The sequence below is a fragment of the Pan troglodytes genome, chromosome 12, assembly GCF_028858775.2.
Source record: "Pan troglodytes isolate AG18354 chromosome 12, NHGRI_mPanTro3-v2.0_pri, whole genome shotgun sequence".
Classification (NCBI taxonomy): domain Eukaryota; kingdom Metazoa; phylum Chordata; class Mammalia; order Primates; family Hominidae; genus Pan; species Pan troglodytes.
This window is the reverse complement of record NC_072410.2, coordinates 51,954,520-52,098,698: the sequence shown is the minus strand read 5'-3', so window position 1 is coordinate 52,098,698 and position 144,179 is coordinate 51,954,520. Positions and strand designations below refer to the sequence as shown.

Sequence of the window (144,179 nt, the reverse complement as noted above, 5' to 3'; positions counted from 1 at the left end):
TGACTCTCTTTTCGGACTCAGCCCGCCTGCACCCAGGTGATTAAAAGCTTTATTGCTCACACAAAGCCTGTTTGGTGGTCTCTTCACACTGACGCGCATGAAAGACACAGTAAGATTGCCCACCAGCAGTAAAGGGCATGCGGTCAGGAATCGAAAGTGCAATCAGCGGAGGCGACTCCGTTTCTGCTTAAGATGTAGAAAACTGCAAAAGAAAATATGCTACCCCATTCTAAGCTGCTACACAATCACAATTTCTCTGGAAACCATCAGAGAGCTGAGGTTACACAGTAACAAACTACTTGAATTTCAAAAAGAGGTAAGGTTTCCTGAGGAGAGATGGAACTCACTAACTGTAACACTCGTGGCAAAGCTGGGGAGGAAGGAGCTCCAGGAGGGACAAGTGGGTAAGAAGAAATAAGCTAAAGCACTGGCCAGCCACCAAAGGCCAAGTGTGAGCTAGTGTGTCCGTCCAGACTCCCTGGGAGCTGTGACCCAGGGGCCTTTGGGCTCGCTCACAAGCTCCTCCCCACCAGTTTCCATGGGCAGGGCGGGAGATCCGAAAGCCCTTCCCTCAGAGGCACAGGCAGGTTAAACAGTTCCCCAGGCCCTGCTCTTGGACAAGAGAAGAAGAAGAGTGACAGGACAGGGCAAAAACATATTTTAAGAGATAGTGGTCAGTAATTTTATAAAGATAATGAAATACATCCAATGACAGATCCAAAAAACTTGGAGAACCAAGAAGGATAAACACCAAAAGATACAGATAAAACAAACCAAAACAGAAAAACACCTGGACACAGCACAGTGTCCCTGGAAAACCACTGTTAAAGAGAGAATCCTGAAGGCAGCCAGTGGGGAGGAAGGGAGGAAAGGGCACATGACATATAAAGGAAAAAAGAATCGCAGTAGAATCTCCTTAGAAACCACACAAGCAGAAGATAGTGGGGCAACACCATTCAAATACAAAGAGCAAAAAAGTTCTCCATCCAGAACTCTCCTTCCAGTGAAAATAGCTTTCAAAAATGAAGGCAAAATAACAACTTTTTCAGAAAAACAACCAAGAGAATTCGTTGCCAATAGACTTATGCTACAAGAAATGTTAGAGGAAATTCTCCAGGCCGGGGGAATATGGCACCAGACAGAAACTTGGAACTGTAAAAAGAAATCAAGAGCGCTAGAAATGCTAAAAATGAAGGTAAATTAATTCTTTTTAATTGCACTAAAAGATAATTTTCTAAAGTGAAGTCATCAAACATTTTGTGAAAGGGCCAGATATTAATAATAAATATTTTAGGCTTGCAGGACATACAGTCTCAGTTGCAGCTACTCAGATCTGCTGCTGTAGTCGGAAAGCAGCCAGGACATGTGTAAACAAATGGGTGTGGCTGTGTGCCAGTAAACTTTATTTATAAAAATGTTTGGCTGACCTGATGGTCATGGTTTGCTGGCCTCTGGCCTAAAGCAAAAACTATACAAATGCATTGTGGGGTTTAAAAACATTTAAAAGTAAAATGTAAGACAAAAATAGCACCAAGGATCAGAGGAACAAATTGGAAGTATACTGTTGTAAGGTTTCTACACCACTGTGAGTGGTATAATATTATTTAGAGGTATACTGTAATAAGTTAAAAATATACATGGTAAACTCTAGGGCAGCTATTAAATATTTTTTTAAAAGAGGCAAAAGAATAAGCCAGTAGTAGAGACACAATTATATCATAAAAAGTACTCAATCCTGAAGCAGACAGAAAAAGAGGGAAAAGAAGGAATGAAGAACAGATGGGACCAATTGAAAACAACTAGCAAGATGGTAGAGTTAAACCCTACTATGCCACTAATTAGATGTAAATAGTCTAAATACTCCTATTAAAAGACAGAAATTGTCAAAATTGTATTTTAAAAGGCTCAACCATATGCTGTCTAGAAGAAACTCGCTTTTTTAAAACTTATTTTAGGTTCAGGGGCACATGTGCAGGTTCGTTATATAGATACACTTGTGTCATGGGGATTTGTTGTACAGATAATAGTTCATCACTCAGGTACTAAGCCTAGTACCCAATACTTATTTTCTCTGATCCTGTCACTGTTCCTACCCTCCACCCTCAAGGAGGCCCCAGTGTCTGTTGTTCCCTTTTTTGTGTCCATGTGTTCTCATTATTTAGCTCCCACTTACAAGTGAGAACATGTGGTATTTGGTTTTCTGTTGCTGCGTTAGCTTGCTAAGGATAATGGCTTCCAGCTCCATCCATGTCCCTGCAAAGGACATGATCTGGTTCCTTTTTATGGCTGCGTAGTATTCCATGGTGTATATGTATGTGCCACATTTTCTTTATATAGTCTGTCACTGATGGACATTTAGGATGATTCTATGTCTTTGCTATTGTGAATAGTGCTGCAATGAACAGTTGTGTGTACATCTTCATGGTAGCACGATTTATATTCCTTTGGGTATATACCCAGTAATAGGATTGTTGGGTCAAATGGTAGTTCTGTTTTTAGCCCTTTGAGGAATCACCACACAGCTTTCCACAATGGTTGAACTCATTTACACTCCTACCAACAGTGTGTAAGCGAGAAATCCTTAATATGTTTTAATATGAACATACAGATGGGATAAAAGTAAAAGGATAGAAAAAGATATACGATGCAAATGCTAATCAAAAGAAAGCTGAAGTGGCTATATTCATATCAAAGACTTCAAAGGAAAGAATATTACTAGGGATAATAAAGAGCAACATTACATAATGATCATTTCACAATAAAGCCTTAACAATCCTAAATGTGTATGTGTCTAAGAACAGAATTTTAAAGTAAATGAAATGAAGGCCGGGCATGGCAGCTCATGCCTGTAATCCCAGCACTTTAGGAGGTGGAGGTGGGTGGATCACTTAAGGCCAGGAGTTCGAGACCAGCCTGGCCAACATTGTGAAACCCCGTCTCTACTAAAGATACAAAAATTAGCTGGGCATGGTGGCACATGCCTGTAATCCCAGCTACTTGGGAGGCTGAGACAGCAGAATCACTTGAACCTGGGAGGCAGAGGTTGCAGTGACCCCAGATTATACCACTGCACTCCAGCCTGGGTGACAGAGCGAGACTCCATCTCAAAAATAAATAAATAAATGATTACATGAAATTAAAGTAAATGAAATGAAAACTGAAGTACTGAAAGGAGAAAGACAAAGCCATAATTATAGTTGAAGACTTCAAAACTCTGTTCTCATTAATTGATAGAAAAAGTAAATAGAAAATCAATGGCAGTATAGAAGACCTGAAGAACATGAACAACCAACTTGACCTAATTGACGTTGCTAGAACAGTTCACCTGGCAACAGCAGAATACACATTCATTTTGACTGCACAGGGAATGTTCATCAAAATAGGTCCATCATGTTTTGAACCACAGAACAAACTGCAACAAATGTAAGAGAATTAAAATTATAAGGTACAAACGGTCAGAATGTTTTTATGCTCAAATCCACTCTGAATCATTTGTGCAGGTTTAGGTACAAGGTAAGCAAGAGTCGGATTTAACTAGGTTCGGGATTTTTCCATGTGAGCTTGTGTAAAGAGGGAGCAGGTAAAGGAGTTTTAAGGAAGTGATTATAGGATTGGACAATGGAATTTAAGCTAGGTAAGACATAAAATAAGAATATGAGGAGCATTGAAAAATATACTAGGATCAAAGGGCTGGAAGATCTGATAGTAATTATTGATGTTTGAGTATCAGAAAAAGCAAGCTGGCTATTTACATGATGATTGTCAGAGTGGATGCTTGAAATAGATATTATTGGTAAAGCCAAGGTCAGAGGTATAACCACAGGAATGAGTAACTGAGGTACAATGGAGAACATGCTCACTGAAAGAGACAGGGTCGAGGAACTGAGATGCTGGGTACTGGAAACGTCATCCGTGTCACTAATAAAACATCATCAATTGTGAAAGTAGCAGTGTTGAAGAGCATGATTGTGAACTAAGAGCTAAAATCTTTGAGGAATAAAGGGAAATGACTGGGTGGTGTAGGTGACTGCCACAAGATGCGTGGGTAGTATGTAGTCTGATGACATGAGATGTTATTAGTAGGAAAAGAAGACCTGTCTAATACCAGCAATGAGCATCAAGCATAATGCCCTGCCAGACTCAATGGTGCTAGGAAGCAAGAGAAAAACACCTCCCAGAGGAAGGCTACAGAAGAAGCAATGTCCTTAAAAGAATATGAGCTTCTCAAAGAGAATCAGGCAGCATTCTAATTATTTCCTTACTGTGAAACAGGTAAAGTAGCATGAGGATTTAAATGTATAAATTGGAAGGCTATGCACACAATTTTTTTTCCTTTCCACCTGAGACTCCAGTAAAATGATGGTGAAGGAATAAACTCGTATCCTAAATGAATTGGGAAAGAGATCATTGGTAGGTAAGGGGTTTCAATGAATTTCTTACAGATGAAAAGAGAATGTAAGACATTTCATGAAGAAACAGGGTGAAACAAAGCATCTGAGAATATGCAGGAGGAAACTGCAGCAAAGGAGAAAGCCAATGGCCCCAGGAAGCTCCAGAAGGCTTCAGGACCAGGCCCCAGTTGGCAGTTATAAAGGAGGGCAGGGGTGAGAAGGAGGGTCCTAAAAGAAAGGAGTTAACTCAAAGTGGACCCCTCTCACTTCCTCTTTTTAACCCTATTGCCAAGAAATACATTGTAGGAAGCCCGGCATTTCCTTCAGGTCAAAAATTACAGGACACTTCTCTAAAGATACTGAACTTACTCCCAGGGGCCAAATAGGACTCCTAGAGTTGGTAAAATCCTTGAGAGTAAAGCCCTCCCTTTATGCAATTGGGAAATCCCAGTTTAGAGGCTGACTTTCTACAGTTTATCTAAAAGAGCATTGGGCCTACAGCTGATCCCTGCCCACATTGCAGAGCTTCTAGTCAGCATACGCATTCCTAGGAGAGAGCTAGGAAGAAAAATAGACACACCTTGGATAAGCAAGTAAACTGATGGCAGTTCTGGAGAAAAATCAACACCATTCCCCATTATTAAGTAGAACCAATCACCAGAAAGAAGACAAACACCTGAGCATAAAATGACAAGGCTAATTCAAACAGAACAAATTACTCCAAAAGAAATATGTAACTCAGTGGAGAAAGGAAAACATTAAAAAAAAAAAACAACAAACAACTCTAATGAATAGCCCCAGAATTTTTGAGTTGTTGTATGAATATGGACAAAAACATAAGCAGAATGCTATTTAAAAGGAACAATAAGAAAATTAATTAGGAAAAATTAATAGAATAATTGAAGGATAAAGTCAAAGAAATTTCCCAGAACATAAGGCAAAGAGATGGAGCCAGAGAGAAAGGATCTATTTAGAAAGTCAATTATCCGACTAATAGAATTTCCAGAGTGAGAAAACAGAGAAAGTGGATCAAACAAATCATATAAGAAATTTTCCCAGAGCTGAAAAGAAGCAGTTTTTAGCCTTAAAAAGTTCACATAGTGCTGACAATCACACACTCTTTAACACATTTCTGCACACTGAAGATAGGGTACATCTAAAAGCAGAGAGAGAGAGACGGAGGAAGTGGCCAGTGGGGGAGAGAAACAGAAATTCCTTAAAAATCAGAAGTCAGGTTGACATTAAACTTCTCATCAGCAACTAGATTCTAGAAGACAATGGATCCAATTCATTCTAGGTTCTGAGAGAAAATTATTTTGAATATAGAATTCTATATATTGCTAAATTATCAATCAAATGTCAGGCTGAAATAAAATATTTTCAGAAATGCAAAGCAAAGGAAGTGTGGCTGCCATGAGAATGTGCCTTGCAGATCTCTGATTACAGGAGTGTAACTGACCATGGGCCCCACTTTTGTGCCTGAAATCTGTTGGCACATTTGTGTCATGGCTGCTCCCAGCCAAAGATTGAATGTAGCAGAGATACTAACCCAGACCCATTCCTGGGAGACAGGGGACTCTCCAACATCTGTGTCAAACTTTTCGTCTGACTGAATGGAATCTAAAACCCTTCTACCCAACCTTCTCTCCCTCTCTCCATCATTCAGGGTCAAACCTGCATCATGCTCTGATATCTCTCCAAGCCTTATCCAGATCTTTCTCTATTTTTACTCATGACTTGAAATTTACTTTTCAGGGGACCCAGACTAATAGAAAGTTTATCTCCTATGGAACTTCTTGAGGAAAAAACCTGCAAAACCAAGGGTGAAAAGGGGGAAAAAAACAAACAGAATGAGCAAGACATGAGATATAAATGGCAAACCTAACCAGAGTTCAGTAAATAGGAAGTTGTGCAACAGGTCTGAAAAAGAAATTAGAGTGGATGTCTGGTTTGAATACGGCTGTTCAAAGTTACCTTTCTCCCTCTCTTTTCCTGGAATTTATCCAAAAGCAACAAGGAAAATGAGACACAAAACTGCAAACTTCACTTTAAAAGAAGCTTAGAGATAACTAAAACACCAGTCTATATGATAAGTAGAAGAACTGCCATAAACAGGGAGCTTGACGGGGGCATTTGCGTACAGAAAGGATGCTGCAGAGAGAAGGTGCTGTGGCCACAGATCTCAGAAAAAGCCAGCAAAATTACCGATCTTAAAGATGAAGGGCATCCTTGGCAGGCAAAATCAAACCCTTGTTTTTCTAATTGTGTTGAGGAGTACTCTATCAGTAAAAGTGACCCTGAATCTAATTTGGTTCCAAAATACAAATGTGATAGAACAAGAAATCATACTGATAAGCCATAATAATGGAAAGTGGTCTATCTCTTTGGCAGTGAGGGAAAAAAGAGCTCTTGCATTAAAACAAACAAACAAATGGCACACTGGCCTTTCTTCATTAGCTGGGAAACAATAAAAGTGAAACCAGCACACACACAAATTCCAGTTAGCCTGGAACATGGCCCTGGCCCCACTGACACATGAATTTCATTCTAAGAGGTGTTCCAGAAATAACTCATTTTCTGCAATGTTGAGTAATGTAAAACAAAGCAGCATATAATTTATATGAAAATGTTAAAAGAAAAGGAAAAGAAGAAAACAGGGAAAACAAAAGACAGAGAGCCTGAAAATGTTGTCATGGAGCAGATGAAATTTTGACCACAAATATTTCACCATGGATTAAACATATATGCAACAGACAATTATCTTTCTAAAGTAAGAGGACAAAGAAGAGATGCAAGAGCTGGGGAAGAGATGATAAAACAGCAGGAGAAGATGAAAAGTAAACTGGCAGAACTTAAAAAAGCAGTAAAAGAAATAAATGAAGCCATGATTGAAATAAAGGAAAAGAAACATTGTGAAAAACAAATAAGAGAGACATAAAATATTAAATTTAAAAATCAAAATGTTAAAAAGGATTACAGAGGAAAATTAGAGATATGAGATACAGACAAAAGAGATCCAACATACATTAATTGGAACCCCTGACAAAGAAAATCAAAATAATGAACCACATATATTTACTTTGCTAAATATTTGGACATGGTGAAAGGTAGTGAAAGTATATGCTCTGGTCTCCCCTTTTTGACAGAGGCCTTTCAAAATTCTAAGCATGCCTCAGAGTCTTCCTTGGCTTTGAAGCTACGTGGACTTGGATTTGAATCTTGGCTCTTCAAGTTGCTACAAGAGGCTCCAGCAAGTTATTTAACAGCTCTGGGCCCCAGTATTCTCATCTGTATAATGCACCTGTTAATACCTACTACATAAGAATGCTGTGAGAATTAAACGAGAATTGTGCATAGTGCCTGAAACGTAGCAGGCAGGGTAAACAAAGAGATCATTTAACTAGAAGAGAGCCATTGAAGGGAATCCTAACCAGATCCCTTTTTGTCTTTTGGTAACCAAGTCTTAGAAGATAAGAGAGAATAGTAACGTTCCTTAGGCTAGACAGTGTACCGATGTGGTGCCAAATTCCTGGGCTTGAATCCCAGCTCCACCATATACAAGTTGGGAGATCTTAGATAAGTTACATAACCTCTCTGTGCCTCAGTTTCTTCATTTGATAACAATAGTACTCATCTACTAGGACTGGTATGAGAATTCAATGAATTAATATATATAAAGTAGTCAGATGACCTCTTGGATGATAATAAATACAGGCATGTGTCACACAACAGCTTTTCAGTCAACCAACAGGTTATAATACAGTACTTTTACTGTAACTTTTCCACATTTAGATATATTTAAATACACAAATACCACTGTGTTACAATTGCCTACAGTATTCAGTACAGTAACATGCTGTACTGATTTGAAGCCATACAACATAGCTGTGTAGTAGGTTATACCATTCAGGTTTGTTTAAGTACACTCTATGATCTTCAAACAATAATGAAATCAGCTAACACTGCATTTCTCAGAAAGTAGCCTCAGCATTAAGTGACAGATGAATAAATGTTGGCTATCACTGGGTTTGGAAAATTAGCCTTGAGGGCCTCCAGGTTAAGATGTCGAGTTGAAGCAACAAAAGCAAAAACAGACAAATGGGATTGCATCAAACTAAAAAGCTTCTACATGACAAAGGAATCAATTAATAGAAAGAAAAGGCAACTCACAGATTGGGTGAAAATATTTTCAAATCATACATCAAATCAGAGGCTAATATACAAAGTAAACAAGGAACTCAAACTACTCAATAACAAGAAAACAACCTATTAAAAATGGGCGAATGACTTGAATAGACATTTCTCAAAAGAAGACATGTAACTGGACAACAGATATATCCAAAAATGTTCAACATCTTTACTCATAAGAGTAATGAAAATTAAACCACAATGAGATATCATCTCACACCTGTTAGATTGGTGGTTATCAAAAAGAGGAAAGATAACAAGTGTTGGTGAGGATGTGGGGAAAAGAGAACCCTTATGCACTGTTGGTGGGAATGTAAATCAGTACAGCCATTTTGGAAAACTGTGGAGGTTCCTCAAAAAAACTAAAAATAGAATTATCATATGATCCACCAATCCCACTCCTGGGTATATACCCAAAGGAATTGAAATCAGTATATTGAAGACATATCTGCACTTCCATGTTCATCGCAGCACTATACACAATAGCCAAGATATGGAAACAACCTAAGTGCTCATTCATGGATGAATGGATTTTTTTTAATGTGGTGTATATGTAAATGGAATACTCTTCAGCCTTAAAATAACCCAGGAAATTCTGTCATTTGTGACAACGAGGATAAACCTAAAGGACATTTCAGTGAAATAAGCCAGGCACAGAGAGACAAATACTGTGTGATTTCATTTATATGAGGAATCTCAAAAAGTCAGTCTCATAGAAGAGAGTAGAATGGTGGTTACCAGAGGCTGGGTGGCAGGTGGGAGGGTTGAAAGGGAAAGAGGAGACACTGGTCAATGGGTTTGAAGTTTCAGTTAGATAAGAGGAACAAGCTCTGGTGTTCTACTGCACAGCACAGTGACTATAGTTAATAATAATATATATTTCAAAATAGCTAAAAGAGGATTTTAGATGTTCTTGCCAACAAGGAATGATAAATATTCGAGGTGATGAATATGCTAATTCACCTGATGTGATCATTCTACAGTGTATACATGTATTGAAACAACACATTTTACACCATAAATATGTGTAATTCTTGTCAATTAAAAATAAAACAAAACTTAAAAATATAAACAAAAATCAATTTTTAAAAACATGCCTATTTGAATATATGTCTGATGTCCCTCGCCAGTAAAGAAATTTTAAAACAAACCGAAAACATAAACTCACAGCTATAAACTATTTTATAATAGTTTTATAGAGAACAGCTATAAAATATTTGAAGCTAGAAAGCAGAAGTGTGAGTGGTAACTGGATTAGCAGATTGATAAAGCTGAATCTTAAGTCATCTATAGAGAAAGTGAAGAACCAACTTGATTTATTCCACAGAGTCCTCAAAGGGCTCAGAACTGGGCAGCATTGGGCACCTCCAGAACTGTGGATGAAAGGGTACTCAAGAAAGAACAGGAAGTGAAATCCATTGAGAAGTGATTAGATTCCCGAGTTCCCTTCTTTACTCCATACTCCTGGTGACTGCCCTTTTCCCACCCTCTCAGAAGACTGGGAGTTTTTCTGTAAAGAAGGGAAACAAAGGCTTGAGCACCGCACAGAAAACAAGGATACTTAGTTAGCACATACAACTGAATTCCAAGACCCCCAGTCCACTTTCCACATTCGTCTCCCAAAATGTCAGGATCCAGAAGCTGGAGAGAAGAGTCTTTCTTGAGGAATCTAAACAGCCTAAGAAAAAGATCCTGAATTGGAGGTTCCCAGCACACAACCCTGAGACTACTCCACCACGAAGCTCTAATCTATCAAGGCCTTCATACACTCAGAACTTCTTAGAACAGCTTTTTAGACCCCAATCTTAGTCAAGAACAGACAGCCAAACACTGACAAAGTTCTCTAATGTGGAATAAAGAGACCCAAACAAATAAATAGTGGAAAGCAACCCCTAGAGAAAACAGTCAATGCAGAAAGAAGAAAACTTTTTTTAAAAGTTGTTAATATTCCTGGAGAACAGGAGAGATTGCATCAATGAAGGAAGAACAGGATGTTATTTTAAAAAGAAATAAAACATTTGATAAACAATAACAACAACAGAAGCTCTTTAAAATGAAAATATGATGATGGAAAGAAACTCAGTAGAACTGGAAACTAAACTGGAAGAAATTTCCTGAAAAATGGAGGAGAAAGACAAAGAAATGGGAAGTAGGAGAGACAATATAAGAACATTAGAGGGTAAGTACGACAGATCCAAAATCCAACCAATTGGAATTGCAAAGGAAAACAGAGAAGGCTGTAGGGAATAAATCATCAACAATAGCTGAAGAAAACTTCATATTCTTATATGACTTTCTAGATTTAAAGGGCTCAGTGAGAATCCTGCAAATTGATTAAAACTAAACCTATGTGAAGGCATCTCATCGTGATCTTTCAGAACCATGAGGACAAAGAGAAGATTTTAAAGCTTCCAGAGAGAAAAACTATACTGTATAAAAAGGAGGAAGAATCTGAATGGCTTTGGGCTTCTCAATAGCAACACCAAAAGCAAGAAGACAGTAGAGCAATGCCCCCCAAATTACAAAAAGTTACTGAAAATTTTTCCAACCTAGGAAATTTAATTTTTTTCAAGCTATAATTCTGTAGGTAGCCAATAATCGAGGAAGTATATGGGCATAATAAAGACATCTTTGAACATGCAAAGTCTCAAAAGCTCTGCCTCCCATGTCTGCTTTCTCAGGAAACTATTAGAAGCTGTTGGAAGTAAAGCAAGAAAGAGAAGGACATGGGACACGGGATAAAGAAAATGAATTTCAGCTGGGTGCAGTGGCTGACGCCTGTAATCCCAGCCCTCTGGGAGGCCGAGGCTCCTTTGGGAGCCCTTTGGATCATGAGGTCAGGAGATCGAGACCATCCTGGCTAACATGGTGAAACCCCGTCTCTACTAAAAATGCAAAAAATTAGATGGGCATGGTGGTGGGCGCCTGTAGTCCCAGCTACTTGGGAGGCTGAGGCAGATGAATGGCATGAACCTGGCAGGCAGAGCTTGCAGTGAGCCAAGATCACGCCATTGCACTCTGCACTCCAGCCTGGGTGACAGAGCGAGACTCCATCTCAAAAAAATAAAAATAAAATAAAATAAAATAAAATAAAATAAAGAAAATGAATTTCAACCCAGGAGAGAAGTGAAGGAAATCACCAAGAGTACGGTGAACAAAGATCCCAGAGTGACATCTGATGACGTACAGGGCACCTGGTTCAGACTGAAGCAGTATCCTCAAGGGACAGCCACAATGAGGAACATCATCACTGTGTCCATCACTGTTGAACCATCATTTTAACCTGATCAGACTGTTGGAGCATGTACTCCATTAAAACAAGGTATTAAACTAAAAAGAGGAAGATATCAAAGAAACAGAGAATCCAACTCAAAGAAAAAGGCAAATAAATAAATAAATAAAATAAATAAAATAAAAAAAATCCCAAGGATGGCAGCAAAAAGGAATCAGTCCCAGAAAGACAGGTATACAGCAGCCTGGCAAGCCTAGAGAAAAACCAGCCTAGGTAGGAGAAGGCAAATCTTCATGAGAGATGTTTCTAACAGAAATTAAAAACAAAAAAAGAACAGTTAGATTGCTTGATGTTGTTGGCTTTATAGAAAAGTGTTTGGGAGACTTTCAGAAGTTGCAAGATAAATTAGCAATAAGTACAGAAAATTAAGTAAATAAAAAGAAGGCAATTATTAACTACAGATGAAACAAAAGGTAAGAAAGGAAACATAATCATAGTGCACTACAATGCTCAGCCGTGAATAATATTTGTCCAGGCATAATGATATAAACAGATAATATTAATCTGACCAAAAACCATAATCAAATTCCATGGGGAGGAGGGGGGACAGGAAGCAGACGGATGGAGATGATGCTGTAAGAGAACTAGATCCTCATCTAGCATAACAGGAAGTCAGTAGATAATATCTCAAATTGATAAAGTAAAAGATAACAGAATATACATGTTGTTTAGAAATATGAAGATATGTAAACCCAGGAAAAAAGCAGTTGAAAGTGGAAGACTCTAGAGAGGGGAACAGGTAGGGGTGGGGAAGGATGGGACAGGGAATCATGTTTTGTTATAAGTATATTAGCTCAATTTGATGATTGGAACTGTGTGCACTGAAAAAAAAAATTAATTTGAAAAATCAATTAATTTCTCTTAGCAAGAGGTGTCTCATGGCTGCCCTGACTCAAACGTAAGGCTTAGAAAATAATGACAATCCTGCCCCTCCCCAAAAAACCCAGCCTCTTATTTTTGTGTAGCTGCGTATTTCTTAAAGTATGTTATTATTTCAAAGAATTATACCCATATCAAATATCTTGGAGACGAAGAGAGTTATTCACAGGGAAGAAAATTATAACGAAGCAGGAAATTCTTAAATGCAAGTTAAACACCTTCCTAAACTCCAACCATTGTAATTTATCATGTAGCTAATTTCCTTTTTGACTTATTGGGAAATCTTTAGGTTCCCCCCCATTCCTGTGTTGTCTGGTTCAGCCCTTAGCCTGTTGATGGCCTTTTAGCTCCTTGGGACCTACTCTGGGGGAGCTCCAGGGACTCAGGCTCCTCCTGGCTTCAGCCTGTGTCCAGTTCTTTTTTTTTTTTTTTTCCTATAATAGTGAGCTTTAAGATTTTTATTTTATTTTATTTTAAAAATCTTAAGAGACAGGGTCTTGCTGTGTTGCCCAGGCTAGAGTGTCGTGGCTATTCACAGGCATGATCATCATAACTACTGTAGCCTTGAACTCCTGGCCTCCAAGGATCCTCCTACCTCAGCCTCCCAAATAGCAGGGATATCAGGTGCACACCACAGTGCATGGGTCCCGTGCCCAGTTCTTTCTTAACTGGCTTATCTTCCATTTGACAGGCAAGAACACACCCTCCCTGGGGACAGAGACCTGCTCATCACTCTGAACCTGGTACAGAAAATGCCCAAAAATTATTAGTTGAAAGAACAAACTGCTTTCCTAACCTCAGAACAACCCTGAAGTGGCTGACCTGCTCACCACTCTGAACCTGGTATAGAAAATGCCCAAAAATTATCGGTTGAAAGAATGAACTGCTTTCCTAACCTCAGAACAACCCTGAAGTAGCTGTTAGAGCTGAAGGGATCCTAGTGTACCTAGCCCAATCACCTTATTTTGCAGAAGCTCAGATAGGAGCCAGCATTTGTTCAGGCCACTTTGTGAGTCAGATGCTGAGCTAGAGATATTCGTTTCCTGTGGCTGCTGTAACAGAGCACCACAAACTGGGTGCCTTTACAACATCAGAAATCCAAAATCAAGGTGTGGGCACGGCCAGGCTCCCTCCAAAAGCTTTAGAGGGGGATCCTCCTTTGCCTCCTCCAGCTTCTGGTAGCTTCAGGAGTTACTTGGATCATGGCAGCCTGACTCCAATTTCTGCCTCTGCTTTCATGCGGCTGTCTTCCCTCTTTGTCTGGGTGTCTGTGTGACTTCCCATGGCATCCTCCTTTTGTGTCTTCGCATCGTCTTTCTATAAGGACACCAGTCATGCTGGATTAAAGGCTCATGCTACTCCAGTATGACTTCATCTTAACTAACTGTATCTGCAATGACCTTATTTGCAAATAATAATTCAACCTATAACAGTATGGAAAACAGATTTTCTGTTCCTGGCTTGGCAGGTTTACCACTAGGTCACCTGGCTGCCCTTCTCTCTGAGTTAAGTGGCCTAGCTCCATCCCTCCCTGTAAAGATGGTTCTTCCAGCTTACTGATAGGAGTACTTTAATGTTACTGCTTAAAGGTGAGTTTGCACTTTAAAAGGAGCTCTTAAAAATCAAAGGTTCCAGGTCAGGAGATTGAGAACAACCTGGCTAACACAGTGAAACCTGGTCTGTACTAAAAAGTACAAAAAATTAGCCAGGTGTGGTGGCACACGCCTGTAGTCCCAGCTACTTGGGAGGCTGAGGCAGGAGAATCGCTTGCACTCGGGAGGCAGAGGTTGCAGTGAGCCAAGATCATGCCACTGCACTCCAGCCTGGGTGACAGAGCGAGACTCCATCTAAAAAAAAAAAAAAAAAGTCAGAGGTTTCATGCAGAACTAAATAAATAAAATACATGATAAGTGAGAGACAGAATTTCAAACTTGGTGAAAGGCAGTGGGGGAGATATTTGAGAACGTGTCCATCCTGGCATCCGTCCAGCCCATTTCCTGAGTTTTGCCCTCTACTCATGAGCCCAGACATGACAGAGGGCATTCTGGCAGAGAAAGGCTCACCCTGCCTCTGAGAAGATGCAATGTCAGGACCACTGTCCTCTTCTGCTTCCCATACCTCAGCATCCTCCTTACCCTGGGGCTCCCAGCGATGGCTGGAAGGTTGGAGAAGGGAGGTGGAACAGAATGCTCCCTTAACACTCACCTTGCCCCTGTCACTTTGAGTCCGTGCCTCTCCTGCCATGTTCAATGGCCTGCTCCCCTCCAGGTGCCACAATGACCCAACCAAGCCCACAGTGACAGGGAAACAGGAGCCCAGGATCATGGGCCTCTTTCTCATACGGAAGAACAAGGATGATGGTCTCACCCTTTAGGATGACACAATCTTTTGAGTTGGGACGTGCTGTCTTTGCTTCTTTTCGATGGAGACCACAAGCCTCTGTGGATAAGAACAGGCTGTCAGGTCACGCTGGTCCTGTGGTGTTTGTTTTTAAAGCCACGAGAATCAATCTGATTCATGTCCTTAATGATTCAGCCTTCCCTGTAATTGTGAGAGAGGAGAGGTTTGTCTTGAGGCCTCCATGTCTCCCTCCTGGTTACCTACCTTTCTCCCCTCCATTACCATAAATTGCACCAATCCTAAAGGCAGTGGCCCACACCTTTCTGGTAATGTGTCACCCTCCCAGGAGTCTTCACACTGTTAAAGAGCAAAGCAGTGAGGGGACACTGAAGGACAGAGCCTTTTGTATGAAGAGGGCCATTTGGGGATAGGGGTGAGGTTGGATGGCTTCCAGTCCGCCCTCCACTATCTCTGCTTGGAACTGATGTGGGTGGTGGGCTTTCCTGCCAGGAGCCCCATCTTCCAGCCGGAGGAGGGCCTGAAGGGCGACGCTCAGGGGCTGGCAACGGCGAAGGCGGGTCAAGGGCCCAGCGAAGTGGCCACAGGGACCAGATGCAGGGAAACCGTCATGCGCTGCCACCAAAATAAACTTCAAAGGCAGTGACAAGATAGACACGCTGGGTAATGACATCCTGGAGCTTCCTTTCATCTCAGCATCTGGAATCCTGAAAACATTCATTACGCCTTCCTCCCTTTGAATGGAGGAGGAATCGTGCAGTTGTCACTGAGGCAGGACATCTCAGGCCCCTGGGAAAGAGCCCTGGGCTGGAGCCAGGAGTTCCATGGGGTTCCAGCCTCAGCCCTGTCAATGCAGTGGTTCTTAGGCAAATTCCTTAACCTGAGTTTTGGTTTTGTTGTGTTAAAAAATGGAAACAATAATAATAATAATAAACAGGAACTTTGGGAAGCACTTGGCTCCAGGTATTGTATGAGGGCTGCACCTGCCTTATCCCAGGAGGCCCACACAGTACCTCAGGAGACCAGGGTGGCCACGGAGCCCGTTCTGCAGATCAAAAAGCCAAGTCCTTGAGAGAATGATTGACCTTGCCAGTAAGTAGAGGTGCTGGTGTATGAATGCAAGTCTGCTGGCTGCAAAGGCAGGGCTGATAGGCTGAAAAGAAAGTCTAATAAGTGGAGGTTCTTCAGAAAGTTCTGCCTTCCACAGAAGTCAGGGGCAGGCAAGGGACCAGAGTCTGGGCCCATCCTGCCTTCCACACCAGGTCAGGCTGTGGCATCTCAGGGCCAACTTCCCTGCTGCTGGTGCTTGTGCAAGATTTAGTCAGATTTCTAGGGACTTGATGATATGGAAGGAACAGCATAGAATGTCCTAGACTAAAATGTTGTCTTGTTCCTTTCCAACCCCTCACATGGCTTCTTAAACCTTCAGCCTAGGAAAGCCAAACCGTTCTAGCCTTAATCAGTTCTGGGAACGCAGTCACCATAGTAGGAAGAAAAATTTAACAACATTCTTCTGTGGTGTTGCTTTCTACCCCTCTCTGGGGCCGAGGAACATTATTTGATGGTGGAAAAAAAAATTGGGGGTGGGGAGGGGAAGTGTCTTTTCTCCTTTTGCTATTGGAAAGGAGATTGATTTTTGTAATGAACAATGATGCACTTCAAATTAATGCCATCAAGATTCCACAGCACCATAGCCTGATCCTTGCTCTAGTACCTGTGAATGACCAGCCAGGAGAGAAAGCCCTCCAGGGCCTTGTGCCCTCTGCACCAGGAAAGGCAGCCCCTCAGAGTGCCTGTGGTTTCAGAGCTTTCTCCCCCTAAGCAGGTTTGCTGGGCACCGGGCTGAGCACCACGGTTACACTGGGTGGAGGATGGTGAGACCCCCCCACTTCTGGTAGTGAGCCATGGGAGACCACACTTGCACTGAAGGGCCAGGTGAGGAGTAGGTGAGGCGGGCACAGGAACACAGGATGGTCAGGACACGGGATGGTGTCCTCAAGTCCAGCAGGTGAGCCTGGAGGCATAGTTAGGGCCAGATCCAAAAGGTATCCTTGCAAGTCGTGTTGAATGAGTGGCGTGCCCAGTGAGGAATGGGCAATCTTGAAGGATTTTTTTTCTCTCTTTTTTTTTTGAGATAAGGTTTCACTCTGTTCCCCAGGCTGGAGTGCAGTGGCACGATCTTGGCTCACTGCAACCTTGACCTCCCTGGCTCAAGCGGTCCTCCCACCACCTCAGCCTCCCAAGTAGCTGGGACTACAGGCATGCACCACCAAGCCCAGCTAATTTTTGTATTTTTTGTAGAAATGGGGTTTTGCCATGTTGGCCAGGCTGGTCTTGACCTCCTGGGTTCAAGTGATCTTCCTGCCTCCGAGTAGCTACTGCCTCCGAGTAGCTACAGGTGCAGGCCACTGCGCCTGGCTAACTAAAAAAAAAAAAAAAAAAAAAATTTTTTTTAAGAGACAGGGTCTCGCTATGTGGTCCAGGCTAAATCTAGAAGGATTTGAGGCAAGAATGTAGAAGAATTTAGAAAACCTAGATGATTCCTGTGTGAGAAGAGCGCCCCCGGGAGGCCTCGTGGCAGGACAGCAAGGCTGGGAGGGTGCTGCCAATTCACCAAACATAAATGACTGGGCCTGAGCCAATTCCCTGAAGACAGAGACACGCGTTATTTTTAAGCTTTTTGTTCAACTTTTTGCGAAAGAAACCACTGTCTATTGAATATTCTATGTCGCTAGTGAGAATTTAAGACATAAAGCAAGATTTCCTCAAAAGATAGTCATTGTTTTGTGATTGGCTTCCAGGGCTGGAGTATAAACTTGAGGAAATGAAATCAAACATTCATCACAGGATTTCAAAATCCTTTTCTTATTTTAAATTGTGGCTGCTTGTTGTTCTTCATTTAGGGACTCACTTGGTGGTTATAATAATATTGACAGCTGACACAGAGCTTCTTCCATGTCCTGCTGGGTTCTAGGAGCTTTATTTATTTATTTTAGACAGGGTCTTGCTCTGTCCCCAAGGCTGGAGTGCAGTAGTGTGATCTTGGCTCACTGCATACTTGACCTCCCAGGCTCAGGTCATCCTCCCACATCAGCCTCCTGAGTAGTTGGAACCACAGGTGCACGCCATCATGCCCAGCTAATTTTTTTTTTGTAGAGACGGGGTTTCACCATGTTGCCCAGGCTTTCTCAAATTCCTGGGCTCAAGCAAGCCTCCCACTTTGGCCTCCCAAAATGCTGAGATTACAGGTCACCACGCCCAGCCTAGGAGCTTTAAACAGATCAAATTGTTTCATGTTTACAATAACCCAAAGAGCTGGGCATCACGATTGGTTGTTTGTTTGTTTCGTTTCGTTTTGATTTTTTGAGGCAGAATCTCGCTGTGTCGCCCAGGCTGGAGTGCAGTGGTGTGATTTTGGCTCACTATAGCCTTCACCTCCCATGTTCAAGTGATTCTCTTGCCTCAGCCTCCCGAGTAGCTGGGACTACAGGTGCCTGCCACCACTCCCAGCTAATTTTTGTATTTTTAGTAGAGACGGGGTTTTGTCATGTTGGCCAGGCTGGTCTCAAACTCCTGACCTCAGGTGATCTGCCTGCCTTGGTCTCTCAAAGTGCCGGGATTACAGGCTTGAGCCTCCCACAGGTGAGGGCATTAAATAACCACACAGCTAGCAGTGGCAGAGCTGGGACTTGAACCCAAGCAGCCTGGCTCCAGAGCCCCACTTACCTGCCCTCTCATGATATAACATGCCCAGGACAGGCCAGCACGTAGTGGTACCAAAATGCAGGCAGGTTCTTTACCCGGAAGCATATATGCAAGGTTTTGTGTCTGTGTTCATTTTCCTGGAGGGAGAGTCTAGCTCTTGGCACCTTCTTGATCCCAGTGGGTTAAGAGCCTCCAACAGTAACAGTCAGGAGCCCCGGGGTCTAGCACTGCCTCTATCACTAAGCAGCAGTGTGATGTTGGGCAAGCTGCTTCACCTCTGTGCTTCAGTCTCCTCATCTGTAGAATGGAGAAGGAGCAGTAAACTATGTGATCTCAACAACTTCTTCCAGCTCTAATGTTCTATAGCTCTGAATTAGTTCTATAAATGTCTGAGCCTCTACCCTGCATAAGCCAAGGTGCCTTGCTAGGTCCTGGAGTGACAAGGAGGAAGAAGAGCACCCTGCACCTCAGAGGAGCTTGCCTTCTCATCCAGGAAAACAGCCACTAGGTCTTGTCTCCCTCAAGGACAGCTGGGGGCTGAGAGAGGAAACAGCACCATGATGTTGGGATAGCGCCCTGGGGTGTCAGGAGCCACGAAGCCTGTGAGCTGGGTTTTGGACCCAGTCACCCCCTGGGTATTAGGACAACTCTAGGTGCGTCTGGGGGAGGCCTCAAGAGGGAAGTGCTGGCTGTTCTGTCACTATGGCTGTGTGGAGCCCGAACAGTGAGTGGAAAGAAAGTAAGAGACATGATCCCATATGCCCCGCAAGCTGGCTCATGGGTTATGGGTGATATTTATAGACAATACAGCTAGGATAAAGCCCAGAGCAAAAGGCCAGGTCAGCAAATGCTGCTGCCTCTAGTGACAGTGATGAGAATTGTCGCACAGAGGCTGGGATTCGAGACCTATGGTATACTCTCAGGAGTGGCAGTGTTTGGGAGATGGCTAACAGATACGATGAAGGTGCCTCCCTAAATGCATTGAGGAAGTAGGCACCCAAAAGTGCAATCTGTGGCAAAAAAGTTGTCATCCTGAGCCGGATCACCTCTGGGTGATCTGATAAAGTTAGTTTTCTAGCCCTACAAGGGAGAAAGCCAGAATGACAGTGACCCAACAACAGGCCAGCACACTTCCTGCCTGTGTGTATCATGCTCCAGTGCCCAAGAATGGGAGGGAGAGCATGGCTACGGCTCACCATTAAGATTTTAACACCATGAGAGGGTTCCTGGTGTCACTGCATGTCAGTATCACCGTGAGGAAATTCTTGCAGCCTTTAGACCCCAGTGAAGGCAAAAGGAGGCTTTACTTTTTCCAGCCCTCGTTAACCTGACAAATCAAGCAGCTGTCTTAGACAAATCTTGGCAAGCGTTTGTCTTGCCTTGTTTATAACAAAACATTTCCCACCCAAGCCTGTGGTCAGGTTTTGTTTTTTAATGAATGGGAATGAGGATATTGCACCGCCTTCTCAGGAACTTCACAGAGAGTCACTACTGCTTCCTGACCTCTCCTTGGGACTTCAGGCAGCGATACTGACCTTAGACCCCAGTAAAAGGGGCTTGGGTTCTGTGCCTCAGAGGGCCCTGCCTGACCCTTTCTTTGGCCTTTCATGAGGGTGGAGTGAGCGGGGCCAAGGAGACACGCTCACCTGGTGGTACACTGTGCCCTGGTGATCTAGGACCCCAAATTCCCTGCCCAGACAGCTGCAGCCTACTTCTAGGGTCCACACAGGTTCTTCCCAGAGTTCATTTTCCCAGGGACTCACAGGTTGTCCAGAAAGCAGCCATTTGCCTGGGGGGTATGGGTGAAGCCTGGGCATGCGCTCTGGGTGTCCACATGTGTGCTCACAAGGCCACCTGTGTCATGGGATGGACACAGCATTGGGAACAGAAGGATAATGGTCCTCTCCCCACACTGCCATTTTCCTCTGGGGAGCTCCAGCAAGTCTGAACTCTACATTTGAACCTAGCTTTCTAGCTCATGATGAATTTGTAAAACTAGGAAGATAGAATATATTTAACTTAAAATGTTTAGCTTGATGTAAAACTCTTCGATGTCTAGAGTATTGAGCCTCCAATGATATGCAAACCCTGCACCGCCAAAGGTTCAGAGCAGTTGTGTTGGTCAGAAATGATCTTTGTTGTATGCTGAGATTGTACAATGCAAAGACCCATCTCTAGAGAAGCACTCCTGTTCCTAACTCTGAAGTCAGGATATTTTGAACAGGTAAAACAATGTAAACTGAGATAATCAATTTTAAGTTTATTTTAGAATGATGCCAATGATGTGAGTGTGGCTGTGTGTGTGTGCATGCATATTTGGATGTGTGCGGTTGTGTGTCTATGTGTGTGTGTGCGTGCGCACATGTGTTTGTGTGTATGCATGCATTAGTTTTTAAAATGGTAGAAACCAATGTCTAGAGGTCTGAATCAGTGGAAAATGTTATGGTGTCCCCACTGAAAAATTCAAAATTAAAATAATCTTAAATCATCAAAAATTATTCCCCTAGATTCTGATTTTTTTCCATATTGATTATTTCCCTGTTTTGCAGATGAGAAAACTGTGGCTTGGAGACGTTAAGTGACTTACCCAAGGGCACAGAGCTCATGAACCTGAATCAGGGTTCACGCCAGTGTGGCTCTAGGGCCCCGGGCTCCTGTACACTATTCTGCATGATCTCTTGGCCTGGAGAACAGACCCAGGTGGACTGGGGCCATCACTCTGGATGCCCAAAAGATGAGGACTTCTTAGGAAGTTGGGCAGCGAGCACTAGATATTATTAATAGATGTCAATAGCTGCTCAGACATAGTAATCAAATGAATTCTAAGGTCTTGAATGTAAGGAGACTCACCACTTATCCTTCATCCCTTTGCTGGTGACAAGAAGAGACCAAGGTTTTTGATGGTACTGCTGGGGGCTGCCTGTCAGAAAAAGGAAGGCATCCTGCTTGGACCGGTTTCTGCAGAGGAAGGAGAGAAAGGAAACGTCGTCCCCTGGTGGGCATCGTTGGTAGCGGCAGTAGGAAGCCGACCAGCATTAGGTATGAGGAGGATGTCAAGGCAAGGAGGTTTCTCGAGTCCTGGTGAATGATCATGTTGTAACTATCCCATGGCCATTTAAAAGGAATGTGCATTCTGCTTAAAGGATATATATGCGTCTATTAAATCAAGATGCTTTTATTGTTACATTCTTCAAATCCTCTATATTCATATATAAATCCATGCATATGAAAATATATGAATATATAGTCTATATTCATATATGTATATATTTCTTGTGCCAATTACGAGGGGCAGAGAGACATGTTAAAATCTCCTGGCTATAATTTTTATTTGTCTATTTTCCTTCATACACTGCTATGGTTTGAATATCCCTTCCAAAACTCATGTTGAAATTTAATTGCCATTGTAACAGTACTAAGAGGTGGAATCTTTAAGAGATAATTAGGCCATGAGGACTCCACTGTCTCGAATGGATTAGTGTTGCTATCATGGGAATAGTTTCGCTATAAAAGAGTGAAGAAAGACCCCCTTTTCTCTCTCACCCTCTCTTGCCCTTCTGTCTTCTGCCATGGGATGACACAGAAAGAAGGCTTCACCAAATGCTGGTGCCTTGATCTTGGACTTCCCAGCTTCCAGATGTGAGAGAAATAAATCTGTGTTCATTATAAATGACCCAGTCTCAGGTAATCTGTTTAGCAGAAAAAACAGACTAAGATTCCCCCAGCTGTTTTTGCTTCAGATATTTAAATACATTCAAATAAGGTGTTACTATTTGCAGTGTACAGTATGTTACTCAACACAAAAAAAAGTTTTCTACTGTGATGTCTTCACTGTGGATTGGGCTTTTTGTGTAAACTAGGCCCCTAAACCTTTGACCCTGTCCTGTTCTTCCTTCCGTTACATTTGCTTAATTGTTTCTTTGCACATTCATTCCTTTATCATTTACATTTCTGCTATTTGATATGTATCTTTTGTACAGCAGACAATGGATTTCATTTTTTGACTCAATCTGAAACCCTCCCTTAAAAATTATAATAGTTTAGTCCATTCATATTTATGCTGAAAACATATATTTAGTCATACTTCTTTTTTTTTTTTTTTGAGATGGGGTTTCGCTCTTGTGCAATGGCACTATCTTGGCTCACTGCAACCTCCGCCTCCCAGGTTCAAGTGATTCTCCTGCCTCAGCCTCCAAAATAGCTGGGATTACAGAAGCATACCACCACACCTGACTAATTTTGTATTTTTAGTACAGATGGGGTTTCATCATGTTGGTGAGGCTGGTCTCAAACTCCTGACCTCAAGTGATCCTCCTGCCTTGGCCTCCCAAAGTGCTGGGATTACAGGCGTGAGTCACCACGCTCGGCCTAGTCATGCTTCTACTTGGTGTTCTGCTTTTCATTTTTAAAATGTTCCCTTGCCTTTTCCCCCTTTTTTCTGACTTTTGGTGTATAAATTAATTTTTAAGAGCTTTATGGAGGTACAGTTGACATGCAATAAATAGCACATATTTATGTATATCAATGTATATAACAATTTCTGATATATGTGTACACCCATGAAACTATCACCACAGGTAACGCACATCTCCATCACCCCCAAAGACTTCCCGTGTCCCTTAGTAATCCCTCCACCCCACATGACACCCACCCCTATCATCACTGATCTGTTTCCTATCACTCTAGATTAGTCTACATTTTCTAGGATTTTATGTAAATGGAATCATACAGTATATACTTTTCTTTGGCTTCTCTCTCTGAGCATTATTATTTTGAGATTCATCTATATTGCAGCGTGCATCAAGAATGTATTCCTTTTATTGTGGAGTGTTATTCCAATATATAGGTATATCACAGTTTATTCACTAGTTGATGGGAATTTGGGTCACTTCAAGTTTTTAGCTATTACAAATAAAACTGCTATGAACATTTGTGCACAAATCTTTGTATGAACATATGCTTTTATTTCCCTTGAGCAAACATCTACAAGTGGAATGGCTAGATCATTTATAGATATAGGCTTAATTTTTTTTAAGAAACTGGTAAACTGTTTTTCAAAGTTGTACTGTCTACATTACCATCAGCAGTGTATGAGACTTCCAGTTTCCCCACATCCTTGCCAACACTTAGTATAGTCTTTGCTCTTAAGTTTAGCCATTTTAATGCATGGGTAGTGGGATCCCATGTGGCTTTCATTTTCATTTGATAATCCTTTCATGTGCTTATTTGCTATTCAACTGTCTTCTTTAGTAAAGTGTATATTAAAATCTTTTGCCATTTTAATTGGGTTTTATTGTGATATCATTGAGTAGCCCATGTTAAGAGTTTATTATACATTCTGGATACAAGTTCTTTATCAGATATATGCTTTGCAAATATTTTCTCCCAGTCTGAAATATTCAGCCCAAAATATTAATAGTGCTGAGTATGAAAAACTTTGCTGTAACTGTTTTATAATTTTACTGACAATTTTAGGTTTTATAGGATTTATATCTTTAACTTATCACAACATACCTTCACCTTCAACTGATATTACTTCATGTATAGCAGAAGAACATTGCAGTAGTATACTTCAATTTCCCTCCCCCAATATTTGTGCTATTGTTGTCAGACATTTTGTTTTTACAAGTTATAAACCCCATGCCACAATGTAATTTTTGTTTATACAGTCAGTTGTCCTTTAAAGAAATTTAGAGTGGGCACAGTGGCTCACACCTGTAACCCCAGCACTTTGGGAGGCCAAGGTGGGAGGATCACTTGAGCCCAGGAGTTCAAAACCAGCTTGGACAACATCGTGGGATGCTGTCTTTACAAAAAAATATAAAAAGTAGCCAGGTGTGGAGGTGTGCACCTGTGTCCCATCTACTTGGGAGGCTGAGGTGGAAGGATCGCTTGAGCCCAGGAGGTTGAGGCTGCAGTGAGCCATGATGGTGCTACTGCATTCCAGCCTGGGTGACAGAGTGATACTCTGTCAAAAAAAGAAAAAAAAAGAAAGAAGAAAGAAAAAGAAAGAAAGAAAGGAAAGAAAGAAAGAAAAGAAAGAAAGAAAGAAAGAAAAGAAAGAAAGAAAAAAGAAAAGAAAGAAAGAAAGGAAGGAAAGAAAGAAAAGAAAAAAGAAAAAAAGGAGAGAGAAATTTAAATAACCCCCAAATCTTACATCTTTCCTCCTGTAGTTACCATTTCTGATGTTCTTCCTCCTTTGTGCAGATTCACATTTCCATTGGATATTTTCCTTCTACATGAAGAACATTAAGATTTATTGAAGGTGCTGCTTCTGATGATGGATTTTTTTTTCAGCTTTTGTAAATCTGAAAAAGTATTTCATCTTCACTTTTTTGTTGTTGTTAAAAGCCCAGCTGTGTAATCATCTTCACTTTTGAAAGAGATTTGTACTGGGCATGGAATTCTACATTGACAGTTTCTTGTTCAGTACTTTAAAGGTGTTATTTTATTGTCTTCTCACTTGTACTGTTTTTGAGAAGAAATCTGCTTGTATCTCTGTATTTGTTTCTCTGTGCATAGTTTTTTTATTTTGGTTGCTTTTCACATTTTCTCATTATCACCGGTTTTGAGCGATTTGTCAATGATGTGCCTTGGTGTGATTATCTTCGTTTCTTGTGCTTGGGTTCATTGAGCTTCCTGGATCTGTAGATTTATAGTTTTAATGAAATTTGGGGAAATGTTGGCCATTATTTCTTCAATTTGTTTTTCTGCCTTCTTCTCTCTTTCAGAAACTGAAAGCACACATATATTATGCTGCTTGAAATAGTCCAAGAACTCACTGATGCTCTGTTAATTTTTAAAAATTCTCTTTCTCTCTGTGTTTCATTTTGGATAGTTTCTATTGCTATGTCTTCAAGTTCACCAACCTTTTCTTCTGCGATGTCTAATCTGCTGTTAATTCCATTGAGTGTATTTTTCATCTCACACATTGTAGTTTTCATCTCCAGAAGTTTGATTTGTGTTTTTTTAATATCTTCCATGTCTCTACTTAACTTTTTGAACACATGGAATACACCTATAATAATACGTCTGCCAAATCCAACATCTGAATTAGTTCTAGGTCAGCTTTGATTGATATATATTTTATCTTCATTGTTAGTCACATTTTCCTGTCTCTTTGCAAGTCTGATAATCTCTTGTTAGATACCGAATGTTGTACATTTTTCTTGTTGGGTGCTACATGTTTCTGTATTCTTGTCAATAATCTTGACCTTAGTTCTGACATGCAGTTATTTAGAAACAATTTGATCCTTTTGGGTCTTGTGTTTAAGATTTGCTAGACAGGACCAGAGTAGTCTTTATTCTAGTGCTAATTATTTCCCACTACTGAGGCAAGACAGAGTTCTCTCAAGTGTACTCCGTCCAATGACCCATGAATCATGAAGTTTTTCAGTCAGCCTGGAAGGGACAGACACTATTCCTGACCCCACGTTGGTACTGGGCAGTGTTACCTCTAATGCTTTGGGTAGGCTGTTTTGTTTTGTTTTGGTTTTAAGTCTTGGGTAGTTTCCTCACATACATATACTGATTGGTATTCATCTGAATACTCAGAGGGGCACATCTGCATCTATGTACAGTCTCTCCCTTCTGCTACCCTATCCTGCAAACTCTAGCTAGCTTCTTCTCCCAGGACTCTCAGCTCCATCTGCTTAACTGAGTTTGCCAGACTCTGCCCGGATTCACCTTTCCTGTGCCATGGCCTAGAAATTCTACTAAGGCAGTAAGCTGGGACAATCATAGATAGGGGTCACTTCATGGATTTCTCAACTCTCCGGCATCATTGTTCTTTACTGCTGGATGTGAAGTGGTTTGAAGACCATTGTTTCATATATTTTATTCATTTTTTGGTTATTGTAGGCAGGATGGTAAATTTAGTCTGTTACTCCATCTTAGCTGAATTCCTATTCTTATTTTTCTCTTTAGTGATTTGGAAGATCTAGAGCCTTTTAATAAGGATTATCTTTTAAATTCTTATAAACCATCTCTAAGTTCACAATTGGCTGTGGACTGAATGTTTATGCCTTCCCAAATTCATATGTTGAAATCCTAATCCCCAATGTGATTGTATTAGGAGGTGGGACCTCCTAATTTTGGAGGAAGTTAAATTATGAGCGTGGAGCCCTCATGAATCGGATTAGTGCCTTACAAAAGATGGTGAGAACTCTCTCACTATCTTTCCACTATGTGGAGATACAAGGAGAAACCGGTAATCTACAGCCTGGAAAATGGCCCTCGCCAGAACCCAACCACGCTGACATCCTGATCTTGGACTTTGAGTCTCCAGAACTGTAAAAAATAAATGTTTGGTGTCTGACCCACCCCATCCCTGGCCATTTGTTATAGCAGCCTGAACTAATACAAAAATTTTATATGTAATTGAGCCAATATTCTTCCAACAATTTAAAAAATAATCTATTAAATCTCTTTTGCCAATAATGAGAAACTTAGCATGTTTAACTCCCTGCTGCTCCAAATTATTATTTATTATATATATATATATCCTAATAACTACTTTTAAACATTTGCATTGAGTTGGTTAAATTAATGAAAAATTAGACTTAGCAATACATTTATGTGGTTTCATTGCTTCCTACCTTAGTCTAGTCACATGCCTTTCTCCTTCTTAAGTTATTCACTTATATACATTTTCCAATCCACTGGACACGATTGTCTAATTTTTTTCAAGGGATGGGCTCGGGATCCTTCCATGTTTAGACACGTCTTTATGTTTTCATCTATGATAAATAACATTCAACCTGCTATTGATGGCTTATGCCTTGTGTTTACATATGGCAGTGTTTTTCATCACTAAAAAAAAAATGTTTCTTGACTTAAAGTGCTCCCTTTTCATAACTGGCTGATCTTTTCGGTAAATGGTATATTAATAGAGATTTCCTGAACCATTCTCCTGCTTCTTGCAGTAACTCAGTGGCATTGAGGACAATGTGTTCTAGTTTCCCAGCTTGGTCTTCTTTTAAGCTACTAAATTGTGACGTGATTTTTCTCCATGCTTACTCTTAACACAGTGAGATCTCTATCCAGATTAGAGTTCACTCCTGTCAGAGATGTGCATTCCCCTGTGCAAAGGCACAAATGAAGAGAAAAGGAACATTTTCTATTTCTTATGGTTACATTTTGCCAGATTTGAGATCTAGTTATCTGGGTGGCAGTGGTGGAATCCACAATAACTTGGCTGAAAGTTTGTTTTTTTCATATTTATCCAGGTAGCCAGGATTGGGGGGCCACGGCGCCCTTCCTTGATCCTATCTGGATTCTGGTGCTTCACATCCCTGACTCTTCCTCACTTCCTCGTTACTTAGATCTTGCAAATAGGGTCCTGGCAGTGTGAACCCCAGCACTTTCCTCATTGTTCTTGAAACCAGGAGGGGCCTCCACCACATTTTCCTGATGATCTCTCTGCCACCCTCACTGCTCCCTCTGAGTAGGAGCTATCTCAGTAGGTCCTTCCCACTTCTTCTCCAGCCCGACTTTCCTTTCACATGTAGTGAATTGTGGGTTTCACTTCCTGCAGTTTCAGTTACCTATGGCCAACCAGGGTCCAAGAAAATTAAATGGAAAATTCCAGAAATAAACAATTCATAAGCTTTTGTTGTTGTTGTTGTTTTTGAAATGGGGTCTTATTCTGTCACCCAGGCTGGAGTGCAGTGGTGCAATCTCAGCTCACTGCAACCTCTGCCTTCCAGGTTCAAGCAATTCTTCTGCCTCAGCCTCCCAAGTAACCTCCTGAGACTACAGGCGCCCGTCACCACACCTGGCTAATTTTTGTACTTTTAGTAGCGATGGGGTTTCACCATATTGGTCAGGCTGGTCTCGAACTCCTGACCTCAGGTGATCCACTCGCCTCGGCCTCCCAAAGTGCTGGGATTACAGGGGTGAGCCACCGTGCCTTAAATTGCGTGTTTGTTCTGAGTAGTGTGCTGCAATATCTCATCATCCCATTTGTTCAGTGCTATCTACCTGGGAGCACAAATAACCCTTTGTCAGTGTATTCACGCTGTCTACACTACCTGCCCATTAGTCACTCAGTAGCCATCTTGATTATCAGATTGGCTGTAACAGTATCACCATGCGTGTGTTCAAGTAATGCTTATTGTACTTTTATTACAGCACATTGTTATAATAGTTCTAATTTATTATTGTGAATCTCTTACTGTTCCTAATTTATAAACTTTCTCAGAGGTATATATGTATAGGAAAAATCATAGTGTGTCTAGGGGTCAGTGCTATTTAAGGTTTCAGGCACCCATGGGGGGGTCTTGGAAAGTATCCCCAGCAGATAAGGGGGTACTGCTGTATATGTGCTGGAGAAATTTCTTAATATCTCTGGCAGATAGAGGGCACTCTGCTCCTACATTAGTTTCCCTTTAGTCATAGTGCAAACTTAGGAAGAGTTCAACTTGTGGGTTTGCGTGACAATCTTTTTTTTTTTTTTTTTTTGAGACAGAGTTTCGCTCTTGTTGCCCAGGCTGGAGTGCAATGGCACGATCTTGGCTCACCGCAACCTCCGCCTCTTGGGTTCAAGCAATTCTCCTGCCTCAGCCTCCCAAGTAGCTGGGATTACAGGCACCCGCCACCACGCCTGGCAAATTTTGTATTAGAAGTAGAGACGGGGTTTCTCCATGTTGGTCAGGCTGGTCTCAGCATGATAATCTTAAACTGTAGCAAGCTTTATAAAGTGGTGTCAGCAGATTGACTATTGTCCTTGACCTGATCGATGTACACAGCTGTGAGAGCACACAGAAGTCATATTCCTTACAGGTGGATTCCTGGGTGACTGCAGCAAGGGAGAAACTGATGGCTTTGGGGCACCCGAGGGGCTGGGTTCCTTGTTTCCAAGTTTACAGGAGCTGTGGAAACTTCAGGATACCTGGATGCAAGAGGAGGAAGAGGGGCTCTACCCTTGGATACAGGCAGTCTGTGGAAAGCAGACGTGCCCAGAACAGTGGGCCTGAGAGTAATGACGGGGACTGCTCTTGTGCTCAGGGCACCCGGCAGTGAGCAGCAGTGGAAAGAGCCAGGGCTTGGTTACCTACAAGACCTTAGCTGAACTTGGGCTTCACCACATATTAACCTGTGGCCCAAGAAAAGTCCCCTTACTTCATCTGTAAAGTAAGTAGTAATAACAGAATCACCCTCTGGGTTTTATGGGGGCTCAGTGGGTGCGATGCATGAGATACTTAAACAACACCTGCCACATATGTGTGGATGCTCAAGGAATACTGAGCTTCCACAGTAGTTTTTGAATAAAGAGGAGCCAAAGGCTCTCTTTCCTCTTTTCTCTCTTCCTTTTTCCCCACCTAGTCTCTCCATTCCCCTTTCACCCCTTGGGGTGACTTCTTAGCCCTCTCCAAGATTCTCACTCTGGCCTGACACCCTCTTCCATTCCAGCCTATAGATCTGCCGCTGCTGCTGCCCTGCAGGGCCGTCCACATGTGTGTTTGTGCAACGCTCCTCCCCTATCCCAACCCACCAAAACTGAGCTTCCTCCACAGAGCTGTTTCAAATCCACATGGCCATTTCCTTTTCAGGGGAGTCTAGTATTTTATAACCGCCCTTCCCAAATCAGAACACAAGTAGACACATGTTCAGCTTTCCATGTGTGAGAAATGGCCTCAAGGGTACAATTTTCTTGCGTGGTCCATGTTTCCACAGGGCCCCCTTTCTGACTTCTCCCCTGGGAGCCAGGAGAGCTGAGGAGCCGACAGAGATGGGGCACACACGCTGGGAAGCCAAGCATGTTAGATTTACTAGGGTCATGTCTGCAGGTGAGGTAACAGCACACACATACAGAAATTCATGGGCAGAGATGCCACCCCAGCATCACCGTCAGACACCAAAGCAGCAGGAGGGCTCAGGAAGTGGCTTTGGAAAGTTCTCGTGAAAATCAAAGGGCAGCTTTGGTGCTCAGAGATTCAAACAGAAAACTATACAAAACCAACCCATAAATATATATATATATATTATATGTGTATATATATAAAATTGCAAAATAAAAGCCCAAGAAACTAACCACCAATCTGCACGTCAGTGGCTCAAAAAGTGTTAGCATAGAGAAAGGCAAAACCATTTGTGGGGGTGATGCATACTCCAGGGGGCCGGCATTTCAGTAGCAGAAAGAGTATTTACATGGAACCCCTATTTGAAACCTCACAATACTAGGAAAAGCTAAACACAGACAATGTATGTACAAGGGAAGACAGTAAGTACTCTTGCGTGACGATTGTCAGACACAGACATTTCACTGAAACCATCCATAGCTTTAGAGAACACTGCACTCTATCTAGACTGGGTTCCTGCTTGCCTGCACCCCAGCCAGGCGATCTCAGGCTCTGGACCGTATGTTCTCCCCCACCTGGCCTCTTCCCGGAGAGAGCAAACACTAGGATGTTGGTTGCAGCATAAATTGCAGGAATTTAAAGGTGGGGCAGTCCTTGGGTATCAATCAATCACCCACAAAGCAGGACCAACAGGTGTGAGGTGGAGTGGAAGTGTGGGGGTGGGGTTCCCTGAAATATATTCCCATTTTATAATGTGTTTCAAGTGTGGCCACTCTGCCCTTGGTCCAATTGCCATCCTCCTTCTGATTCATGTTAAAAGGGGAGATCTGGCCTTTGGGTTTTTAAACATTATACAAGATAATTTGCTGGGGGAGAGAAGAGTTTAGGGTCTTTCTACAGTTATGCTCCCACCACCCCCCAAACTCTTACGTTTTCTTTAAACTACCTAGAGATAAGCAATTTGCCGATCACAGCTGGCCTCAGTTCGGGACACAGTGGGTGAGGAGAGGAGCTCAGGACCTGACTCTACTAGAAAACCGCCAGTGCTTTCTCACACTGAGCCTCAGACTCCAGCTCTGCCTGAACCCCTTCCCTGCATCAATAATGATCATTTCTCCCGCATCTGCAGGCCCCAATTTCCCATAGCAATGACCCAACTTTTGGGAAAATCTAGAAGGTAAGTGGCACCAAACATCAATATAGCCAAACCTAATATCACCTAAGTATGAACCAATGCGACCCATTGTTTCTGTATACATAAGAACACTCCCAGTTGGAGATTCTTCCTAATTGTTTCTAAGATGAAAAGCCTACATTCTCAAGGGAATTGTCTCTATCAAAATGATGAAAGGTGTTCTCCACTAAGGGACACCCCACTGAAGTCCCCACTCTGCTTCCCGGTGAGCGTGGCTGCTCATTGTGAGAGGTAAAGGGATGTTGGGCATTCCTTGGTGACCGAGCTCTATGTGTGGTCTCTCATTTATGACAGAAAGTGTGCCACATCTGAATAGGTTGGTTAGACGGGGCTTCTGGAAGTAATTACACTCCATGTATGCTTTCTTATGGTGCAAGTGGAAATGTGCACATTTCATGAGTTTACAGTCACTACAGGCCTCTTACTTCTTGCATTAAACTATCCCTTTCAGAACAGATGTGAAACAGTTGATAGGCTGCCTCACTGGCTTTTAGATTGTAGGGTGCCCTGTCCTTTCTGTGGGAGTGGAGAGCTTAAATTTAGCCTCTCCCTCATTTCTTTTCAGACTCTTTGAGTGCTAAGGTCTTAGAGAGTTCAATTGAGCTCAAGTGATGAGAGAGAATGTAAAAAGACCTGTTTCCTCTATGCTCAGAGTCAACGGCGACTGTGCCAACCAACTCTAGGGCTTCTGCTGACCTGCATGTGTAAAATGAGTAAGGGGTAAATGTTCTCTCATTTGTTCAGTAGTCAAGAACTCATTACCCTTGTCCCAAAACTAGAACATAAAATTCACACAAAAGAAAAAACGTGTCAGCTGGCACAGTGGCTCATGCCTGTAATCCCAGCACTTTGGGAAGCCAAGGCAGGTGGATCATGAGGTCAGGAGTTCAAGACCCGCCTGGCCAACATGGTGAAACCCCGTCTCTACTAAAAATACAAAAATTAGCTGGGCAAGGTGGCGGGCTCCTGTAATTCCAGCTACTTGGGAGGCTGAGACAGAAGAATCGCTTGAAAAACCGGGAGGCAGAGATTGCAGTGAGCTAAGATTGCACCACTGCACTCCAGCCTGGGCAACAAAGAGCAAAGCTCCGTCTCAAAAAAAAAAATAAAAAGAAAGAAAAGAAAAAGAAAAAACATGTCATGCAGACCTATGGGTAGGCTGTGTGTCTATCCTCCACATACCTTCATGGAAAAATTGAAAATTATTTTTAGACTTTCAGAGGTGAATCATGCTGTTGGGCAAATGGTTCTTTCAAATCCATGGCAATCAAAGAAGTGGATTTATAGCATTTTCCCCCACACTGGCAGTAGCCCTGCTACAACAATGCCAAACATCTGAATGACTGTCTTGCCATGTCACCATGAGCAAGTGACGGTATCATCCACAGGGAATGGGATTCAAATTCAGTCTACATGGATCAGTGGCAGAGGGCAGTGCTTTACAGTGGGGTTCTTACTGTAAGAACTTACTGCTCTTCATCCAATTTCCCCCAAGTCCTTTAAAAAGAACTTATCTGTTCACAGAGGAAGAACCCTGTTTTAGTTATAGGAGAGTGGAGGGGGTCAACTGGCCAAAGTAGGACAGTTACTTGGGTTGCATGCAGGCCAGGAGGCTCTTAGGGAGTCCAGATCTGGGCTAGAAGGTGTCTCTTTCTGCAGTTTGGGAGGAAGGTCACATGGTATGGACGGTTCTCTCACACCACTGTTGGGTGCAGCCAACACTACGCAGGGAGCCGTTGGAGCCAAGCCTGTCTCTGTGAAACCACTAATCCTTCTTGTCCTCTCTCCTCCTGCCTGCCTTCCGATGGAAATAAGCTCAGAAACCTCTCCACTTCCCAGCTCAGCCAGCCACAGAGCAGCACATTGGTTCAAATGTTACCCTTTTCTCTGGCACATCCAAGCACAGTGGCTCAACCAGACATGAACCTACTGCCCACCAAATCTGAGCTCTTGAATACACATTTTCTCCAGTCAGATATTGGTCAAAGTTTTCAGCCAACTTTTATCCACAGCCAAAGAAAATGGCCTTTCCTTTCTAATAGCCTGTAGATTTGTTTGGACCACATGTCTGTTTCTGTAGCATTTGGTGCATGTCCTCAAGCCTGGAGCTAAATGTGCCACATTCTGTGCAAGGGAAGAAGAAATGGCAGGATGGCTGGACACCTCTCCCAGCAATTCTACACCAAGACAAAATAAAACTGGAAACATTAGCTCTTTGAATGCTCCCCTCTCCTTGTTGAAAATCCCTCTTAAGGTGCTTTATCCAAAGACTTTTATGGAAATAAATTTTGTGTTGGAAACTCACTATCTGCTGTAGAGGAAACATCGTGTAAAGCAGGCCATCAACTATGTTTTAGTATTGACATTTCAAAAAGGCCTCATAGCTCCCATGCCACCATCCCACGCCCATCCAGTCCACAGTCTCCATTCAGCCACCAAAGGGATTTTCCTAAAATGCAATTCTGATCATGACTCTATCCTGATTTAAAGGCTCCAGTGGCTCCAAACCCCCTCCATGACAAGTCTAGCTCCTCCACACTTCCTACCAGTTTCCTTAGGATTCAGCCCTGCCTACCTATGAAGGGACCCCTCAACCCCTGAGCTTCCACATCATGCTCTGGCAATGCCACGTTGCTCAGCAGAACCCATCATGGCATTTCATGCGTCCACACCTTTGCACATTCTTCCCTCATCGTGGCATGCCCTACCAATCCTTTCATTCTACTGGAAATTTACTGTTTTAAAACCTTAACAGCCATTGCTTCTCTCAGGGTTTCTCTGGTCCCCAAGATAGTTAATTGTTGCTTTCTTATGCCACCTTGGTACCCTTGCCTGTTTTGCAATTTGTCTATACACCTCCTATGCTCATGAACTTCTTGAGGGCAGGAACTATGCCTATCCTCACGCCTGGCCCTTGACCCAAGCTCAATGCATGTTTTTGGAATGCATGAGGAATGAACCAATTGACAGGTTCATCTATCAACAGAAAGTGGGCCCATGGCATAAATTCCAAGAATAATGCTGCAGCAAGACTCCACCCAATGAGGCCTAAGTGAGGCCTCATTGTCAAGGGAATAGAGTGTGTTGAATGCAGAGGCAATCAACATCACCCCCGAAGTAGAACAACTCGCACACAAAAGGCTGCATCAGAGGTCGTGTTCACCATTCTCACAACATCGTTTGCCACTTATTATTCTAGTCATAATGATGGCTCTCTTTCAACGTCAGCATAATGCCTGGTGCTCAGTGGATCCTTAACAAATACCATGTAAGGATAAATGAATAAATGTGAAATCTACTTTTTAAAAGAAGGCATCAAAGGATTGGCTTTTAAAGGCATTTCCCATATGACAGATTTTTCTGAGGCATGAGTGGGTTGTCCCTTCTAAAATTTGACCCAATCAGGAAGTAGAACAGAGATGGAGCCTGGGGTAGCAGTTAGGAATCTGCACTAGAGAGACACAGTGTCAGGTTTACCTTGGTCCTAGGTCAGTTTCCTTCCTTCTCAAGAAATAGCCAACTATGGATGGTATTTCCCGCCCCAACCAGAAGGCTCTTGCCTCTCCTTTGTCAGAGGCACACAGTAGCATCACCACAGTCCACATTGACCAGGAACTTCACGTGCAGTGATGAGGATGAGCACAGGGCGCTCCCTACCTTTGCTTCAAGTGCTAACATTATGCAATGGAGAACAGTCATAGAGACAAATCCTGGATGAAAACCACCACCCCTGGAGATTAAAGTTGTCTGTTCACCATAGCTGTTAAGAGCAAGGGCTCTGGACTCAGACTGACCTGGATTCAAATCCAGGATCCAGATCTTTCTAGCCAAGTCAGCTGGGACAAGTCAATTATCATTTTAGGGGGTCAATTTCCTCACCCACAAAATGGGAATGATCTTACCCCCCTCAAAGGATTACTGTGAGGGTTAAAGAATGTAATGTATGTGAAGCCTGCACAGTGTCTATAGATAGCAAGTGCTCAAAAGTGGAAAACTATGATTAAGAACTTTCAAAAATATTTTCACGATAGTCAGATCAAAAGGAAAAATATTCTTTCAAGACACTGTGCTTTCAAGAGAATGGATTGTCTAATTTTTAGGAGCCAACAAATGCTCATTAATCAATGCCCCACGGAAGAACATGAGAAGACAGTGTTGGCATTTAAAACAATAACTGTGGCCATTACCAGGCCCCAGGATGGACAGATAGGGACAGGGACAGGGACACCCAGCATTTCTCTGAGAGCTGGTGCAAGAGGATTAATCCTGAAGGGCTCATTTCTGATTCTCCTCTGCTGGACAAAGAGTGACTCAGAGTTGGAACCTCAGAGGGTGCAAGTCAAGGTGCCAAGAGTAAGATGCCAGTTTCGGTCTGTAAGCAACTGTTTCTGGGGGTGAGGGAAGGTCAGGGGAAACCTGACTACTGGACAGGAGTGAGGCAGGTACAGTGCATTGCTCCAGGTGTCATGCAAAGCTAGAAAGTCATGGCATTTCCTCTGTTGTTTTGATCCTCCTTATACAACCCAAAGCCAACAGAGGATTTCAACTTCCCCAAATTTCTGCCCTGAGCATTAAACAACTTTTTCCTATGCTAAATTTGGTTTTAGTTTTGAAGTGCCTGAGATGCACAATTCAAAGGGGTCAAGTTCCTGGCCTCTTATGTTGATGAAACCATCCCCAATCCTCAGCTTACATGGCTTGCCCTTATGCCTGCCACCTCTTATAGCTCTTCCATCCATCATTCAAGAGGTTCCATGAAGAAAGCTCAGGGTTAATGTTTGGGGAAGTACAAGCTAAGCCATCAGCCCTTGGGAACAAAGATCACTTTCTGTTGGAGGGGTCCATTTGGCTAGTTACTTTGAGCAGCAGGGCAGGGACCCAAAGTGGAAAAGAGAAGAGATTTTTAAATGTAGAGATAGCTCCATCCGCAGGAGATTGGATTCCTGGGAAGAAATGGACCTTACTCAGGGGAAGCCTTGACCTCTGATTTAGTCTGAGCCTGTGAGAGCTCACGGCCCATTTCTGGCCTTCTTGCCCTAGGCTCAGATTGGTGGACAGCATCCAAACAAAGGCAGCCCACAACTAGGCAGTGTTGTGTAGTAGAAGGAGCCCTGGACTGGAAGTCAGGAGACCTGAATTCGAGTGCAGGCTCTGCCGCTAACTAGCTGTGTGACCTTGGGCAAGTCACCTGATTTCTCTTGGGCAACTGTAAAACGAAGGGTTGGTTGGGTGATCTCTAAGTTCCCCTTCCGAATGTGGTCCAGGGTCCTACTCTATCCCTCCTTAGCCCTGTGCTTGCAGGGACAGAGATGGGAGAAGGGAAGGGAAGGAGAGAGAGGAGGCAGGAGGGAGCCCAAGGGTGTCATGAATCAGGACTCCACTTTCTCCTTCTTTTTGCTCTTTTTCAGGAAGGAGGGGGTTCGGAATTTCTTTTTCTTCTTTGAGGGAGACTTGGAAGGTGAGCCCTCTGGGGACATGGGGCCGCTGGTGACCGACTCGGTTTTGTCCTTAGAGGTATCAACATCCGTGTCAGCACTGGTGGTCATCTGGCTCAGGCCTTTGCTGAGGATTTCCTCTGCCGTCTGCTCCTCCTCCCTCCCGTTGACCACCACCCCTTCCGGCTGGGTTGTTTCGGGCTCTGGGGTGGCGGCTTTGCTTGTTTCTGTCTTCTTAGTACCTTCTAGAAAAAGATCAAAAGATATGACCTGTAAGATTTCATTCAGGTGACAGCTTCCACCTGGGGCTAACAGAACCATTTCTAGGGAATTCTATAAAATCAATCCAGAGCGAGGGGAGGGCCAGCCTGATGTTGAGGGATGGCTACCAGAGACAGATGGAAGGACTGGGTTCTGATCTGCACCTTCCATGTGGCCTGTCCTGGGAACACCCCCTTGCAGGCTGGCAGCTCTGGGCTCTTGTCTATGAATTTAGATGGATATTAATGTCTGAAGTGGCAGGAGGCCCGGCTGGGGTCCAGCTCAGAGTTTTTCTAGGCAAGAAAGAAGAAACAGACACAGAGAAAGGAGAAGGCATGAGGTGTACAGCTTGGTGGAGACATCCAAGCATTGCTGTAACCAGTTTAGTTTCACCAATAAAAATATGGAAATTACATGTCCTCAAACCCATTTCATTTTCTACACCAGTGAGGAACTCCAAGAAATATGGAGAATATCTTCCCAGTAGGCAGAGGGAGAGTGGAATTCCTTATATAACACGGACCCCATATTTCCAAGACATGTTAGTCAAAAGGGGAAGACCCCTGGTCAGCCCTTTCTAGCAGCCACTGGGGCCCCCAGGTCTTTATTCCACCTGGGAATGTGTTGGGATCACGGGCATGTTCAAGGCCAGAGTTACTCAGGCCCCAGAAACCAAACCCTCCTGCCACACTTTCTCCCCCTCCCCACTCTCACTCAACCTTGCTTCCACGCAACCTTTCAGATGCCTGGATGGGGTGAGAGTCAGGGAGATTGTAAAACCACAGACTGAAAAGTAGAAAGCAAGGTAAATATCATCTGATGCCTCTCCTCCCCACTGCACAGTTAAGAAGGCTGAAGAACACAGTACCATGGTGGGCAGACCTCGGCTTACCAACTTCCGGTTCAGCTTCTTCTCACCACGGGAACTGAAACGAGTGTGTGTGGGTGAGCACGTGTGTGTACAAGTGTGTGTGAGTGTGTGCAAGTGTGTGTGTGTGAGGGTGTGTGAGGGTGTGCAAGTGTGTGTGTGAGTGGGCAGGCTGTGGGTGGTGTGTGTAAGTTTGAGTATGCAAGTGAGATTGTTTGCCATGAGTGTGTCTGTGAGCGTGTGTGGTGTGAGCATGTGCGAACCAGTGTGTGTGACAGTGAGTGGTATATGAGTGTGGGAGTGAGCGTTTACAAATATGTTTTTGTGTGTGTGTGTGTGTGTGTGAGTGCACATGAGCATATGCGAGGGTGTGAATGTGTGCGAGTGAGTGTGTGACACACCTGTGTGGTGTGTGTGTGATGGGCACATATGAAGGCAGTGTGTATGTGTTGCCACATCACAAGAAGGAACCCGGCATGCTGAGGTGCATGGAATCGTGGGTGATGTGGAAGGTATAGTCAGTGTTACAGAGGGAGTGAGTGAAGGACTCAGTTTTAGGAGAAGCCTGGGGTCTTAACAGGGGTGAAGTCTGGGGAAGTGCACGGTTACATGGAGGATGGGACAGAGTGGGGTAACTTGTGGACAGTTAGAGTGGACTAGTGAACCACCTGGGCCAGATCGCCCTGTAACAAAGTCTTTGTAACTCCTGACACTGCTGGGCAAGTCAAAGTGCCCCCTCCAAACCACTGTGGAGCACCAGCTCCCTCTTGGTATCAAAGACTTTGGCCACTGCTCCCAGTCTTCCCACTGCCCAGCCCATGTCCTGTCATCCTCATCCAGTGTCCCCTCCCGTCCCGCCACGTAATCCTGTGGCCATCACTTGGCAGTACTCTTGAGTGCCATAAACCAGGCTGGACACAACCATCTCTCTGTCCACTCTCCTATTCCCACTTTGCCTGCTTTTTGCCATACCAAGCTGCTGGTCCTGGACCTCTCACTGTCATCCCAGCCCATTCCCCTCTGGAAGGCCCTTCTCTCTCCTCTGTGTCCCCAGCCTTCACTCCATATAATGAATCACCTTGAGTGTTACTTCTTCCTTCAAGTCTCTCCTGATCCTCATTCCCACTTCCAGGTAGAGTTTATCACTCCTTCCTTTCTGCCTCTGCTATCTAAACTTCCATCACAGCATCTGCAAAACGATCACACTTGTTTTTTTGTTTTTTGTTTTTTTTCCGAGACAGTCCTGCTCTGTCGCTTAGAGCTGGAGTGCAATGGCGGAATCTCGGCTCACTGCAATCTCCACCTCCCAGGTTCAAGCAATTCTCCTGCCTCAGCCTCCCAAGTAGCTGGGATTACAGGTGCCCGCCACCAAGCCCAGCTAATTTTTGTATTTTTAGTAGAAATGGGGTTTCACCATGTTGGCCAGGATGGTCTCGAACTCCTGACCTTGTGATCCACCCACCTTGGCCTCCCAAAGTGCTGGGATTACAGGTGTGAGCCACTGCATCCAGCCCACACTTGTTTTTTATGCCTATCTCCTCCCCCTTCTACACTGAAATGAATTAGGGCAAAATTGTGTCTAATGACCTATGTCACTAGCTCACAGAAGGCACTCAGAAAAGGTCTGTGGAATCCATGAATGGTTGAAGGCATGAGCAAATAAATGAATATGTGAATGGATTTATTCTAACCAAGCCAATATCATCACCTAATCTTTTCTTATCTATCCCAGCCTGAGCCTTCTAAGCTGAACTGGATCCACTCATGTAAATGAACACCAGCCCTGAGTGCTGGCCTTTGTCTCCTGTACCTATGCCCTGGTCTTCCCTCTCATCTTCCTGGGCTCTCCATGGCTTTGCAACTTCAAACTAGATCCTCACTGCAGGGCCTTCACTTGGATGACACATTAGGATGCATTTCTCAAGACTGACCTTTGGCTCTCTCCTCTAAGATGATTGGGGCACTTGCCTTCTAGCTCCGTGAAGACAACTATGGATAAGAGGGGCTCCCACTTTCTGTCCAAGTGTCATTTCCTGCCTGGTGGCAATGAGTATCCTCACTCCAATGGCCTCCTTCAACCATGCCCCTCATCCATGTCCCTTTGCCCATACCTGCCCTGCTGTCAACCTAAGCAACAGCCTCAGCCCCTGGTGTGTGTCTGGTTTAGGAGAGCAACACCCAAGGTTCTTCTCACCATGTAGAAAGTGGGGGCCACAGATGGTGCATCTGCCATGATTCAGAGAGGTTCCACATCATGAATTGTTTGAGGAGTCATAGCAAATGGAAAATGGGGCTTGGAGGAGCCAGGTTCCCAACTAAGGTCACCACTCCCTCAACTATAGAGTCAGAGACCACTGGAGGGTTCCACTGGCCAAGAGAAGGGACAGGGCTCCAGAAATCAACATGTGTTAGGCCCCTGGAAAGTACTGAGGACAGGCTCTGATAGCCTAGACCCCTCCTCTGTCAACAGGCTGAAAACCAGGCTGGGAGAGGCCCCAGGAACTAGGGTCAGATGGGAACTCACCTTCTAGCCTCTTCTAAGAAGAACCTTTGACTTTATCTCCTGGATGGTGGGAACCTGGAGCTCTGGGAATAGGGGATATTGTGGGGGTGAGTAGAGTGGGGCAGAAGCTGGAAAATGGGGGCTCTGTCCAAGGATGGTGACTGGAAAGCTGGGGGAGAGACAGGAGGCATTGGGAGAACAGGTGACGGGAACGAGACTGGACTCTGAAGTCAGGGCCCACACCCAGACCCTGTGGGTTGGGAGACAAAGGACTAAAAGGCTGCTAGAGGCTGGAGGAGGAGGGGGGCTTCTGTGGGAGGCGCAGAGCTGGTTTGGACACTCTGCCTCTCCAACATGATTTCTCACTAGCCCACAGCCTCCAACCACTGGCTGTCTCTTGGCCACCAATGAACATGTGGTGGTTAATTTTAATGTGTCAACTTGACTGGGTAAGGGATGCCCAGATAGTTGATAAAACAATATTTCTGGGTGTGTCTGTGAGGGTGTTTCCAGAAGAGATTCGCTTTTTGGTGGGGGGATGGAATTTCGCTCGTCACCCAGGCTGGAGTGCAACGGTGCAATAACTCACTGCAACCTCTGCCTCCCGGGTTCAAGTGATTGTCCTGCCTCAGCCTCCCGAGTAGCTGGGATTACAGGCGCATGTCACCACGCCCAGCAAATTTTTGTATTTTTAGTAGAGAGAGGGTTTCACCATGTTGGCCAGGCTGATCTCAAACTCCGGACCTCAGGTGATCCACCAGCCTCAGCCTCCCAAAGTGCTGGGATTACAGGTGTGAGCCACCATGCCCGTCCAGGATTAGCATTTGAATCAGTAGTCTGAATATAGAAGATCTGCCCTCACCAACATGGTTGGACACCATCCAATCTGTTTAGGGCCTTCTCACATAGAACAAAAAGGTGGAGGAAGGGCAAATTCTCTCTGTTCTTGAGCTGCGACACCCATCTTCTCCTGCCCTGAAGCTTAGAGCTCCTGGTTCTCAGGCCTCAGACTCAGACTGAGTTACACCAGTGGCTTTCCTGTTCTAGAGCCTGGAGACAACATACTCTTCAGCCTCCATAATCACATGAGGCAATTCCCCTAGGAAGTCTCCTCTTATCTCTCTATATATCCCCTTGGTTCTGTTTCTCTGGAGAACTCTAATACAGTCCCCTTCCAGGAATGCCAGCTCCCCCAGCTTCCTAGGCACCACCCCTGCACAGCCCATTCCACTCCTGTCTGCTGCTCCAAGCATGTACTTATCCAACATCTGGCTCAAGCCACACTGCATCTGGACAGCCTCCCCTGACATTGGACAATGAGCTCGCCGTCCTGTAAACCCACTGCTCACATATTCATTTTACACTTGCATGTGTCATTTATCTTTTTTTCTTTTGAGAGTCTATTCATCACCCAAGTACACTGTTCATGACAGAAACTCTTTTACGTCTCTAACAATCATCATGCAGCTCAGTGACAACATGTTCAAGCCATGTTTACTGCTGCTGACGTCTGCCAAATGAGGTCAGATGAAGGCTCAACAGAGGATGCCTTGTATCAGCTCAGCAGCTGGGCTCTTCTGTGGCCGTGCACTGGGGTAAAGACATGGAGAAGGAATATGGACCTTGCATAATTGAAGGAGCAAGGCTGCCTTTCCTTCTCTGGCCTGCTGACATCTCAGGCTCAAACACATGACCTCTTGCCTCAAGCCCCCCAGCTTTGAGAAGCCCTCTCTTTGCAGCAGGGAAGACACCAGTGGAGGGCCTAGAAACAGGATTTGCTGACGCACTTCTGAACACAAGGTCAATCAGATGGATCCTGACCTATATTCCAAATGCAAGGAGAACTGGTCACTGCCATGTACTGCTTTTACTTTTCTCTTGAAAAGGCAGTGCCACATCATTGCATAGAGAGGTCATAGAGAGATTCATTAAAGACCTTGAAAAAAAACATGTCCTATGTTGACACAAGGGCTGGGCGCTCATGCAGCAACAGTCAAGAAGGCCCACGGGTGCTCAAAGAACAGAGCAGAGGGGAAGAAGAGCAACAAGCTGAGCTGCCCATGGCCGACCATTGAGCTGGATGCTGGCCACGCAGAGAGGTTTGCAACAGAGTTTCTGTCTGGGTTTAAATTCTCAAACATCCATGTCTGAAAGAATCACCCAGAGAGCTTGTGAAAATGCATCTTCTTAGTGTTGTCCTCACAATAAACTGAAACAGAAGGTGGACCAAGAAATAGATATTTTTAACAAGTCCCCAGGTAATTCTGATACAAAAGGCCCATTAGCCACACATTGAGAAACATAAGTTTAGAATGCTATGCTTTATCCGACGTTTACTTACCCCCAAAAACTGAGAGTACCACTGATAAAAAAGAAAGTAGAGCTTCTCATAAATGGATGCAGTGGACTCTGTGACTCCCATCCACTCACCACAGCTAGGATACAAATGTTCCTCTAAGTACCCAAATATACTTTCAGTATCTGGTAAAGCTTGTGTGCAAATATGACCCCAATGAGCTATCCCTCCGGGTATCCACACTGAATCTGGGCTGGCCCTGTGGCTGGCAAAACCAATAGAATGCAGTGGAAGATCCACAAAGCAGGCCTCAGGCCAAAGACTTAAGAAGGCCTAGCAACTTCTATTTTCACAGTTTTGGGAGCCTTATACCACCATATATAAAGTCCAACAACCCTGATGGAAAAACATGTAGAGAGGCCGCATGGGTGGGCCCTGAGACCACATAGAGGGAGAGAGAGACAGACAGACAGAGAGAGAGACAGACAGACAGACAGACAGACACCCAGCCATCTCAGTGTCCCAGCTGAGCCCAGCCTTCTAGCTGCCCCTGCTAAGGTACCAGGCATGTAAGTGCACCATCTTGGAAGTTCCAGCTTAGTCAAGCTCCCTACTGACCGGAGCCCTCCGCAGATATCACATCAATTAGAAATCATCCAGCTAAGCCCCAACAACCCCAGTCAACCCACAAAAGAACTAATTTCCGTAATACTAGTTCTTATTCTATACCATGACTTAAATCAAATATTATTGCTGCATCACAAACCACCCTGAAACTTAGTGGCTTAAAACATCAAGTGCTGTATTAGCTCTCACAATTTGGAGAACATGGTAGATAAAAGGACTAACTTATGTAAAGCATATTACAAAGTGCTTTTATATTCAGTAGCTCATTTTATCCTGACAACATGCTGTGGGTTAGGAAAGGCAGATTCATGTTATTCCCATCCAGCAGTGTTTTTAAATGACTTGTTTGAGATGGCTAGATTAGTTAGTGGCAGAGCTGATCATGTGATGTCAAATACAGGGCTATTTCTTTGCAGGCGTAGCCAGTTGCCCTGAGGGTTCAGCAGAGGATAAGGTGAGCTGGGACAAGGGTCTGACAGGAGCTAAAGAGAAGGTGATAGCACAGATGACCAGATGCAAAGGCTCTCTCTGATGGCCAGCCTTCAGAGAGGCTGATGGGGTAGGAGTCAGGTAGACAGATGAGGAGTGACACTGAGGCGACTCAGCATAAGAAGATTTGAGGACATGGTGGCAAATGGTTGGAAAAAGCCATCCCTGATCTGATGGGTGGGCTAGATGTGAAAGAGCAGAGACTTGCATGGTGGGTCAGTTCTGTCTGCCCAGGAGCTCGGCAAGCCTGTGAGCAGCCTGGCCAAGGCTTCACACCGGGCTCCCCACCCAACTACAGCTTGTGTCCTCGTCATGCAGGGTCTGCTCCGTGGTGCCATGCTCCCTAGCTCTGTCTGTTATAGGAAGTGGGTTATGGGAAGTATCTTCAAGACAACTCTTCTAACAACTCAACCGTGGGCCCCTCCAGGGGAAGAATGAAGAATCCTGCTATAGGGTGTAAAATGTCAGGCAGTGGGTAAACAGCTACCCCACCCATTGCATGCCCTTCCTGGCCCTTGTCCCACTCCTCCATGAGCCTCCTCTCCAGCCCTGGATTTCCTTCCTGCAGCTGGAACACATGTCCTGAAGACCCTAGCAGACCAGGCCCTCTATGCATCCTTATAAGGCAGTTCAGGCTCTAGCCCAAAACCTAGATGAGGCCACAGGTTCCTTCAAGGTGCCTGTGCATTAGGAAGAGGGGTAGGAGTGAGTGCCTGAGAGCCGTAAGCACTCTACCGCCGGGAGTGCCCGAGAGTTGGCCCTACTGCCTGCAAACTCTTGGGAGCTTGTTGCTTCTGGGCGTGTGTGCCTGTGTGTGTGTGTATGTGTGTGGCCTATGTGTGTATATCCACATCTCATGTAGAGAAGCCTAATCCATGCATAGTGCATGTGGAATTGGCCATGAATTTTACAGCCAGGAAACTTCCCAAAGGCAGAGTTGTGAGTCGCAAAAGAAAAATGTGGGGAGAAATCTATTTCTTTTGAAAAAAAAAATCCTCCCTCCCCCATTGCAAGGGTTGCAGTGAGTTAGTAAACAGCCTCTCTATACTTACTACAGAGACAAGTATTCAGAATCGGAGGAAACTCCTTTGATGAAGGCACAAATGGGAAGAGAAAGGAAGACATTGTGGAGACAGGTTGACAACACCACAGTGAGACACAACGAATACAACAGTCGGGGTACATCTGCTTGGGGCTCTGGCCTCAAGTAGACGGGTTTCTTCTGGCAACACTGGGCCTGCATATGAGGCAATAGTTTGCTTGTGGAGGGAGCTCAGGGTTGGGGGATTCTATCAGAATCCACATGTGTGGCCGTTCTACCCCAGAGGGAGAAGATTCCAATAGGCCACCAGATTGCTGCTCTCTGGGTAGCAGGACGGCTCTGTCTGGTGGGGGTCTCTGGGGACCTGGGATGGAGTGTGCATGCCCTGGAGTGATTCCAGGAGCTCAGTAAAGATACTTTTATGATTTAGGTGGCCAGGAACTATAATTCTTATCCACTTTATGTATACTATTAACCATAACCATAATTGCATCTTAAATTATTTAAGTCCTGCTTTTACTCTTTCAAAGTATGTTTTCACCTACACTTCCCTTATACATGTATAAAAAGGGACTATATTAGTAGCCCCATCTGACAGTCAACAAAACTGAGGCTCAGAGATGCTGATTTGCTAAAATTGGCAGTTATTACTAGTTAGCAGTTCAGTTGGGCCTCGAACTCCGTTCTTTAAGCTAGTAGCTCTCTATTGAAGCTGTTTTCAACCTGGAACACACTTTAGATTTCCCCTGGAGAGATGTGAAAACTCCAGGCTGTACTCCTAAACCCACCTGACTCCAGACTTTTCTGAGTTTTCCTTAACTCAGAAAAGCTGGGGATGGGATCCAAGAATCAAGATGGTTAAAGCTCCGCAGGTGATTCCAATGTGCGGTTAAGGTTGAGTATGACATCATTACCCTCACCTGGGAAATTCAGCATCTCAGGCCACATCCCAGACTTACTAAGTAGAATCTTCATTTTCACAAGATCCCCAGGTGGTACCTATACACGTTAAGGTCTGAGAAAGGGGCTAGTGCATCTGGAAAGGACTAACAGCCCCGGCCATGTCTGAGTTGGGGCAAGGAGCCGGGGGCCAGCCAGTAACTTATTCTTCATTGCTTATACTGGGTTTAAGCTGCAAGGTGTAGTGTTATAGCTTGTGAGTGAAACAACATGAAACTTGATAATCCCTATTTCTGATTTCCTAGAAATAGCAGAGGGGAAAGATTTTCAGATTAGGGGCAACACGAGTGGAAGGCAGGGCACCTTCCCAGCCTGCAGATGCACCCCTCTCCCTCCCTCCCAGCCTGCTCAGCTGGACTCACCCTCTAAAGACTTGGAAGGAGAGACTAAAGGGCTCTTTGTCTCTGCCTCCTTCGCTGGGCTCTGCACTGGAGAAGCAGGTGCAGACTTTGCAGGTGAGCCAGGCTCTTCTGGGGCAGTTTCTTTCTCTCCTGAAAAAACAGAAAAACACCTCAGGATAGAGGTCAAATAGAGAAGAGATGGGCAGGGAAATAAAGCCTTCTAAAAATTACTTTTTTCTATTTGGTCATCAATCCTCCTGGCTGATAATGAGCCTTCTAGCTGAAGTTAGCTCCTCCCCCTGACCTTTTTAGATTTCTGCTACTTCCTTGGGAAGGCCAATGGGAGAGGGTGGAGTCATGTTTCCTTCATCAAAACACACCTACCAATATGTTACTCCAGATGTGGAGGGCAACACTGAAGAACTCGCACACGGCCGGACCAGAGCCTGGCTCTCGTTCCTGTCCTGTCTCTGAAGAGAACCAGCCAGGAGCTTTGTGTCGTAAGCACAGAGCACATCAACGGGTAAGAGGTGGACCCACAACCACCAACTCCCCTTATTTTATTTTTTGCTGACTCCCCTTAAAAACACCCATGATTTCTTTGCATGTAACTATTGTTTAATTCATCAAATTTACATTTTCTGTCCAAACAATCCCTAGGGATAAAAAGTGCCATGTTCCTCTATTTGCTTTTCAATTGGCACATTAGAGCTCCAAGCAAGCCAGCAAGGGTTTTTTGGTTTTTGCTGTTGTTGTTTGAGATGAAGTCTCCCTCTGTCACCCAGGCTGGAGTGCAGTGGTGTGATCTCAGCTCACTGTAACCTCCGCCTTCTGGGTTCAAGCAATTCTCCTGCCACAGCCTCCTGAGTATCTGAGATTACAGGCGTGTACCACCATGCCTGGCTAATTTTTGTATTTTTAGTAGAGATGGGGTTTCACCATGTTGGCCAGACTGCTCTCGAACTCCTGACCTCAGGTGATCCACCAGCCTTGGCCTCCCAACGTGCTGGGATTACAGGCCATTCCCGGCCAGCAAGGGATTTTTAAGTGCCTGCTTTGTGTCCAGGAAGGTGGCTGACTTGGGGTGAGGAATGGAGATGGTGGCAGAAGACCCTGCCCTGAGGGAGTGTCAGTCTAGCCCAGTGGACACAACCAAAAGCTGAATTATGCGTCTCAGACCCCAAGTGGTCAGGAAGCAAAGAGAAGGGACAGCTCAATTTGGGTGGAGTAGAGAGGGTGACAGGGAGGCCCTTCCTAGCTGGAGAGGGGTTTGAGAGGAAGCCGGAAGTGTCGATAACTGATCAGGCTAGCCAAGAAGGGGAACCATGCCAGGAAGAGACAAAGGTAGGAACAAGGGCATACAAGCTACTGTGAGTGAATATTTGGGAGTCAACACAGAGAGATGGGCTTCACTCAAGAATCTGAAATAAAGGAGCGAGAAAAAGACACAAAGGTGTCAGCTGGTGGAGGGTTTTGATTGCCAGGCTAAAAGGCTTATACTAGACCTGGTGGGAAATAATAATGATGACTACGATCATTATTATAGCTAAAATTGATCTGGTGTTTACTGGCCTAAGCCATATTTGTAGGCACTTCTCTAAGCACATTACAAGTATTAACTCCTTTATGCCCGGTAAGAGGGTCAAGTGAGGTCATGAAGGCACCAAGTAACTGTCAGGAACAGAGCAATGAAGGGCATTTTTGTGATTAATGGAACTACGGTAGAAATATTCTTTGATGATGGGGCAGGAAGGTCCTCTCTTGGTAGTCCTGAGCTCTCCCCTCCACCCTGGGGGACTTGGAAGCAAGGGTGCCTCAGGGTCATTTACCATCAAGTTCTAGTTTCTTCCTCTCCACCTCTTTCTTGTACTCCTCCAACTCCTGGTCAGTGAGTTGGCTGAAGGGGTTGGGCACCGTCTCCTCTGAATCGTCTTTGGTATCCTCGTCTCCCTTGGACATCAGCTGGCTCTCTGTAGACTGAAAGTTAACCACAGAGGGTGTGTCGCTCTCTGAACGCCGCAGTTGGGGTGCAGGCCCCAGCTTCCTTTTAGATTCATGTGGCTGCAAGCGGTCTTGCTAGGGACAGCGTGGCATGCAGCTCCTTGGAAACAGCTCAGGGCCTTGGGGTAGGGATTGTTCATTCCTCCCCATTGCTACCTTACCCCTAGATTTTGCAACTGGCTGGATGAATATAGGGGGTCCACAGTCTGCCCCTGAAATAAAATCAAAGGATGCTCCCGAGCAGAAGGAAGACACACCTTTATTGCAATCCCTTCTATGGACACTTCCAAGCCATCACTATGCAAATACAGTTGGTGGCCCAAAGCCAGTCAGCCAAAGCCCAGCAAGCATAGCATTGGCTCAAGCAAGCTTCATGCCAGCCATTCCCCACCACTGCCCTCCCCGCCCCCACAGCAGTGCAAGCCACAACACACAGCATTAAGTTATATGCACAACACACAGCAGCTTCAGTGCTCTCAGTCCAAACTGTTAGTCCTGTTTCACACACAGTTGTAAGTGACAAAGGGGCCAAGGTTCCTGAGTCTCAGATCTTCAACCTGCCTGTACCGCAGGTCCCTGCAGGGATACTGGCAAAATCACTGGGTTTTGCCACCTCTGTGGAGCCCGTGGTTCTGGGGAGCTGACCAGCCGGCCCTTACATAAGCTTCAGGAATTCTTTGACCCCTCTAGCCCAAGATAGGAACTAAAATTCAGACTCCACAGCCTTTTTTCCTAATTCAGCATCCTCATCTTGGCCTTTGAGGATGCAGTGCTCTGAAGCTGAGGAGCAAAGAGAGTGAACCAAAGGGAGGTGAGCCTGGAGGCTGCCAGTCCTCCCTGCCCTGGCCCGCCAGGTCTTCTGCCCCCGGGCCCCTTCCAAAAGGGAGGCCACAGTAGGCCTAATGTAGGGAATCATGGAGTCAACCGAGAATCCAAGACCAAAAACCCAAGAAGAGGGACTCCGAGAAGAGCACTTGGTATAAATGGCAGGGGAGATTTTTGTTTGTTTTTTTAACAGTGTTGCTCATTGTAATGAACTCTCACCTCCCGCCAGAACATGGCTATTTCTATACTTGACCCTGCGGGATATTCAGTGTTCCCCATCTTGGCTGAGTTGGGGTTGGGGGGAGGTAAGTGTGATGATACAACTTTCACACTTCTCCTGCCAATGGACACCCACCCTGTGGGCTGCAGTCTTGACCTGAAATCATTGTATCATCACAATTTGCCCTGCAGAGAGGAACATTTCCTGTATTTCCCCAATTTTTACTGCTAAGGAAAATGTCATGCCCATTGCTACCTTGCAAGGAGCAGCAGTGATTTCAAACACATGCCAGAATTCTGAACTTCACCCCTTTTGCTAAGCACTAGACAAAACACTGTTCTATCTCAAGCACAAAAACAATTACAATACTTTCTAACTCAATGTGGGTTTGTGTGGGTAATATTGTCCCTTCCCATCCTGTAGGAGCATGGGTCCTGTCTATATACCCCTTCTCTATGGGTACATGATCATCTTTCCAGAGCTCTGGTTGGATGATGTCATACCAGGCTCAGAGGTCAGAGACTCTCAGGGCTGGGCACACCTGGGGCACCTGGGAGTCTCCAGCCCCAAGCCTATGAGTCCCCACTTCATGGGGTAGTAAGGGAGGACAGAGTGGAGTTCCATGGCAGGAGGTACGGAAGCCGGCCGCATCACTCCTGCAGGCAGGCTGGGCTGCTGTTCTCCCGCCCAGTGCCCACAGGGGCCATCAGACATTGTCCTCCCTGGTCCTCACAGCACCCCTGTGAGGTTGGCCTCCATTTTGCAGCAAGAGCACCGGCACCCAAGATCACAGGGAAAGGTGGGTATGAGGACTCAGGGGTCCTGCAACCCAGCCCCAGGCACAGAAGACCCCGAAGGCAAACACGTTTCCCCGCCAGTCAGGGGCAGCCTCTGCTCTACCGGGCTTCGGCTCTTCTCGGCAATGACGCTCGCCAGGAGCTGGGACTGAGGCCCCGCTGACTTCACATCTTGTCGGTTTTGTTCTCGAATCTGTGTGGAAAGGGGAGAGGGAGAGTGAGCTGGCTGTTCAGGGTCAGCATGGAGTTTGGGAGGGGGCATACGGGTGTGCCTGGGGTCGAGAAAGGTCCTCTAGCGGTGTGGGAGCCTGTCTCCTATCCTAATGCAATCCTTGTACTCTAATGGGGGGCCTCCAAGTCTGTTCCAGGGTGAATTAGCAATTTATGTAAAGCACCAGATTTTCATGAAACCAGAAGGAGCTGTAAACTATGAAAAGTAAAATGAGGCATAGTTGATTCTAAGAAGGCCCTGAGGAATTTGTTTTAAATACAGATTCTAGGCACCCCCCACAATTGAATCTGAATATCTGGGGAGAGGGGAGAGGGAGGGAAGGTGGTAGAGGAGGGTGACCCAGGAATCTCAACTTTCAACAAGTGCTGTAGGGTATCTGGGTCCACATACTGCAACACTATCCTGTGAGCGATCTGATCTGTTAGAGGTGCCTGCTACAACTGCACTTTTAAAGTAACATTAAAAATACACGCAAGTGAACTGTCAGGCAAAAGTCCGGAAACAAACACAGCAATCTTGAAATATTGCCAATAAGCCAAAAGGAAAATGGTATAAAATTTATTAAAACTCATTTTGTGGGCAGGACTTTCAGAGACAGCTGATGTGTAAACCAAGCTGTGCTCTAGGTAAAGGGTTACGGGACCACATGAGTACAGCGCTTAGCACAGCACCTGGGCCATGGTCAGTCAATGGTAGTTTCTCTCTCCTGTGAGGCATGTGAGATGTCAGCGAGTCAGGCACATCCTGGGAACTCAGCTCCTGTTTGTGGGACCTGAGACCCCCCAATGTGGGAGAAGAGAGAGTGGGATAAACAGACCCCACTTACCTTGTTCCTCATCTCCAGTACTTCCTGGGGGTCAGTATAGAGAGGCACAAATTGGTTTGGGTTTTCGATGCGAATTGGCATGCCACTGCTGGATTTCTCCACCTCGTCAGCCTTCATCCACTGCACAAACACAAGGCCATGGGGCTGAGGTGAGGGAACAGGCCCATGAGTCCTCCCCAGTGGTCCACCCATGAGATCTGGGCCCAACTGCCTGCATGGAAGGTCAGCAAGCCTACTCATAGACACTCTCTCTTCTTAGGCCTCTTTGATGTCTGTCTCCAGGAGCAGAGAATGGCAACAGATGACCCAGTTACCAATGAAGGCCCTCAGGCCAAAGGTCGGCTATAAAGAACATCCAAGAGTTGGGGTCAGAACCTTGGGAACCAGCTTTGACACACAGGCAACCACTTGGGCTTCAGTATTAGGTAACTTGATTTGAGTTTGGAGAGCTTCATATTGTTTTATGAAGAGCTATTCTATTTGGCTGTTGGCTACTTTTATGTTAATGAAAAACTGAGAGCCTGTGGGTGGGGACAGGGAGAGAAAATATAACTTCATAGAAGTGGCTGTACAGCCCACCTCCTGGGCTTGCATCAGATCTGAAGTCCCAATGTTAAATGCTCCTCCCTTGAATTTCCCAGGAGCCCCCTGTGGATGTGGGAGAAAGAAGCACAAACCAACTTGTTCTGGGTCATGTGCCTGGTCCAACTGCCCTCTGGAGAAATCTGCTCCTTAGACCCAAAAACTCAGGCAGAGGTGCAAGGAAGAAGTGGTCAGGGGCTCAGTAGGCCTGAGCAGCTGCTCCCAGAGGCCTAATAGGAAGCCCAAAGAGGATGCTACTAACCTGGGGCAGGAGAGGTTTGTTCTGTTCCCGTTTTAAAAATGCTTCACCCTGCAAATGCAGCCTGCCCCTCTCTGCCCGGGTCTGTCCTGGGCTCCCCCTTACCGTGGTCTTGGGTCGGGGGCTGCCCATGCTCCTCTGGACCTCATCGGCCACATTGACCCGCAGGTAGGTGTTGGGCGTATTGAGCCAGCGGGTCTTCTCCTTCTGCTGCTTCTGGGCATGCTGTCGCAGGGCGGGCACCGGGGCACCGTCCTCCTCAAACACGAAGGCTGTGACCGTGGCTGGAATCTCCACCTCACTTTTGTGTTTGGTTTTCTCTTGAACAAAGGGGTGGCGATACGTGTAACCTGTTCTGTAGCCCTATAAAGGACAAAAATAGAACCACTTATGGGGTGAGAAAAAAGGCCTGTACCTGCACATACATGCACACACACCTTTCCTTCCGTCTACTTAAAGGACTCTTCATGTAAACCCAAATCTCCATTAAACAATCTAGGCTTTCCACTCTTCTGGTATATTTCAGAACTGTTCCCTCCTCCTGGTCCCCCATCCCCTCTCTTTCTCTACCCCAACAAGTCCTCTGATCAGGGCTGAGAAAATCCCTAGACCTTTGTGGACCAGACAGACAGAGCTCCTCATCCAAATGGAGCCACAGATTTCCTCTGGTCCAGTGGCTCCCAGCCCTGGCTGTACACTAGAATCACCGGGGGAGCTTCACACAAACACTGATGCCTGGGCCCTGATGCAGAGTTGCCCATTTAATCAGATCACAGTGTGGCCTGGGCTACAGGATCTTTAAAAGCTTCCCAGCTGATTTAACAGTCACCCCTCCCTTCCTTGACTGTGAAACTTCTTAACAATTTCCTTCTAGGAACCCTGAAATCAGACTCAAGAACATTCCTGTCTCCTAAGCAAGGCCACATCCCCTCAAAGCTGGAGCTGACTGCTTCTTGGAGAGAACAAACATTCTGGAATCTTGGCAGCTGTTGGAGCAATATTCAGCTCTGTTTGTCTTCTTTTATTTTTAAATTAAAATGACATTAAGGTATTTTTCTGATTATAAAAGAAATACAGATCCATGTAGAAAAATTAAGCAAAATTAAAAAAAATAAGGAAAAAACGGAATTTTATGCAAACTCTCACCCCAGAGACAATCACTAAAAACCTTTCCAGTCATATCTCTATGCATATACATGTTTGTCCATATATGTTTGATACTAGTAAAATGGATATTTCCAATTACATATCATGGCTACTTAACTATTTTCCTTTGTAAATTGTTTATGTTCTCAGCCCATTTTTCTACTGATGTTTCTCTTTTTCACATTGATTTGTAAGCTCTTTGTAAATTAAGAATATTAATTTTTTCACTATCATAGATGGTGAAAATATTTCCCTCTATACTTTGTCTTTTACCTTGTTTATGGTGGGGGAGTGGCTTATAGAAATGCAAGTTTTGAATTGTTTAATATCATTTCTATTAATATTTGTCAAGATTGCAGCCTTTTGTGCCGTGCTTGATAAGTCTTCCCTAACACAAGGGCATCAAAAACATAAATCTATGTTTTTTAATACCCCTATGAGTTCACTTTTTATGTTTACCATTTTGACAAACCAGGAATTTATCTTGTTGAAATAAATGAAGTAGCATCTGCCTTAGTTTTCCTTCCCAGATGGCAAGTAGTCTATCTTTCCCGCACTGATTTATAAAGTGCCTGCTTTTCCTGTGTTAAATTCTCATATATTTTGGATCTATTTCTGGATTCTCTAAGCTGTTGCATTGTTTTGCACATCCATTCTGCTAGTGCCACGCCATTTAGTTGCCAAAGTTTTATCACACTTTGTCATGAGGTGGAATTAGTATTCCTAATTACTTTTCTTTTTATAACATTGCCCTAGCCATTCTGAATTTCACATGGAAGGATATTTTGTCAAGTCCTCATACCTTCCCCCATTTTTGAAAGAAATCCATTGAGTTTATTGATTAATTTTGGGGAAGTAACCTCTTTACCCTATTGAAGCTTTCTAACCAAGAATAAATTATAGCTCTTCACTGACTTCAGGTTTTCTCTGATGTCTATTAATAAAGTTTTATGGTTTTAAAAACATGGATTATGCTTTTTAGTGTTTTATGATTGTGATCTATTTGCAAATAGGATTATTTTCTCCCATTATTATATTTTCAAAGTAGTTAAGATACAAAAACTACTGATTTTTGTATATATTTGCATAATTGTCTACCTTAAACTGAAATCACCTTTGCAAAATTATGACAGTACTCTATCTTGCTTCTAGCCTCACAAGCTGGCTGGCTTTGCTCATTCCTGGATGTGAGCCAAACTAACTTCAGGAGAAATTTAGTTTATAGTGTAAATGACGATAGCCCTTCCCAAAAACTAAACTATCCTTGTAAAACTGATGAAAGACCACCAAGTTAGGAAGAGGAAAGGGGCCTGAATTTTACTAAAATGTAGGCATAGTTAAATAATTACCAGCTATTATTCCAGAGGTCACACGATTTGCAACTTCCCCAATTACTCCTGTAAATAATATCACTATTATAGAACCTAAAATTGGCCTTTGGAGGTATCTTTTCAGGCTTTCACATTTCTGACAACTGGATGGCTCTGGGACTCAGTCAGTTCTGTGGCCCTACCCACAGGCAGACTCAGTGCACGAGGACCATATTCCACACTCCTATGATTGTATCCCCAACCAATCAGTATCACCCATACCTTAGCCCCCTACCCACCAAACTATCTTTGAATCTTCCTGGCACAGTGGCTCACACCTGTAATTTCAGCACCTTAGGAGGCTGAGACAGGTGAGTCACTTGAGCCCAAGTGTTTAAGACCAGGAATCTTTGAAAAACCCCCTTTGAAAAATCCCTAACCTCTGAGGCTTCAGTGAGATTGATTTGAGTCTGTCTCCTGCATGGCATGGCCAGCCTCGCATCAGTTAAACTCTCTCTTTACTGTAATGCCATGGTCTCTGTGAACTGAATTTGCTTGTGCAATGGGCAGGAAGAACCCGTCAGGTAGTTACAAAAGTATTCTCATTATTTTAAATATTTTTTCAGTAGTTTTTTTTTGGACTTTATAGGCATGTAACCATATTATCTGTAAATAATAGTTTCCTTTCCTTTATAATATTTATACCTCTTATGCTTCATTGCCTTGGATTGAATTCCAATATTATTCTAGAATAATATTAAATAATAGTGTTATGACCAAGAATAATTGTTTTGTTTAAAAGTTTAATAGGTACATGCCACCATGCCTGGCCATGTTTTGTATTTTTTGTAGAGATAGGGTCTTGCTATGTTGCCCAGGCTGGTCTTGAACTCCTGGGCTCAAGCGATCCACCTCTGTCTCAGCCTCCCAAGGTGCTGAGATTACAGGTGTGAGCCACCATACTGGACAGATCAAAAGTTTTTATCCTTTGATGCTTCAATATCATGAAATACATTTAAAAGATTTATAGATTGATATTATTAAGCCATCCCTGAATTCTAGGAATGAGCCACCAGTTATTGTATATTATTATTTTACTATTAGGCTTGATACTATTTGCTAGTTTTCATGTAGCATTTTTCATCAACGTTCAAAGAAAAATTGGTCTAAATATGTTACAATTATTATGGCTTAGTATTCTTTTTTCACTCCTCTCAGAAAGAGTTTAAATAACAGAATTATCTGTGTCTTAAAGGTTGGAAAGAATTCTTGTATGAAACCATCTAGTCGCGGTGCTTTCTTTAGGCATAGATTACTCAGCATACAAATGTTAATGGGAGTTGTATTTTCATTGTGGATTGTACCTTTCATTATTATAAAGTGGCCCTCATGGTCAGCCTGGTAACAAAGTAGAGATGATTTGGAGGAACTGAAGACAGGGAGAAATGTATTAATTATTACCATAACCTTGACATGATAAAGAAGGCCCAAGATTGTAGCAGTGAGGATGGGAAAAATGGATCAGATGGAATGTTATAAAGATAGATTTCATCTTTCACTCCTCTGAGCAATCTAAGAAGTTACAGCCTCTTATGCAATTAGCTCCTCATTGCATATGCTTTCCTCTTGTTCTTGAATTGTCACCTGTTTATGTCTCATATTATCAGCTAAATTGTTAGCCCTTAGAAGAAGAAAGAATGTCTTAAAAATTTTTTTGTATCCTTTGAAGAGCCAGCCCACTCCTAGACACATACTAGTTTAATTCCTTACATGACTGATTGGTTCATTTATTCATTACAATAGGATATTGTTACAAAGGTGCTGCCTAGGATTAAGGAAATTAGTAGTATTGTGTGTTTTCTGCATTAAAGTCATGAAATGGGCAGAAAGACAGAACTAACTATATAAGAGGTATGAGCAAAGCCCCAGTATAAGATAGGCTCTGTGTCCCAGTTTTTACTGGAGTATGACCTTTTTTTTTTTTTTTTTTTTTTTTTTTGAGACAGAGTCTCACTCTGTCACCCAGACTAGAGTGCAGTGGCACAATGTCGGCTCACTGCAACCTCCGCCTCCCAGTTCAATTCTCCTGCCTCAGCCTCCTGAGTAGCTGGGACTACAGGTATGTGCCACCATGCCCAGCTAATTTTTTGTATTTTTTTTTTTAGTAGAGACAGTGTTTCACTGCATTAGCCCGGACGGTCTCAATCTCCTGACCTCATGATCTGCCTGCCTCTGCCTCCCAAAGTGCTGGGATTAAAGGTGTGAGCCACTGCGCCCGGCCTGGACTAAGACTTTTCATAGAGGACACTGCAGATATGACAACATCCACAGCACTTAGTTGTGGGTGGCAAAGTCCACATTTTACAAAAATTCAACTACTGTTAGAATAACCACACATTCTAAATCAAATTTCCCATCAAAGAGGCTTCAACAACCTAGTTGTGATGCTGGCGATTCTTCTGCCCACCTGATGCCTTGTACTTCCTGGTTCCAGGGGGCTAAGCCTCAATGGACTGGCCTGGAAGGGCAATGGCAGGAGACTCACCAGGTTGTCCAGCATCCTCATGAGGGCCTCAAACTCATGCTCCCCCAGCCGACTCTTCTGCATAGGCCCAAAGGTGCTCCCGGCCCACTGCACGGAGCCCACCTCGTGGGGCCGGTGCTTCTCCTGCTCCAGGAGGATGAGGTTCTCCACTCCCCCGGCACTGGACAGAGCCGACACCTGTAGCAAAGAGCAGAGAGCCCTCAGCCCATGTGCACATGGGTACCCTGCACTTATCTATGCTCCTGTATGTGATGAGGGAATGGGGAGTCACAGAGGAGAACTTAGAGGCCAAACTGAGAAAGAGCCACCCATACTTGATGGGCATGCCCCCATTTCCAAGAAAAGAGCTATTAGTTTATTTTCTGATGCCAGTTCTTAGAGATTATAAAGAAGGAAATAGCAAGCATTAAACCTTAAGAATCAAAACAGAGGACTGAAAGTTACCTGGGATACAGACTAACCTAGAATTGTGATTATATCTGGGGAGGGAGGGAAGATGAGACAGGAAAGGACTTCAAAGCGGATTTCAGTTCTTGTTTGTAATATTTTGTTTCTTCAAGATTTGAAGCCAGAGGTTATGAATATGTTTGATCTGATTGGTAGGTATCGGTGTCTATTATGTTAGTCTCTGCACTTTTCTGTATGTTTGAAATATCTCCTATTTTTTTTATTTTTATTTTGAGACAGTGTTTCTGTTGCTCAGGCTGGAGGGCAGTGGCACAATCTCGGATCACTGCAGCCTTAACCTCCCAGGCTTCAGCTATCCTCCCACCTCAGCCTCCTGAGTAGCTGGGACTACAGATGTGCACTACCACATTCAGCAAATTTTTGTATTTTTTTGTAGAGATGGGGGTCCTGCCATGTTGGCCAGGCTGGTCTCGAACCCCTGGGCTCAAGCAATCTACCTGCCTTGGCCTCCCAATGTGCTGGGATTACAGGCATGAACCACCATTGCTGACCTCTCCTATATTTTTTTAAAAGTCACTTGAAAGAAATAGGCTGGCTCCCAAGCCAATGAAATTTATTTGTAACCTCATGGGATGAATTCACAGGTCCAAAGGAAGAATACATTCTCCACAATGGGGTTAGTCAGTCAAGGAAGCCCAGAGAAAGGAGACAGATAAAATGCTTGTAGTGTACAGCCAAGCACTGTGCAGGGGTGAGAGTTCCCACACATGGACTTAGAGTGTCTGTCTCATTGTTAAGGCTCCATGGGGAGGGCAATGCAGGTGGTTGTAGGCAATGGACTCTGAGTATTAGGACAAGAGGTGTGTGTATACAGCAGGCAATTTTAGAATGATCCTAAAAAACACTCATTAATCTAACAAATCCCCTTATTTTTTAAATTCTGTGCTTATCTAATGGTACATTCTATTTACCCTCATGTATCTACCACTCAGATATAATTGGTTAGGGTTTGGCTTCCTGGATGACAAATCTAGCTACATAAAGAGACAATGGCTTATGAATATTCCAGGTGGTAAGCCAGGTGTTTTGCACTGCACATTATTATATTAGCATTCCGAATAAGATATGATATCCCATGTTAGCCTGCTTGTTATGGGAAACTGCTTTAATTATGCAAACTTTCAGTATTTTTGTGACAGTTATTTTTTACTGGAAATGAAAAAATCCAATTTAACCTGCTGACAAATGCAGGTCTATGAACCCAAGAGGATCAGGGACAGACCTTAGAGTGTGTTAAATTCATCATTTAACAAATGCCCATGTGATACTTCTCTGAGGTCAGCCAGGCAGCCCTCCCAGGTGACCCCCGTCACCCTGTGAAGAGAAGGAAGCAAGAATATTATCTACGCCCTTCTCATCCAAGCCATGTGTCTAGCAGAAGATAAACAGACTTCTCCCACTGCCCCTCACAGCCCTGGTGAGGCAGCGCTTCTCCAGGTAGTGTTTAAGGGCACAGACCTGGGCACCAGGCTGCCCAGGTTTGAATCCTGGCTCTGCCACTTACCAACTGTGTGACTTTTAGTAGCTATTTACCATCTGTGTACCTCAGTTTCCTCTAAAATGAAAATAGCAGAACCTACCTTGTGAGAAGTCTTTAAGGTAATAGATCTAAAGCACTTAGTGTATCACCTGGTACATATGGGGTGCCGTATAATGTTCTAATGAATGAATTTTGAGAAGCGCTATTCCCTGGGGACCCATACTTAATGGAGAAGAAGAGAGGGAGAGACTGCCCACAACCTTGCAAGAGCTGCCTCCTCCCACCTCCCTCTTCCTCCCCCAGTTTCCATGGTGATGGGTAGCAGATGGAGAAGAACTGCCTGAGCTTCTTCCCATCTGCCTGTCGGCAGAGCAGGGAGCTGCCTCTCTCAGCAGGGGATGACCCAGTTTCCTGGAACCCCAAATTGATGGGGAGCAGAGAGAACACCATCCCCAGAAGAAATAAATAGGCTCTCAGCCTTGAACTACTAACACGACCACAGCCACGTTCGCTTGTTTGCTAAGGTCACCAAGGAAGAAAACTTGGCCCACAATGGAAACAGAGCTTCAGTGCTGGCCACTTCACCCAAAAATGACCTGGCTAGGGCTGCACTCCCAGCGGCACCTGCAGTCACTGTTACCTAGGCTCTTTCATGCCCTGATCCACCCACACCTCCTCTAGGCTTTCCTGCTTTTTTCTTCCACATCTTCCAGCTCTATTCCCGCCTCTAGAAGCCTCTCTGCTCTACCAGCTGGGGGAAAAAAAGGTCACTGGAGCTTGCCCGGGGTCTGTCTGCATCGCCTGAGGTCCTGTAACAAGGTCTCAGCAAACCAATCCTGAAACGAAAGTGATAGCAGCTGAGGGAAGGGGGCTGTCAGGTACAGAAGCCCACAGCTCTGCCCTTGAAACTGCCCAGAAACTGTTTCTGGGGTTCTGGATCCTAGGAGAGGCATACTTCACCATGTGGGGTGGTGCGACACATGGGTGTCCCTCTCCCTTCATTTTTTGGGCTGTGCTGTCTTTGCAGAGATGATGTTTTTACAGGAGATATTTTCTTATTGAAGAATCTTCTCCAGAAGGAAGATAGGGAGCTCTTAAGAGTTCAGATGTGGGAAAGGGAGAGTAGCTTCCCGGTATCCCAGAGGCTCCACCAGATTCTTCCACCAGTCACTGGTCAGAGCTTAGGGCCAGAATCTTTGGTTGGGCAGCAGCGGGGGGCGCTACATCACATCAGAAAGGCACCAGCTGGGTCTGTGTCCACCTGCCCCTGTTCTGACCACTGCCTCTAATACTTGATCATTATCTTCACAGCTATCCTCACCACATATCCTTTTAAAACGATTGAAAAGGTCCCACTGCAGAGCCTCCACCAGCGACACTTCCAGGCAGATCCCAATCTCCCCAGAGTGCCTCCAAGAGAAAGACCTCTTCCTCTCGGTGCTGCTCTGCCTAGGCCAGCCAGGAGAGGGCGGACGGGACACCAAGGGGCTGGGCAAAGAGCTGACTCATCCAGGAGCAACGGGCCTCCATATGTCAGCTGAGTCCTAAAAATAGCATCAGCAACACCCCTCTTTGTGTCCTCACAGTGACCCGCTGGGCCCCACGTCTACAATCGAGGAGACAGAGGCTCAAGCAGGGCAAGTCCTCTACCCAAGGGCACACAGCCCAGAGCGGGGAGGATGGAGCCTGGTCAGCCTGGTCTGGTTAATAAGGTCTTTTCAGGGTTGTGCAAGGCCCCCTACCTGCCCCTGACCAACTTGCCACATTGAAAAGTGTGTGCTTGGCTTATCCAACACCACCTTGCCACATTGAAAAGTGTGTGCTTGGCTTATCCAACACCACCTTGTTGTCTATACAACTACAGGTTTGTCTGTTTTCCTACTGCTTCTCCAACTCCTCTAGGGGGTTCCCTGATCACTGACACTCCTGTCTTCTCCATCCCTTCCCGGTTAGGGATTTCATGACGGCTTCCTGGACATCACTTGGGGTTGCCCTGGCTGTTAAGGCTGCCACGTCAACACTCCGATTGGTCTGCTTTCCGCTTCTTTTTCTGGACTTGACCATGTCCCTGGCCTTTGCAAACCAACCCCCTCCCCTCAAAACAAACAAACACCTACCTGTGTGTCTGTTGGGCATAGGTGCAACAGGTATACCCCACATAACATATGAGCATGGTAAAAAATTTCTATGCCTTATTACAGTTGCTCCCACTGTCCAGTTGATGAGCCCAGGCAGCTCCCCAGACTGGGCACTGACCCCTAAGAAGTGGGTATTTATTGCTTGTTAGACAATGTTGATGCATTTTTCAAAGCCACAGAACTAATCCTAAGTGTGAAACTTTAGAGGGATAAGATGGTGCCAAGGTAGAGAAATAGGGCAAGGCTTTTAGACGGCTGGGATCAAAAGACTCCCTGAATCACAGCCAACAGGGTCACCAGGTTTGCCCACAGGCCCCTGTCAGAGCCCACTCCTGGGCCCACTTTCCAGGAGAATTTGCTCACCTGTATCTCACATGCAGCCTGCAGGTGGAAGATCTTGTAAAATGCCTCCTCTACCGTGTCACCCAGAGCAACCACTCCATGGTTTCTTAGCACCAGGATCTGTAGAGAAATAAATAGTCAATTAAAACCTTAAGTCCTCTAAACTTTAGTTAAGAGGGAGAGGTTTTTCATTTTATTTAGATCAACTTCCACAACCAATCCCAGGGCCCCTTCTCCCAACTCCTTATGTTCTCTAATCAAATACCCCAAAGCTACCCTACATGGGATTTTAACTCAAAGCATCTACCCTAAGAAATTGAAAAGATATTTTAAAACTGGGACTAAATAGCTTGATCAATTTCTTTAGGCAATGCCTGGGTTTTTAGGCATTTTAAAAATTGAAATTGAAAAGGCATTTTAAAACTGAGACTAAATAGCTTGGTCAATTTCTTTAGGCAATGCCTGGGTTTTTAGGCCTTGGAAAGCTTAGAAGCTTGAAAAACTGATGTGTATATTAAAGTGAATGAAGTTGTTTGCTATCCAATACAGAGTTCCCACCTCAATAGCAATCTCTTGCTCCTGTGACTTAGTTGACGTGGGAGTCAAAACCCAGGGGGCGGCTCTCTGAGAGGTGGCCCTGCAGAAACAGGTGAGTCACGTCACCTCTTTGGGTCTTAGGTTTCTGCACCATGAACTCAACAAGGCCCTGTCAGCTCTGAGATCTCACAGCTCTAGAAAGAGGCCACAGTGACCTTCTCATCTAACTCATCGGTTTTATAGAAAAGAAAATAAAAGCCTGAAAAGACTAAAAGTCTCAGCAGTGGTGGGTCACGCCTGTAATCCCAGCACTTTGGGAGGCTAAGGTGGGCAGATCACTTGAGGTCAGGAGTTCGAGACCAGCCTGGCCAACGTGGTGAAACCCCGTCTCTACTAAAAATACAAAAATTTAAAAATTAGCTGGGTGTGATGGGGCCTGCCTGTAGTCCCAGCTACTCGGGAGGGTGCGGTGGGAGGATCACTTGAACCTTGGGGGTGGAGGCTGCAGTGAGCCGAGATCGCACCATTGTACCCCAGTCGGTGACAGAGAAAGACTCCGTCTCAAAAAAAAAACCAAAAACGGAAAGTCTCTCAGCTAATTAGGGGAAGCATCTGAACTAGAAGCCAGGCGTTCTCACTATTAGTGCAATGTTTTAGACTCAGTCAGGGAAAGGTGAGTAAAAGTGGGGGAACCCAAACTGAATTTGTACCAAGAGCACAACTCCCCAAAGTTCAACTGCATCTTCCCTCCGAAACTTTTCTTCGTTGGTTTTACTCTCAAGAACTCTCTGGAACCAGATGACACCAGCCTGGGAGCTGGGACACAGATCCATGTGTCAGATCTGTCTCCAGGCAGAGCCTGGGCTGAAGCCTGGTGGCTCTAAACATCGCATCCTCTCCTGTTGAAAACAGCTGGTATTTTTTCCTCTCAAGTGCCAGAGAAACAGAAAGAGACGATGGCTGTGGCCCACAAAAAGTACTACAAACAACGAATACCCCATCTCTCAAATTCTTGTAGCACTTCATAGATGTGAACATTTCATCCCTCTCCCCACACTCTAAATAATGTTCTGGAGGATGTCAGGAGAGAGAGGTGGGATACCTCACTGTGTTAGAGATGAGAAGACAGGGACTCATGGGAAATGATTCAGGCAGTGCATTCCTTGCCAGGACAGCAGCAAAGCATCCATCAACCAAGACTAGCCTCCGTGGCTGTGCCATACTGAGCTAACCATCCCCAAATATGTGCTGTTATAAAACAGGGCTCAAGAGTTCAGTCAAGCAACAACAAGATTCCATTTTTCTCTTGCAAGCTGGTGGAAAACTAAAGGCGACAACACTCAAGTTTGGGGAGACTGCAGGGAAGTGGCACTCTCATATCCTAGACATGGGGTGGAAGAGTGAACAAACCGTGTGGGGCAATTTGGCGACATGAAGTGAGAGTTCTAGCCCGTGCAGCCCTAGGAACTTATCCTAAGAAACTCATCTCAAGTTCACACAAAGATTTAGCTGACAGGATTTTCATCAATGTGTTGTTTTTATTAAGAAAAAACTCAGGAAGAAAAAAAAATTTTTTTTTTTTTTTGAGACAGGGTCTAACTCTGTTGCCCAGGCTGGAGTATAGCAATGTGATCACAGCTCACTGCAGCCTTCACCTTCTGGGGTCAATCAATCCTCCCACCTCAGCCTCCTGAGTAGCTGGGACCACAGGTGCATACCACCAAGCTTCACTAATTTTTGTATTTTTTGTAGAGACAGGGTTTGGCCATGTTGCCCAGGCTGGTCTTGAACTCCTGGGCTCAAGTGATCCACCCACCTTGGCCTCCCAAAGTGTTGGGATTACAGGCATGAGCCCTGCACCCAGCTGAAAAATACCTTTTAATGTTCAACCACAGAAGAGTATTCAGGTAAATTATAGCACAACTATTCCCATAATGAAGTCTGTGAATAGTTGTGCTATAATTTAATTAAATTTAATAATTTAAAATGGTGATAGAGAAAATATTTAATAACATACAAAGGTAATTACTATATATTGCTGAGGGAAAACAACTTATTTTATGATCCTAGTTTTGCAAACATAAATTTCAATATATTTGGGGTACACAGCAAAATCTCAGGGTAGTGGGATAGAGAGATCTTTCTTTTTTTTCCCCCTCTCTCCCTCCCTTATTGTCCAATGAACATATGTCACGTTTGTGATGTTGGCTTTTGACAATGCCACTCTAGATTATTGTCCCAGAAGAGCTAAGCTAACCTTGCAGGTGGGTCCAAGGCACTTCTGCAGGTTGATCCGATCGGCTTCCTGCTCCATTTCCCCATTGAAGTCATAATAGGCCATGTCCCCCACCAGCAGGGCATTGTGGGAGACAGGCAGGAGGCCCCACTTCATGGCCGACACCTTAGAGAGACAATGGCATGGTTAGCACCTGCAGCCCTCCCTGCCCTTTCCTCAGAGCAGCACAGTCCAGCTCTACTCTGGGGGCTGGTGAGGGGTGAGGAGTGAGGGGTGAGGTTGGGGAGCAGGCACAAGAAAGGCCTGGGCTCCTCTACCACCTGGCTTGGGCGTTGTGTCACGCTGCTTGCTCTAGTGTCTTTCCATCACTGTTTTCACAGCAGCCATGTCAACATATCACCTTTTAGAATTGCTAGAAAGAATGCACTCCAGAGACCTATTGCTGCCCCTCCCACTCCCCCCACCTCACACACAGCTTTGCTCTTGTCATACAACTCTGGGAAGGGGCAGGCTGTGGTGGAGTTTGTACCAGGCTAGGGTAAGCAGAGTCCAGATCTCTTGGGGTAGGCTGGAGACCCTCAGTTTTGGTTTCAGTGCACACTAGGTCACAATTTTTAACAAACAGAGAGGCCCACTGAAAAGTCCCATTTTAAAATGAATGAAATTATTTGCTGCCCAATATAAAGGTCCCACTTCAAAAGCAATCTCTTGCCCCTGGGACTAGGACAATACAAGTGCTGGGGACCAGGGTTGAAACACATTCCCCCACCACTTATTAAAAGTAAGCTGCTCATGGTGGACAGAGTGTGCAATAATTTATTTATTTTTTTTTTAGCAAGGAGCATGGAGAGGTTTAGAAGAACCCTTGCCCTCCTTCATTCATTCTGCCTTGACTCAGCCCTGAGCTCTGCAAAGATGCATGCTCAGCACAAATACATCTTCACATCTTAGTCCAAATTCTGGAAAGTCTGAATGCTCATAACCAGTGTGTTTTGCTGAGAAAACGGGCTGATGACAAGTCAGCCTACTCTGTCCCTGTACACGTGTGGCCTGGGGGTCAGCAGGATAGGGTAGGGTTCGGGGGGAGTACCCAGAACTGGTTGTCTGCCTGCCGTCTTTCCAAGTGACATCGCAGTGTCTTAGGTACACATGGAGAAATGATCAGAGGGGGACAACCTGCTCATTGAGTCTCTTCTTTGTATTCTTTCCCAGTTTTGCTTGCTCCGTCCCCTACTCTCAGCCTACCCTGAGCTATGGGAAAACGGGCACAGTCCAGGTTCCCACTAACTGGTTGTCCTCTGTCAAGATATCTCCTTGCCAGAGCCTGGCTTCGTGGGGGCAGGCCCCACGCCTTGGTCCAACAGGACTGACCTGAGTAGAAACTTAGCAGGTACTGCTTGTGTATGCAGTATGTGGGGGATGCGATGGAACAGACATTCCATGTCTTCATGTTATGCTATGACTTCAGTAGTCAGAAAGACGGAGAGGCTGGGCGTTTCCACGTTGGGAGTTCTCTCGCTTCACCTTGGCCTGAGTTCTAGATCTTTCCAGACTGTTTTAAGTGACGAGATTGCTACAACCTCGGCTGCCTTACGTCTTTCCTTGGGTGGCTGAGAAGGAGTCCACTCACCGCTGCTGTGGCCGGTGTGTGCAGGTGGATGATGCAGCGCACGTCGGGCCTCGCTGCATAGATGGCCGAGTGCAGACAGAAGCCTGTGGTGTCCACTGGGAAGCAGCTGCTGCCCTTCTCCACCACCTCTCCCAGAATGTTCACCTTGATCTGCGCCAGGGAAGAAGAGAGACTTATGGCAACAGGGTGGCCGAGGCCCCTCACTCCTCTCCCAGCTGGTGGGCCCAGCATGTGCCGCCCACCTGTCTTCACACATTCCAGACACCATGAGCAATGACGGACTTGGTGTTGGAAGAAAACAAACCAGTTCCTGCCCTCAGTGAGTGCACAGTCTAACGGGAGCACAGACGATTATAATTCAGCAGGAGAAATGCGAGAGCAGAGTTTCTCAGACTTTGTTCACGTGAATCACCTGAAGCCCAGTCAAATGCAGGTTCTGATTCAGAGGCTGAGGGGGCCCTGAGAGCCTGCATTTCTAACAAGTTCTCAAGTGATCCACAGACCACACATGGGGTAGCAAAGTGCTAGAAAAGAGTCATGCACAGAATTCTCTAGACAGAGACAGGGGGAGTCTTTCATCCCATCAGAAAAGAAGCATCTGAGAGGCCTTCCAGGGGGAGTAATGTCTACACTGAGCCCTTTCTCAATGAGGCTCAAAGAGGCTGCGGCTGCTTTACCAGTGACAGCTCTAGCCTCACTCCGTGCCCCCACTCCCCTGCCTCCTGGATAAAAAGTAGTAAAATATTCAATCACAGAATGTCCTGTGTCCTGAGAGCCCACAATCCAAGGTAAACAGAACTCTCTCTCAAATCACTCGGCACAAATCCAAATCCTGAAGCCAGCCCCTCCCAGTACGCTCTCACTGAACACCTCCCCGACTTCCCGGAGTGCAATCTCCCGGCAGCTGGAAGTTAACCTAACTTCACTGACTGCAGTTGTTCCCTGGACGTTAACAAGCCAGATGATAGTCTCTAAAACTCATGACAACTTTAGCCCTTAAAACTGAGACACCCGTGACATCCTGAATGTGGCACACAGGGCAGTTCCTCAACTTGCCCATCACCCCCACCCCAGAAAGTCCAGGCAGACAAGATGGGTATCAAAGCAGGGAGACAGACTCTAATGTGGGCGGAAGGATGTGCTGCTGGCGTTTGCTTACACAGAAGCATCAGGAAGATGTTCAACAAATCTCCACTTACAATATCCTATTTTAAGTGAATTTCACAGACTTCAAAGCAGCGTGACCCCTAAAAGCTGCAGCAACTCTCCCACCTCAGGTACTTTAAACCCAAGTGTGGAGTGCTGCCCTCTGGTTTCCCTCAGCCCAGCTCCCCCACTTCCTCAGACATGTGGCCTGTTTAGAATTCCCTCTCTCGGATGATCTCTCTCTGATCTTACATATTTTATATCTCATTGTTGGATGTGTGATCTGTTGTCATTCAAGAACCTCCACAGCCTAATACAGCAGCCACCCTCCCATACGGTGCCTTTGTACAAATGAGAAAGCAGGTACCCCCTCTTGAGGACAGCCCAGGGACATAGGGCTTGGTGTGTGGGTATTGCCTTTGTGCAAATTCAAAACAGAAGCCCAATGCTAGGACACACTTAGTGAGTGGAGCACAGCTTGGATTTCACCCTCTCTTCTCTTCCTCATTAGCCAGGCTCCCTTGTGCAGTGCACAAACTGCACAACCACACACAGCAGCCCTATGTCTACACACAATTCATAAACATCTCATGCCCATGACTCAAACCTGTATCTCTAGCCTGCATCTCTTCTGAACCTAGAATAACCAAATGCCAACTGACATCTCTTGAAAGTCCCACCAGCTTCTCAAACTCAATCCCATATTCCCAATCCAACTGATCAGCAGGCTTACTAAGCATAGAGGCCCGGAATTTCCTTCCCAGCTTGCTGTAATATCCCCACCTAGGTGTCGGTTGGCCTCTACACAGCTTTCAGAGTGATCTTTCTACAACAGAAATCTGCTTGCATTACTCCCCTGCTTGCATTTCAGTGGCTCTGAGTGTCCAGCAGAATAAAGCCAAAGCACCATAACAGGATCTTCCATGCCATTTATCACCTGGACCCGATCCCCTTCCCAAGGTCACCTCCAGATACTGAATACTTGAGCCAGACTTGGCCTGTCTTCCCAAATGCATGCACAGGGCTCTTATATGCATCTGGGTTTGATGCATGCTGCACTCCTGCTGAGGACACAGTCACCTCTGCCAAACCTCTCCTTGCCACCATGATCTAAGTCTGCTTACCCCGCTGGTTCATATCCCACTGACTCCACTCCTGCACCATGGTTTCAGCTAGACGCCTCCTCCCTCATTCCCTCTTTCTCCTACAGCTCCTGGCGGGGCAGGGTGCCCCTTTCCAGGCTCCCCAAGCTTCCTTCACCTCTACTGGAACACTCGGTAACCCTGAGCTTTTATAGCTGATTACCTCGCCTCTCTCCTCCAACCAGACCATGAACACCTTACAGACAGAGCCTGTGTCATCCTTTTCTCTGTGGTCCCAACTCTGACTTGGCCATCACCTCCTTGGGTAGCCTTGTGCAAGTTGCTTACCCTCCCTGGGCACCAGTTTCCTTTCTTGCCTCTCAAGTGGCCTTGGCCATGGTAGAAGTCCTGCCCTGCCTAGATATTCTATGACTTGCTGAGCCTGGACTTTTGAGTGAGTAGCTGCACTCTACACCTGAGCATGTCTCAAGCCTGGCAGAAGCCCCCAAGGTAGTATCCTCCTCTCCGAGGTACATGGCATAGCAGCCACAGCCCATGTATCTGAGAAGGATTGGGCCTTTTCTGCTTCTAAGACAGTCCTTTCTACTGCTTTCCTCTCCCCATCCGGAAATATTTCCTGAACTAAAGCAACTTTTGCAAGCCTCTACCTCATCTAAAAGGAGCAACACTGAAAAGGGACCCAGAAGCATCTCTAATGGTGCCAGTGCTGGACAAATCTCGTGCTGCTTTGGTTCTTATTCTAATGTATCCCCCTAACCAGAAAGGCCCCCCATTCCCAACCATTGTGGTCTAATCCCAGGCGTAGCCATCCCATGAGTCTGCTGAGAGGATGCCAGGCCCATCTCCACTCCCTCCTCCCTCCCACTGCACTTGCTACCTCCTCCTGGCAATTGGTCTCTTGGTCGCATCATGCTCTGGACACTTAGTTTGTTCCATGTGTCTTCTCTGCCCTATCAGATTGTGAGCTCCACAGCGCAACAGTGACCAATTTGGAGATGACCTAGCACTGTGGGAACAGAGAGAGTGCTGTCATTTCAATAAGGAGTGGGCAGTGATGCTGGACTGTACTCACCAGGCTGGACGCTGTGACTTCACTGCAAGAAACTCCCTTAGGGCTGATCAGGAAGTGGTCCTGCTCCTTGCTGACTCTCAACTGGAGGAAAGACACAAGTTCTCAGGGGCAAGGAGGGAGAGAGGACATTTCCAAGGACACTGTGCTTGAATCCCCTCTTCCCCTGAATCTACTGCACCCAAGTCCACCTCTAATGAACCCTTATCTCTCCCCCCAGCCATAAGAGATAAAAAGAACTCAGCTTTTATTTGGAGCAGGGGAAAGGGAGCTACAAAAGGGAACTCACTATGATCAAGGGTAGCTCTAGTATAAGATCCAGGAGTTCCTTCCCATCCAAAGAAGTGCCCGCTGGGCAGGATGCCTTATCAATGACCACAGTGGTTAAAAAACTTGGAAGGGTTCAGTGCATTTTAGCCAAAGGTCACCAGCAGTGCCATGGCCATGCCAAGGGTCAGGAGTTCTCCCTTTGGGTTTTGTGGGACCACATGCAGTGCCCCACCCAATTCCAGGGTGTTCTGCTCACCGTGACATAGGTGTCGCTCAGCTGGGCCCAGCCATAGAGGTCCAGGAGTCGGTAGACACTGCTGATCTTGCACCGCATGAGCCGCTCCCCTTTGGCCAGGTTCAGGGAGTCAGCTGTGTGGAGGTCATTGATAGGCGTCATCATGGAGACATCTGCAGGGACAGTGCAGTTCTCTCAGGGCCAGTGCCCATCTGCCCTCCCCTTCCTTGCTCCAGTGTTCTCCAAATTCTCACTGGACTAAAACTGCACAGGAGACTTCCCCAGGCAGGGAATTAAACATTCTTTGACCTGTACCTGGGGGAGGAGTCCACAGAATCGACGTCTGTGCCCAATAAAGTCTGCTCATTCAGATAAGCTTTTGCTCAAAAATCATGGCAAGTCTCAAGGCCACAGAATGAAGGGTTCTGGGAATGCCACACAGGTTCCGGGAATGCCAAGCTTACCATAAACTCTGAAGATGGGCACTGAATCAAAGCAAGAATAAATCTCTGAGTGGAAACATGGGTATATTTCATCAGTTATTATTAATGAAGAAGTTACTCGTCATTAAACCAGCTATTACATTGTTTTAACGACACCTTGTAATCACATTTTCTGTGATTTAGAAACAGGGAAAACAGAAAGCCAGATCAGAGCTGGGTGCAATGGCTCACACCTGTAATCCCAGCATTTTGGGAGGTTGAGGTGGGCGGATCACAAGGTCGAGAGATCAAGACCATCCTGGCCAACACAGTGAAACCTCGTCTCTACTAAAAATACAAAAATTAGCTGGGTGTGGTGGCACGTGCCTGTAATCCCAGCTACTCAGGAGGCTGAGGCAGGAGAATCATTTGAACCTGGGAGGTGGAGGTTGCAGTGCACCACTGCACACCAGCCTGGGGACAGAGCGAGACTCCGTCCCCCACACCCTCCCAAAAAAAGAAAGCCAGATCAGCCTGAAAGTAACTTCCTCAAGTTTTTCTAACAAGTCATAAACTTCTGGAAGTGAGTGCAGCTGTGGCTGGCTGAAAGACCAGAGGCCTCAGGCAGGGTACCTAGGCTCCTCTCTGGGCATGCAGTCCCTTAGCTATACGGTGGTTCTTTCTGGGAATTTGAGGGGATGTGGAAGGGATTTGGAAATGGGCCTAGAGGGTTTGATAGTCTTGTCCTCAGGGCATGCAAGGGTCTAGGATATGACATCCAGTCTATCCCGTTAACCATGATGACCACTGCCTACATGCCTCAGGAAGGGACCAGAGGGCATCTGAGCTCCAGCACCTGAATCAGCATCTAGGAACTAATAAGAGAATCAATAGGAAAGGTTCTGGCTTAAAATGGTGTCTGGCTGGGAGCCTCCTGATGCTGCCTCTCCCAGCTCCCACCAAAGATTTTAATGGATCAGGATGCTCTTTGGAAGCTTTTACCACCTCTGTGAAACTTGCTGCAGTACGATGTATGTCCTGCATCGAGTGTGCCATTAGTGGAGGTGATGACGTGGTCTACAAAAGCGAGGGCGGACGATGTATGTCCTGCATCGAGTGTGCCATTAGTGGAAGTGATGACGTGGTCTACAAAAGCGAGGGCAGACTGGGTGCTGGGCCAACATCCAGCGAGCAGAGCAGGCCTTGAATCACCCATGTCAGGAAACGCACACAAGGGCCTTGCGAACCAGAGGTGATACACCTCCAGGGCAGGTGCCCTGCAAACACAGATAGCAGGGACAGCAGTGGTCCAAAAGCCTAGTTAGACTGCCAAGGAGAACAACAAACTTCCAAAGTTAAGGATTTCTAATTCAAATTGACCAGTTTGGGATTGCCTCCTCCCCTCTGTGGGTTCCCCAGACAAGAAATTACTTCTCTGCTTCATGCCTAGCAGCAAGGAGGGCATGTCAAAAGCACAGGGCCCCAGGCAAAGGCGGGCAGGTGGGGCTGATGTTGGGAGGTCTATATAGTCTATACCACAGTTCTTTGAATACTTCTCCTACAAATAACCATGGGGCCCCAGTGATGGCCAGGGGGCCAGAACAGGTCTGAAAACACTCACCCCATCACATCATCTGTGTCTGTATCAAAGACAGTCCCTCTCCCCAACCCCGTGGAGGTTCAACTAAGAGGATGACCTCACCCACAGGTACAAGGGGCAGAAGAAGAAGAGAACAGGAGGGCTCAAAAGGAGCTCCCGATCCCCTGCTCTGAGTCTCAAGAGAGGTGGGATGAAGAGAGGTTGATTAATGAGTACAAAAACACAGACAGACCGAATAAGTTCTAGAATTTGAAAGTACAATAGGGCAACTGTAGTTAACAAGAATTCATAGTGTATTTCAAAACAGCTAGAAGAAAAGATGTGGAATGCTCCCAATAAATAAATGATAAGTGTTTGAGGTGATGGTTATTCCAATTATCCTGATTTGATCATTATATTATTATTTATATATAAAAATGTCGCTTGTACCCCATAAATATGTACAACTATTAGGTATCCATTTTAAAAAGAAAATAATATTACAACAAGTTTTTAAAAGCTTATTCTAATTGGCCTCACGAAAGTTAGGATGGCTAAATGTCACGTTTATAAATCAGATCTAACTGAGCCATTTAGTCAAAGTACCTAAGAAAACACAGAAAAAGATGAAAACTCACCATGGTCCCTGAAAGCTAAGACTTAAGGGCACACTGATGCTCAAAACCCCAATTTCTAAGGCAAATGGAGCTAGACAGATAACAACCTATCTGGGCTTGAACTCATGGTACTTGAAACTTCCCCTCTCCACATCCCTGACTCAGATATCCTGGATGTGTACCAAGCAGATTTCCAGGCATCCATCTGTCTTCCTGACAGATGTTGATTGGTGAGGCAATGGGAATGCTGGTCAGCCCTATTCCTTTCTCAGGAGGAAGAGTATAATGACAGACATGGAAAGGATGGTAGAGAATATGACAGATTTGGGAGATAAAAACCAGAGAGCCCGGCTATAGATAAGCCATGTGAATATGGTAGAAGAAACATTTTCTGAACTGAAAAAAAAAAAAGACCTGCGCATGTGAGTACTCACTGATTATGGGGAAAGTTCATATAAAAAAAAAAAAAACCTACAATTATATGCTTCCTGGTAACATTTCTGAAATACAGGGATAAGGGGAAAATATCCATAAGCATCTAGAAAAAAAATGTTTGGCGACCTAAAAAGGAACCAAAAAAATTGGCTATCCCATTTCTCTGTTATAGCCACAGAATGTCAGATGGCAATGCTATAGGAAGTTTACAAAAAATAAAAACAGGCCAGGCACAGTGGCTCACACCTGCAGTCCCAGCACTCTGGGAAGCTGATGCAGAAAACTCGCTTGAGCCTAGGAGTTTCAGACCAGCCTGGGCAACATAGTGAGAACTCGTCTCTATAAAAAATTTTAAAATTGCCCAGGCATGGTGGCACATGCCTGTAGTCCCAGCTACTTGGGAGGCTGAGGCAGAAAGATCACTTGAGCCCAGGAGGTTGAGGCTGCAGTGAGCTGTGTTTGCACCATTGCTTTCCAGCCTAGGAGACAGAGCAAGATCCTGTCTCAAAAACAAAACAAAACAAAAAAACCCCCACTAAAATAAAGTGGCTCCAAAGAGGTAAAAATAAAAGGAAGATCAAAAATACACCAGGCAAATATAAACAAAAACTACGCAGAGGTCATCACACTATTATCAAAATAGAAGTTGGGCAAAACAATATTCTCTTATACAAAGAAGCTATTTTATAGGTCATTTTATATGAATTAAAGATGCAATCAATAACGAAGCTATAACTATCAGTCATGCTTATGCCGTGAATATTTCAAGACATAGAAAGCAAAAACTATCATAAATACCAAGAGAAATGAACAGAAATCAAATGTAATGGGAGAAAATTTTTTACAAAATCAAATTAAGACAAAAATATAGATTAAATACCATGCTATAGAGATGGTATATACCCATTATCATTTTTAAATGATATTATTAGGCCACAAAGAATACCTGAATACATCTCCAACACAGAAATTAAATAGGCCACATTTTCTAAACATAATGCAATAAAATCCAATGCTATTAGCAAACCTTTAAAAGACTAAGCATTCAACGACTTGGAAATAAGAAAACACTCCTAGATAGCTCTTAGAAGAAAAATAAAGTCCAAACAGCAACTGCAAGCTATTTAGAAATTAACAATAAAATAATTACTATGTGTCAAATTCCTGAGATAAGGCCAAACATATACTCATAGAAAAAAATTTATAGCCTTAAATGTCTTTATTATTGAATTAAGTATAAAAATAAATACATTTTATGCTACTCTAGAAAATACATAAATAACAAAATAGAAAAGTTATGGAAAAGGATTAATGAATATAGAAATAAAACTGATGAATCAGGAAGCAGAAAGAATAACAGGACCAATAAGTAAATCCAAGAATTGGCTTATGTGAGATGATCTATGAATAAACAAATATCTAGATTGGTCAGTAAAGAGAAAGCAAAAATTTACATAGCACCAGGAATGAGAATGGGATGTTATCTCATCTACTTTAGCAGGAAATTTGAATGATAAAAATAATACTGTAAATGACTCTCGTAATTTTGAAAAACTCCATAAAATGGTTTATTTTACACAAAATATATGACGAAAACTTAACCAAGAAGCAGCAAAATAAATTTTAAAACCCCAGATGAAACTGAGGACAAAAACATCAAAAATCCCTAAAAATATTCCAGATCTAGATGACATTCTAAGTGAATAATAAATCTCAAGGAACAGAGATTTCCTATCTTATTTAAACTATATCAGGGTAAAAAAGAGAGAGAAATCACCTTGATTCATGTTATGAAATTACAGTCATGGTATCAATACTAGGTAAAGACTGCCCAAAAAGTGAACTGCTAACCAATCTCATGTGTGAATATGAATGCAAAAATCTTTAATAAAATTCTGGAAAATCAAATACAGAAGGGTATTTTCAAAAGAATGCATCAAGACCAAGATTGATTTATTTCAGTAATGAAAAAGGAGTTCAATACTCAGAAATCTGTTACTAAAACTCATCACGTCAATAGTTCAAGGGAAAAAAAAACCAATAAATGGCCAAAATGTATTTTATGACATTCAACATCCATTCCTGAGAAAAACTCATAGTGAACTAGAATAAAAAGATATTTCCTCAACACGATAAAAAATAATTGTCTCAAACTCTTGTGGTAAAACAACTTCCATTAAAGTCAGAAATAAGACAAGGATAACTAATCTATTATTAAACATTGTTCTGAAAATTCTAACAGATGCAATGAGAAAACTGGAAAAATAAACCAATGGGTAAATGTTGAAATGAAGGAAGCAAAATGATCATGATTTGCAGGTTATGTGATTTTTGTATATACAACACCCAAAAGAATTAACTGAGATGATATTAAAATTTAAATAAGAGTTCAATAAGGGGCTAGTGTATACACACATGCACACACACACTTATATGTGTATATATATCTCTAACAATTTATCTTAAATGAGAACTATAACCAGAAAGAAAATAGAATGGATAAAGATTCACTTAAAATAACAAAGTTATTTAAAAATTTCAGAATAAACTTCATAAGAAATTAGTAAGAACTACATGAAAATAATTACTAAACTTCTCTGATGGATATGAAAGAAGACTTAAATAAATAAAAGACATATCTCATTTCTGAAAAGATTTACAATTCACTCATGTAAATATTTTTAAGTACCTACTATGTGCCAGATACATTCTAAATCAAAGGATATAGCAGTGGACCAAACTTACAAATTTCCCCTACAGAGCTTACATTCTAATATAAAATTATAAATTTATAAATTCTTCACCAAATCAATTTATTCATTTAATGTAATCCCAATCAAAATCCCAAAAGGAATTTTTAAGGTCAATGGGGGGACTTGATAAAATAATTCTAAAGTTTGATTTTTGTTTTTGCTATTTTGAGATAGAATCTTGCTCTGTCGCTCAGGCTGGAGTGCAGTGGTGTAATCTCAGCTCACTGCAACCTCCACCTCTAGGGTTCAAACAATTCTCCCGCCTCAACCTCCCAAGTAGCTGGGATTACAGGCATGCAACACCATGCCTGGTTAATTTTTATATTTTTAGTAGAGACAGGGTTTCACCATGTTGGCCGGGCTGGTCTCAAACTCCTGACCTCAGGTGATCCACCTGCTTTGGCCTCCCAAAGTGCTGGGATTACAGGCATGAACCATTGTGTCTGGCCTAAAGTTATTGTAAAGAATAAACTTGTACAAACAGTTGAGGAAAATTGACAAATGCATAATTAAGGGTATTTGTTCCATCAGATGATGAAACATGGGAAAGGTATTTCTAAGCATGCAATCAAAAGCAGAACACACAAAGGAAAATTACAATGGTTTCTGCTACAAAGAAACTAAAGAATTCTACAAGACAAAAAAAAAATGCCATGGACAAAACTAAAAGACAAAGGAGAAACTGGAAAAAAAAAAGCAATATATTTGACAGATAATAAAGAAACAGCTTTACTTTATAAAAATGTAAAAATCTATAAGAAAATAATACACTAATAGGAAAATAGGCAAAGGATGTAAAAAGGCAATTTACTATAAAAAGAAAGTCAGGGGCGGGCACGGTGGCTCACGTCTGTAATGCTAACACTTTGGGAGACCCGGGTGGGTGGATCACTTGAACCCAGAAGTTCCAAACCAGCCTGGGCAACATGGTGAAACCCTGTCTCCACAAAAAATACAAAAATTATCCAGGCATGTGGTGCATGCCACGGTCCCAGCTACTTGGCAGGCTGAAGTGGGAGGAGTGCTTGAGCCTGGAAGGTTGCAGTGGGCTGAGATTGCACCACTACACTCTAGCCTGGGCAACAGAGTGAGATTCTGCGTGAAAGAAAGGAAAGAAAAGAAAAAGGAAAGGAAGAAGAAAAGAAAAGAAAGAAAAGAAAAGAAAAAGGAAAGAAAAGGAAAAGGAAAGGAAGAAGAAAAGAAAACGAAAGAGAGAACGAGAGAAAGAGAAAGAGAGAAAGGAAGAAAATCATGTCCAATATGTATGTGAAAATACATTAATATATCCAACCTCATCAGTAGTCAAACAAATGCACATTAAAACACAAATAAAGTATTATTTGTCACCTACTGAATCAGGAGGATGAAACAAATGGTAGTATACACTATGGACCAGGGTAGAGGAAATGGGCACTCTACCGCATTACTGTTGGGAACGTAAATTGGATCCATTTGGAGAAAGGATGTAATCTGCCATTCTGCATTAAAGTCTTTAAAACATGCATGCATGTACTTCAATTCAGCAATTCTACTAGTAATTTATCTTAAGAAAATAATCATGGATATAATCTCAGGTTTATTTACAAGGATGTTTATTGCATTGTTCCTAACAGAAAAAGTTGGAAATAACCTAAAAGTCCAACAATGGGAAATTTATTAAATAGCATGTATCCACCAAAAATTATATTATAGAACCATATTTTATGTGATTACATTTGTGTTTGCATAATCTATATATGTTAAGAAAAAAAGGACTGGAAGGATATATGTTCACCAAAATATTAAGAATAGTAATATGAGGGCTTTAAGAACACAGTAGAATGATTTCTGCTTCCCTTTCTTGGTTATTTTCACAGTTTTCAGCCATAACCCTGTAATAATCTTATTGAGGGGGAGTTATTTTTTGATGCTTGTTTTTTAAACGTTATGGGCAGAGCATAACAGCCCAGGAGGGTGGCTTCCTGCATAGCCCTGGCTGGCTCCTCTCAGCCCTCATCTGTGGAGTCAGGTTGGCCTGTCTAGTGGGGCATGGAAACACAGGCTTCAGTGGTCTCTTCCCATCCACTGAAGTCACCTCCACCCTCTTATTCCTGGCATTGGGGTAATTTTTCTGTGGACGTTTAATTTGCAGCAACATCAGAAGCAGAGCCAGGTACCTCTCTGGCTGCTGCTGAGCTCCCCAAGGCCTGATAACACAATAGGCTGCTTACTCCATAGCCTGGCAACCAGATGCTTCTTGCTGCTCCTCCCTCTCTTCCCCACCCCACCCTCCCCTCCACCTCTGCTCCTGGCAGCTCCCCAGACACCACATACTCATGGAAGATGTTGGGAAGACTGCGTGGGAGGTGCTGGCCATGAAGTCCGCGATCTGTCGCAGGGCCCAGATGTTGGAGGAGTTGTTCCCCTTCTTCATCTGCTCCTGGATGAGGCCTTCCAGCTCCTCCCTGAAAGACTGAAGCAGGCCCCAAGGTGCTTGTCCCCCCACAGCCTATCACACAGCTGCCCAACAATGAGCTCTTCCAAGTGCCCACCCCTTGCCCCTAGGTCAGCTAGGTCAGGGCCATGCTCAGGGTCCCCAGCTACAGGGGACACTGAGCAGTTCCACTAGGACCTCAGGAATTGCTGTATGGGAAGCAACAAAGAAATGCTGGGAATGGATCTTGTGTTCCCTTGCCCTGTGGGCAGTAATCCAGATTCCAGGTCCTTTCTGTGTCTAAATGAGGGCCAAGACCCCTCCCCACCATCAGACATGGTAGGACTTCACTTTAGTAATGAAGGACTTTTTTTTAGGCAGAACTGAATGGAGAGAGCCACCATCCCTCTCCATTAGCGATGCCTGTGATTCTTTCGGGCTTCAGTTTCCTCATGTGCTTAATGAAAGGGTAGGAGGAAGAACAGGAAGATTTGATGACCTCTGAGGTCGCTTCCACTCCTGATGTCCAACTCTAAGCCTGGCTTTTCAGACCATGAAGCCATAAGCAAGGAATCCTGCCCACCAGGTGGCAGGAGAAAACACTCAGGAGGAAATGGGGGGCCACTTAGGTGTGTTGGCCAACCTGTAAAAGGACAGAAGGAAGCAGGCCCTCCTCCAACCCCTATGTACTGCCTGAGCCCTGAAATCTGGGCTGGTGCTAACTCTGCCGCCTCTCCTAACCCCCTTGCCACCCCTCCTAGTCACACTCTGGGGGTTTTCCCAGAGGCTCTTCACCCCAATGCTTTCAGCATCTGCCATATTCCTCCAAGCTCCCCAACACAATATCTGGGCACAGATATTGGACCTCGGCCCATTCCCTGGAGCTGCTCTGTGTGGCCTGAGTATGCACCATGGCTCCCAGCCAGGGCCTCACACAGCCCCTGCACAGGCCCTGGCTCTCTGGAGCCCAGAAGGCCAAGGCAGAGTGGCTCCCATCTCTTGAGCCCATCCTGGCAAGCAATTGGAGATGCCAACTCTGTCCCTGGGCTTCCCGATCCTTAGGATCATGGGCTGATTCCTGAGGCCCCCCAAGCTCTTCCTCAGTCAGACCCCTCTTGCCTCCACCACAGTGATCTCCCTCTGCCTTCAGTGGTCCACAGGGCCCATGCTTTGGCCTTCTCAAGGCACTACCTGCCTCAAGGAGGAGCTGTGTCCATGCCAGGCAGGAACCCACTGGCCCCAAGTAAGGAGGGACGTGAGTGATCCCGACTTGCCTTCCCTTCCCGCACCCCATCCCACAGCCCGGCTGAGCCCTCCACTCTACCCACCTCCTGGGGCTTCCAGGCTCTCCTCAGCCCCATCCCATTCATGTCAAAGCTTCATTTGTCCCGACAGAAAGTTCTTACTTTGTGGTGTTCAGTAAAGGGAGCCCCAAGCCCTCCTCCTGGCACCCTGCTGGTCTCCAGGTTACATGGATTTGTCCGTTCACTGTCATAGCTTTCGGTGAGGAGGGAAGACTGGGAACTGAGGCTCCGAAGGGGCACAGGAAACTGAGGGGGACTCCTGTCTCCATCCCACCTCCCCCCGCACCAAGCCAAACTGCCGCACACAAGCCAGGTTCTGCCATCCACCAGTTACAAGGGAGAGTGTCAAGGCCCCAGGTGACCAGATCCGTCTTGCTCAGTGGGCTTACATTTCTACTGACCCTGAGCAAGGGAAAGAGGAGTTACTCATCTTTCGGGTGGGTACACGTCCTGAAGAGCCAGCGCCCCCTGCGCCCTCTCCCGCCCGGGTCAGCCCCACTCACGGGACTCTGCAGGATCATGGTGACGCGCTTCTTCTGCTCCATCAGGTTGAAGTCCTGCCGCAGGTCCGCCGCCCGGTTGCGAAGGCGCATGTACTCGGGGTCGTCCTCTGAGAAGCGGTCAAAGTAAGGCTGCCCCTGCGGGGGCGGCGGCGAGGCAGCCTCGGGGACCGTCTCTTCGCTCATTTTCCCGGTGGGTTTGCAATTCGCTCCTGGAACTCTACAGAGAAGGGGAGAGGGTATGCGGTCAGGTTGGTGCTCCCCATCGGGGTACACGTTTCCCAGAGCACAGGGCTAAGTTCAGTTGGATTCTCAGTGGGGTATGGCTGTTCCTAGGATGGTAGAGGCAGAGCCTGGGGAGGAGGGCAGGACGCCAGCAGCGGCCCCATATACCCATCTATAGGGGCGCTGCTGTGCCATGAGACTAAGTAAAAACATGGGTTCAGGTGTCCACTCCCTTCCCCAACTAGCCAGCCCTTAAATGGTCACACTTGGCTGGTAGTAGAGAGTTCCCCGAATGGAAACATGACCTGCAGACCTTGTTGAGCATTTCTGTGATGCGCACCTATGCAGTGGTAAGCTACTTACTGGAAATCAGTACTTCATCTAAAATGGAAACCCTCTAATAAGGCCCCTCAAAAATTATGGTGGAAATAGCTAATGCATGCTGGGCTTAACACCTAGGTAATGGGTTGATAGGCGCAGCAAACCACCATGGCACACATTACCTATGTAACAAACCTGCACATCCTGCACACGTACCACAGAACTAAAAAGAAAAAAAAATTATGGTGGGAAATTCACAAAAGAACACTACTATTAAACAGGGCCTACTAAGACTACTACTAAAAGAGCACAGGAACTACTGAAACGTGGGAAGCGCTTTGCCCAATGCTTTTCTTTACAACTTAAACTTCGCTCTGGCCCCTGGAAAGGAATTTATTGGTGAATCTGTTTTTCTGAAACTTGCTTTAATGCAGGATCAGATTCTTATTCCAAGTTTAAAAAGAGGTGTGCAACTTTATTAATGGAAAATTATTTTCTCTCCAATCCCATTCAACTCATGTTGAGAAACAACAACTAAATATGGTTTGCAGGGTGCCATGCTGCCCGGCTGCCAGAGCCCCACGTGCTGCGTGTAAACCTGCTCCCTGGAGCAAGGACCACGACAGCCTCTGGAGAGTCAAGCTGGGGGAAACCTGTGGATTTTTTCTAATCAAGAATACTTTTTAAAATGCGTGAATGATGAATGAAGAAATGTTTTCTGTTGCTATCTTGGAGCCCTTATGAAGAGTAAGCCTGCAGTTCCGGGCTTCACTTCCCGGCTGTGGGAATTTGGCGAAGCCAGTCTCCTTTCCTGTGTCGGCACTGCAAGGCCTTCAAATCGGTGCTCTGCCCCTTCAACACCCAGGGTGGCCTTACAGAGCGTTGGCCTTCTCCCTGCTGGCTGATTCTCTTCTCAGCAGAAGGCAGCATGTACTTTGGCTGAACAATAATTAGCTTTTTAACATATATGGGAAGATACAAATAAAAGAGCATTACAAGGGACCAGGACACCTGGGTTCTCATCCATAACCTGCCACTCCCTTGCTTTACCTCCAGGGGCTCCCATTCCATGAGGAGATGGAATGCTCTCTTGTTCTTTGGGAGAAGACTCCTGGCCTCCCAGGTCCTGATCTGCCCTTTGCCCGTGGCTGGCCAGTCCTGGCTTCCTCCGGCCTTGCTCCAGCAGTCCTGTTGGCCCCAGCCTACCCTTGATTCTGGTCAGAAGCTCATTACAAAGGAGGCTTTGCTGATGTCCAGTAGAGCATATTCTTGTTGTCCCTGAGCTGCCTGTAACCTCTTCTTCCACATTCTACCAGAACTCCACACTCTACCTTTGCAGTCTCTCTGGGTGGGGTGAGGGGAGAATGATGCCATAGATAAGCTTGGAGGACAGTGGAAGGCCATCCCATCAGCCCAGAATACACAGATGGTTTCCTGTTGTTCTTGTTTGCATTCTTCCTCTAGGGGAAAGGCAAACAGTTCGTTCAAGGGAAGGCGCATGGACAGAGTTCCTCAAGGGTCAGCTGATGGCCTGAGCCCTCAGCCTAGAGCAGTGGTTCTCAACCTTGGGTGCACAATAGCGTCACCTGGGAACTTTAAAATCTATTGATGCCAGATATTCTAATATAATTAGTCTGAGGTATGACCTGGACATCAGGATTTTTCAAAAGCTCCCTAATCCCTAGTGAGCAGCCTCGGTTGAAATATCTATAGTTTAGATGTTAATGGTTGCAACATGTAATGGAAGGCATCCATTCCAGGTGTTGGCCATTTCTAGCAAGTCTGACATAAGATGGCACAAAACCTCACATAATCTGACTCTCATATCACAGGCCAAGTCCCATAGCTATCTAGGCCCCTCCCCTCGTTCAAACCACCATCTGCTATCATACACTTGGCCTGGGACATGTTACATTAAGTTTGGCCTAAAGCTGCCTCCCTACATATTTTAAGTGTGGCCTAAGGGCTTTTCCACGTATAATAAACTGTAACCCAACTTGATGTGTAATAGACTGTAACCTACTCTTGTGACAAGTAGCTGAGTCTCAGCCAACCACAGCAGCTGAGCTTCCATCAATCACAGGTGGCCAACTATTCAAACACTATTCCAATAAAGCAAATACAAAGCTGTAACCAATCCAGCCATTTCTGTATCTCACTTCCATTTTCTGTAGGTCACTTTCCTTTTTCTGTCCATAAATGTATCCAATCATGTGGCAGCCTCAGAGTCACTCAGAAACCATTCTGGTTCTGAGGGCTCCCCAGTTCCTGAATCATGCTTTGCTCAAACTCTGTTAAGTTTAATTCGTCTAAAATTTTTCTTTTAACAGGCAGTGGGAGTGCTCCAAATGCCACCATGGCCCACTTCTGCAAAGCTGCCAAACCAGGACCTATAATCTTAATCATTCCACTAGTTAGTCATCTTCTTATGAAAGCCCTTACCTGATCTCCCCCAACCAGCACCACACTTACCAGCAGTGTTGACAAAATATTTGATAATAGGGGACGGAGATGAAGGGTCGGAGGTAGGGGAAGGGGTCTGCTGGGAGTGGGAGCCAAAAAAAAAAAAAAAGATTCTGTAAAGAAAGATTTTGGAACAGATTTGGCAGGCTGCTAGAATGGTTGTGGTCATACTTGGCAACATTTAAATCCAGACCCTTTCCTTTCATCTGAATGGAAAAAGAGTGATTGAGTCAGGGATGTTGCTGGTGGACTGAGCTCTAGACTAGAAGTCAGGGACCTGCAATCTTGCCCCTATCTGTCACTCAGTAGCTGCATGGGCTTGGGCAAGTCATTGCCTCTCTCTGGGTCTCACTTTGCCCAGCTCTAAATCAGAAAATGAACCAAATGACCTCTGGGGTCCCTTCTAGCTCTGACACTCTATGATTTATCTGAGTTGGAGACAGATACATTCATGTAATAAAGGCAGAAGCATGGAGGATCTGGGTTTCCTGGAGCAAGAGACCTTCCCACTTTCCCCCAGAGTCTCTCCCACAAGTCAGATGCCAAAAGAGAAACATCTGCAAAGAACACACATTGGCCTTGTGGATTCCAGTCAGTCCCATGTGCATGGCGTTAGTTAAGAATATTTCACCTCTATCATGCTCACACCCAACCTCATCCCTGGACCTTGAGGATAAGAAGGGATGACAAAGTCAAACATAATAGAACTGCATCAGAGCCACACAGACATGTGGCCCCCACTCAGATTCTTCTGGGCAGGCAGCACGGCAGAACAAAATTCTTCCAGAGACATCACCTCATCGAACCCCACTCCTTCTCTGTTTAGTGACTCATCATAGTAAATTAATTCTCTTTGGCACTTTCAAAGCCCTGAACCTTTGATATTATTTTTAAAACAGCAACAAGCAACTCCCCTTCCCCAGTGAGTACACTGGATGTGAGCATAGGCATGTGAGCCCCCTGTGCTCCCTAGGACTCCAGGCTCTAAGCCAACTGAACTCTCAGCTTCTCTGGGACTGGGATCATTTTGGCCAGCACAGCCTTGTACTGAGCCTTCCAGGCAGGAAAAGATTGACCCTCTCCCCTTCCCCATGGAGTGGTTGCATTCCCCAGTAACTGGTCTGTGAAGGCTGTGAAGTAGCTCTGCCCTCCCTGAAGTACAAAGAACCAAGAAGCTCTGGGCCTGATGGACAGGAGCTCACACCGCTATGCCCCAGGGCCTGCCTTCCCTTCTTAGAGCCCTGCCCCAGAGGGTTGCTCCAGAGGTACTCCGATGGGGGTGGTGTAGGACATGGAAGCCCTGACTCCATCACCATCACAGCAGGGGCCTGAGCCAACCCTTTGGCTTTGTGAATCACAGGCATCCTCTTGTGCTCCTTCCTTCTGTCTCCAAAAAGTTATGTGCAGAATGGCTTAGCGATTAAAAGCACAGACTCTGGAACAAGACTACCTGGGTTCAAATCTCAGCTGTGCCACTTATTATCTGTGTAATCTTGAGCTAGTTACTTAACTGCTCTGTGCCTCCGTTTCCCCACATATAAAATGGGGACTGTAGTAAATTAACTACCTTGAAACGTACTTGTGAGGATTAGTGAAGTTAATGTATGTGGAGTATTTAAAACAGGGCTTGGTATATAGCAAGTGCTATTAACTATTTACTCTTATTATGTGTGATTGAGGGGCTTAAGTCATCTTAGCATTAGGAATTCAAGTAATGAGAGGCTTGTGATTCAATTATAAACAGGTGCACACTAAATAACTGTAATTATGTGTTTTAGTCTAAAAAACTAATTCAATCTTGAGCTACATCGACAAAAAGAAGAACATCCAGAAAAAGACTGAGAATGCCCAGTTTCCCAACCAGATAATGGGAACAGGTCAACCTCGATATCACAAAAAAGAAGCTCACCAGGATGCTGAAGATCAGAGGAGACCAGCGTGTGATGAGCCAGGTGTGACATAAGAAAGACTATATGTCATCTTTGTCCCTGGTTCCTGGCACAGAGTTTCAAAAACCTTTGGAATTCCTAAAATGCCCAAAAGACAGTAGGAATGTCTTTTGTTATTCATCATGAGCCTCTTTCAACTGAACCTGAGTTTATACTAATAAGGTGACTTATGATAGGCCCTTGGTTTCAAGGAAGGGTCTAGCCACCCCAGAAAACCCAAGCACATGATTAGAAGCCTGTAGCAGCAGCTCCACCCCCTACCAATCCCAACACTTCCAAAGTGGGGAGAGGGGCTAGAAATTGAGTCCAGACAAGTGGCAAATGATTTAACCACTCATGCCTCTGTAACAAATGCCCCTTGATTTTTAAAAAAACTCTGGACACCAAGGTGTAACAAATGCCCCTTGATTTTTAAAAAAAACTCTGGACACCAAGGTGTGGGGGAACTTTCTAGTTGGTGAACACATTGATGTGCTGGGAGAGTTATGGGCCTGGATTCCACAGGAGAGAGCACGGAAGCTCTGTGTGCCCCACCTTACACCCTGACCTATGCATGCATCTCTTCCATGTGGGTGTTCCAGAGTTGGACCCTTTGAAATATGATTGCAAGTACCATACTTTCGGTGAGTTCTGTGACTCATTCTAATGAATTATTGAACCTGAAGAGGGGTCATGGGAACTCCTAAATTTATAGCCAAGTCAGTTGGAAGCGTGGGTGACCTGGGGACCCCAACTGTGGCTGGTGCCTGAGGTGGGGATGGTCATATTGGTGACCTTGTCCTTTATCTTGTAGTAGTTAGCTTGTGTGCCCTTCAACTTGGGGTAGTTCATGTCAGAATTGAATTGAATTGGAGGACAGCCAGCTGATGACAGGGAATTGGTGACATAATATTACCAGGCAACTTTTATTCATGATGTATTTTCGCCCCCAGGACCAATTTATGAGGTCGATATTATTGTTCCAGTTTTACTTGAACAAAATAAAGATAGGCTGGGTGCAGTGGCTCATGTCTGTAATCCCAGCACTTTGGGAGGCCAAGGCGGATAGATCACCTGAAGTCAGGAGTTCGAGACCAGCCTGGCCAACATGGTGAAACCCTGTCTCTATTAAAAATACAAAAATTAGGCGGGCATGGTGGTGTGCACCTGTAGTCCCAGCTACTTGGGAGGCTGAGGCAGGAGAATTGCTTGAACCTGGGAGGCAGAGGTTGCAGTGAGCTGAGATCACACCACTGCACTCCAGCCTGGGTGAAAGAGGGAGACCCTGTCTCAAAAAAACAACAACAACAAAAAAAAAACCATAAAGAAACTGAATCACAAAGAGATTAACAAACTTGCTCAAGGTCACACAGATAACAGTGGAGTCATGATTTCAACCAGGTTTGTCTCTAGCCCCACATCCTGCAGTTCTCCACTCCATCATTCTGTCCCAAAACATCTGCTGGGCTGCCATGTGGAAGAAGAATTAGGCTGGTTCTCTAGAACCTCAGAGGCCAGAACTAGGAAACCAGGTGGTTGTTACAGACAGGCAGATTGCAGCTGAGGGCATGGGGGAGAACTTCCTAAGGGCAAGAGCTGCTCAGTAATGGGAAGGTGGAACAGGCTGCCTTGTCAGGTGGGGAGTTCTCTCTGCTGGGAATCAGAGTGAGCACACGATGCTGTAAAGGGGCTTCTGTCCTTGCTGAACCACGGGCAGGGGGTGGACTAGTGACTTCTAAGGTCCTTCAGATTCTATGGTAGGTCTTGAGTCAGCAGGATAAGGGGACTTCATAGCAATGACCTGAGTGTCTGGAAGCTCATCCTCATGCAAAGGGCCTTGTCTGTACCTCACGTGATGGGCCCAGCCAAAAAGTGTGCATCACCCCCGTCACCACCAGAAACTACTGCTTACTTACCGGGAGGCTGGCCCAGCCCTGTCCAAGGCTCCTTCTGTTCACTGCTCAGTCTGCACCCCCTAGCTCCACTCTCAAGGGTGCTGGCCACATCTACACAACCTCAAACATCCAGGTGGAAACTGCAAAACACAAACATGACAAGTGTCAGGGCCTGCACCACCATGACTCTTCACCTGATTTATAAGAGCTTCTGGGAAATTCCTTAAAATGAACTTGAAATGAATTTTTATTTTAAAAGCAAATTATGCCTTTAAAAAGGTAAAGAGGCCAGGCACAGTGGCTCATGTCTGTAATCCCAGCACTTTGGGAGGCCAAGGTGGGGGGATCACGAGGTCAAGAGATCAGGACCATCCAGGCCAATATGGTGAAACCCCATCTCTACTAAAAATACAAAAATCAGCTGGGTGTAGTGGTGGGTGCCTGTAGTCCCAGCTACTCTGGAGGCTGAGGCAGGAGAATTGCTTGAGTCCGGGAGGTGGAGGTTGCAGTGAGCCAAGATCGCGCCACTGCACTCCAGCCTGGGGGAGGGAGTGAGACTCTGTCTCAAAAGAAAAAAGGTAAAGAAAGCTGCATTATCTTTACAATTGGGATCAAAATTCCTTTTAAAGAGAAGAATTGGAGAATTTCTTTGCTGAGTGCTGGCTGGCAAGGCCTCCAGGGAAAGCGGTTGCCCTGGCCTGGTGGAGGGCGCAGAATGTGGAACTCCTGCACGAGCCCAGACGTGGTGGTGAGTTGCTGGGCTGGGAGGATCTCCCTTCCTGAGACCCCCAAAACACTTCACTAACAGCTGCTAAACTCACAGATGCTAATGTGAGTGATGTTTGGATGCAGCCCAAGACGCAGAAGCAGCCTGAAGAATATCGCATCCCAGGAAAATGGGAGAGTTTTAGATTTGCACAGGCTGTCCATGGGTGAATTCAAGGCCATTTCACCCAGAGTTCAAGGGGAAGAAAGGCCCCAGCTAATATCTGGATAAAAGGTCCTAAAGTACTACTGAAGGAGGAATATAAAGTTGTTAATACCTTACAAACTAGGGTGAGTTACTACTCCAAAACTCCTAGGAATCAAGGTCTTCAAAGCATTAATTGTCAAAATGTTTAAAAATAAAGACAAGTAATGACAAGTGATCATTTTCCATTTTCACTTGGACATCCTGTTGTTCTGACCCAGAGCTGCTGGGGGCTGTCTCACCCAGGGCTGGCAGCATCCCTGAGTACCCCCACCCTACCGCCGCCTGCCCATGGCTCTGGCTTACTGGCAGCTCACTTCCATCCCTGACCCAATGCTGTCCAGAGTGGAGGCATTCGAAGAGACTCGTCCCACCAATGAGGGACAAGGAGAACTCGTCTTGGTAGGTACAATGTGCCTGTGGGAATCCAGGATACCTGCACACACACTAAGGCTCAGCCTCCTCCTCAGTCCAGCCAGGGGGCCTGGGGCTCAGTGTTTCAGTGCCAGATGGTCCCTGAGCCCAGTCCTGATGCTCGCCCATCTACTTAGGAACAGGTTGCTTCTAAGAGTGAGACTCTGTGCTCTGCACATCCAGTGCCGGCTGAGGCCCTTCTCCCAGAGGTTCTATTTTTAGCTAGAACAGGGTCCTAGCCACCACTTGATGCTGCCTTTCTCCAATGGCCTCCCTTCCAGGGCTGGCCTCAGGGTGGGGTTTGCTGATGTATCTCCACTGCCCTCCCTAAGGACCAATCTTGCAGCCTCAAACACCAGCTTCCTCTCCTTCCCCAGAAGGTCTGAGGCTGCCCTGTGGCCACAACCTGCTAAGATTTGAATTTTCAGAATCTCAGCTATTTTTTATGTGTACTAATAGAATTAATCCTTTACCCCTAGAAGTAGCCTGTACCATTCTTGTAAGAAAGCAAACATTTACCCCCAATGTAAATATACAGTGAACAAAATAATTCCCACCCCAACCCCCATTGCTGCTGAAATTCCCCCACCAGAGCACCATTCCTTGGGTTATGGTGTTACGCCCTAATTAAAATGAAAATAGTCCTGAGAGGTATTTGAGGCAATTGTATTAGCTAGAAACCATTGTCCTGTGGCAATGAAACTGTCAAATCTCTGAATGGGGAGTTGGGCTGAGCAGGCAGGACAGGCACCAGATCAGCAAGTTTTAATGAGAGAAGGGAAGAGAAAGAGGCCTAATGCCAGGGCTGCTCTAGAGAGGCCCCAGCACCTAGAGCAGGGCTGCTGTCCTGGGGGAGTTTAGATAATCCTGGCCAGACAGAACCCTCCGAGCCTGCTGAAGCTGCTGTACCAAGCACAGCATCACCTCTTGTGCAGACTTCAGCTTCCTAGCACATGCGTTGAGAACCTAGCTCTCTCCAGCTTCCAGCCCCCACATCCCTCAGGCAGAGCAGAGATGCAAGGGACAGTGTGAGCCATGGTGCCCCATGTAGTGAAAACAGATGCCTGACACCCCCTGGGTGGTTCAGAAAGCACCAGAGGCACAGCCCCTCAGAGCCACCTGCCCCCTGCTCTTGGTGTGCAGTCAAGCTGGGCTGTGAGGCGGCAGGAGTTAGGGCAGTGCATTCTAGTCCTTGTTGGCTGCCCTCTGGACTGTGAATCCGGACATTAAAACACTCAGGGGCCTTTGCCTATTCCTGTGTCCTGCAGCCTCGTTAAAAATCAACCTGCAAACGGACCATCACTCCTGCTCACCCCACACCACAGCCTCCCCAGCCCCCTCCTCTCTGCCCCCTACCAACCAGGCATCCCACCATGGGATCCCACCTTGACTCCCTCTTTTTGCCCTGCACATTTAATTGGTCACTGAGGTCTCTGGTTTTATGTCCTAAATATCTCTCCACCCGCAGCACCAGGCCCTGAATCATGCCTCCATCTCTCCATCCTATAATGATCTCTGGTCCACAGTCCTTCCTGGCCCATGCCTGTCACTGCCCTGCTAAAAATCCATCTCTGTCTCTAGGGGCCGTGTTCCTTAACCTTTTTTTTTCTTTTTAAAGCCCTGCTTTTCCAACCAAAACCTAGTCAAATTTAGCCTTTATTACCAAAATGGCAGGTATACTTTTCACATTTTCCAAATATAAGGTGTTAAATCCAAATGGGCTTTGTCAAACCAAATGCACACCCCATGTTAACAATCCAAGCCCATCGATGCCCAGCTGGGAGCTGTGCGTTTTTCTCTCTGCCAGCCCCTTCTCCTTGAGGACAGCTACCCTGTAGGATGAGGCTGAGACTCAGATGACACCTCTATTCCCAGCCCCCTGACCTCTCTGCATTTGCCCTGCTTTCCAGGGGCTATTCCCAGGACCCAAGAGGCACAAAGCAGATTCTTGGTTGGGGCTGGAGTCTGCCAGGAACACCCTCCTCTCTTCACCTCCTCCCTGCATTTCATGTGTCTTCTCCTCTGGCAGCCTGCCCCCTACACCCCCGCCCTGGGCTTTCACATCACTTTTACTTGCCTCTTCCATTCCACTTGCAGCCTGGCAGCAAAAATCTATTACCGTGAGCTCCTGGCAGGCGGCCTGTGTCTCCGCGTTTCTCTATCCTCCCTGTTGCCATAGGGCCTGGTGCCAGTTAGGTGCTGAACAAATGTTAGTTGAAGGTAAATTGGGAAGAGCTGGGCCAGCTTAACAAAGCAGCCCTGTCCAGCCCTGAGGTCCCAGCAGCAAGTGAGGCCTGAGGGGAGCTCACGGTACAGTGTGAGGAGACAGACCCTGAAGGGTAAGGTGCTGAGTGTTCATGGAGGAGTGCATGGCAGGTGCCTCAGTGCCCAAATTACCTCTTGTCTTGGTATATAACTGAGTGGCTGGCCCCTCAGCCACCCTTCTTGCCTAATTTGAGGCAGAACCCAGCAACAGATTGCAACTCTTACATTAACAAATCCGACATTAATTATGGGGAGACAGAGAGGAAGGTAATATTACATACCACGCATCACACACAACAACCTCCTTGGCTCTCCCATGTTCAGCCCTGCTCTCTTCTCTGTCTCTCTCACCTCCTCCCTTGAGCACCCCCTCACCTCCCTCAGCTGAGACCCTCCTCTCTGCACAGAGGAACCCAGGAGCTCCCTCTAGGCCTGGCAAGCTCACTTCCTCACACCTCTGCAGCCCCTCAGCAGAGTCCCTGCTTGGGATTCGCCCTGGTAGGAGGGCAGCTGGAGACTACACATCACGAGACATGCTTCTTGTCACCAAGCATCTTCTTCCCTGTCCCACTGAAGACCAAGTACATGTAACCACTGGAGTATGAAATCACATTTCTATGGATCGTTCCTTGTGGCTATAAGAGAAACAAAAGGTCTACAAGGGGAGTAACAGATGCCCGAGTTGTCTGACTTTTTGTTAAAATCGGCTTAAGCTTCATGTGCCCTAAGCAGAGGCAGGTGCCGTCTCCTGCCACTTCAGTGGGGGAGTCTCCAGACAGGAACAGACAGTCTGTGTGGCTCAGCACCCAGAGCTCAAAGTGGAAAGATGCAAGCTGCCACTTCCCAGGTGCTCCCCAACAGCCATGGCCATGGGTCCCTCAGCAGTCCTGGCCTCTGAAAGCCCCAGGCCCCGGCCCCACGGATCAGCTCCCCACAAGGACGGCATAGCATTTGCTCCAGGACTTAGGCTAGAAGTCAGAAGCCAGACTTACCAATCCCTAAATGAGACTCCCACAAGTGAGAGAGGAGATGGTCAGGGCTGAGCTGCTGCTACTTTTGCAGAATAAATGAAGACAGTTGAATAAGGGACTGGACCGCACCCTGCCTGATGTGTTCAGATAAAGAGAAGGCTCATGCCTCTGGCGGGTGGGATTATGGGGAAAGCTTATCATCATTTTTTCAAATGCTTCTGAATTTTACAAAGTTCTAGATTAGGTATTAACTGCTGTGATCATTTAAGCCAAAAATAGTTGAAAAGAAGAAAGAGAGAAAGAGGCAGGACAGCGATGGTAAAGTCTATGTCCATCTCCAGACACCCCCTTAGTTGGAAGAATCCTTTAACTCCTTCACTGCTGCAGACCCCATAAGTACTTATTTCTGGGCATCCCTGGTGCAAACATTCCTAGTGAAGTCCAGTGAATTTTAAAAGCCCTCCAGCAAACGACCTCAAACCTAATAGTTGGTAGGCAACGTTTTTCTGTTCTTCTATCCAGGAATTGGATTGTTGTGGCATGAATGGACTGAGTATTCTTTCTTACAGACTTGGAATCATTCCCATACCCTCTAACTAAATAAACAGTTATTTGTCAAGTATCTGTTGGTGCCCGGGAGTGAGCAAGAACTAGAATTGGATGTGAGAGGGAAGTTGGCTGGGAGAAATGAGACATGGCCCTGCCTGCTAGAGGCCCACAGTCATGTTCGTATTCCTGAAAAACTTGCATGCAAGTGAAACATACATAGATACATGCACATATATGCAGGTATGTATTTAACTGTTAAGGGCAACACACAACAGGGCCCCAACAATGAATGCTGAGGTGATCAGAAATGAATGTGTTTAACGCTTGTTGGGAAGGGAGACTGGAAACCTTGGGTGCACATAATGAGGACCAAGGTCCTGAGTTAGATCCTGAAGAAAGACATTATTCAATCAACAAAAGCTGTGAAACTCCAATAAGTGCCCAGTGCTATGCCCAGCCCTGCAGTGAAGGACCCAGCATCCTGGTTTTTCGGGAGAGGAAATTGAGGCTGCAGGAACCTGGGTGACTTGATTCAGGCCACAGAGCTGGTGAAAGGCAGAACCTGGGTTTGAACCCCTCTAGTTCCAGAGCCTGTTCTCCTGTTACTTCACCACACTTTCTGCCCCTCATTCGAACAAAGGGGAGCAGATGCCAGGGGCCTGGTAGGAGGTGGGGGAATGGACATCAGCAAGTGGCCACAGCCCAATTTCTATATTCCTGGCAGAAGCCTTGAGGACTTTGCCAGCACCAGAAAGGATGATTCTACTTCCTATTTCTGGCATGCGGGGCTCAGAACCAAGCTCTTCCCCAGCACAGAAATGGGGATTAGGAGGCAAGGAAGAAAGTAGGCACCTCTGGTACTCACTCTGACAAAGTGAACTTAGCTTTTAGGTAAAGAAGATCCTGCTGGCCCCTCAAGAGGACAGGTGGGCTGCAGTGGTGACAGCTGGTGGTGGGTCACCCACCTGCACTCCCAGGGCTGCCAGTCACTGCAGTGTGGGTACAGCCACCTATGAGACTTGCTTCATCTGGACTCAATACAATCCTTCCACTAAAATATCTGCCATGGGTCAGGACCTGGCTCACCACTGGGGATGTGAAGGGATGTAATCGTAATCCCATTTCTCAAAAGGCCCAGGACAGGGGCATGGGAGGCGGCTCTAGAGAGATGATTACAATACTGGGGTACAGTGCTCTGGTATAGGTTCATGAAGGTGACCAGGGGGTCCTAACCTCAAGGCTCCAGCACTGGGCTTTAACCCACTCATCAGCAGCCTCTGCCACTGATCACAAAACCATGTGGACCTCATGCCTTCGTGAAAGGGAAGAAAGGATTGTTGGGGAAGCCCTGGTGATGGAGAGACAGTGCTGAGCTAGCAGGATGGCTGGGCTCAGTCTTCCCACACTCAGTGCCTTCAGTAAAAAGGTCAAACTTAGAAACTATGCAGATAAAAGCCCATCAAAAAGGCTGTCTAATTGAGCTGACTGTCCTGATTCACTGTTCCACCTCAGGCTGTCCTGGAATCCAGTCACAGATACTTTTAAGCAGTCACCTTGCCTGCCTTTGGCCTTCAGGCAAGTCAGTGGAGCTATATTTTGAAAAGTTTCGCCTCAATCAAATTCAAACATGAAACAGTTGATTCTGCTCTTTGGCCCAATCTGAGAGCATCTGTCCTTCAATAGGAAGGTCAAGTGTAACTCACTGGATCATGTGACAGGATTGTCTTGTCCCCATCCCCAACCACCCCCCACCAAGAAATCAAGGAAACAGCTATTGGGTATGTATCCTTTTTTGTCTAATAGAATAAACCATATCCTAAGCCATAAGAGGTGGGAATAAATGCTCATTTGGCACATTAAGGTTGAAATTGTTTTGTGGAGTTTTTTTTACTGGGCATTTCCCCCCACTGTTTGGGCATAAGAGAAAATAGGAACACTTTGCATCTAAACTGGAGGGTAATCCTGCACTATCCCTCCCCTCTCCAGACTGGGGAAGCTGTGAACGTTCAAAACTGAAACAAGACTCGGGAGTGCTGGTGTGGAGGAGGGGAAGGAGGAAAGTTAGTAGGCCCAGAGAGAGGAGATGGTGGGAAGCAGAGGGAGTATGTTAAGGGTGGGAGGTCTAAAGGCTCACATGGGGAACTGCTGGCCTCCGGAATCTCCATGTGGAGACATCTCAAAAGCCTGAGCAGTGAGGCTCAGGCCATGATAGGGTGTTAAGAACAGGATGGCGAAAATAGGAGAGATGTTGTCCGACTGTTCACTCCTCTCCCTGATGATTCTGTATTCTAGTGTCTCCTGCAGGATCACCAATTAACCATATGTTGGATCTCTGTTCTCTAAATCTATCATTTTTCTTCTCACTAGTTCTATTGTTGACATATTCCCTACATTCTGACAGTTTGTATTTCCCATTTCACTTATTGGATTACGGGGATATTAAGGAAAGAGCTATTTCACCTTCTGTATATTTCTGTGTATGTTTGCATATCCATGTGTCAGAGACAATGCTATGTGCTCCCCAAACCCATTTCCTCTTCTTCCTGGGCACCCATGTTTCCCAGGCCTGCTTTTGTCTGGACAGAACCCTAGGGAATGTAAGCCAGCAGAAAGTAAGCAGAAATGATGGCATCCCCTGCAGCCAAGGCAATTAAGAGTGGAGGTGCCTTCTCCACTCCCTTTCTCCTCCCTTGCCTCCCTGCTGGAGGCAGAGGATTCAGTGGAAACTCCCAGGCTCTAGGAAATGACGCAGCCACCAAATGCAAGAAAGTGGGAAGTCACTGCAAGCAGCCCACTGAGCATCTATTTGATTGGAGATTCTGAGGCTGTTGCTATGGCAGGTCACCTACCCTGAAAAACATATTCCCACCCTTTAGGTCAGAATAGTCTTATTCTAGTGTCTCCTGCAGGACCATCAGTTATCTATATGTTGGATCTCTGCTCTCTAAATCTATTGTTATCTTCTCACTGATTCTGTTGTTGACATTTCCCTTACATTCTCACAGTTTGTCAGTATTTCCCACTTCACTGATTTTAATTCAGCAAAATTCACGTGGATTTTAATGCTGATATTAAACATTTTATCACTTTGCATACTATCCTTACTTTATATCCATTTTAACCTCAGATCTTTCATCTTAGTCTATTCTCCCCCCATGACTCTATTTCTTAGAAGCCATGTCTTTTTGAACCATATATACTAAGGATACCAGCTTTCTGACATTCTTCTGGTTCCTACAGCAGGTTATTATCAGAGGTAAATGCTCCTTTTGAGTCCTACAGATCATTTATCTTCCCCTGAAGTGTATTTTCTCAAGATATTTCTAATTGTTTTCCTTTATTCTCAAATAAGGTGAAATCAAGTCCCCTAAGATACAACCTTCAGGGAAAATAGCTTCCGGCAAAATGTGTTGAGAAAGCCACGTGTTTTCTGGAAATCAAGTGTGGTGAACACATAATTAATAGCGACTTTTAATATCTCCAGGCAATTTCTGTACTAACATGAACAAAGAAATTACCTTAATGATTAGTCCAATTAAAATTAGAGATACAAAAGGACAAGTATCAAGGAAACCAGCCCAATCCCACATGCAGATTATAAAATGGGTACTCCATTTATAGAAAACTTAAAATTCAATCAAACTCATTTCTGGATGGTGGAGTGATTGGCGACTAACATCAGACTTAAGGAAATACTTAGGCGAGCCCACAAATCTTAAAACATGACCCCCTGCTTTGCAATTTCCTGCAATGCCATAAAACTATTAATAAGATAGAGGAAGGAGGGAATGAAAAATAAACATCATGATAACAATTTGATAACAGGGTTAGCAGATCCTGGAGACCCAGGCCAGCCTCACTTCTAGGACATCTCCTGCTTAAAGGAATGGCATGGGAGGTGAGTCACACCAATGAGCATAAAGAACACCTTTCTTTGTTGTAGGTCTCAGAAGTGAAGGCTGAGAGATCCAAGCCCAGGTGTTGATTTGATAGAGGGGTAAAAATAAAACGAGCATTGGCATGACTGTATTCTTCAATTCTAAGATATCTTTGATTGATTGGCACACCAATTATTTTAAATATTACTGAGAAAGAAAAAAAAAAACATTGCTAACTATCATTATAAGTCATCATTGATTGGCGGACACATCCCAACTTCAAAGATGTTGAAATGCTGGGGAAATGTGTATCTTAGAATCAATGAAGTAAGGAACTCAACTTAGAAGTTGATGTCACCATTTTGGGACTGCCTTTTACATGGTGGGTGGCAGATCATCTACTGGGTCAGGGAGCTGAAGGATGAGACAAGAGAAACAGGCCATGAGGGCCTTGGGAGAGCCCCTTGACACCTGGATTCAGGGCTTATCAGTAGACCAGATTTGTTGACTGTCAATCCATGCTTCTGCCCAGTACAGTGTCCTGAGAGCTACAACAAGGCAGACTGATGTGCATAGCCCCCAAACAGGTTTTCACTCGGTGTATATCTCAGTACATCTGCTGAGGAAGCAACTTCCTGTACTGTGAAATAAGAGCTTAATGTCATAAGGCAAGACCAGACTAAGATGAGAGGCAACAAGATGAGATAAAAATGGAAATTGACCCACCACCTATATTTCTGATTAGGCTCAGTCCATGAAAACCACAAGGGCTTTTGTTCTCCAGGGGGACATAGTACAGAGTAGGTGCTCGATCGATGCTAGTTCCCATCCCCTATATTCTCTCCACAAGAACACTCCCAAATCTGCCATTTGATTCTGCCCTATGTTTTCCCAAAGTTGGGAGTAGGAGAGAAAATTAAAAACTATGGTGGGGAGGAGGTAATTAACTTCATAGAGGCCCCAAACTATTTCTCTACATGAAGGACCCAGGGAATTGGTTCCACCATGCAGCACCATGGCTACAAATCCAGGCTCTGAATGGCATTAAGGGCCTAGGAATGAATCCCAGCTCTGCCTCTTTCTAGTTATGTGACCTTGAACAAGTTGCTTAATTTTTCTAAACCTCAGGTTCTTTGTCCAATGTGGAGAAGAACAGTCCCTCCTCAGAGCATTATCTAAGATAATATATGAAAGCACAGGCTTTGCACAGGGCCCAACAAATAGTAAGGACTCCACAAACGTTAGGTGCTACTATTAAATCATTCCTCATATGGATTCTTAACATTGCAACAATTGAATTTTTTTTTTTTTTTTTTTTTTTTTAATCACAGTCTGGATTCTATCTAGTCAGCAAGCACACATCTGGGCTGACTGCTCCATCAAATGTTCTCAAGGGAACATCAACGAATCTGAAACTGAGCTGAATAAAATCAGGCAGGTTATGTCTCCTGCTGAATTTCTGCACTACAAGACATAGGTAGATTTTTAGCTGATACGCACTTTAAATGGTGGGCTCCACTTTTCCATCTGAGCAGGTAATCTGCAGCCCCCAGTGCTGGTTACAACACTGCTTGCATGCCTGGTGAGAATGTCTGGACTGGGTTACAGGTTTTTTCAGCTAATTCCCTGACCCCCTTGACCCAGCCATTAATTATAGGCACAAAATGCTGGGCCCAGCCGTCTCCTGACACACTTGCACCGCAGGAGGATCTTCTTTGAGCTTGGAACTCAAAGAATGGGGTCAGATTTTTGGCCTGGAGAAAAAAAATGGCAAAGGGCTACAAACTAAGGCCAAAAACCATGAATGGTATAAGGAGGGTAAATGCAAGGGGAGACCCCACCTCTCACCACTTAGAAAAGGGCATTTCAAGCACATTCAATGAGGCTTCATATACTGGTTAGCAAACAAATGGAATGTATTAGCCCAAGGCAGGGTATGGACCAAAAGTGCCCAGTGATGAGGCCACAGTGAATATCCACCTAACGACCTTCTTGGATGATGTACACATGACATAGGCCTTAAAAGCTGTCTTGTGGAAACATGTACCTTCATCGTGTTAAATGAAAAAGGTGTTGGGGTGGACTCAATATACATCCTTTCAAGTGCCTTCTCTGTCCAGACACTGTGCCAGCACTGTTCTGCCATGAGCCTGTCATTCCAGGACCCACCCCGTGCTGTGGAGCGAGGGCCTTAGCAGCTCTGTGGCCTTGGTGAGCCCCTCCACCACTGTGTGCTCATTTCTAAATGGTGACCATTGCAGTACCTCTGTCATAAGAAATGTTCCTCCTGCATTTCTGGGTAGCCTCTTCATGAGGGATTCAGAACTTGGCTCAGCTGCCAGCTTCCTAATGAAGCAGTGCACCTGCCCAGGGCAGGTATGTCTCTGCCCCCGCCCACCCTCACACTGCTCCCCGACACACACTATGCACGTGGGTTTCCCGGAGCTCAGGCCAGGTTGCATGGCTCCCTGGGCTGCTCCCCCAAGCTCCCCACAAGGAGGCCTGCTGTCATCACTCTTGTGGCTCTAGGCCCCCCTGCCAGGCTCTCTGCTTTTGCTTTGGATTCTCCTTGACTTGGGCCCCCTCTCAAGGCTGCAGGACTTGGGGTTGCTGCTGGCCACGGCTGTGCTTGTGCTCCTCTGACGCAGAGGCAAGGCACTGTACTAGGTGCCAGCCACTCAGTGGTGAGGGAGATGTGCTCTACATCCTCCACGTGCCAACAGGTGGGTGGCCCCAAACTTTACACAGTATTGGGTGTGGACAGGACAGATGCCCACACTGTATCAAGATATTTTTGATACACCCAAGCCTCTTTGCACCCAAGCCTCTCCAGAAAGTGGAACAAAGGCCCCTGATGCCATCTCTCTCCTCTACTGCCTCTTCTTTCTGTCAGGAAGATAACCTTTTAAACCCTTCATAATTTCAGAAGCATTATCCCATAAGGGTGAAGAACAAAGACTGTGCAGTCTGCCTAGTTTATATCCTGGGTGTACTTTTACAAGCTGCGAGGGTTACCAAACCACCCTGTACCTCAGTTTCCTCATCTGTAAAGCAGAGTGGTAATTATGGTAGCCACCCCAAGGGGCTGTTGCAATTAAATGGGTTCATCCATGTAAAACACTTAGGATAATGCCTGTCATAGAAGAAGCATTCAATAATGCTGGTCTTATTTGACAGTTTACAGTCAGTGTCGGTAAATCAGAAAACTAGGCTGGACTAGCTGAAGAAGTTGAGCGCAAGTGAGGACCTGGGAAGAATGCTGTCTGGGAATGTTCCAAGGGAATCTGTATTGGGTTGAATATTCCTCCCCAACCCCCTGCCAAAAATATATATATATGTGTGTATGTCCTAACTCCCAGAGCCTGCGAATGTGATCTTATTTAGAAAATGGATCTTCACAGATGTAATAAAGTTAAGCATCTCAAGATGAAATAATCCTGGATCATCCAGGTAAGCCCTAAATCCCTTCACAAGTGTCCTTATAAGACACAGACACACAGGAGATGGCCCTGTGAAGATGGAGGCAGAGATTGGAGTGAGGCAGCCACAAGCCAAGGAACACCAGGAGCCACCAGAAGCTGGGAGACGCAAGGAAGCATTCTCCCCTAGAACTTCTGGATGGAGCACAGCCCTACCGACACCATGAGTTTGGACTTCTGGCCTCCAAAACTGTCATGGCGCTTCTCCAACCACAATGTACATACAAACCACCTGAGGATTTTGCTAACCTGCAGATTCTGATTCAGCAGGTCTGGGGTGAGGGCTGAGAGTATGCATGTCTCAAAGGCCCCCAGTGATGCCAGTGTTGCTGGTCCACAAACCATACTTTGAGTAGCAAGGTTTAAGAATGTATTGTCATCAGCAGCACCATGATGACAAAGGAAACCACTGGAAACAAAGGGGCAGAGGTTGTAGATCCAGTCAGCCACAATGCTGGGCCACTGTGACAGCATATGAGAGCCCAGCTTTCAGCTGTGGGATAAAGAGTGGAAGGAAGCCATTGACCTTTAGTGGCACTTGTCCCTGGGATCAATCAATGCTTCTGAATTGAATAGCAGCTCACCCAGGCAGTGCTAATGAGTTTTGACTGCTCCAGTTCATCACTCCCTAACAGGGTCAACCAAGAAGTAGTCTCATCCTTTTTGCTAGGGGTGAGAAAAAGGTTTTATGATCCCTGCCTTATGGAGGGCCCAGAACAATTCCTGGGAGAATGGAAATGTTGGTGACAGAATCCCAGGTTCCTAATTTCAATGAACTTGATGGAAATGTATAATTCAGGACTTTTGTGTTAATGCTTTTATGGGCGAAAAACACTTGATCCAAAAAGACAAGAGTTCACCTCTAATGTAGCCTGTGCTCTTCCGAGAAGCTCATTTTGGTAGACTAGAGAGGAGAGGCCCCTGGCATGCATGCCCCAGGTTTGGGGAGGTAGCTTTACCCACTAAAACAGCCTATGTCAAGAATATTTTTAAAAGGCTGGTCTACCAAATCCAACACAGGAATTGGTAGGAGATACAGACAGCCCTTAGCCTACATTCTCACTGGATTCTCCCACTGCTGTCTCTCCAGTCCCCAACCCCACAATGCACACAGGGTTTTATTTCAAAATGCTCCAGAAAAACCATCCATGACTTCTTGTGGGCCACAGCCAAATGGTCACAAAGCTTTATACCATGTTCAGGCTTTGATCGATCGGTAGTGGCTACCTAGAAGGGCTTGAGTCCTTCTTCACGCTCCGTGGGAAGAATGCTAGGATTGATTTCCAGTGTCTGCCATAGACTCGGAGCAGGAAGACTGGCACTGTGCCATTTCTTTCAGGACAACAGGATAAAGTTATCTTGTGGCTTTCAAGCTCCTCGAGCTACCATTAAATCATCTCCCACTCTTATATGAAACGCTTACTCCAGACAAAGCCCATACCAGCCCCAACACTCCCCAACATGTGACCCTGCCTCTGTGGCTGGGGTCCAGCAGAACTTTCCCCTTCCTCATCCATCCCTCCATTCCCCAACGCCTAATTGCCTCTCCCTCTCCCTCTCCTGGGCTCCAGTGCCTCCCATTCATCACTAAACTGCCTTCTTTTCCTGCTATTACTCATCTCTGTAGATGAGTCAGGACAAAAATGACTCCTGTATGAGTATTTCCGGATTTTCCACTCCCTCAGACCCTTTTCTTCCCTGAACTCCCAGAAAAGCCTGCCTTGACTCACTGGCTCCTTGGGTCTTTAGAATGCAGAATTGGCCAGGCGCGGTGGCTCATGCCTATAATCCCCGCAGTTTAGGAGGCTGAGGTGGGCAGATCACTTGCAGTCAGGAGTTCAAGACTAGCCTGGCCAACATGGTGAAACCCTGTCTCTACTAAAATATACAAAAGTTAGCTGGGCGTGGTGATGCATGCCTGTAATCCCAGCTACTTGGGAGGCTGAAGCAGGAGAATTGCTTGAACCCAGGAGGCTGAGGTTGCAGTGAGCTGAGATCGTGCCACTGCACTCCAGCCTGGGCGACAGAGGGAGACTCTGTCAATAAATAAATAAATAAATAAATAAATAAATAAATAAATAAAATGCAGAATTGTCAGGGAAGGGAGACAGGATAAGAACAGGAGGATGGGACCTTCAAGGACGTCCGTGGATTTGTAGGGGCCTTTTGTTGAGAGAGGAGAAGCTTTGCGAGGTTCAAGGGCAACGGCAAGGCAGAGAAAAGTGGATTTAGAAGAAACACTGCTGTGCTCCGCATTCTCCCCATGTCATATTCAAGAAATACAAGTAAATGTTTGGAGTCACTACAAGGAGCTTCTGCTGGTCACTCTTGTCTGTCCCTGAGGCCACTGCAGTGCTCTCTGTCTGGACCTCATAGGCCACGGCCTGTATGTGCTCTCTTTCCCATTGTCTTAAAAGGCCATTTCCAGTACCTGTCTGCCAGGATCTGGGCTGGGCTCCAGTGTGACAGAGTTGGGAAAGCCCTTAGCATATACCCAACCCCCTCGCTTTATAGATAAAGAGCCTGAAGCCCACAGCGGGGGGTCAGTCTGCACCTCAAATTTCACAACAGCTGAGATGCCTGTGTGAGGAGTCAGTCCTGGGCTGATGTCAGAGTGTGCCTGCCAATACCACTTGCCCTCCTTCGAGAAGAGGTGCACTAGGTGAATGAATACCAAATCAATCCAGTTTGACAGGTATTGATTGAAGACACTCTCTGAAAAAGGTGCTGTGTGTGAAAATACATTAAATGCTCTAGAAAAACATGCTATGGATATTGCCCTTTTGCGAGTTATTTTATGATGGGATATATACTTTTTGCACAGACAGTAACCATCCCCGCTCATGGGAGAAGCCCTTTGACGTCTGTACCTTTGGGTCTGGCTTCATCTGTCCCTTTCCATCCACAAGCATAAGCCCTATTCTATCTCCTCTTTCTCATCCTCCTCCTACCCACACACAGACACCTTCCTTGAGGGCTTGCCTTGTCTTCCTCCCACATAGGCAAGTCCAGTGCAGAAAAGGCACCTTGGCAATGTTTGTTTTTGGTGGTGCGGGAGTAGGGAAGCCTCACTGAAGACCACTAGGGCCTGTCGGCATGGTTTTCCACTGGCAAACTCTCAAAGATACGCTGAGCTTCCAGCTCTCATTGAATGTCAGAGTTACAGGGACTTCGAAGGCAGCCTGGCCTGGGCCTTCACTGGCCTAACCATTCCTCAGCCTTTCCTGCTGACCCCTGCAGGCTCCCATGGCAGCTGGCTCCATGCTGGGTTGGGGGCAATTAGAGGCACTGCCTGAAGATGGGAGGAGATGCCAGGGCACTCCTTCCCTCATGCACTGTCTCAAGAAATACCTCCTCCGTGGCCCCAGCTTCTGCCAGAGGCCCACCATGTTCCTTCCAGTTTCTGCAGGGTGACCTTGACCCCTGGGCTGGAATAACACTACCTCCTTCCTCCCTCTGCCTCAGGGTAGGTCTCTGGGTCACTTCCCCAAGGCTTGTTTGTTGGTTGGTTGGTTTTCAGCTCCTTCATTACCTATGTAAATTTTCTGCATTAAATTCCCTCCGTTGGAACACTTGAAGAAATTTCTATTTACCTTGTTAGGCCCTGACTGAAACATAGCCCAACCTCTCCCCCACCCCTTCATTGAACTTATGAAGAAACCAAGGCCAAGAGTGGTGTGCTTTGTCCAAAAAAGACTCACGGATACTTAGTTGTCAGTGACTGGCCTGGGTTTCTCAGTTTCTGTCCTCTACACCTCTGCAAAATATGGCAGGACATGCTTCATTTTTAGTTTTAATCCAAAAGAATCCAGAGTCATTGGGATCAACAGTTTTGAAATGTGTGGCTTCTAAGGAAAAACCACAGTTGCAGTTCCAGTCCTTTACACTTTCTAAATACCCCCTTGGACCATCAGAAATGATTTAAACCTTGTTTCTGAGAGATGGAGACGTCAACTAGAGTAGCCCAGACTGTGACCACAACCAGGTCACTGCCTGCTTCCAGGCTTGCATTTCCAGCCTGCATTTCCATATTTAAGGAAATTAACATAATATGAAATGACCATTTCTAAAACCATTTAAAACTTTCTTTTAATATATGTAGCAAAATTCAAGTCCACACATTTTTGGACCAGATGGTTTCTTAACTCTGCAAAGTAGGTTTAAAGTAATAGTTACTTAAGAGTGCCATATATTTTAAATACACAGTGCTTCTGCTAATTAACACTTCATGATTTCTCAAGAGTCCCACAGGCAATAGTTACCATTTGTAAATGGTGAAATATAGTGTCAAGAAAATGAATCCTATTTTGCTCCCAAATTGCAGCCCTGGGATGCTATACGTGAGATACCTCAGCCCTTCCCCCAGTGTGAATGGAGTGGTGAGAAGATGAAAGTGACTGCTCTGGGGTTGGATGCTGGGGACATGTGAGCATGATACCACATTGGGCCTCTGCACACACAGGTTCTTCAAAAGGCAGACCCCCTCCACCCGTCATGGGCCTATGGGCCAAAATTAGTCACACAGATGCATGCAAGTTAAACACTGACCTAACAAGAAGACATGGACACACAGGCACACATTTACACACACCTGTTATGTCCTGTGTTTGCAGGACAAAATAGCCACAGTCTATGTGAGCCTGAGAGGCAAGGCAAGCTAACCTATGGGCATGAAGTGAGGCTGGCCTCTCTGCCCCAAATCTTACCAGGCCACTTACACATCCTCCCCTACTCCTCTTTGCCTGAAGTTCAATCATTTGAAGATTGATTTGACTAATATGTCTCCTCTTTTTAAAAGTCAGTGCTCCTGGAAGAGTTGATCAGATACAGTCACATGCTGCATGATTTGGTCAATGACAGACCACATATGTGATGGTGGTCCCATATGATTATAATACTATATTTTTACTGTACTTTTTCTATGTCTAGATACACAAATACTTACCATTGTGTTGTAGTTGCCTACAGTATTCAGTATGGTCACATGCTGCAAGGTTTGCAGCCTAGGAGCAATAGGCGATACCATATTGCCTAGGTGTGTAGCAGGCTAGGTTTGTGTAAGTACACTCTCTGATTTTCCCACAATGATGAAATCACCAAACAATGCATTTCTCAGAACACAGCCTTGTCATTAAGCAACATGTGATTAAATTTTTAATCCTTCATACATCAATGTGGCCAAATGAGACAGCTTTCTTCCTGGTGCTTTGCAGACATCAGGGGCTGACAGGTTGGAGAACCCAAAGAATATGGAGTGCTTAGGGGAATATACCAGGAGGATGCAGGCTGCCTTGCTTTATTGTAATGGGGAGCCCTGGACACCTGGGCAAGTGGGGAAAAGGGGTACTTAGAAACTGATGGGACACCAAAGAGAAAAGGAGGAAGAAATGTCTGCTTACCCAGGGTCTGCACAGGACTACCCTGCCTGGACAGGATGCCACTGTCCACACCTACTACTGTCTCAGGATTGCTTCCTCTTTAGGGTAAAGGAGATGTGAGCAGAAGGCTGACACTAAAGTAGGGGACAAAGGAAATGGCAAAGACCATGTGCGATTAGGAGAAAGTTCATTGGGGGACACTTCTTTATTGAAATCCTAAAAATAGCAAAGAACTAGACTGTGCTTTCACCTGTCACTAGACTGGAAGTTTTAAGCAGACAAAGCCTTGTCTGACTTTGTGCATCACCATATCCCCAGCACCCAGAATAGCGTTAAGAGGTGTGCTCAGCAGGAATTGGTTCGGTGCATGTACACACCAAAGTGCAAGCAGAGGACACCTCAAGACCCTTCTAATCCCCTCATTTCCTCAAGGCCCAATGATCATGTGTGGCTGCACAGATCTCTTGCTGGAGTTATAAATGGGCTGCTGGAGAAAAGACAAATCCCTCTACGGACCCCACAGCGATGCACTGCTGAGTTCTGCTGTTCCCCAGGGACACTGCCTTCATTAGGCAGCACCTGCTATATGGCCAGCCCATATGTGTCATGTCAGGCAGTCCCACAAGAGGAGGTAGACAATGCACCAACCAGCCTTAAGTTTCCCTTAACCAAACCTTCCAATGAGTGGCAGGCTCTGCACCAGAAGACAACAAATGGAAATTCTTTGGGGTGCCTTCCACCTTTCATTTTTGAAGCACCACAAGCAAAATGAAACCACTGATGTTCTGTGGGACCTGATGCCCCAAGGTAATGTTTATGGTCATATTTTCAATCTTCCCCTCCCTTCTCATTGAGTTGAGAGGATGAAGTGGCACAGGCAGCAGGGGAGAACCCAGGCATGATTCTGAAGGAAGGCAGGACAAAGTGAGTGGGCTGGAACCCAAGCATGAAGTTGTACAAAAATATATAGTATGAAGCCTTTAGGTCTTCACAGTTTGCAAAACCATTTTGTCAACCAAAAACAGCTCTGGATGTAGCCAGCAACACTCCTTCCTAAAGCTCGTCTACACAGATCCAGATGCATGCACCTTGCTGAATGCTGAGCTTACAGTAAGTCCACAACTAATTCCTGTCCAATTGAGAAACATTTGAATGCAATGATATCTGGATCAATTGAGATCACATATATATGAAGTAGAAAGTTTCTCCTAATTCCTGGGTATGCACTTGACCCCTGCCCTATACAGAGAAGGCAAGGCACTAAGCTGGCATTCTAGGCACTGCATCATGAGGGAAAAGCACTGGACAGACTACGAGACCAGGGTCTGGTCCCGGATCTCCCTGAGCCATCCTCAGATGGCTTTCAGGGATGTCAGAGGTGGGCATGGAGAGGAGGATCCTGTCTGTCTAGAGCCAGAGCAGTAAGGTCCCCGGGGGCTGGGAGGTTGTTGCCTCTACACAAAGAACTCGGCCAGCTAAAGTCTCCTCTGAACCAAGCCCACTGTTTGCCTGGAGAAGTCAGTGTCTTTCCTTTGGGGAGATGAAGGAAACAAAGGAACTGTTTGGAGGGCTTTAGAATGCCACAGCTCACCACTGGTTATTTGGGGGAGGAGGATGTGCAGGAGCTAAATTTGAGCCCCAGTGTTGTGAACTTCACAAGGGGAAAGAGTTGCTGAAACGCCTGGGGGAAACAGTGTAGGGCTCTGGCCTCCATCTGTCTGTTCATACATCCGTCTGATCTGCCTTCCCCTGCTAATTAATTCCCATCTCATCACAGCCACTCTTGGCTCATGAGTCTCTCTCACAGTTTCCCATCTAGGTTATTTAGCATTCAAGGATTACATGCTACAAAAATTAGCCACGTTTGAACAAATTAGCTACTTTTATAAGCCCAGGGTCCAAGGGCCATCTCTATTAGATTTGGCATAGGCTACAATTTTGCAGAATCTTTTCCCTGAGTTTTTCTGGTGGCAGATGTTGCCTCTTGCAGAGAGATGTAAAATCACTGCTGGCTCGTCTTCTCCCCAGTGATCCCTCGGCTGCTTTTTAAGGAGGCTTTAATAATGCAAAGGAAGGGAAGGCGGTGCATGCATAAAACACCATGCCACTATCAGGATGTGCTGCCTTGAAATCAGGCCTGGTGGTTAAAGCAAATGAACCAGTTTTTAGAGGAAGTTTTCTGGTTTGCACTGAGCATGAAGGTTTGGATTGCAGAGGCTTTTCTGAAGATGCCATCAGACAAGTGCAGGTTTGAGCCAACATCAGCTTATCAAGCGCTGAGTTTAATTTCCTCCCAGCAGCCAGGCCACACAAATCATTGCCTGTTGAGGAAGGAAGGAAGGAATGCTTTTGATGTAGCCATTGAAAGTGGTAAGAGTGAATGCAGATTTGGCTGAGTACATGTCGGCTAACAAAACATGTTATCAAAAAGGTGTTCTGGGTATGGTAAAATGTATCAAGGATCAGAGGCAATGAGGCAGAAGGGAACGGAAGATTCTATATCTGGATTCCCAATTTACAGATTACATAACTGATGTCACTGTGCCACCTGGGAGGGTTTTAATATTGTTAATAATACAGTAAGAGCTGGCGAATTTTCAGAAATGGCTTGCTGTACTGATAAAGAAAGGATTGCCTTTCTTGTCCCCAAGTCCCAGTGCTTTCCACAGACACACAAAAGCCCACCCCTAGCAGCAGATGAGCAGACTTCATCTCTGTTGTCAAGGAAACCAGTCTGTTCTTAGCTCTAGAATTAGAAAGCCTGGGTCTGGCCTCAGCAGTGCCTTCCGCCCACTTCTCCTGCCGGGACCTGCTATCTCCACCCCCCTCTCCCCGGGGACACTGAAGACCCTTTCTCTAGCAAAATTTCTAGCACATCACTGGAGTTGGGGGCTCTATTAACGGCTCAAACCAACCATCGGGTGGGTGCACAGGCCAGATGAACAGACACATGGGGGAAAAATGAGTTTATCTACATAGAAAAGGAAAGGACAATTGGCATGGATCTAGGACAATGGCCAAGTGATTGACCCACCTTATATGGAATGGCTTAGGGAAGCAGGATTGGCCACTCAGTGCTGGCCCAGCACTTTCTCTCTCTAAAACATCTACCCCCACCCCTCACCCCCTCAAAGCACACACACATGTTGCTCTAGATGACAAAGGTAGCCCACTGGCATCACCAATGGACCAGACCTGGCACTCTGGCCTGCCCCAGGGAAGCCTCTTGGGGTAAAAGGCCTTGGTAAAACGCTCCCAGGTCAGGGCACTTAGGGGAGTTAAGGGTAGCACATTGGTCTGGAAGGAGGGAAGAGAAGACCCCAATGTCACTACTTCTGAGGAAGGGAGAACTGAAATGGAAGAAAGACAGAGGAGTGAGCCAGCCACTGGCAGGAGAGGAGAAAGGATGACCAGTATCTTTGGGGATATGCTCTGTGGAAGAGGGTGGGCATGAAATTAAAGGGAGCTTGGACATGATACCCATTCAGGACAGTCTTATCCAAAAAACAACCATGTGCTTAATTCTCTGAATTCCCCAAGCCGACCACCTCTGTACCCTTTCTGAATTTACCACCATCTAGCTTGCATTGCACCTATTTGGGTAAGTGTGTTATCTGTCTTTTTAAACCAAGAGCCCTGAGAGATCAAGTTCTGGCCCATCTTTCTATTTCCCATAGCCCTGGAAGAACTTGTGTGTACTAGGGGCTAGTGAGGATTTGTCTTCATGAGTGAATCCTTATTTTAGACACTGTGAAATCACCTACAGAAAGTGTTCAGAATTTTGAAATAATTATGAGGGAAAAAAATGTTAAACTGTTATCTCAAAAATTTCAAACAGTATTAGTTCGATTTTCACTTTTCCTAGTGCTTTTTCCAACTGTCACAGTTATTATGATTGCCTTATTATTATTATTAATGATGATGGTGATTGTTTTTTTGTCAGCACAGGAAGGTACAGTGAGACACCCAAACAGAGAAAAGAAGGGGAAAAAAAAGAGTGCCCTCTGAATGAAACCCTGTGAACACACAGGATGTTTGCGGGCAGAGATTTGCATAATGATTAAGTGAAAAGAAAATGACTCCTCAGCTACTTGGACTAGATGTTAATCTGACAGTATTAGCACATCAAAACTCCATCACATGGGAGGCACAGTTCACACAACCCAAATTTAAAGTATCTCAAGTTTTTTTTGCTAGAATTTCTCAAACACTCCAGGGGAGCTTTTAAAAATTTCCCTTTTGCTGCACCCACATACACAGCTACCTCCATGCCTTTTTCCTCAAACCTCGACCTCCACACCCCTAAAATTTCCTCTGCCCCAGCCTGCTTGCTCTGCCTTCTTTCCCTCCTCCCTCTTTCCTAACAAACTCAGTGTCATTGTGCAAATGTAAAACCTCATTCCACATATTCTTCCTTGATCCCCACACCCATGTTCACCTCTCCTTCCAAGCCCAGTCTCTATCTCTATTCCCCCGCGCTTTTTTTGCTTTTCTTTCTTTTGAGATGGAGTTTCACTCCGTCGCCCAGGCTGGAGTGCAGTGGCGTGATCTTGGCTCACTGCAACCTCCGCCTCCCGGGTTCAAACAAATCTGCCTTAGGTGCCCGCAGCCATGCCCAGCATTTTTTTTTTTTTTTTTTTTAGTAAAGATGGAGTTTCACCATGTTGGCCAGGCTGGTTTTGAACTCCTGACCTCAAATAATCTGCCTGCCTTGGCCTCCCAAAGTGCTGAGATTACAGGCATGAGCCGCCACACACAGCCCATGTTCCCCCACTTTCCATCGCAGAAGCCTGACCAGGCAGTCATGCCATTCCCCCATCAGGAGGGCACAACAGGGCAAGGGAAGAAGCCCTATACTCAAATCCAGAGTCTCTAACTGCCGGGGGTGGGGGGCAGAAAGGCTGAGAACAATCAGATAGAGGGTATGACTTGTCTCCCATCACATAAAGACTATGTCACAAAGGAGAACTGGACAGGTATGATGGCATAAAGGAGAGAGTCAAAGAGGTACTAGTTGGATTGGCACTGGATTAAGGGCTGAGCCAGCTAGGCAGATGCCTGGAGTCCTAATCATCAAGTAGTGTTAAAATGTCATCAGCATAAAGGAGAAACACAGCACCGGTTAACTGGGATTTCTGGATATGACTTCTCACATGGTGACGACATTTAAACTGGTTCTGCTCCTATTGAGTAGACAGAAAACTTATGATAGCTCCTCACCTGTACTGACTTAGAATTTTAAAGTATTTTTGCAAAATGACCCTCCAGGTTTCATGGTATAAGCATGACAGTCCCCTGAAGTCTGCCACAACATTCAGTTGAAATTTCTAAACCAAGTAAGACATGACACAGGACACAGTGCTTTGTACTGAGATAAGTTATTTAGCTTACTACATAACTTCTAGAACTTTTCATATACTTTTCAAGAAGCTGCCCAGTTCAGAAGATCTTATTAATGGTTTCTGAAGAGAAATCTATTTTTCTTCACACTGTATTGGACATAATGAGAATCTATTTCTCCCCACTGTGTTGCTGTTTTTTTTTTTTTTTAAGTTGAATGAATGCTCGAATAATATGAGCTTGGAGGTAAGCAGAATCATTAGTCCAGGAGAGAAGGAGGGAGCATCTATTATAAAAAGGAAAAAACAAATAACCCCATCAAAAAGTGGGTGAAGGATATGAACAGACACTTCTCAAAAGAAGACATTTATGCAGCCAACAGACACATGAAAAAATGCTCATCATCAATGGCCATCAGAGAAATGCAAATCAAAACCACAGTGAGATACCATCTCACACCAGTTAGAATGGCGATCATTAAAAAGTCAGGAAACAACAGGTGCTGGTGAGGATGTGGAGAGATAGGAACACTTTTACACTGTTGGTGGGACTGTAAACTAGTTCAACCATTGCGGAAGACAGTGTGGCGATTCCTCAAGGATCTAGAACTAGAAATACCATTTGACCCAGCCATCCCATTACTGGGTATATACCCAAAGGATTATAAATCATACTGCTATAAAGAAACATGCACAAGTATGTTTATTGCGACACTATTCACAATAGCAAAGGCTTGGAACCAACCCAAATGTCCATCAATGATAGACTGGATTAAGAAAATGTGGCACATATACACCATGGAATACTATGCAGCCATAAAAAAGGATGAGTTCATATCCTTTGTAGGGACATGGATGAAGCTGGAAACCATCATTCTCAGCAAACTATCGCAAGGACAAAAAACCAAACACTGCATGTTCTCACTCATAGGTGGGAATTGAACAATGAGAACACATGGACACAGGAAGGGGAACATCACACTCTGGGGACTGTTGTGGGGTGGGGGGAGGGGGGCGGGATAGCATTAGGAGATATACCTAATGTAAATGACGAGTTAATGGGTGCAGCGCACCAACATGGCGCATGTATACATATGTAACAAACCTGCACATTGTGCACATGTACCCTAGAACTTAAAGTATAATGAAAATAAATAAATTAAAAAAAGAGGCTTGATACTGTTTTGAAACATTCAATTCATCCAAGTCCCCCTGTTCTGATTCCGTCTCCCAAAAAATTCTTCTGATTGTGATTCAGCTTCTCACATTCACATGAGGCCAAAGGAGCACAAGTCATGGGTAAAACACTACAGCCTGCCCCTGATCTTCACTACCACTCTTTAGAGTGGAAATTACTATCCCCCTTTTATAGAAAAGGAAACTGAGACCCAGTGAGTTTCAGCAACTTGCTCAGGAGCACACAGCCAATAAGTGGCAGAGCTGAACACTGGATCTGGGTTCATCTGATTCCAAAGCCCAGTACACTATGAGGCCTCGTGTTGTTTCTGCCGCTTGTTTAATTCTTAAAATAAATTAAACACTACTTGGGAGACATATCTATAAACAAAACAAAAATCCAATAAGGGAAGAACAGGATGTTCAAATGATTATAAATATCCTAAGAAATTCCAGTTCAGGATGCTGTCTGGCTAGTGATCCATGAGTCAACCTCACCTAACTTTTCACTAAAAACCAACGTCAATTCACACACAAAATTAGATCATAACTCAAAAGAACTTCAAAAATGAAGACTGACAATTAGCCTAGGGCCAGAATGATGAATGATCATTTACTCATCGAGATCTATGAGACTGAAAAGAGAAGCATGAAGAGGGATTCATATAGGCACTTGTCTTTGCTACTTGGAGGAGAGAAAGCTAATCAGCTGAAAGATAAAGCTTTATTCCACCCTCACTGCCTGCCTGCCTCCTAGCTCAGGGTCTGTACCCTCCAGAAAAGTGAGCAACCTTCCCACTGTGATATGGAAGCTACTCCTTGAGAGGCCACAGCCATTTCACACCTGTATTGCCTCATGCTTCATCTGTACCAGGACCGCAGTGCTGGTCATGCAACATGGCCAGGGACAGATGTGGATTCCAATGCTGTATTGCAGCCAGAGATTTGAAGACACACATAAAAAGTGCCTGTGACAGGATGGGTGTGGGAGTCAGACAAAATCCACCTCTAGGCTACTTGTAAAGAGATGTATCTATGATCAAGTCATAAAATATTACTTAAAATAATTAGCTGAGCCATAAGCAGAAGATTGAAACTGGACCCCTTCCTTACACCATATACAAAAATCAACTCAAGATGCATTAAAGACTTAAATGTAAAACCCAAAACTATTATAAAACCCTCGAAGACAACCTAGGTAATACCATTCTGGACATAGGAATGGGCAAAGATTTCATGACAAAGATGCCAAGAGCAATTGCAACAAAAGCAAAAATTGACAAATGGGATCTAAGTAAACTTAAGAGCTTCTGCACAGCCAAAGAAACTATTAGGAGAGTAAACAGACAACCTACAGAATGGGCAGAAATATTTGCAAACAGTGTATCTGACAAAGGTCTAATATCCAGCATCTATAAGGAACTTAAACAAATTTACAGGAAAAAAACCCCATTAAAAGGTGGGCAAAGGACATGAAGACACTTTTAAAAAGACGACATACATGTGGCCAACAAGCATATGAAAAAAAGCTCAATATCACTGATAATTAGAGGGCTGCAAATCAAAACCACAATGAGATACCATCTCACACCAGGTCAGAATGGTTATTATTAAAAAGTCAAAAATTACAGATACTGGCAAGGTTGCAGAGAAAAGAAAACACTTATACAGTGTTGGTGGAAGTGTAAATTTGTCCAACCGTTGTGGAAAGCAGTGTGGTGATTCCTCAAAGAGCTAAAAGCAGAACTACCATTTGACCCAGCAATCTTATTACTGGTATGTACCCAAAGGAATATAAATCATTCTACCATGAAGACACATGCACACATATGTTCATTGCAGCACTTTTCACAATAGCAAAGACCTAAATGCCCATCAATGGCAGACTGGACAAAGAAAATGTGGCATATATACACCATGGAATACTATGTAGCCATGAAAAAGAATGAGATCACATCCTTCGCAGGCACATGGGTGAAGCTGGAGGCCATTATCCTTAGCAAACTAACACAGGAACAGAAAACCAAATACTGCATGTTCTCACTTATAAGTGGGAGCTACACGATGAGAACACATGGACACAAAGAAAGGAACAGCAAACACTGGGGCCTACTTGAGGGTGGAGAGTAGGAGAAGGGAGAGATCAGAAAAAATAACTACTGCATACTAGGCCTAGTACCTGCATGGTGGAATAATCTGCACAATAAATCCCCGTGACACAAGTTTACCTACGTCACAAACCTGCACATGTACCCCTGAACCTAAAATAAAAGTTAAAAAACTAAAATAGATAAATAATAAAATAATTAGCTCAATAAATATGCACCAGGAAAAAATAAACAAACTATGGCTTATGATATTTATATCAGAGACAATAAAAGTTAAGGTTAAAAGCTCTAAGTGATTCAAAATATTTTTATATTTGAAAAAAGTAAACCCCATAATGAAACTATCCTATTGAACAATTATGTACTAAATAACATAGCACTGGACTATATATGTAAAGCAAAAACTGTTGAGAATCAGTAAGAAAATAACAGGATCATAATAATAATGGATTACTTTAATATGCTTTTCAGTCCTTGACAAAGAGGCTTAAAAAAGAGGATAGGAGAATACAAGAAACCTGAATCGGTTGACTAATTAGACTTAAAGGTATCCCTCCTCACTATCCACAATCTCACAATACAAACAGAAACCTAACAGATTTGGGTGGCAAAAATTACATTATAGTAAGCAATTTCACTGCAAGCATGCAGAGCAGAGTAAAATGCTGGTTAAAAACAAAACACCTCAGCTAACAATTTCTTCATTCTAGGAGAAGCATCATTTATCCTCAGGGAGATGGCAGAGTTTTTGTTGTCTTGTTTTTTGTGGGGATTTTTTTGTTTGTTTGTTTGCTTTTTGTTGTTTTTGTGTGTGTGTCTAAGAAATTTTTTATTTTTATTTTTATTTATTTATTTTTTTGAGACAGGGTCTCACTCTGTTACCCAGGCTGGAGTACACTGGCACAATCACAGCTCACTGCAACCTCTGCCTCCCGGCTTCAAGTGATTCTCCCACCCCAACCTCCCGAGTAGCTGAGCGTACAGGCGTGTGCCACTATGCCTGGCTAATTTTTATATTTTTAGTAGAGACGGGGTTTCACCATGTTGGCCAGGCTGGTCTCAAACTCCTGGCCTCAAGTGATCCACCTGCCTTCGCCTCCCAGAGTGCTGGGATTATAGGCATGAGCCACCGTGCCCGGCCTTGGTCTAAGAAATTTTTCGATGGGTCCTTTAAAATGTGAAAAGTGAGTTCCTGCTCCTTTGTCAAATTTCACAAATCTTGATGTGGGAGAGGATGATTTAAAAAAAGAAATGATAAATTGCCCTGCAGAGAAAGTTACCAATTATCAGCAGTGGGAAAATAATGGGAGACGGAAAGAGAGTCAGGAGCATCAAGACAAGAACACGGCAAAGAACAGTAGCTTATAGAAAGAAACAGCCAGTGAGAAACTCCCTGTAACAGTGAATGATCAATAAATTTTGAGAATTACTGACATCTGACATTGAATTTAAAAGTTGTTTACAGCCTTACACTATAATTACCTTCTGATATGCCCAATCCTTTGATTAAGAGTCTGATGTGCAGAAGAGCTTCGTGTTAGTGGTGCTCTGGGAGAATAAAGGAGAAAGGACAGTGAGGGCAAATGTATTAACGAAGAGGGCAGCTCCTTTGGGAGGCAAGCTTTTAAGTGTGATGGATGCTATTGTTCACCAGTATGTGTTTCCTCTCTACTTTGGCGTACAGGAGAAGATGACATTTCCCCACCACATTCCAGGTCAGCATTCCCATACGTCTTTTTCTAGTCAATAAAATATGAACAAACGTTCTTCTGGGAAGAAGCATGTTAAAGCCTTCCTCCTGCTGCAGTCACCAGCAATTTCCAGATGATGACAACTCCATCAGCTAAATCTCTGAGTAAGGAAGACATGGGACAGGACCCACACACACACTGAAACTCAATGGACATGCAACAGGAGCAAGAGATAAATTTCTGTTGTGTTCAGCCACTGAAATCATATGGTGTCTTGGTACTGCAGTGTAGGTTGGCCTGTTGTGATCAGCAGCCTCGGTCACAATACCAGCTCCTCCCCCACACATCCCACCCAGCTGTGGGCTCCCAGGCAAATCCATTAACCAATTTTGACATTTCTCTAATCAATAATAAAATGAAGATGTTGGACTGGATTGGAAGTTTTCATACTGTGTTCCAAGAACCTGGAAGTTTCCAAGAGGTACATCAGGGATTCTACAAGCATTTGATCCAATCTGTTTTAACTATTTAAAAGGCCATTATATACTACACCTTTAATATCCCTAATTCAAATACATCTGAGACTACCAATACCTTGTGCTAATTCTTCTTTTCCTTGACATCAGAATAAAGCTTCCCTGCCTATGCAGATTTAAGAACTACCCAAAACATGTTTTTGGTTAAGAAAGTGCTATTTCTGAGCTAGTTATTTTTTAGAGAGTAAAACCCATTTGTGTCTGCTCACATGAAAATGTATAATCAAGTACATTACCAGAGAAAATATTCACTGGGCCCAGTGACACACCAGAAACAGCTCAGCTACATCTGCTTGGAATCAGCTCTTGACAAGGCAGAACTAAGTTGTAGGTGTTCTTAGCTAACTTTTAATATTTATACATATTATTTATTTTAGATGAAGTGAAATCATTTCCCTTAAAAAAAGAAATGGACTGCTGGTTGAAGAATGGGAATTCTAAAAGAAAATATGACGATATCTGCAATCAAAGTGATGGAGCTCAAGGTGAAACATCAAGTCAGGCTCAACTGGTACCTATTGATTCTTCAACTCTTGTTGCCTATAGAACAACAGTGAATGAAATAAGAGGAATGCCGCAAAGAAAACAAAGTACGGTAGCCATTATCTGTCTTTGGGGCTGACCTTTTAGGGCAATACAATCCACTCAAGTCCTTGATGTGCTCTGTATGTATAAATCTGGCAAAAGAGTTCTATGTTCCCTGCCATAGAACACCATTTGAACAGCACCTAGGGAGCCTACAAATGAGGTCCCTGGCTATACTTACATACATCTTAATGTTATGTTTTTTTAAGTTATGTGATATTTAAGTTTGTCAATGTACGTTTAACTTTGCCCATGAGGGAAAAACATACACTCTCTTTGAAAATCTTATTAAATCCTATCCTATGGATTCTATGTTACAGATGTGTTAAGTGAGAATCTTGCTTCAAAAATATTAGTACTGCTGTTGCATAGCACAGTCCACTCAAGAATCCAAGACTGTATTTAATGAATTAGCTAAGGAGGTCAAAATTATCACAGCAAAGTCACATCTTATGATAGATTGGTCAGCGTCCATAGCCTGTCAGTACGGTCAATATTGGCTGGAGTCAAAATCATCCTTGAACATCTCCTCAGTGGACATGAGGAATAGGGCATGGCTCTCCATGTATCACCCCACACAGTACTGTGCATGTGTAATTGGATAATACATACAGTAGCATATGACTCATAAAAGGACATGTGCAAAATATAATTTGGTTGCATTTTTACTCCACTTCTCTGAGAGCTGGATTACCATGAAAGAAATGTGAGCATAAGGCAACTCTGGTCGAAAGGAAAAGTTCAGCATTTCACAGAGGAAGAGGCAGCGTCTTATGGCTGTCTCCTCTCTCCAGGCTGCTTTGTATGTTACCACCAGTCAGGTAATTTATTAGGGACAATATCTGCTTCAAAACACTTAACAGTGGGAGAAGAAGAGAAGAAAATGCTCTTTCTTCTCAACAAGTGTGTAACACTTCAAAGAAGTTTGTAAAATTCTGAGATACTTGCCAGGTCTATTTTAAAATAAATCTGGTTTGAAAAACCTAGAGTAGAGGCTTCCTGGAAGCTGTGGCTATACTGTATTTAAAGTCATCAAGTCTTGTAAGGAAAAACAAGAGTCAACAATGAAATAGGAAGAAAAAAGTGTTCCAGGCCAGATTACTATAGCATGTACAAAGGTCCTGTGGTAGATCAGAGCATACAGAGCATGAGGAATTAAAGGAAGGCCAGTGTGGCCAGAGCAGAGCTGAGAAGCCTAGAGGGGACAGCAGGGATGACACATGGCAGCCAAATCATGCTAGGTCATAGCCATCCAGTCAGCCATTTACTCATTTGTTCGTCAATCAAATATTTATCTTCTATGTGTCAGACACTGTTCCTGGTGCCAGGGGAAATACAGGAGTAAACAGGCCAGGTAAGGAGCTTATTTTTAGTGTTTACATCCTAAATGGATAATACATCCTACACTCTTAAAACTCAGAGTAATAAGAACTATGACAAGAATTAAAATAGGGCAACATATTCACCATTTGGTAACCACCATGGAAATAATTGGAATTGGCAAAATTTGAATAAACCCTACAGATTAGATAGTAGGATTGTACCAATGTTAATTGCCTGGTTTATGAAAGGTTTGTCGATGTTAATTGTCTAGTTTACAATTACCAAAAATTGTATTGGGCAATTATGTAACAGAATGTCTTTGTTTTCAGGAAACACACATTGAAGTATTTATTATAGCATGATATGTGCACTTCATTCAAACGGTTCTGAACTAAATTGTGTGTATGTGTTTGTATAGCTGTATGTGTGGACAATACATACAGACATGCTGGGACAGGGAGAAAAAGGGAAAATGGCCTCTGAAGAGGTGGAAGGCTGAGATATAAATGACATGAAAGGGCATTCCTAGTGCAGGGAACAGCTAATGTAAGGCTCGAAGGCTGGACAGCATTTGATGAATTGAAGGAGCTGAAAGAAGTCCATTGTGGCTGAAGCTGAGTGGCAAAGGGTAAGGTCTATGAGATTCGAGCACAGAGGAATTCTGCCTTTTTTCTAAGAATAATGGGAAACATTAATGGGCTTTAAATGGAGGATAGCAAGGTCCCATTTTCATATTGAATGCTCACACTGAAAAATAGAATAGGGGATGGGTCACTAGTGGGCGTGTGGGGGTCAGTTAGAGGCAGCAGCAGATGTTCAGGTGGGGAAGACCGGGCTTGGACTCAGGGCCTGGGGGAGCTGGAGAACAGTGGATAGGCCTCGGATGTTTAGGAGACAAAAACAAACAAAACAAAACAAAACACAGGACTTGGTGGTGACTTGAATGTACCTCTAATTGTCTTCTTTCGAGCATTGGATCAGTTAATGGAACTGAACCTAAGATTTCAAGGTGAACGGCCGGGCACGGTGGCTCACGCTTGTAATCCCAGCACTTTGGGAGGCCGAGGCGGGCGGATCTTGAGGTCAGGAGATCGAGACCATCCTGGCTAACATGGTGAAACCCCGTCTCTACTAAAAATACAAAAAATTAGCCGGGCGTGGTGGCGGGCGCCTGTAGTCCCAACTACTCGGGAAGCTGAGGCAGGAGAATGGTGTGAACCCGGAGGGCGGAGCTTGCAGTGGGCCGAGATCATGCCACTGCACTCCAGCCTGGGCGACAGAGCGAGACTCCGTCTCAAAATAAAAAAAAAGAAGATTTCAAGGTGAACTATTAAAGTACCCCAACCCCATTCCTGCTGTAGGGTTGTTGTTGTTGTTTTTGTTTCTTATTCCCACACTCCTTTCTGGGCAGTACCACAAAGTACAGAATCAGAGGAGAGGGAACAAGTTAAGATGTGAGAGGAGGGCTTCAGAGTGTGAACATTGTACTTAGATGTGAAGGGGTTGGTCTTCTCCTGAGATGCAGGCTGCCTCTCTGAGGTTCACAGTGTTTCTAACATCCCCACACAAAACAGAAAAATGGCACGTGCTGGGAAAGCAGGAGGGGCAGGAGATCTCCATCCAAAGCCAGACTATAGCCTCACCAAAAACCCTCCCAGGAGAGCAGCTGGGAACAGTAGATTGCTTGCCCCTCTTTCTTGAGAAAGCACAGCAGATGCTTTTTATATAATGTCCAATTACTCCAAGGAATGTCACCATCTTTATGATTAATGAGTTTATATACTCAGGGACATATGTGAGGTGGTATCCAAGGACAACAAAAGATCCTGCAGAGAGGAGATAAATTGAGTCCAACCCCTGTAGCCAATAGTTAGAGAAACAGATTAATTGTATGTATTACATAAATATCACTCAATGTAAGTTATTGTCAAAATAAGGACTGTTTTTATCTAAATTCCCTGTGAAACAAATCTATTTTGAAAACCTACAGGTTATGGAAATGACAGGGAAAAGTTGTAAATAATAGATATCCCTTTTTCAGAACTCAATAATGAGCTAGTGAGACTGTCGTTATGATAATGACTTGTAAAATAGCACCCAATAAATAAAATAGCTTTTGTGATTAAAGGGATTCTTCCAAGAAGGAATCGAACCAAGCAAGAATATTCCAACTTGCTTTGTAAGGCCCAGCTCAAATGTCAACCCCTTTGTGAGATTTTCTCTGATCTCTGGAGCAGAATTAATAGGCCTCTTCTATGAGCTCTGAGGGCGCTCATCAGTGGGTGGTGGAATTATTTACCATGGTAAATCTCTCGAATAGTTCTCTTTGATTACAGTACCTAGCATACTACTCAGCTTCCTTTTCCTTTTGGAGCTTTAAAGAATATGCAAACATTAAAAGCATCAGCAGTAGTACAGCTTGCAGCTGCTAATACTTATGGAACATTCATGGGACCAGGCACTAACTCCAAGCATTAACCCTTTAGTCCCCACAATAACCTTACTGAAGTAGGTACCACCAAGATGAGGAAACAGTAGGAGAGGTGAGTAGACATGTGCAAGTTCCCACTGCTAGTACTTGGGGGCAATTAGGATTCTAACTCACACAGTCTGACTCTACCACTTCCCCAATAGGGTAGGATGGGAAAACACTGGGCTGGGAGGGAAAACAATTGGAGTCAAGTTTGTATTTATTAGTTTGTCAGCTGTGTAGCCCTAAGATACTCACTGAGTCCACTGGCCTCTAGGATTTCTCTGCCTCCTCAGAATTCAGGTCTCATCCACACTCTGGCAAGATAGCAACAGCCCCCATGCCTGGCCTTCCCACCACTGACCCACAGCCTGGGCCTGCCAGGTTAGCATCTGAGCCAAATGTTTTTGGATAGATTTACTTAGGCATCATTGTTCTCCAAATGTCTACTCTTCTCACAGTTTTTGAAAACTGGGCTAAGTGCTGAGAGACAGCAAAGATTTAGCAAATGGTCCCTGCACTCCAGGAGCTAACAGTCCAATATGGATTTTTTTTTTTTTTTTTTTGAGACAGAGTCTCGCTCTGTCGCCCAGGCTGGAGTGCAGTGGCGCTGATCTTGGCTCACTGTAAGCTCCGCCTCCCGGGTTCACGCCATTCTCCTGCCTCAGCCTCCTGAGTAGCTGGGACTACAGGCACCCGCCACCACACCCAGCTAATTTTTTGTATTTTTAGTAGAGATGGGGTTTCACCGTGTTAGCCAGGATGGTCTCGATCTCCTGACCTCAAGATCCGCCTGCCTCGGCCTCCCAAAGTGCTGGGATTACAGGCGTGAGCCACCGTGCCCAGCCTAAGAGTCCAATATGGATTTAAACAAGAAAGCTGAACCTCAAGATTACAATCCAGAGCTGTATGGTAAGTGCTCTCCCATCATGCCACATGCTCTCCCATCATGCCATGTGCTCTCCCATCATGTCACATGCTCTCCCATTATGCCATGTGCTTTCCCATCATGCCATGTGCTTTCCCATCATGTGTGTGCTCTCCCATCATGCCACATGCTCTCGCATCATGCCATGTGTTCTCCCATCATGCCACAGGCTCTATCACACCACATGCTCTCCCATCATGCTATATGCCCTCCTATCATGCTATGTGTTCACCCATTATGAGTCATGCTTTCCCATCATGCCACAGCATAGTCACTCAGGCAAGAGAAACCCATCCTGTCTTCTGCTACATTACCCTTTTCTTTATATCTTCTACACACATTTTGTGTCCAGCGACAGTATCTCTTTATGGACTAGTGACTTGGGAGCCACTTATAATCTCCGATTGACCTTTCTGAAACATTACTCAGTGGAAATTTGACAACAAATTGTTTCCTTTGCACTCAATGGGATTACAATTTGAAATTCAATTGTTTTTTGTATAGTAGGTCAACAATCGAAATGGTACAAAGGCATTTGCTCTTTTCAGCTTCCACCTTTGGATATGAGGCTTTATGTGACCTGCACTTCCTTGAAAATTTATAATGGCATAAATTTTTAATGGTTTTTAAAAATCTTGACATATTATTGCTGATAGGAAAAACAAGTGTTTTTTTTAATCTTTGCACCCAGAACCAAAAAAAGAGCTTGTGGTCACAGCAGGGCATGGAGATGGCACAACCTCCATATAGTTTTTCTCCTGGGACACCATGCCCTCACTTGTGAAGAAAATTTCTGTTCTTAAGTTTGAAGACATGATTGCCTTATCATGTGGGTCCTGCCCTCCTCCTCACTCCAAGTATTTAGAGGTAAAATTAGAAATGTCACATATTCAAACACTGATAAAAAAAAAAAGGAATCCTTTTTTGGAATCTATTCTGTGTCTCTGTGTAGCTATCATTGACATTATTATTCATCAAAGTAAGCTGAGTTATGCTGCAGTAACTAGACTCCTTCCCTCTGGTCTTGTGTGGCCTCTCTGACCACTTAAGGTAAAACAAGGAGAACTAAAAGACAAAGATCTTTATGGCTTCTCCTGCCACAATAGGTTCCTCATAGCAGGTCCATTTTATCCAGATCCAAAGCAGAGCACTTCCTACCTGGGAATGGAGACTTGCTCTTTGGCTCCCCTGGTGATTAGAACGTGTGACCACAGAAGTGATCACTGAAAACCCCTGCCACTGACAAGGTCCTCTGAGCCACTCTTTGAGAAAGTGAAAGCTTCTGTCTTTTCACCACTTAAAATGCTGGCCAGAAGAAAGCATTGCTTCTACAATGCATTTCAAGTATATTACTTTAAATGTGGCAGTTATATGTCCAAAGGATTTTGGAGGTTTGTAGAGAGGTAAGTCCCAAATGCCATTATTGCACATTAAAGAAAATGAAATTAGCTTAGGAGTGCAACACAGTTCAAGCCATTAAATAATTTAAAAAGCACTTAGTGCAGCATTGAGCTATATGAGTATGGGCACACTTAAACTGCTTGAGCTGTACTGAACTAACTCAGTACAGATCCTGTTTGGCAGGATCAAACTTGGAGGCTGTATTAGTCCGTTCTCATGTTGCTATGAAGGAATACCTGAGACTGGGTAATTTATAGAGATAAGAGGTTTAACTGACTCATCGTTTTGCATGGCTGGTGAGGCCTCAGGAAACTTACAATCATGGCAGAAGACACCTCTTCACAAGGCGGCAGGAGAGAGAATGAGAGCCAGCAGGGGAAATGCCAGATGCTTATAAAACCATTAGATCTCATGAGAACTCACTCACTATCAGGAGAACAGCATGGGGGGAACCACCTCCATGATTCAATTACCTCCCACAGGGTCCCTCCCATGACACACGGGGAATAGGGAATTATAATTCAAGATGAGATTTGGGTGGGGACACAAAGCCAAACCATATCAGAGGCTAATGCTAAAAACCTAGAATTGCATAGGAAGCACTCTCTTGTGAAGGACAGTTAGGACAAATGTTTAACAAGGGCAACTTCCTGGTCACTAATGCCAGGGGAAGTTATATGTGTGGCAGTCACTGCTAGCTAGGCAATATTCACCTCCCCTTCTTCCTCCCTATCAGGGAACAATATGGCCAGCTAAAAAAAAAACCGCATTTCCCAGCCTTCCCCAAAGCTAGAAGCAACCATTTGATACAGTCTTGGTCAATAATGTGTTAGCACAAATCTTCTGGGAATTTCTGAGAAAGTCTAATTTCCTGATGGAAATACTATCCTCTTCCCTCACCTCTTCCTCCTCCTTCTCCCTGTCTAGAAGGTAGTTAAAGGCTGGAAATGGAGTAGCTGCAAACTTTCAGGATAAAAAATACCACCTGCTAAGCATGGCAGAGCAGGCAGACAGGAGCCTGGCACATTGGTACCATAAGGAGTCGCTGCACCAGCCCCGGGTTGCCAACCTCTGGACTTTCTGGGGAATGGAAATAAGTCCCTATTTGGCTAAGCCACTATGGCTAGGTTTCTGCTTCATGCAGCTGGAGGCAATTCTTAACCAATATAGAGTGTCACAAAGACAAAAGATTTTCCTGTCCAATCAGTTTGGGGATCAGTAGGGTATACACAAGTCCTTGTTACAGGACCTTTCTGAGCCTTTCATATCGTAGGTGCCTGATGATGCTCTTGAGAGGGGGGCAGAGTACAGTGTCTCCCAAATTCTATTGGCCATGGACACTTATTTCATCTTACATCTCTTGGGAATAATGTCCCACCAAATATACCTTAGGAAACAATGCTCCAAGTGTGCACATGCTCATGCTCGCTCTTTCTTTTTCTTTCTCTCAACCAGGGAAACATCATGCCTTTCCAGGAGGTACAAACATAAATTCTTAGCAAATGTTGAAACATAAAAGTCTCTCAAAATTCATGTCCCCAAAGTGTCTCCCAACAATTCATATCCACCTGAAACCTGTGAATTTGTCCTTATTTAGCAACAGGATCTCTGCAGATGCAATCAAGTGAAGATGAAGTCATAGTGGATTAGGGTAGGTCCTAAATCCAACGGTCAGCATCCTTATAAGGAATGGGAAGATTTAGTCATCAAAGTCATTGAGAAGACACACACGCACAGAGGAAAGACCATGTGATGACAGAGGTAGAGACTGGATTGATGTAGCTGCAAGCCAAGGAATGCCAAGAATTACTGCCACCCTCCAAAGGTAGGAAGAAACAGGGAAGGAGTACCCTAGAGCCTTCAGAGGGAGCACGGCCTTGTCAGCAGTTTGATTTCAGACCTCTAGCTTTCAGAACTGAGAGAGAATACATTTCGGTTATGTCAAGCCATCTCCATTTAAGGAGATCTCCATTTAAGCCATCTCCATGTAAAGGCAGCCCTGGGAAATTAATATACTCTGTAGCATTATAACCATGTCTAAATTACTATAATTTTTTCCTGTGTCCAGGAATGAGAATTAAGGGCCAACACTGAGACCTGGCCATGTAGAGAAACTGCCTCCCCACACCCTAGCTCCTCTACCGTATTTTACATTCTTATAAAAAATTGATATGCTTCCTGTCACTTTTCCTTGAAATCAAATAGCATCTTGAAAACTCTGACTTTAAAAATGGGAGACGCTGACATTTGAATATAAATGCCCTAAAGAAAAACTTTTCAGGAGCCTTGAATTTGCCATTAATTAATCTGCCTCACCTTGGATCAGTGCCTTATCTTTTCTCAGCTTCAGGTGTCTGATTTCTATAATGAAGAGGTTGGACTGGAAGATCTGTTTGATCCCTTCCACTTTGACAATCTGGAATTCCAGAGGGAATGTTTCAGTATATAACAGTTGACGCTTGTTACTCAGAAACCTAAAGATGGGCAGGGCTGGTTGGGATGAGGTCGGAGCAGCAGGCCCTTACTAATGCTTAGGGTACCTTGTTAGCTTTTCTGAGTTCACCTATATAGAAAAATCTTACTTCCTAGGATGTCTCTTTGAACTAAACTAGAAAAAGGAATACAGTGTTACGTTTGGTGTTACGTTTGCCTTAGCATATTAAAAGTCCTAAGAGAGAGGATTCTTTTGGAGGGTTGTGATAGAAACTACTAGGACAAAAATGAATGTATCTCCCTTTCCCATTCTTAAAAGAAACTTACACTCCTAAAACTAGGTTAATTATTCACATTACAAAAGATGTCTTTACTTTATGAAAAAGCTTACTAAAGATTTCCTTTACAATAAACAGCATAAGAAAGTAGTTGCTTAACTGCTCTTCTCCAATCGAAACAACTCGATTCTTTTAGACTTTGGTCATATGAGCTTGTTTCCATCTACTTGACTATTTAGGTTGTTTTATCCAGAGCACCAATCATTTATCATCATACACTGTAACTGTGATAACCAGCACAGAGAACAATATTCTCAAGATCAATCAAGATAAAGGAAACTTAAGAAAAGGAACACATCTTGGAGCTTGAAGTCATTCTCTCAAGATATCTCCCCGGTTCCAGAAAATGCAAGGATATGATGGGAAATATAAGAGTCCCCGCTTTTCACAAGGGCACACAAGACACAATGTTTCAGCAAGGCACATCAAGACATTGTAATTATCAGACATAAACATTTTTAGTGCCTTAAATGCATATAGCCTTTGTCGAAAATGGTTTCAAGCCAAAGACACTACAAATTCTGTAACACACACGCCCTTTGGACATTTGCCAATGGACATTTGCAATGTCATTGGTGCCTAACAAGGACACAGAAACCCTAATTCTCTAAGCATATCAATGGCATTATTGAGTATTATATTCATAACAAGGGAGAAAAATAAACCAAGAGAATAAATTGGGTTTTTTTAGGTCATAAACTGCAGGTCTATGTAGGGTTACCTAGTTATAAGTTATAAAGTTTATTCATGTATTCAATCTGCAAATAATTATTTATTGCCTTTTATGTGTCCACTTTTCTTATCCAAGAAATGAGAATAATAATACCACCTACCTCATAGGGTTATTGTGATGATTAGACTTTAAATACTTATAAATATAAATATATGTCATTAACACAGCCTGACATGTAGGAAGTACTGAATAAATATCAGCTACTACTATTATAATGGAGCCAAGTAGAAAGATTTGGGATATGTTTTGGAGGACTGAGCCAGCAGAATTTGCTGATAGACTGGATGAAAAAGTGAAGGAAAGAGAAACCAAGGACAACTCCAAAATCTTTGGCTTGTGCAACTGGGATGATGACACAAGGAAAATGCAGAGAGAAATGGGTTTGAGTAAAGAAATCAAGAGCTCTAAGAGCGTCATTTAGGGTTGGTCTAAGACGCCTGTAAGACATGCATGTAGAAATGTCAGGGAAGCAGTTGGATATACAGGTTTTCAGCCTCACTACCCAAAGTAAGATCCGGAGACCAGCAACATCAGCATCGCTGGGAGCTTATTGGAAATGCAAACTCTCAGGCCCCACTCCAGACAAATGAGACTGGAATCTACATTTTAACAGGATCCCCAGGTGATCAGTGTGTACAGTAAAGTTCCAGAAGCAATGAAGTAGAGTTCTGGGGAGATAGGAACTTTGGATTCATCAGCACAAAAATGAAGTCTAAAGCCAAGGCCCAAAAGAGCTCACCAGAGAGAGCGTATAAAGAAGACAAAGTGGTGCAGGGCAAAGCTCTCTCACACTTAGAGGTCTGGTGGAGGAAAAGGAACTGCACAGAAGAAAAGGAGGAACAGCAAGTGAGGCAAGGGAAAACCAGAAAAGGGCAGTATTCCAGGCCAGATAATCCAAATGTTTCAAGAAGTGGTCAACAGTGTTGAGTGCTGCTGACAGGTCAAGTAAGATAAGAACAGAGAAGAGGCCATTAGATTTGGCAATATGGAGGTCATCTTCAATGACCTTGACAAGAATAGCCTCAGTGCCATAAAGAGGACAGGTATAAACAGTGGGGAACAGGAAGAGATACAGAGCAAAGGCAACTCTTTCAAGGAGAACATAAAGGGAGAAATGGGAGGAGGGGGGAAGGAAGAAAGAGGTTGATGATGCAGAAAAGATAAAGGCCAATTGCCATGGTGGTGTTTTTGAGATGGTGAGAGGGAAAAGGTCCCAGAGCCCAGAAGAAAAGATGGCCTCTGATAGAAGCAGGGGCCACTCAACCCAGAGCAGCATGTCAGGGATGTGTGTCAGGGGTTGGGGGGTGGGAAGACAGGAGAGCTCCGGGATCACTGTTTCTGTTTCTCAATGAAGCTGGAGGCACCCAGAAAGGTGGGTGGGGTGGAGAGGAAAGGAAATTTGGAGAAAAGAGGAGTGAATTTGTCATTCTGGAAAGTGAGAAAGTAAATGCCTTAGAATTGCCAGGTAGCACAGGATGCTTTTTTGAGATTTTCGGCCATGCATCTGAAAAACCCTACGCTCTCCCATAACATGCTTCGTTCCTCCAAAATGTCCTCATGTTCTAATGCATAGAGGCATAAATCACAAGAAAGTGCATCTTCTCCATCAATTCTCATTATTCCTGTAAGCATTTTATTACATTAAAGGTCACCGTCAGCAGAACAAGGCTAGACAAGGGCGTCATCATAGAGCCACAGCAAGATGGTGATACAAAAGGACAGAAGCCTTCTATCCTCTCCATGAGATTTATGGCTGAGGGGTGAGGCAGGAATTAATGACATGAAAACACAAGATGCCTCAAGGGAGGGAGTTCCTACAATTCACAAGAACTGCTAGGAGATCCCTCCTGAGACAAGTGCTTTGGTAAACAACACCAAGTACTGTTAATTGCCTTAATTGAGTTTTGAACAAGCCCAAAGTCAATAATGCCTCCTTGGTTACCTTCCTTCCTGCTTGGAAACCAATCGAATTGAACAATCACATAATTCTTCGCAGCACTTCCAAATTCAGCTACATAAAGCCCACTTCTGTGATCCACAAACGAAGAAGCTAAAATGTGGCTCTCCCACAGCACACTATTGCCCCACAGCACTCTCTTCCACATCCCAGGTACTCAGGGCCTGGGTGCACATCTCCTCCAGCCCTATAGTCACCTCTATCTATTTCCACTCCTTCAAAACCCCATCACCTTGGAAGCACAGTCTTCCAACTTGACTTCCTGTCACTCCTCCTTGTGACTCTCCTCTACTGCCCAGCCACTCCTCTCATTCTCCGAGGACTCCAGCTCCTGGCTAACCATCTTCCCCTCCACCACTCTCCTTACTCATTCCTGCTGACATTGACATCTACATGGTGATCCACCCGACACCCACCATCACATCTTCATGGCCTCCAATGCCACTTATCTCTCCTTCCACCCCAGCCTCAGTCACCCTCTCCCGTGGTCATACCCTAGATCTTGCTGCTACCAAGATCACCACTTTCAATGTGTGGATGTCAACATCCTACTCTGACCATCCCCTTCCAGCCCAGCTCTGGCACCCCACCTCCTAGCAATTCTCCAACATCTCTGATACCTGCTAATCACTTTTTAATTATCTATCTCCAACTCTACTTTTCCCATCTCTTCTCATGTAGCTTAAATTATCCAACTGGATAACCATTCCCTTGCAAAACACCTCTAACTCCTCTGCCCTCTCACCCACCACTGTTTCTACCTCACAGAGCCCCACCCTTAGTTAAACCCTATGTGACCTTGCCCCTGCCTGCATCTGGGCCATTGACCTTTGCACAAAACTCTGTGGACTGGACTCACTTCAAATTACCCTCTACACCTTTCAAATGATTTCTTAACATTGCCAAGCAACCTGCCCTTCTCTCAAAGTACAGACTCTTCAACAGGATCATTTCCCACCTTCTCATCTCAAATCTCCCGACTCCCTCTTCGCTCCACTCTCGGCCAATGATGTGGCCTCAAATAGCATAATGAAAATGCCTGCAATCAGCCAGCACTAGCTTATCCTCTGATCCGTCTCACAAACTCACCTGCAACAGCTCACTGCTGCCTCCCAAAAGAGCCTTCCCTGACCACTCTGGCTAAAGCAGCCTCCTCCCTCATGTTAAAATGAGTTTATCTTCTGCATAATGGGTATCAATGCTTGACAACTGTTTGTTTTTATGCTTAGTGTCTGTCTCTCCTCACTAGAGTGTAAACTCCTGGCTCGTGGCATCCCCAGCACTGCACAGTAACCACACATAGAAGGTGTTCAGTAAACACTTGTTGACTGACTGATGAGCTGGGTTGAACCATACACTTACCTACCATTGTGACCAATTACTCATCATCTAGTACACCTCCAGCAAATGTAAATGCACATTTTCTTAAATATTTTTTATTTAGCCCTCCCTCCCTCTCCTCATAAAAATGAGCAGTGGGGCTGCTATCTAGGTCAAATTTATCTATTTTAAAAAATGTTTATGGTCGGGCACGGTGGCTCACGCCTGTAATCCCAGCACTTTGGGAGGCCGAGGCAGGCAGATCATGAGGTCAGGAGTTCGAGACCAGCCTGGCCAACATGGTGAAACCCTGTCTCTACTAAAAATACAAAAATTAGCTAGGCATGGTGGCACATGCCTGTAACCCCAGGTACTTGGGAGGCTGAGGCAGGAGAATCGCTTGAACCCGGGAGGCAGAGGTTGCAGTGAGCCGAGATCACGCCATTGCACTCCAGCCTGGGCAACAAAAGTGAAACTTCATCTCAGCAAAAAAAAGAAAGAAAAAAAAAAAACAGAAAGAAAGAAAAATAAAAGAGGCTGAACACAAGCACAAATTGCAGGTCTCTATACAGAGCAGCAGATCCTGCCTACCCCCTTTCCTCCCCCAACATACAGCGGTCCCCAGTCAGGCACTCAGTTGAGTTAACTCTTTATCTCAAAATAGCATGCATACACAGTTCTTTTTGGATTTATTAGCTTCAATCACTAGATGGGTGTTCTTAGAGAAACTGCACACACTGCAGGAGAGAACTAGAGCCATACTAGGGTGGTATTGGTGCCCGCAGATTAAAGCCTATCTCTGTGGGTCACTTACGGAGCCCCAGATAACAATTCATGTGAATTTCACCCTGGATTGAGACATTGGAGTCCTAAGAAAGATGAAATCCTAGCATGCTACTTATTGTGCAGTAAGCAATATCAACTCAGTCAGATACTGAACACTGTTAGGAGTTTTCATTTGTTTTAATTACCTTATAGACAAATCATAGAAACCAACCATGGCTAGGAAATAGAGTATTTTATCAACTTTGATAGTACAAAAGTAAATGTACAGCTAGAGAAGGAGGGAGCAGGCAAGGAGACGTGGTGGTAATAGCCTTATTTATGGCATAGAGTCAGGTGACACGATCAACAGTGGATGGAATGGGAAATCTGGTTGTAATGAATCTATTGTCTGGAGTTGTGGGGATGGCCAGAAGAGAGGTGAAGAGATGGAGTTGTAGCGCAAGTAAGCTTCAACCTTGAGGGTTTTTTGTTTGTTTGTTTTTCCTTTTGAGACAGAGTTTAGCTCTTGTTGCCCAGGCTGGAGTGCAATGGCGCGACCTCGGCTCACTGCAAACTCCGCCTCCCAGGTTCACGCGATTCTCCTGCCTCAGCCTCCCAAGCAGCTGGGATTACAGGCATGCCCCACCACACCTGGCTAATTTTGTACTTTCAGTAGAGACAGGGTTTCACCAAGTTGGTCAGGCCGATCTTGAACTCCTGACCTCAGTGATCCATCTGCCTCGGCCTCCCAAAGTGCTGGGATTACAGGGATAAGCCACCGCGCCCGGCTGGTTCAACCTTAATTTTTATGGCAGAAAGTCACTAGACAGTGATCACAGTTGATACATTCAGAAACAGCAGTACATGCATATTATTTTGGGATACAGAGGTATCTACAGCAGAACAAAAAAACACAGCTAAAATTGGTTTGCCTGTGGATAAGGGATTTGGGGCGGGATTTGTACAGGGATTGTTGCCTTTTATTAGAAGCCCTTCAGTCCTATTTGATTCATTAAGTATGAACAAGTGTTGCCTTAAAAACTAAAAGTTTGGGGACAGGAGACGAATAAAGAAAAATAATGATATATTTTATGAAATAAGAGAGAGGAAGTCTCACACACAGTATGGTGCGAATGAGTGTGGAATGGTTAAGCTGGATACTGCATAACTATGGTAACAGATGTAGCTAATTTAAGACACAAATGAGGGTGTTGGAAAGATCTAAGAGAAATATGGTGTTAAGAGGGAAGGAGAATAAATTCTAAAAAAAGGGATGCTGAGATAATCAGTATGGATGCTCTGCCATCTGACATGAGGAAAGCAGGAAAGAACCAAACCCGCCCTCACTTTTCCTGTCTTTTCACAGTAGATTTTTGAAAGTAAACCCCTAGATATTCTTATGGAGACTCCATGCCGAGTAAAGAAAGCAAACATGATAAAATTCATACTCAATAAAATAACACAGGCAGAAAATCACATCCATTGTTAAATGAAATTGTGTTTCATAAAGCCTCCATGCATTTCAAAGTTTAATAACTTCATTTGTTCTTTGAGAAAAACAATTTAAAAATAACATTCAAATGCCCTTGTATTGATTTTCCCTTCAATAAAATGATTCACAATCAAGCACAAACATTTAACGACCCTTTCAAAATTCCACAGAAAATTACCGAAGGAATGTAAAAATAGGAACGAATCTCCATCACTTCTGGTTACCAGGGAGGCTGCCATTCACGCGGCAGGAACTGTGAGGAATCGACATCTTTATAACATCGGTTCTTCCCATCTGGGAACATGACATTCTGTTTCTTGAGTAAATATTGGTAATGCATATTTTCAGTGGAAATAGTCCATTTCATCAAGATTTTCACAGATGATGGGATACAATAATGCACAATGTTCTTGAGATTTTACATCTTTTCTTCATGCTGCTCCATATGTCATTTCTAGCTTTGTGAATTTTTTTGCCTTTGTATCTTAATTAGGCTTTCTGGAAGTTTGTCTATTTTATTGGCTTTCTAAAAGAACTAACTGGCTGGATAAAAGGTGGGGAGAGGGCATATAAGGAGGTGGAAAGAGTTGCTTTGGAAGGGTTGGGAGGGTGGGAAAGCATCTTCAGAAAAATGGAGTGGTTCAGCCTACCTAGGGGGTAGAGCGTAAAGGAAAAAGAGGAAAAGCAGTTGAGGCAGGTAAGGAGCTTGGGCTTTATCCGGAGGGTAGAGAAATTATGAGATTAGATTTTTGTTTTAAAAAGATCAACTATGCAACATAGTGAGACCTCGTCTCTACCAGAATTAAAAAAAAAAAAATAAGCCAGGCATGTTGGCATACACTGTACTCCCAGCTACTTGGGAGGTTGAGATGGGAGGATTGCTTGAGCCCAGGAGGTCAAGGCTGCAGTGAGCCATGATTGCACTGCTGCACTCCAGCCTGGGCAACAGAGCGAGACCTTGTCTCAGAAAAACAATAATAATAAACTATGGATGGAGGAAGACTGGGCTGGAAGCAGGGAAGAAGGTGGGGGGACTCTAAAGTAATCCAGAGTTTCAGCCAGGGGCAGTGTGGCCATATGAAACAGGAACCCAAGCAAAGTAGCCCAGGCAGAATGGAAGGCAACATCGACATGGAAACCAAAGTCTAGCCTGGACTCATGGAAACTACTAGAATTGTCATCAATTCAGGGAGCCATGGGGATGGGGTGAAGGATGTCAAATGGTCCTTAGAGCTGCTACTGATAGAAGCCACAGGGATTTACTACTTGGCTTAGAAAGTTTTTTTCAGCCACTTCACAGCTGGAAAAAAGGCACAGAGAAAACCATTCCAGGCATTAAATGGAGCACTGAAATTTGTATTCAGGTACCTAGATCCTAAGCTCCCTGGCCTCCAGATCCTGCCCTGGAAGCTTGCAGGATGAGGCCCTATGTTAGATCAAATACATTACAGGTATTTACTGCTGGGTGGAATAGCGTTTATTTACGTACTTTTGTATCTTTATTTTTAGCTGCATCTGGTGAAGTGATCAGAATCAACCTTGTTTGAAGCTGGATATATTAAATCCCCACTTTACTGGGAGCTCCCTCAGCACATGTCTGAGGAACTGAGGGTGCTATGGTTTGGATATTTGATCCCTCCAAAGCCCATGTTGAAGGAGGGGGTACCTGGTGGGAGGTGTTTGGGTCATGGTGGTGGATCCCTCATGAATGGCTTGGAGCCATTCTTGCAGTAGTGAGTGAGTTCTCACTCTTTTCATTCCCATGACAGCTGGTTGTTAAGAAGAACCTGGCATCTCCTCCCCTCTCTCTTGCTTCCTCTCTTGCCATGTGATCTCTGCACACGCCAGCTCCCCTTTGCTTTCTGTCAGGAGTGGAAGTGGCCTGAGGCTTCCACAAGCTGCCCAGTCTTCCAGCCAGTAGAATCATGAGAAAAGTAAACCTTTTCTCTATAAATTACCCAGCCTTGGATATTCCTTCATAGCAACACAGGCAGACTAAGATGGGGGTCTGCCACTCAAGGTGGCAGTGCTGATAGATTTCCCACGGCCCTTAGATTTATATCCCTCATCCCCACCCCACTGACCATACCACAGCCCATCTAGCCCTGTTTCATTGAGCCTGGGGATACTAGCACTCAGCTGAAAGGACATCACTGCTTCTTCCCAGGAAAGCCCCTTGTTGATACTCATGGGCTGGGTGATATTGGCTGGCACCATCTGTACTCTAACTTTTACAGAGTCCTTAAAGAATCTAGGCCCAGTGTTTGTTCTCTTCTCTAAAACTCAAATCGATATTTTCCTTACTATATTTGTCTTTGGACACTTTGAAGAAAAGAAAGGCAAATATTTAGGTCCATGGTGCCATCTTGAAACCTACACGTGCGTGTTTATAACCCTGAACCTGCAACTCAGATCTCAGGTCCCAGCCATGACACATGCATACGTCTGCCTCTCTGCTGGCCATCCCCACCTCAAACTCGTCTTGTCTAAAACTGACCACTGTCTTACACAAACCACTTCCTTCTTGGCTGTGCTGGATTCCCCAATAATCAGACAAAGTGAGTTTTAGAGCACCAAGCAAAGTAGGGCTCCAAATATTCTTGGAATAAATTTGATATATATTTTTTGAAGCATCAAAGTAGTCACCATGGAGATGTTATAACAATGAGTAAGATACAAATGGTACAGTTCTAATTTTTTTAAGTTTCAGAGAAACAAGTCTGATGTACTTTGTTTGAGGATGCAAATTTAGATTATAAAATTATAAAAGAAAGCAAGAAAATGGTTACCATAAAAGGAAGGTGAGTTGTTACCTCCAGGGGGAAGCAGGGTGTGATTCAAGGGTGCACTGGGCTCTGGGAGCTGGCTGTGTCCTGCTTCTTGACCTGCATGGTGGTCACACGGCATTCACTTTATAATATTTCACTAAACTGCACATTTGTTTCATGTCCTTTCCTATATCTGTGTTATGTTTTATATATTTTAAGGTTTTTTTAAATAAAGTAGTCATTACAAGGGAAAGAAACAAAACTTTTGTGGACTTTCATACAGTTATTTTGATAAAGTTGGCCACAACTTATCTTCCATCATACAAAACGCCAGAAGACAAAAGAATAATATTTGGAGTTTTTAGGTAAAAAGACTAAGATGAAGAAGTGTATGCCCCAAAAGGATGATGTTACTGTGAAATGGCAACATAAAGAAGTTCTTAGGCAAGCAAGAACTACCGGAATATACTACCTTTCCTGAAAAAGATTCCAACTAATCAAGGAATAAGTAAAAATGAAGATTGAGCATAGGAAATGGACTGAGTATTGTAACCTATGTAACTCTCAGTCTAGATAGCAGCTGTTAGTATGGTTAGGAAACATAAATGTCAAAAATAATTCTGGAAAGCAAAAGCATGCATTGCTTTTTTTTTTTTTTAAGACAATAATCTGGATCTAAAAGCCAAAATGTTTTTAAGGCAAAAAGTTAGTGAGGGTAGATGGGCAACAAAAAAGAAATTAAAGCTGGGCACAGTGGCTTACACCTGTAATCCCAGCACTTTGGGAGGCCAAGGTGGGTGGATCACCTGAGATCAGGAGTTTGAGACCTGCCTGGCCAACATGGTGAAACCTGGTCTCTACTAAAAATACAAAATTAGCCGGGCGTGGTGGCAGGTGCCTGTAATCCCAGCTACTCAGGAGGCTGAGGCACAAGAATCACTTGAACCCAGGAGACAGAGGTTGCAGTGAGATAAGATTGTACCACTGCACTCCAGCCTGAGTGACAGAAGAAAAAAAAAAAAAAAAAAAGGAAGGAAGGAATTAAAGTATACTAAATCTCTCATTATTTATGAAAGAACAAATAGACACAACTTTTTTTTTTTTTGAGACAGAGTATCATTCTGTTGCTCAGGCTGGAGTGCAGTGGTGCAATCTCGGCTCACTGCAAGCTCTGCCTCCTGGGTTCATGCCATTCTCCTGCCTCAGCCTCCCGAGTAGCTGGGACTACAGGTGCCCACCACCACGCCTGGCTAATTTTTTGTATTTTTAGTACAGACGGGGTTTCACCATATTAGCCACGATGGCCTATCTCCTGACCTCACGATCTACCTGCCCTGGCCTCCTAAAGTGCTGGGATTACAGGCGTGAGCCACCGCGCCTGGCCAACACAACTATATTTTTTAATGTCAATGAAGACTAGTAGAAAAAAATGGGCAGAAAATTTCCCTTTTATCTAAAGAACAAGGGACTCTTACACTACATTTAAGTTAAGAAAGGGGGTGGGAAAATAGCTTGGAATTTTTTTAATGTAAAATAAAATTTTAGAAGATCTGTGACTGTATCACATATAATAAATGTAAATTGAGTCACAATTGGATTAAAAATCCAATTATGATGCTTAAAATAGACAAAAATCAAAATGACATAAAAGAAGAAAGCTTAAGAAGAAAGAGAATGTGCATCACACCAGGGAAATGAAAACAGAAAGAAGGCAGGACCAGATTTCTTATCACACAGTAAAATTTAAGACAAAAATAAAAATACAGTGAGACAAAGAAGGTCTGGAAATATGGAAGATTCACCCCACAATGGAGAGTCAAGGGTCACAACGTTTGTGTCACAGAGGATAACCAGTCATCCCCATTTGCCTGGCACTGTCCCAGCTTTAGCACTGAAAATCCCTCATCCCAGAAAACCCATCAGTCCTGGGCAATCAGGGCCCTAAGTAATACAGCATCAAATATAACTATGTAAAAACATATAAAATATACACAAATACATGTTTATATATATAATTACATAATTATATATCAAATAAATATATAAATATAACTGTATATAATATATATATGGATTTAAAGGGCATGCTAAAGGACATAGCAAAAGGAAAGTGGTCAAAAATATCATTTTCTTTTTTTTTTTTTTTTTGGAGATGGAGTTTCATTCTTGTTGCCCAGGCTGGAGTGCAATGGTGTGATCTCGGCTCACTGCAACCTCCGCCTCCCGGGTTCAAGCAATTCTCCTGCCACAGCCTCTGGAGTAGCTGGGATTAGAGGCGCCCACCACCACACCCAGCTAATTTTTGTATTTTTAGTAGAGACGAGGTTTCACCATGTTGGCCAGGCTGGTCTGGAACTCCTGACCTCAGGTGATCCACCCGCCTCGGCCTCCCAAAGTGCTGGGATTACAGGCGTGAGCCACCACACCCAGCCAAAAATATCATTTGAGACTAACATATTTTGTATTCTTTGACAGATCACTTAGGTACAAAGAAAAGTTTAAAATAAATTTGAATAACATAATCAATAAACTCGTTTAAATCTATACAACTGAAGTTTAGACTCCACAGAGGATACACTTTCTCTTCATCTCTTTCAGTAACATTGGCAAAGCTTTCCTATGTAGTTTATCTTGGAAGACAGACCGGGATGAAATCTTTACTAAAAGCCTGCCATTCCATGAGTGCTCTTTGAGTTTGGAAGATTTGGTGGTGGTTGTCATTGAAGACAGGCAGTTTTTCATAGTATTGCTTTAAAATTCTTTCAGGCTAAAATTGTAGCAGCCAATGTATGTGGAGTCAAATATTGTGGCTGCAATCTCTTCTAAAGATTCAAATTTCTATTCCAAGAATCTGTGTGTGTCCCTGTACATAGTTCAAAATGCTTAAACTATATAAAAATCCCTTTTGGCAGAAAAAATTTCTCATGACCTCATGGTTGACCTAAGTCACTTTTATTAAAATGTAACTTAAATATGTATACTCATAAATACCAGTTCTAAACACCTATGCTTTACAGCTTTTATATTATTAAAATGCCAAAACAATTTACAAATACAACTATCAACTTTAAAATATCAAAGTAATAAAATTAATTTATTGCAATAGGTAAGTCTTTCACATGTAACAACTCATTCTTATAATATCACCATGCAATCAATGCCATATATTTATTCCTATATTATTATAGGAAATTGAGCAGGAGAGAGGTTGAATAACTTGCCTAAACTCTCACAGCTAGTAAGTAGAAAAATAATTTTTGAAGTCAGACAGTCTGGTGTCACTTAACCATCAGAACAAATTACCCATCTCATTTTCTTTTCTTTTTTTTTTTTGAGTTGGAGTCTCGCTCTGTTGCCCAGGCTGGAGTGCAGTGGCGTGATCTCGGCTCACTGCAACCTCTGCCTCCAGGATTCAAGTGATTCTCCTGCCTCAGCCTCCCGAGTAGCTGAGATTACAGTTGCCCACCACCATGCTCAGCTAATTTTTGTATTTTTAGTAGAGATGGGGTTTCACTATGTTGGTCAGGCTGGTCTCGAACTCCTGACCTCAGGTGATCCACCTGCCTCGGCCTCCCAAAGTGCTGGAATTACAGGCGTGAGCCACCGCGCCCAGCCCCATCTCATTTTCTTAGATGTAAGATACCTATTGGAGAGTTACTAAATATGCATTAAATGAAGATCTAATTCAAATATTGTCAAAATCCACAACAGCAACTTTTCTGTTGTGTTTTTACTACATCTGCTGCTGATAAATTGCTGCAAACTTGATCCATACAAAGGTGAACTGGCGTGAGATCTTCAATCCCTGCCAATAGAGCAGTGGTCGCCAGGAGCTGTTCTTTTGGAGTTGGCAAGTTGTGTGTGTCCTGTGTAGACTCACTCTCTCCACTATTCCAACTCCCCTTCCCTTCACCCAGGCTGTGGCTGGAGCCACCAGGCCTGCCCATGGCTCAAATGGAAAGATACAAAGGCAAACACAGACTCCAGCATCAGTTTCAGCCTTGCCATCAAGATGATCCAGAACACATTTTTATTGCTAATTATTTATGATTATCACTGGAATAGGCCAGGCATAGTGGCTCATGCCTGTAGTCACAGCTACTCAGGAGGGAGAGGTGGGAGGATCGCTTGAGCCCAGGAGGTCCAGGCTGCAGGGAACTATGATCATGCCACTGCATTCCAGCCTGGGTAACAGAGCAAGATCCCTACTCAAACAGTCTGGGTGACAGAGCAAGACTCCACAAAAAAGATTATCACTGGAATAAAACCACTAATGTCAGAGAATACACAGATCTTTCAAAATACATATATCTTCAGAACCCCAGGGGGCTGAGAGACCTGTGGCATGATATCATTAGCTCATGCTGAGGGCCATTGTGAAAAACAACCCTATGAAACTTGTCCTTGTGTCTGATGAGGAGGTGATCGAAGGCATCATTTCAAACACTATGTCACATTAGGAAAAAGTTCCTTTCTGGTCTCGGAATCAAGAACTGTTGGTTGGGCAAAGTGGCTCACACTTGTAATCCCAGCACTCTGGTAGGCAGAGGCAGGCGGATCGCTTGAGGCCAAGGATTTGAGACCAGCCTGGCCAACATGGCGAAACCCCGTCTCTACTAAAAATGCAAAAATTAGCCGGGCGTGGTGACACACACCTGTAGTCCCAGCTATTCGGGAGGCTGAGGCGTGAGAATCACTTGAACCCAGGAGGTGGAGGTTGCAGTGAGCTGAGATCATGCCACTGCGCTCCAGCCTGGGCAACAGAGTGAGATTGTGTCTCAAAAAAATATAAAACATAAAAAATAAAAAAGAATTGTTGTGTTTTTATGTTCTGGCCATATAATGTTTTGTGTTTTGTGTTTTTCCCACATAGCTGTTATCACAATTTGTAATTATATATTCATTTGAGAGATTTCTTGATGAGTGTCCATTTCTTGCATTTGTCTTTAAGCGCCCATTAAACACAGACCACGTCTATCTGCTTTATCCCTTTGTTCCCAGTACGTCTTACAGAACCTGGCACGTAGTAAGTCCTCACTGAATGTTTGTTGAGTGAAGAAGTGTGTGAATGAGTTTAACAAATAAATAAAACATATAAACCATGGGTTCGTCAATTTCTTTTTTGCTTATGCTGCAAGAAAGTTTAGAGCTGTTTTTGTTTCCTGCCCGTAGCCATTGTAGAAGGTCTCATGCTCATGTTTTTGTATCGGCCTCACGCTTAAGACCATTTTATGACTCCACCCTTAGTGTCCTTTTTTCTTTCCCAACTACTTCCAAGTTAGGCTGCCTTGCCATATTTATGAATCCCTGTAAACTATCTTAAATCCCTTGTGGAAGAGGTGGTAATAAATAAATATATCTACTAGTCTTTTTTATATATATTTAAAATCTTAACACTAAACCCACTGCCAGCAAACACATTTGCTCATCTGTTAACCTTAAGAATAGCTGAGATTTGCTAATTCCAACACTATACTAATATTTAAAACAAATTCAATCCAAGCCTAGAAACCACAGCATATCATGTCAGGCATTGTTGTACATTGTGTATATGACAAGCATATTTCTAATAAGGCTAGGCAATTTGGTGGACAAGAAAGAACATAGGGCTTACTACAAAATTCTTATGGATTTTGGATCAAAGAATAATTTATCTTTAGTGGTTTTTCAAAATGTGTTGACATCATACTAATAATGAAAACTTTGCTTTTACTTGTGCCCTATGCAGGGAGGAGTAGGGAAGAAAGGCTGGGCAAGATCCTGATCTATAGGAGAAAAGTCTCTACAGAGAAAAGTTTGATCACATTACACAATTAAAGTAGAACATTATAAAGTAAAAATATTAAATGGTCTAAACCCCCCTTTTAAGTCTCTAACATATATTATTCATATGCTAATGGAGATATTATTTGCAAGTCTGAAACGTCATAGTTCTCTTCTTTGGTCAGATTCATTTAAAACACTTTTACTTCAAATGCTGACTTGCTATTTTTCTCTTAAAACGGAACATAACTTTCTAATGGCATTAATGAGAACACCCCTCACTGCACAAGTTAAACATCTCAGGAATCCCAGCTAGATCCACAAACTAGACGTGAAAGCAGTTGCTTGCACCATCTCCAATCCCTTTGCTTCTGCCAGGATGACAGACCAACCACTCCTTTTGGGTTACTCGGGAAGCATGAAATGTGCATTTAGGAAACTGAGATTTGATTTCTATTATCGATAAAGCTCATCTGAGTCAGTTGAATCTTAGACGACAAACAGCAAGAGGGAAGAGTGGGTGTAAGGAAACAGATGGGTATTAATCATGTGTCAGAGATAAATGACAGTTTTTTAAAGAATTTGATAGGGTGTGGGCTGGAGCTTGCTTTTTTATTTTCTATTTCCTATTTTCTATTTTTAGTTTTGGGCAAGAGATGGAGATTAGGGGTGAGAAAAGGAAGGAAGAGAAAAGGCAAGACAATAGGCCAGACCCGAGAGCCTGATCTGCATCCTAAAGCAGTCTGCCCCTCCCTCCCTTCCCCCCAACACCAGGTAGGCTGTGGTGTGATTTAAAAATAAGCAGACACCGACTCCCGCCTCCGGGACCGGGGATGGCCTCCGCCCCGGCTGCAGAAAGGGAGGGGAGGCAGGGAGAGGAGAGGGAAGATGGAAGAAACAGACTGGCAAGACCCCCTCGGGTACAGTGGGATTTTTCCCTCCAAAGTGGTGGAGCCGCATAAAATCAAAACCCACGAGGGCCGCTCACGTGCCGGTTGCCCCGATCTCAATGTAGGCGGCTGCCGACGCCGCACCTGCTCGGCCGGCCACTGCGGCTGAGCGCCGCGCAGCCAGCGATCGCGAGGCCCCGGGGGACGCGCCCAGCCCCGCCAAGCCCGCCTCGCACGGCTACCCCGGAGGGCGGCGGCCGAGCGGGAAGGAAAGGGAGGGGAGGGAGGGGAGGGGAGGAGCGGCCCCGCCCGGCTAGGCGAGGCGAGGCGAGGCTTGCCGCCCCTCCATTCGGACCCAAAAGAAAGCCCCACCTGTCAGGCGTTACGCTCCGGGCGAGGGTCCCACCATCCCCGAGCAGGGGCCAGTGCTTGCAGCCCCGATTTCCTAAGAGCCTCGGATGCTACATCATCACCAGAAACCTTTAGGCGCAAAACACACGGCTGCCGGCCAGGGCTGCAGCACCGACGCGCTTGGCAACAGACGCGCCCCACCTGGGCCAAGCGGCTCCCGCCCGGCCGAGGGATGCCAGGGTCTCCGCGCCAGGAGACCAGCGACCCCAGGCAGCCCACCAGGCCCGCTCCCCAGACCCTTACCTCCTGCGCGGCATCTTAGCTATCTCCGGTCGGCCACTGCGGGTTGGTTTTGTTATTTTATGGGTTTGGGGGGTGGGGTGCGCTTAAAAAATCCACCCAGCTAATCTGCAGAGCAGCGTTTTCTGCCCATGCTGCAGCCCGCGCTCGTCAGAGCTGCTGGGAGATCCCCCAGCAGTGCAGCGGCTCCGCGGCGGCGGGTATGACTGGCCACCGACGCCGCAGTTCCTTGACAAAAGGCTCGGGTTCCCGCTAGTCCCTCACAGCCCTGCCGTCAGAATTAAAGCCATTTCCCGCACGAGGCTGGGAGGAAATGAGAGCTCTCCTGGCCCTGCGCGCTGACAAAAGGCCGCTGCGCGGTGCCCACAGCGCCCCCTCCAGCAGGCCGCGCCGGCCGCCCGAGGGCCGCGGTGCTGCAGTGCCCCCGCCCGCAGCGCCCCCCACCGCCCCGCAGCGGCCTCGCCCCGCAGCACCCCCACTACCGCCCCGCAGCGCACCCCCACCGCCCCGCAGCGCCCCCCTCCTCCCCGCAGCGCCCCCCTCCTCCCCGCAGCGCCCCCCTCCTCCCCGCAGCGCCCCCGCCCGCGCCGCCGCAGACCCCCCTAGCCAGGCTTCCAGCCCCCTTCCACCCCCGCCCCGCACCACTCACTACCCGGGATGGCCAGAGCTAAGCAGGGGAGTCTGTTACTAGGGAGAAAATCTGAAACAGAGCTCCCTTGGGGGAATGTATTCTCCCTGGAAGGAAGAAAGCAAAAGTCTTACACTTGGAATATTTCTTTTCGTCTGGGAAGGACAGCTAGCCTTCGGAAGATAATTCTATTAGTGATTTTAATAGCAATTGTTTGACTGAATTCCAAACCAAAATTCTCCCTGTCCTGATTCTCACTCCTTTTCAACCAGGACAAAATTTTTGTTGTGGCCCTGCCCTTGGGAGCTGTGGACCCAACGCTCTCCAACTCTCACTACATTCTCCTCTCACTCCTTTCCTTCCTCAGGTCTCCCGCCCCAGAAGGAACAGGTGTGTAGTGAGTGGGGAACTGGATAGGGAACCAGAATACTTCGGTTGCCGTCTCAGAGCTGCTCTTAACTAGCTGTGAGACCTTAATCAACGCACTTAACCTCTCTGGGCCTCGTTGTCTTCCTCTGTAAAATGACAGTGTACCTAAGGCACCTCCCATTTCCAATACTTTCAAGGCCTGGCCCTCAGAGAGTAGGGGTGTTAAGAGATAGCTCTGGACTTTTCACCCCCATAATCTCCACCAGTCCCCAAAACTCCCCTCAATCAACATCCTCTCCAAGGGCTTTTGAAAATGTGCTTGTGAAAATGTACTGCTTCCAGAAAAGCCTCTGGCCACTGATCTGAAACCTGATCATGGCCCCTCTGCCCTTCCAGGTTCTGGGGCACCACAGCCATCAGACACCCCCACAAAAGTCACTGGCCCCCACCACAGTGCTGCTGTGGAACCAGAATCTCTGGAGGTAGGCTCAGGATTGGTAATTTTAACAAGCAGCCCTAGTGATTCCTTTGCACACTAACACTTTAGAAACACCACTCTGAGAGATACTACTGATTTAGAAAAGAAAATGCTAATGACAACCCTAGAAATTCTGTTTCAGATGCCAGGATAAACTTGTCTTTCTGCTTCAGCCCCCCTTCCCTTACAAGAAACACACATGCATACCTGGTCCCTGCACCCTCCTTCCACACTCAGAGCTTCTCACTCATTCTCATTCAGAATCACTGAGTCCACAAGACTTCTCCCCATTCTCCTGTCAAAACCTGCTAGAAGAATTACAACAGGCTCAGCCACACAAGATGAAACCCCTTCCCCTCCCCACCCCAGGACCTAGGTCTGTCTGGTCAAAGAAGCCAGGAAGTGTTATGTTTATTGAGTCATTCCTGGCAGCCATAGCTCTTTTGGTGCCAATGGGTGATGAGATCTGAGAAACAGGGAACCCCTTCTCCAGAGCTCAGAAGTCACAGGTAAGGTGGGCTCTATATCTTAATAGAACCCCCAAAAAGAATGGAGAATTTTTGTTCGAAATAGCAGGTTTCATAAGTCACCCCAGTCATTTCCATCCCCCAAAATTTCTCTTCCTAGTGTGTTATTTTGTTTTCTCACATGAATCCTAGCAAACCCTTGTTGGTTCCTGGCACTGTTCTGACAGCTTTACATGCATTTTCACATAATCCTTGCAAAAACTCTGTGAGGGTGGTACTATTATCATCCCCATTTTATAGATGAAGAGACTGAGGCACAGGGATGTTAAGTCGCTTGCCCTAGGTCACACAGCTAGTGGGTGGCTGAGCAATGAATCAAACTCAAGTGCTGTGGCTCCAGAGTTTGTGGGCCCTAACCACTACACTGCATGGCCTCCCAGAGGGGACGATAAACTTTTTTTTTTTCTTTTGAGACAGAGTCTCATTCTGTCGCCCAGGCTGGAGTGCAGTGGCATGATCTCAGCTCACTGCAACTTCCTCTCCCCAGGTTTAAGCGATTCTCCTGCCTCAGCCTCCCGAGTAGCCGGGATTACAGGCACGCACCACCACACCCAGCTAATTTTTGTATTTTTAGTAGATATGGGTTTTCACCATGTTGGCCAAGCTGGTCTGGAACTCCTGACCTCAGGTGATCTGCCCGTCTCAGCCTCCCAAAGTGCTGGGATTACAGGCGTGAGCCACCACGCCTGGCCAAAAATAAACTTTTTAAAGCAGAGCTGGTAC

General features: G+C 44.7%; 1 protein-coding gene across 4 annotated transcripts; it reads right to left on the bottom strand.

Annotated features, from left to right (window-relative positions):
• Positions 1 to 30,559: 30,559 nt before the first annotated feature.
• On the bottom strand, positions 30,560 to 141,884 carry ADD2 (adducin 2). Of its 4 annotated transcripts, none has more exons than XM_001143954.8 (16): positions 141,458 to 141,884; positions 86,905 to 87,023; positions 80,055 to 80,271; positions 78,148 to 78,286; positions 70,050 to 70,201; positions 69,527 to 69,607; positions 66,206 to 66,355; positions 64,597 to 64,740; positions 61,824 to 61,922; positions 57,375 to 57,551; positions 52,479 to 52,736; positions 51,533 to 51,652; positions 50,578 to 50,667; positions 48,461 to 48,608; positions 46,653 to 46,781; positions 30,560 to 37,489 (listed from the first exon to the last, which is right to left on the bottom strand). In XM_001143954.8, exons 3-16 carry the CDS (start codon positions 80,235 to 80,237, stop codon positions 37,179 to 37,181), a joined length of 2,181 nt encoding a protein of 726 aa, XP_001143954.1. In that variant the 5' UTR covers positions 80,238 to 80,271; positions 86,905 to 87,023; positions 141,458 to 141,884; the 3' UTR covers positions 30,560 to 37,178. The 4 variants fall into 4 exon arrangements, with proteins under 4 accessions (XP_001143954.1, XP_063645090.1, XP_009440909.1 ...); XM_063789020.1 differs by lacking the exon at positions 141,458 to 141,884 and adding an exon at positions 114,893 to 114,913; XM_009442634.5 differs by lacking the exon at positions 141,458 to 141,884 and adding an exon at positions 91,525 to 91,615.
• Between the last annotated feature and the right edge of the window lie 2,295 nt (positions 141,885 to 144,179).

Coding starts and splice junctions, on each gene's coding strand:
- ADD2 (XM_001143954.8), bottom strand. CDS start 80,237: ATGAGCGAAGAGACGGTCCCCGAGGCTGCCTCGCCGCCGCCCCCGCAG. Junction 69,608..70,049: donor TGAGCGACACCTATGTCACG/GTGAGCAGAACA, acceptor TCTTTCCTCCAG/TTGAGAGTCAGCAAGGAGCA. Junction 50,668..51,532: donor TACTGGAGATGAGGAACAAG/GTAAGTGGGGTC, acceptor CTTTCCACACAG/ATTCGAGAACAAAACCGACA.